Raw genomic sequence first — 144,179 nt, forward strand, 5'->3', positions numbered from 1 at the left:
CAGTGTTTTGAACTCTTCATCTGTTAGGTTGGCTATCTCCTTGTCACTTAGTTCTCCCACTGTAACCTTGATCTGTTCCCTTTTTGGGCCATACTTTTTTGTCTCCTCAACTTGAAAGGCTCCTGTGTTTGTTTGCCTCCGTGTCTTAGGTAGAGCTGTTGTACCTGTTACATTATAAGGGGCGGAGCCTTAGGGATTCATCAGTACAAGGTGACCTATTTCACCATGTTGTGCCACTGTATGAGGGGGATGGGTCTGAGAGGGAACAATGCCACTTGTTCAGCACTCGCCCCTTTTCCAGGCACTTCTCCCACCTTTGTATGGGACTGGCACCTCTCTAGGTGCTGCCCTGGCCATCATTCCCAGAGTGGGTGGGTCCACGTATGTTCCAGGACCATGGGGCCCTTCAAACAAGTGGACTCTGCTGAGAGACCAGCAGTTTCTTCCTCTACCCCAATCCCCACTGGCCTGCACAGTCAGAAGCAATGAGGCTTTATTTTCCCCAGTGCTGGGACCGTGAGCTGTGCAGTCTGTCCTGGTGCTGGGAACGCTCCCCAGGTGTTCCTCCTGACTTTCCAAAACATGTGACTGCAATTTCTGCCCACCTTATGCTGCTGCTGCTGCTGCCGCCGCCGCCACCATACTGCGTCCTCTCCACCCTGGCTCCGCCCCTCCCACCTGTCTGGATGAGTATTTCTTCTTGATATCTGTGTTTGTAGGACTTCCATGCACCTCAGTTTTCTGGTACTTCTGGTTGTCTCTAGTTTTGAAGTAGTTGCATTTCTTCTCAGCTGTGGAGGGAGGCACAGCATGTCTATCTAGGCCTACATCTTGGCTGGAAGTACCCCCTGATTCAGCTTTTAACCAAAATATATGCATGCCATACATTTTTAAAGAAGTGAATCAAAAAATATAAAACCTTAGACTTCTAGTAACTAATGTGACAAATTCTTATCTAAAAACATCAGGCTTTTGGTATGTCCATACTGTGGGAAATTTTAAGTTTAATTTTTATGTGGTGATCTGGAGTGATAATCATGATACAGTGGAAGTTAAAAGTGTTTGTTACAGAATATACAGTGATTCCATTTCTTTAAATAACAGGAAAAATTACATACATGTATACGTATATATTTGTACAAAAATAGAAAAGTAGAAGAGGAACCATATAAAAGTTAACACTGATTACCTAAGGGGAAATAACAGTTGAATAAATCTTTTCAAATTAATAATATCTTATATACAAATTAAAAAGAGATTTGAAAACAAATCGGTGCTAGAGAAGTCTAGAAAACTTGCAGACAGGAAGGTGTACTTCCTTCCTTGTCTTCCTGTTGAGTCAAACGGGGAGTCTGTCTTTAAGTGGTTGGGGAATGCCCCCAAAGCACCCCAGGACAGGAAATATTCCAGCAAGGGGAGACAGGAGCCACAGTCAACCATACCACAGCAAGGCAAGATGGGATTCTAAGCTGCTCAACTGAAGAGGGCTTTCAGTGCTTTCTCAAATGCAGTCTTGGAAAGACTAGAGTCTAGGGGTGGCTGTGGAGAGGAGGGATAAGTGCCTGGCAGGCAGATTTCTGGGACCCCATTGCCACTATCTGTTTTGCATATTGGGATTTCCATTGAACTTGAGATTCAGCATCAACTACTAATAAAAGTTGAAAACTTCTGATTCCATTGAGAGCGACTTTGAAGTCAAACAAAATTTACTTAATCTCCCTGAGCCATAGTTCCCTCATCTGTCGAATGGAGGACTGTTGTGAGGATACAATGAAATAGTACAGTTAAGTGCTCAGCACTTAATAAGTGGTCATTTAAAAGAAAAAAGGGCCATCCTGGCCAGTGTGGCTCAGTTGGTTGGAACATCATCCTGTGACTGAAGGGTTGAGGGTTCAATTCCTGGTCAGAGCACATACCTGGGTTGTGGGTTTAATCCCCAGTCCAGGTGCATCCAGGAGGCAACCTTAATCAATGCTTCTCTCTTGCATTGATGTTTCTCTCTCTTCTTTCCTCTCTCCCTTCCTCTCTCTCTCTCTCAAAAAAAGAAGAGAAAAAAGAAAAATGTCCATGGGTGAGGATTTTTTTTAAATTAAAGAAAAAAAGAAGAGAAAAAAAAAAGGATCACCTAAGTGATAAATAAAGGTACAGGTAAGGCAAGTGATAGGTTTGGAACACCTTACACTATACCCTTGTCTTCAACTTGCCCTGTCACCTTCAGACATTATGCATTTCAGAGACCCGAGTTAACTGTCACCCACATATGCTATGAACACCTACTCATCCTTGGGATTTTCTCTTTCTCTGAAAAAGACATCTCATTTTGCAAGGTCAGTAATCTAAATCATTGTCAGCATAAAAAAAAGGAGGGGGGGGCAATAGAGACCCATGAAGCTCATGTCTAGTACACATCACAGTGGAAGAAATCCCTTCTCATATCCTAAGCCAGGAAAAATGTGAGCCCTTTACTGAACCAGGCTGACCCAGATAATCTGTCTTGATCACAATGGGATAACAGATACATAAAGACAGCTTGACACGGTGGATCAGAACCCAGACTCTGAAGCTAGACTGTGGACTCAAATCCTCTCTCAGCCCCTGACTAGCTATGTGAACTTGTTCAAGCCACTTGATCTGTCTATGCTTTAAAATTATAACTATTTTTGTTTTTATGCCTATAAAGTAATAGCTATTGCATACCATTGTTTAGAGGATCAGATTAGTATTAACTATGTATGTAAAGCAGTTAGAACTATATAAAGCTATATAAGATACTATATGACTTAGTACATGTGCTGTATTCCCCATACCTATGGCCAGGCAGACTTAACTAATCAATGACAGATTTCTTTTTCACTGAATCTGTTGAGGGTCTCTGTATCCTTCTCAACAAAGCCATTCCATGTATTATTGGCTTATTGGGTAGCTCACCAAATGAAAACTATTTCCATGCCATATGGAAACCACTATAAAATCTCCTCAAAAAATTAAAATGGAACTTTCTATGACCTAGTAATTCCACTTCTGGATATATATCTGAAGAAATTCAAAACACTTATTTGAAAGAATACATGCACCTCTATGTTCATTGCAGCATTATTTACAATAGCCAAAATATGGAAGCAACGCAGATGCTCATCAATCAATAGATAAGTTGTTTAAAAACCTGTGGTACATATATACAATGGACTATTACTAAGCCATAAAAAAGAATGACATTTTACCATTAGCGACACCATGGATGTACCTAGAGGGAATTATGTTAAGTGAAGGAAGTCAGACAAATACTATGTTATTTCATTTACATGTGGAATCTAAAGAACAAAGTAAACAAAAAAAATTAAAACAGACTCATAGACACAGACAACAGACTGATGGTTGCCAGAGGGGAGGGGGATTGGGAGCCTGGATGACAAAGATGAAGGGATTCAGAAGTACAGATTGGTAGTTACAAAACAATCATGGGGATATAAAGCACAGCATAGGGAATATAGTCAATAATATTGTAATGAGTATGTATGGTGACAGGTGGGTACTGGAAATACCAGGAGAAACACTTTGTAAAGCATATGATTGTCTAACCACTACGCTGAGCACCTGAAACTAATATAAAATAACATTGAATGTAAAATATAATTTAAAAATTAAAAAAAGAAAATTACTTCCACACCCTATGACTATATAATGTCAAAATGAAATATGTGGATGTAAGCAATAAAGTCAGTTCACTCATACCAATTTTCTGTACCAAATACACCACACAAGTAAAATGCATCCTGATTAGAGTCAAAGGATGCCATGTAAGGGAGATTTGGCACTCGGGCCAGGCCTATTGTGTGGACATAATGTGTTCAGTTGCCCTAGAATGCCTATTCATATCCTGAGAAAAACAGCCATGCAGACGTCCTTTTGCCTGTCCTCATTGTTCATTTGCTGCAGAACAAGAGTGGCTGCTAAGCCACAGACCACAAAGAAAAAGGTCAGTCCCATAAAATACACCGCGGTCCTGCCAATTGTGCTTGAAAAAGCACGCACACTTCACAGCCATCCATGGACAGGGACACGTAGGTGAGCCACTTAGGAACATTTATTTCAACTAGGAGCACTTACTGAGGACCCCAGCCCTTGTGAAGTTAAGCCCCTCATAGAAGAACCCCCATCATAAAAACTGCACTTAACCAATGAAAATGGAATCAACAGTGAGGGAAACATATGGGTAACAGCTTGTTAATTTCTAACCAACAATAACAACTGTTGAAGCAAAGGAAAGGTGGTATTTTCACCCACTCTCACTGATCTGAAATTCCTAATCTGCTCCCTCTCTCTAATGCTCCTCTCTACACTTCAGACCCCAGCCCCCTCTGCAAACACATTTTTTTTCTCACAAGACTCAAATGAACAGGACTGTTTTTTGAAACATAAAGAGAAAAATGTTCTTGGAAGATATGGGGAAGTTCACATGGTGCATAAGGGAGTGGGCAGATCATCAACCTGTGAAATCAATAGATAATTCTGAAGCCTCACATTAACTTTGACTTCAACTGCCATTCTCTTCAACATTCAGAGGAGCTGGTAATAAGTAGCAAAGTGGTTTTCATTTACCTTCTCCTGAATTTGCTTGTATTTTTTAGATGAAATGGCTAAAAGATGATCCAAAGCCCAGAGACACACGATGAAAAGAATGCTCCTATACCAAACAGATGGCTGGCACCGCTGTTCAATCCCAAGGTTCAGAGGTCAAACAGACTAGCACTGACCTCTCAACCTCACTGCTCACATAGCCATGGGGTTTAGGGCAAGATGGTGATCCTCTCAGAGGCAACGTTTCCTCACCTTTATATGCAAATAAATATCTACCTTCTAGTGTTATTGTGAGGCTTCAATAAAGTAAAACACCTGATATAATAAATTCAGGTACAAAGCAAGCATTCAATAAATGGTAGCTATCATCATCATCATCATCACATCTCACCATTGTAATCATCACTGGTAATTATCCAAATAACACAACCACCAATTATCACTGTCATTTATATGGCCAAAACATTTAGAGACCCCAGAAGAAATGGCTCAATGGATGAGAGCATGTCATAAGAGAGTCAAGTATGTGATGTCCTCTTACAAGGCAAGCATAATTGGAAATTAAGTTTGTTAAAATTGTTTGAATATCTGTTAAGTGCAAAGAGGAAGGAGGGGAACTTTGGGGATCACAGCAGTGCTCTAAAATTGCATCATGGTTGCAAAACGCTATACATTTTATAAAATCACTGATTTATAAACTTATAAGTGGATTTTATGATATGTTAATTGTATTCCGACAAAGATGCTAAAAACATTCTCCATGACAGGAGCTGAAGGGGGATTACCTTGAATGCAGTGTAGAAAGACAAAAAGAATGAAAATTTGGAAGGTAGATTAAGAGACATGGAGGAGAGAGTAAGAGGCTCTAGGATGCATTGAACTGGAATCCCAGAAGGAGAAGAGAAACAAGATGGGCAGAGGCAACTTATAAAGGGCTGAGAATTTCCCAGTATTGATAAAAGACAACAATCCATAAATTCAAGAGATCCAAAGAATCACAAATAATGACAAATAGAACTTAAAGCTTACACATATAGTGAAACTACAAAAACAAAAAATAAAGTTAGAAGCCAATAAAAAAAAAAGATGAATATCTTCAAAAGAACAAACTGATCTAACCTTTTGACACCAATGGAAACCAGAAGAGGTAAATGTGCTGAAAAATACAATTGCCATCCTTGATTCCTATATACAGTGAAAATATTTTTAAAGAATAAAGGTGAAATAATTTAGAAAGCAAATCTAAGATTTGCCACATACAGATTTCCACTAAAATAAAGTCCTTCCCCATTCTTTACAATCACTGAAACTGAGTATTGAATGATTTAATTGGGTTCAGTTTGTAACTTCAAGAGGCCCCAAATCAAATCAAGGGTTATTAGATTTAGCAAGGATACCCATTTAAATTTAAATTCCAGATAAACAATAAATTGTTAGACTCTGTATTTCCAAATATTGCATGGGACATTTACTGGGTGTCTTATTTTATAATATTTGGCAAACCCAGTCTATATAAGGGCAGAACTACCAGAGACATAGCTGAAACTTGTCAGTGGGTAGGTGACAGCCACATCCCAGGGATTAGATGAGACAGACCAGAGCTTAGTGGGAGCACATCAGATGAAAGACAATAAAGGGCCAGAACTGGAATTCTCCTTAAAGGGCCGATGGAGGAAAACTGAGAGATGAGGAGGGAGAGCAGGCAAGGAGGCAAGTTCCAAGGAGGGGTCCCCCATTGCATGAGGTTTCATTTGTTCAGTAAATATTGAGTGTCTGGTACTGTTCTAGGCACTGTTTTAGATAATCATTGAAGAGTGCTCTGAACTTGACACTTTGGAAATAATTTTTGTAATTTCTTATCACCTGCTACAATGCAGAGGGTTTTGAGGTTTTTCTATTATGGATTAAATTATGTGCCGAGTTCCCATGTCCAAGTCCTAACTGTAATCCTCAGTAATCCAACAAGTGGGCTTATTTGGGAATAAGGTCCTTACAGATATAATTAGTTAAGATGAGGTCATACTGGAATAGGGTAGGCTTCTAATCCAATGACAGATGTTCTTATATCAAGAGGGAGAATTTGGACACAGATACATGCACTGAGGAAGAACCCCATGTGAAGAAGGCAGAGATCTCTTAGGCAAAGAACACCATAGATCACCAGAAAACCACCAGAAGCTGGGAGAGGCAAGGAAGAGTCCTCACAATCTTCAGAAGGCACCAACCCTTCCAACACCCTGAACTTGGACTTCCAGCCTCCAGAACTGTGAGACAAGAAATCTGTTTTTAAGCAACTCGATTTGCAGCCTGAGAAAACTGGCATATTTTTCTTTACAAAAATTAACTCAAAGGAGGGTTTCCCAGCTGGTCCCAAGCCCCCTCTTGGGGGGCACTTTCCATGGAGATGCTGACTCTGATGACTGTCTCACAGAGTCAGGTCTGGGGTAGGGGACGTCTCCTCAGTCTTCAGCTTCTGTCTTTCTAGCCCAGGGTCTTCTTTGTACCTTCAGTGCCTTCCCCACCTTCTGAATAAGAAAGAATTATTGCCACTTTCCCTTCCTCTCCACCCTTCACCATGCACCCAAGTACTCCTTGACTTCTCCTTCTTCCCACACAGCAGCTGTGCAGGCCTGGTAAGGCTGCCCAAAGAACTTTCCTAGTTCCCCTTTCCCTTCTCCCCAAAGCCTCACCCAAGGTGTGAAATGAAGCTGCCTTCATAGGCCCCAATCTGGATGAAAAACTGTGTTTTCTAATCTTTCCAATCTTTTCTGGACCCATTTCCTCCCAGATGGCTTTCCATTATTCCATGCTGATGGAATGTTTAATTATTCAAAGTATATTAATTAACCACAAAGCACTGTGCGAGCAGCCTCAGGAGCATCTGCAATGGAGAACACCTGTGCCTCAAGAAAATTGAAACTTGGTAATCATTTAAAGGTTGTCTTTAGACTTAACTCTAGTTGACTTGTCTGGGCTTCCTGAAGGCTTAGACTTTAAGGCGTCTTGACGCCATGGGACAGAGTGCTACGAGACACGAGTGATGTCTGCAATGACAAAGGAGTGGAGATGTCAGCCTGGGAAGACCAGATACTTGCCATCACTGAGTACAGACTCAGAGCTAGATTCAGATTCTAGCTCCATGTATTACTAAGTGAATTTGAGCAAGTTGAAACCTCTTGCAACCTCAGAGTCTCTGGATAATTAAATATTTTAACAAGTAAATAATAATTAGATCAATGACTCTAGAACATGTAGGTATTTTATGATGATTGCTTTTTTTTTAAGTGTGTAATTTTGTTTTCCAAAGATTTTTTTTATTTATTTTTAGAGAGAGGGAGAGAAACATCAATGTGTGGTTGCCTCTTGCGCGCCCACAACTGGAGACCTGGCCTGCAAATAGAGCATATTCATGAGCTTATGGTAATGGTGAAAAAAGCCCAGAAGAAAGACTGAGACAAGAACAGAGAGCCTTAAATTCCTAGCTAAAAAGTTAGGATTCTAATAAAACACAGAAATCTCTGTAACAGAGTCAAGTGTCATAGCAAACCAGTACAATATCATTTACATTTAAGAAAAAAAACAAGAAGCAAATTTTCTATTGTATAATTCTTTATGGGGCGACAACTGAGTTATGCTGGTACAGAAACATCTTATTCCTTCCCAATAAGACTAATTAGCCATGACAAAAGTTACCATTTTTGAGTGCTATTTATATATTAGGCATACGAACAAAGCAGTCTTGAAAGCTTCATATTAGTACATCAAAGTAGATAACTATTATGAGAACTGAGATTTAAAGAGCTAATCTGCCCAATGCCACATAGCAGCAGTGATAAGAGACAGGGCTGGCAGAAAGATGTGACCCCAGTTTGAGTCTGGACACCAAGCATCTGATACTGCACTTTGCTATTATAATCTGGGCCAGCGAGGGGGACACAGCTATAGATGAGTAATCCAGGGGCCACTGACTGCTTCTAACCCAAGTTTTTGCACACATGAAAAGGTCCAAATGACATTAAGAACATTGAGAAATGACTTGTTCTGTGGTCAATTAGCATTCATTCTTGTCTGAAATAATGAAAATCACCTGACATGTGGATCAGTTTTTCACTGATGTGTTCCTGGCCACCCAAGTCCTTCCTGATTTTAAATGATTCCTTCTCATTACAGGTCACCTTTCACCCTCCTCTTTCCTTTCAGGAGACACTTTTGCAGGTGCAGATGCCACATGGATAAAGGAAATCAAGACTGATGATGTTCTGTGTTCATTCTTAACAGGATTATGTGGTTCAGGATGGCTCTTTGCTTCAAGCTGGAAGAATTTGCAGGCTCTGTGCAGTATCCGCTGATCTGGAGAGTATCTCCTGATCACAAAAGATGCTCCAGTTGTAAGACAGTACTGAACTAATGGGCACAAGTCACCTCCCTCCAAGTGAGTGATAGAACTTGACTCAGTTCCGGAAGCAAGTGAGTGTAAGGATTAAAGGTGGAGCACAAACAGCTCAAGCTGAACTAGCCTCTCTCTTCAAAACCAAAACCAACAAGAACACAAACCACTTTCTTGGGAGACTCCTTATGTCAACTTTGCAAATTAATATACTGTTCATGTTAATTTTTAGACAATCTCTTTTAGGAGGAACCATGCCAGTTATATTAGATGGAACCACATAAAACTGCTGCTATTTGACCATTGTTTTACCCATAGATACGGTCACTCCACATGAGTCAACCTAATAATAATCATAGTAATGTGTAGAGTTCTCAACATGTTTTCTATATTGATTTTTTAATTTAAATGGAAAAAGTGAATTGTAAAATAAGATACAAAAATATAGCACATACTAAATTCTTAATAAATGTCTGTTGAATTTTCAAGTGTGTAATAGTGATCTGAGTCTTGCATAGATCTTTTACACAGTAGGTACAAAACTTCCTAATCTCAAAGTGAATGCATCTTACCACTTTAAAATCTAATTTTACTAAGCTTAAAATAATCAAAAAAATCCACTTGATTTATATATTTACATTTTTATTAGAATTCTTCAGAACTGTCAACAATTGGACAACATACCAGGAAAAAAACCACATGGAACATCGACATCCTTTAAACTTGCACTGCTTCCATATTTACACATAAAGTTACTGTATATATAAAAAATATTTTCAAGGACTCATGGGCTTGGGGATATTCAAAAGACATTATTGCTACATTTCAATATTTACAAAAAAAGCCACAAAATAATTTCAAACATTAAACCACTACAAAGAAACATTTGATGTAAAAAAAAAAAAATTATAAAAATATAAACTTTCAAGAATATCCAAGACAAAGCTCTTCAGTGCCCCTGAAGTACCTAGACGTCTACAGTTAACAACCGCTTTTCTTACTCTAATCAAAGTTAACAGAAACATAAAGAAAATTTTCAAAGTATGGCAAACAGTGACAATCTCTTACGTTGACTAAAAAACAAAACAAACAAAACAAAAAGCCAAAACAACAACAAAAAAACCCCACCTGTTACCTTTGGAAAGGTGCGAGAGCATAGAACTCCAGTGCAAATGGTTACTTCCAGATAAATGGCCACAGTTCTCTAAATGTCATCTAAGGGACCTAAGAGGGGGAACCGTGAAGGCAGCATACCTGAATCTTGCAAGACAACACACGAACCTTGCCATGTATACATGGACCTATTATAAATTGGCAGTGATGAAAAAGAAGTAAACTCTAAGAATAATATCCAGGCTACAACCTAAAGGGTAAAATTTAAATACGTTTCAGTGGGGGAATAGCATTAATAAGGTCTGAGGAATGAGTACAGTATGTCGAGTATAAATAACAGGGTGCCTTAAGTGCAGGTGGATTGCAAATAAATAAGTACTCAGGCACTCTGCGTCCTATATGCCTCTCTGTAAGCTTTTGGTAAGCTTCTCTGGACAGCTAGGTGAAGGGAATTAAGAGCAGCACGAATGATGAAAGCCAAGCTACTTTTTGGGTACTGAGCAATCCTCTTGGGCTCAGGGCAAGAATACCCCCAAAAGATTCTTCTACAAGCATACACACATGCACACACATACACACTTAGATACTGGCCCAGTGTCCAGGATGTGCCTGCAAAGGAGGCTGAATCTAAATTTTATTTCCTGCTCCACGTAAGACAGCACTGTTTTCTCACTCCTGCCAGAATCGTACAGTAAATCTTTTTCACATGACATCAAATCCATTGAGCACAATGCTGTTCTGAAGCTAGTAGGCTTGTTCTGGAGAACCTAGAGAGCCAGTTCAATGGCTACAAAAGGAAATTCTTTGTTAAAACTGAGCTTGACAATTATGTTCTCTCTCTTTTTTATTTTTAAAGCACTATGTCCTTCAAACTTGCCTGGCTCTTTTATCTATTCCTAGATACAGCAGACTTGAGCCAGTTGTAACCAGAAACAACAGCTTGTGGGTTCCCCCCCTTAGATATATGAACAGGTACAATTGCAAGATGAGTATATACAAACGAAGGCTGGGGAGGCCCTCTCTCTAATTCAGCTCCCTAACGGCAAACTCTGGTTAGGAAGCAGGTCAGTAGCACAAAGGCTCACGCTCAGCAGCAAGTCTTCATTCATGCTCAGGGAGCATTCTTTCATGGTCTTACGTCTCATTTCCAGCATGAAATAGATTTCTTAAGCCCAGGTATTCATAGACTTCTGACCTTTGTCCTAATAACATTCTATTTTCCACATCAAGGGCTTAGCTTTCAGCTTCTAATCTTGCTACGCACCATCATATCATTATGGATGGTTACGAGGGCCGAAGGTGACTACTGCCATTTATTCAAATAAACTATCAACCATACTTGAAGAACAGAAATTGAGAAGGCTCAGAAAGGACTCCAGGTGTCTAAAGCCCATCCCACCCTCCCTTTCTCAAATTCAGAATTCTTTTTCACTACCAGGAGCTACTCTGCTATTAAAAATATACGCAGTTTGAACCCTGGCAAGGGGGTGGGGGCTGATGACAAAAATCATCAGCCACTAAAGTGTGCTCGTAACGACAGGATTACAGTGGGGTGTCCATTATCCTGGAGTAGGATGCTAGTCGAACAAAACAGTCATAGAAACCAGAAGAATGGGGATCGCTGCGCTGGGGAGACCCCAGACGTGTCCCACTTCAGGCGTCTTCATGAACAAGCAGAGGCTGGGTGGACGAGGCGCTGCTGCCCACGGAATTGATCCGCACAGAATGGTCCACCACGACATTCTCCTGGTTGGGATTCCAGTTTGCTAAGTTGGAATAAATCTGAGGAAAACAAGTCCACAGTTAACACACGAGTCCCCACACCAAACACAGTGACGATGGGGCACATCTGTAGCTTCAGAACCACAAATAACTCGGGGAAGACTATTATACAGAGGAAGTTTAAAGACCTTCACAGCCCCCAACCAGATCATAGTGACAAAAGAAAATCTAAGTTTTGCTTTACCCCTCATTTTCCCCAAGTTCCAATTATGTAGGAAATGATGGCAAAAAACAAAAAGAAAAAAGAAAGTGCTTTTCTGCTAGGACACTTCTGGGAACAGGCACTACCTAACCTATTTAAAAGGTTTATAATTCTAGGTAGCTAACTACAACCCAACAGCCCATGTAATTTGCTGAAAAATCGGTGGCCATTCCAAGGGTTTCCCATTGAGAATCAAGCACTTGGGTGGGAAATGCTGTCTCATGCTTTGACACTCAGAAGAGCACGTTTTGACCCAAGAGTAACAGTGGTATAACGCTTAGAAGAGAGCTCCAAGCACGCAATCCAGAAAAAAAAGCAACTTAAAAAATCCAAGTCAAAGTAAGAATCTACCTTCCTTAATAGAGGAAGAAATCATGGATTTGGGCTTTGAATACCTCCCTCCCCAAATTACTGGGAGGGATCTCATGACTTCAAACAACTTCGTTCTAGATAGCTTGTGGGCATGACAGCTCTCTGCCATTATCCGGCTATGCTTGTTTGAGCAGAAGGCTTATTTCACTGCAGTAACAAGCTGTCTTTTCTATGCTTTTATTCTAGTTCACATCACCCCAACCCTCCAAAGGCCGAATGGCCCTGACATGTGAGAGAGAGCCCATGCCGACCCCATGACCAGCATTTGGGGTGGGGGAGGAAACGTGGCAAATCCTTATGGAAACTTCTACTTCCACACTTCTGAGTGTAAAGCCCTCCGCTCCCTTCCCCCATCATCTCACATCCTTCTTTGGCTCAGAATAGGGGGGTTGGGCAGAAAGAACTTGTTTCCTTGGCTTTACTTTCCCACCCAAAGTCCAAGTTACAGCCTAGGCCAAGGAGAGAAGGTGTGGGGAGGGTAGTCCTCGCCCCCCGAGCCTGAGAAGGAGGACACGCCTGGGACGGAAAGAAGGGAGATCCTGGCCCAGCCAGGATATACTCACATGATTGCTGCTCTCTGAAATCTGCTTCTCAATCAGCTGAACAATCAGCTTGAATGTCGGCCTTTTCAGGGGATCTGCATCCCAGCAAGTCTTCATTATGTCATACCTGCAAAACAAGGGCCATTTTCCATCACTCCTCAATGCCTTTCACCTGTTGTCAGGTATATGCCATGCAATCATTTCAGAAATAATTCCAGGGCTAGGCAACTGGACACACTGAATGGCAAACTATGTATGAAATGCTGCTGAAACCTGTTGTGTACTTGGTGACAAGAGGTTAGGAAAATAAGCTACAGAAATGATATTTGATCGGGGTCCTAAACAGGAACCAAGTGACATTTCAAACTGGCCTACTTGAAAACCCTCAACATCTGGGCGTCTGTCTTTAAAAAGAAAAATAAAAGGGGAAATACAACCTGAAAGAAAACAGCTTAGCCCTTACATTTCAGCAGGTGCATGCTCGGGGCTCAGCATTCGGAAACCTTCCTTGATCATCTTGTAGAACTTAGAATCCACCGGCATTCCAGGGTAGGGGCTGCTTCCTGAGGCACAAATGGGATGCAAATCAGTTTATCATAAGACAGCAGGACACTGATAAAGCCTTAAGAAGGTGCTCAGAATCTATGAAGGTGTCTTTGGCAAGGATCATTTTACCTAAAGAGAACAGCTCCCAGAGAAAAATCCCGTAGGACCAGACATCACTCTCAAATGTGTACACACAGTTGAAAATGCTTTCAGGTGCCATCCACTTGACAGGTAGCCGAGCCTGTAATGGAAGCCCAACAGAGTCAGCAATGTTAATTAAGAAGCTCAAAAAAACTGAACAGAAAATATTCCTATAGATGTGGCTCCTGCTGAGAGGTGGGGGTGAGAACTTAACCATTCTCTCACAAAAGCCTTTTATCTATATGACTCCATGTGAATCCCAGCTACCTCTGAAATAGGTGGCTCACAAGTATCCCATCCTTATTTTCAAGATGGGGACACTGAGGCACTACAGCACAGGCATCAGAAACAGACAATGGGTTCTAATTCTGACTCTGCCACTGGCCTTGAGTGACATGACTTGTTAGTTACCACTAAGTACGTTTTCTTCCTTTTCTCTTAATACTAGAAACACGGCTTCCCACAATAAGAACTGCATTTCCTGGCCCCTTTACAGTGAGGTATAGTAGCCATGTGACACAGCTTTGGCCAGTAAGTTACAAGTGTTGTAGGGAAGCTTTAAGAAAAACCTTAAAATACAGTTGGCTTGGGCCTTTGCCCTCTCTCTTCTTGTCGCTTCCTTTATCCTGCCTTCTGGCTGTGGTGGTCTGGCTGATAGGGGCCATCTCGAACCACGAAGATTAGGACTACACCCAGGGCCAGTACAAAACAGGAAGGGGAAAGATTTGGTCCCTGAGTACTTCATGGAGCCTCTGTGACAGGCCAGGCCCACTACTCCTATACTTCTTTTTTCTTTTTCTTCTGGATTTCCTATCATATGCAACCAAAACTATCCCTAACTAATACACTGGGAAAGTCACTTAAATATCTATAACTAAGCCCCTTTATCTTGTTCTGTAAAACAAAAACAATACTTTAAATTTTATGAGTTGTTTTGTGGGTTAAATGAAATAATGTGGGTCAACATGCGTAGCACAGTCCCGCCTGACTCACTAGCATCTGAGAAATGGTGTCGTATAAGCAAGCACTCAATAAATAGTAGCGGTGTGTGATGATTATGACTATTCCAAAGAGGTGAGTGGCAAATTCAGGGCTTACATTCAAAAGCTGAATTTCACATTTGAATCATTTTGGCTAAAATCAAGGCAAACTTTCCGTGACTATTCCTCTTAAAGACGTTCTGGATTTCTGAATCTTAATGTACCATAGAAAACTAAATCAATCCTTCTCTTAATCCATTTAGAATTGAAACCTAAGACATTCTTCTCTAGTCCTAAAGTTATTTTAGTCCATAGGGGGAAAAAAGAAAAATCCTTCCAGTATCCTCCCTGCCCCTGAAATGTTGTGCTCAGGCTCCTATAGAGGCTCATAACCTGAGATCTACAGTTATCTTGAATTCAGGTGCCTATGAACTTGGCAGGGAAGAAATTATATTCTAGCTTACAATAACTTCTAAATGAAGTTTAGTATTTCCTTAAATTATGAACAAAGACAATAAAGCACAGTAGTCTGAGCAGTACCTGTGACTTTGTCACCAATAGTAATCACAGATACCATCATCACAGTACAGTGTACATTCCTCATCACTTTGAAATTATAGCAGTTTTTAGACCCATGGCTACAACATGTAATTCTGTGACAAAGCACATGCATTGTCATAACACAAATTTCTTTTTAATTTAACCACCTTTTTGGTTTTCCTACTTATTTTATTGTGTACATTTAAAAGTGTTCTAACAAAAGACCTATAGGATTTACCAAGACTAAGAAAGAGACCACATCACAAAAATGACTAAGAACCCATGAAGAAAGGAAGGACTTTCAGAGGAACTGACACATGAGGAGATCTCAAATGACTGTGATGTAAACTGGGGGCAGTAACAAGCTGTGTGAGTTTCCATGCTTTTTTAACTTGTCCATAAACTTTCCTTACTCAGTAGCCTGGTGAAAGTGACAGCTGAGATGGGTTAGTTCAACTGACTTGAGCTGGAGTCCACAATATGGAAGCCTAGTGGGAACTAACCCACAAGCTATTAATGAACTACAGCATAAGCATTGTCATGATTATTGATATTTCAAATAATTTAGCTATAAAGAATAGTCAGAATAATAAGTGTCATATGAATATTAGCCATAATGTGCCTGGCTTTATTCTAAGCACTTTGCATTTTAATTGATTTAATCCTCATTACAACTTTATGAGGCAGCTGATAGTATCATTCCCAAGAGGAGAAAAACCAACATTCAGAAGTGTTGGGTAATTCTTGCCAAATATTATGCAGGCACTAAATGATGGAGCCAGATTCGAACTGGGCGAGACTGGGTCCAAAAGATGCTACCTTCTTCCTTTTGTCCTTGTCACTATTCAGAGGCCTAAAGAATCACCTTACATTCTTCCTTCCAACAGTGCACCAGGAAGAAGAGAACATTGTTTTATTAATGGTCCTAATGATGAAATCTAGTCTCAGAGATTTATTAGAAAAACACGCTTTGCTCGGGAGGCAAACCTGGCAATATTTCTATAAACCCATGTAAAATATAGCCAACCCATTGAGATGCCATAGTGACAAAGAAGAAAATATTACCTTATCATAAGGGGCACAAATAGCAACCTCCAGGAATAAATCTGGGCTATAGAAATGGGCCTGGGAAAATCATTGTAGAAGACTTTGTACACAGGACTACATGACTTCTCATACTAATGGGATTCTGTTCTGGAAACCATGGACTCTACCAACCTCTACAAACCTGTGTCCTCTCAGACAATCATCACTAAAATATACTGCAACTCTTCAAATGTGAGGCCATCGCATTCTAATCCCAAAGGTTTATGATACAATGAAAATTGGCAATGAAATAAAGCACTTTGAAATAAAATCACTATATTCTATAAACCAATTATAACTTATGAACCTATTTAATAAGTTTCTCTATTGATTGTAAGATCCAACATTCACTACCTAATTCTGAACATTATTTTAAATTTTAATCTTTTTCACATGGCATGTCAATCTTAAAATAAAATTCTCCTGCTGTGACCTTCAGGTTCATGTTCGTTTCACTGGAGCAAAATCAAGTTCATTGCTATTCGCAGGCTTATGATGAAAACTAAGGCTATTTCTGTTTCCTTCATATGCCCCATAATTACACAATTAGAATTAGGAATTCTATTATTGGACTGTTAGTTGTAGTAATGTTCAGCATACCATGCAAATTTTGCTGAAGTACACTTAATGTGACTGCTAAAGTGCATGGTATCTCAGAAGGTAGGATCTGCATTATGAAAATCTTAAGAAAAATTCTTATAAAAATTTGAAACTAAAATTCTTCACTGCACTATCAAGGTACTCACGTTTCCTTTGACCACATAATTAGAATCATTCTTGATGTCTCTGGCTAGACCAAAATCACAAATCTTTGTAATCCGACCATGAGTAAGGAGGATATTTCTGGCTGCCAAATCTCTGTGAATACACTATCAGGAGAGAGGGGGGAAAAACATTTAAATTTACTTTAAATCTTTAAAGAGTAAAAACTATGTCAATACTATAGTGCTGTTTATGTTATACAAGTCCAATAGTTTTGCTTTACATTTAAATTATTTGGTGCACCAAAAATAAGTATTTAAATTATGCCTTGAATGATGCTCAAAATTGGTGTTTCATGTCATTACGACCTTAATTACTATAATTACTTCCCAAAACCAACTTGAATAAATGCTTTCTGCTTTCTTGGGACTGCTTTAATTCATAGGAAAATACATTAAACAGCCATATCATATTTTTTTACACTGAAAACTCATTTTGCGTGCTTCTCTGTAAATGTTCTTTTATAGAATTTTGAAAATGGCTTTGCAACTTCAACTTGACACTTCCCAAGGACACAGGGAAGAGGCGCTTTATTTCAGCCATCCTATATCCTCTTTTAGTTTGTTAATTGTTTGGAAATGTCACCAATGACACATAAGGGTCGGATCTGTGACCTTATCTTTTTCTGTTCATCCCACTTCCTCAGGAATTCCTCTCACCCTTCCAGAGACCATGATCCTTGTTTTGAGACCATCATTCTCTTCCCATCCCCGTTCTTTTCCCAAATGTTTATTATTCTCTCTGATCCCTTATTCCTCCAACACTTCATAAACTATACATGCAGTATTAGTAGCCTAGTTTCAATAAAACCCAAGTATATGCCTCCCCAAGCATTGCAGCTACATGAGGTACCATTCCTTTTGCTGATAAAATAATTATATATATTTTCTAACAGCTTCTATATCCTAAAAGCCAAAAGGTTTAAATGAATTCAATGCATATAAAAGTATTCATAGAAAGCTCATTTAGACGGGGTTGTACTTTACAGCTTATAAATGAGAACAGGAATTCCAAAGAGACGGCAATTGGAACAAGAAGAAACTAAATTCCTTCTGCTTTTGGTTACCACACTTCGAAATGACACTCTGCATTCTAACTATGGTTCTAAATTGTTTCATTCTGGAAAAATAGATTCTTCTGAAAATCACTCCCACTTACATTCTTCGAGGCCAGGAAGGCCATGCCCTTTGCCACCTGGTAAGAAAAGCTCAACAAGTCCTCCAGGTCCAGGGCCAGCTCGTCATCCTCCATGATGGCAGGAGTCACATCTCTGTCTATGTAGGAGCCTGTTGACAGGAGAAGGATTTTGTTATCAATTAACACCTTAAAGGTGAGGGAAACAAAAGACAGTGACGTCCATAACACCAAACACTGGTAGTTAATGAACTGATGTGAACTTGTAGGCCAATGACCTCCCCAGTGTTGAGGATAGGTAGATGCTGAATCACAAAGTAATATTCACAATCCTAGGCTAGGTTATAAGACCTTTACAGGAGAAGGATGGTGGATAAATACAAAAATCTCATATTTTTGATATACAAAATATATATGTGAAATATTTCAATATGCAAAACACATTTGATATGCATATATTTTCATAGATGCATTAAGATGCTTAGATATAATAACCCATCCTTTGACCCTAAACACCCTCTTGTAACCCTTAACTGCCACTGACCATGATTGGCATTGCCATTGGACTCCACTGTAAAGGAGAACTGGTCACTACCAGGAATGGTGTTATATTTCATGGCAGTATGAAAAATTCTCTGTAAATGAAGTTGACTATCATTTAATGGGTACTCACCTATTCTCGCTGACCTCCTTTTCTCTGCCTTGGTTGGTACAACATAAGAAACTCCGGGTTTCATGTCCATGTACTCATTAGTACTATCACTACTGCGAGAGATAAAACATCCATCAAGTCGTGATTGAATAAAATGGGAAATGGGGGGAACACCTATGGGACAGGCTCTATCTCCCCATTCCTTTTTATATAATAGGCTGATTTTACTCAAAGAAAACATTGCTAAGTTTGAATGAAGAAAATCTTCTTCAGTAAGAGATTAAATTTTTAACATTCAGCCTTAGGGTCCAATCCCCAAGAATGAGGTGGGTTTTTTTGTGTTCAAGCATAGACAAAAGTCTGGTTAGAAATTTCCCGTCTCTTGACATTAGATATTTAATGGAAAACAGAGCCAGAAAACATTATCCCACACGGCTTCAAACTCTCTAAATTAGCCCCAAGAGACAAGACAAAAGAGACAGAGACCCAGAGTTTCTGAGATGTGTTATAGGGGATAAGACAGAGATCATTAACATAGAGCAACTGATGGAAGAAGGTTTTTAAAAAAAACAAGTTTGGTTCAGATAAACACCAATAATTTGGATGATTTTCTGAACCATCTGGACCTCTTGAATCTGCAACATTTGGCTGGAGAGTCTTCAAGATTTCTAGTACTTCCTGCTTGTGATTAGCATAGAAACACCATGACAACTATCTCCTTCTGAGTGTGTGGATGGTTCCAATCCCATATGGGATCCCAAAGCACAAAGAATGCCACACAGGACTGAACAATTTAGGCCATTATTTCAGAAAGTTAAAATGTATATATGAGACCAAGGCTTTAGAAATAAGGCAAGGTGGCTCATTTATTCATATAAAGAGCATATGCTCTGGAGAAACTAACAAAAGGTGGTTGGTACTATATTTTACTACTGCCGACAGTACTCAAGTTTATAGGATTAAAAAAAATTTAAAAACTTCATCTGGGGTTTAAAACTTTAGCCAGAGGTACAAAAAAAGAGCTTTAAGAGGTAAATGCCTATCAATAACATTTACCGAGGTCTCTTTAAGGGCCTGCGTTAAGAGACTAGGAGACCAAGCTTTGCCATCTCAAAATGTAGGGAATACAGTGAATAAAAAGAAGAGAAAAAACTCACCACACAACTACAGAAATATAAAGTATAAGGGATTGGGCATGAGAGGTATGATTTCTGTTGGGCTGAGTGAATTTAGGAAATCTTCTTTAGTGGTGGATCTTAACAACATTTGGGGAAAAAAAGCAAGGCATGGCAGAGAAGATTTCTCTTCTAGCTGTAAACCACACTAATTCTCCTTAAAGGAACCTGAAGTTCTTTACACATCATTTAAATTCAGAATGCTACCCATGATGAAAGAGATAAAAATAAGGTGCAGAATTTCCTTAAATGTGCTACAGTAGTTGTGCCTTTTTATGGCATAATGAGTTTTTTTTTTTAAGGGTAAAGCATATAGAAATAATTTAGAGGTAGATGGTGAGAAACCAACATGCAGAGTTATGTTCAGAGCTTTCTGCCATTCTGTTAAAAAGTTTTAAAGGAATTTACTGTGACAAGTTGACAAGCTTTCGCATTTTCCCCACAAACAGTGTCTCACTGTAAAGATGCATATAGTATCAGGCTCCACAGGGTAAATGGAATGGTACCCGAGAGCAGAACCATGATAAGGGAAACAGGTTTCACATTCATTCAGCTGAACGGAACAAAAGCTTAGGAAAAAACTAAGGATGCATTAAAAAAAAATCTATCAGCAAAAATCTAAGTTTAACACTACCTGAATTTTTAAAAAACACTATTTGAACTCTGTAAACTGTTAATCACATTTAAATGATTTAATAATCCTGATTTTGCACCTCAAAGTACCTCAGTTCATTTTTTTAAAGAATCCGTCTTGATTGCAAACCCTTACAACCCCAGAACTGCCTGTCAACAGCTATTTACGTAAATCAGTCTTACCAGGAAGACTCCTTTGAATGCAGAAGGTTCTTATAAAGTGCCGCTTCTGCATGATCTTCTTGCTTTGAGCAAATAAATGAATCACGTTTTCTCCTCAAAAAATTCAAAAGATCACCATAGCAACAATATTCGGTAATGACCAGAGTGGGCCCTATAAGCATATGCGAAAAGGTTAGAAAGAGTTGAGATATACAGACAAATCCTGCCTCCCATAAAAATACCCCAGGGTGATTGATCCAGGCCAGTAACATTCAGATTCAATGGATAAGCCTACTATGTTACTAACACAATCCTATCTATTAACACTGCTTACCAAAAAGGCAGCATTATGTGGATAAAACCAAACATGCAGCCCCTTTTAACCTAAATTTCTGAGTGGTCAAGGGCCAGGTGTGACTGCTAGTTATACTATTATCAAACTTCCTAAATGAGTCCTTTAGTCACTTCTGCTCACACACAGTGGGGGGGCTCACACTCTCTTGGTAACATTATTATGGAAATGAGGACACACCTGCAGCATAATAGGAAAACCAACCTGGGGAAAAGCCAGCTGAGACCCACTGGAAAATGGGGTAGAACCTGAAATGACAGGGCATCACCTGTGTTCTGAGCAAACATTCTCTGGGTGTTGCGAATGTCTAAAACTGCAGCTCTGAAGTTAACAGGCAACTAATTAACTTGGGCAGAAATTTCTCATGCACTATTCATGATGTGGTGAAGCAACATTTATGGGGACTATTTTAAGAAATAATATAAAGTTGTCAACTTGACCGTGGAGCTCTCCAGATCTCAAGGAACAGCTCCTTTCACACAGCGCTGTTCTTTTAGACCAAAATGAAATCCCTGATGGGAGGCTCAACCGATGCTTCAGGATTAGAAATTTATTTTTAACCAAAGTGAAGTGTGTGCCTCATTTGGTGTATATTTGAGAGCTGGTAGGCTAAAAGGCCTACTTTTAATTATGGTATGCAAATGACTATTAACCCTTTAGGGACTAAATATAATCCAGCAAAGTATAAAGCCTGCAAGATAAAAAGAAAAGCTTTCTGGACAGATAAGATATTCTTGAGATATTCAAGAGGTCAATGTTGTTGATGAGACATACAGCACAGTAACTAAGGTATGTCCTGGGCTGTCCCACCCTGTGATAATAAAACTAAAATAAACATTCTTTAACAATAATGGGAGTGGGGGGTGGAATCTAGCAAGAAGTAATAATGACCTGGGTAAAAACTTTGCAAGAAACTTATAATCAAGCACTGTCAAAATCATATCAAAATCTCCCCATTTTGATAATTTGGCAGATAATAAAAGCAAGTTGGTCATGGCCTTACCTCCAATGGTACATGCTCCAAGAAGATTCACAATATTCATATGATTACCAAGGTAACTCAAGACTTTGAGTTCAGACATTAGGGCTTCTCGTTCTGTTAAATGGGCACTCGCTAAAATTAGAAAGATCTTATTTTAGAAAAAAAAATGTTTTTGGCAAACCGATGTTGATCAAACACATGCAGTAAGTAGCCTGAAGAAACTTACGTTTGAGCATCTTTACAGCAACAGTCATGGCTGCATCGGACTTAATTAAGCCATAGGCTGTGGCCTCAACAACCTTCCCGAAGGCGCCAGCCCCCAAGGTTTTCCCTGCAGAAAGGAAGACAACAGTGCTGGTGGGGGGACCACAGGACCATTTGTGTAATTTTAACATCAACAAAGGAATTAAGGACAACTTTGTCTGCATACATTTCCCTATAATAGCTTTATGCCAGATCTATCAAAGATGGTGACTTTTCACAGAAAACACTTGTTGTTACAGGTGGAATAAAACAGAGGAAGCTATTGGGGTTCCCTAAAGTCATTGTTATGTGTACACAAAACGGTTCCTTGGAAAGCCCCTGTTTCATACTGACCAAAACTCAGCCTGTTTCTGGGAAACTCCCATTTGTGGTCATAAGGAAGTTGCGTCGGGTCTATGTAAACATAATTGTTTCCATTTATCTCCTCAACAACCTTCCACTGTACTTCATACATGGGTTTCTGGTAGGGGGAGAAAGGGAAAAATATATTGTCTTTTAACGATCATTGTTTCAATCATTAGAGTGGTCAGGGCAGAGAACAAATAAATGGTTACCTGTAAGTATTTGTAGGTGAGAATCATCACAATAATGCACATCATACCAGCTGCAATCACAAAACCAATCAGCAAAGGCGTGAACAGGGTGTGGGAATAAATTTGTTCTAAAACGAAAGAGGAACATGGAATCACAACCTATCAGCAGGACTGGGTCTTCACTATAACGACCCAAGCCCAAGCTACCCACTTCCCATCTCACAGCCCATGGCAGCATGCACAGCAAAGCGCATCTCAGCTGCTTGCCTTGGTTATGATCTTACTCTTGGTATTCAAAGGAATCTTTTAAAATAACTTTGCACCAGATCCTGTGGAAGGGAGTATGAGATGTCTATAGCACAAAAATAATATTATGCCCTTTGTCAATGAAAACCAACGTCTGCATGGCTTTGTATTTCAACCGAATTCCTTCCTTCAACAACTTTTAAGAAATTTTCTTTATGGATGGTTTCTATTTTCTTCTCTATGCTTTCCTATATTTTCCAATTTTGTTTTTGCATTGAGCATGCATCCCTTCCACAACTGAGAAAAACATTTTTAGTGTTCTTTTTATTGCCCCGTCTGAAAAAAAATCTATGATGAAGAACAATGTAAGATTCTTCCCCTCATTACTCAAAAACTGAAAACACCCCACTTCTGGCACTCGTCTTTGCCAACTCAGGAAAAACAAAAACTGAGCCCTGAGAATGTAGGTGCTCAGTTCTTTGTCTTCAAATGTCATACCAATTCATCAATGTGCCCACAAGGATCATTTAACTTCTGTTAGGAGAGCTAGTCACTCATGAATCAAAATTTAAAGATGTTAAAGAAATAGCTCACTAACATAACTTCATAAAAAACAGTGTTAACTTTCTGATATAGTGTCTGGCAATGTATTAAAATAACTGATTTTAAATGGAATTTAAATTTTTAAATTGCCCTAATTCTGTGTCTGTTTGAATGAAAGGTAAATATACCCCCCTATTTTCCTTCTCTACTGCTTTTTAATAAAAACAATTGGAAATATGCTATTCATTATATATATGTGTGTGTATGTGTGCACACGCATACCTACATACATATGTGGACACACATGTAAATACAGTACAGTTAAAATTACCACTATGTTTTATGAGTAGACTAGTAGAGCATGGAAGTGAGTTTGATGACAGTACGTACAGTGCAATGTAGATATTACCAGAAATGGCATGGCCAATGATGGAATGGACTTAAAATCATGACTGATACGGTAGCAGAGCCTAAACATCCCCTTAAATTGGAGTAAAAAGAAATATACCTTTGCTGTTACCTTTAATTGCAAAGTTAAAAAAGGCAGAACTCTTGCCCACATCGTTGTACGCCCTACACTCAACCGTGCCGTTGAGCTTGAATGCACTGTAATCGATGGAGCTTTGAACCACGAGCTTTCCAAATGGTGACGTGGAAGAGTTCTGTATCTGCATGGCCACCGGCCCAATGGGAACGGAACATCTAGAGGGGAAGCAAACGACAGCTCAGGCTTACTCCAGGAAAATCCACCACTCAAACACCCTGGGTTCATAATTGCACATTTCCTTCCACAACCAAGGGTGTCTGATGACAAAGGATCGCTTCTGTGGCCCCGGGAAGGGGAAAGCACTGTGGGAGAGAAAACGGAGGTATGGTTTTGGAGTAAGGTGTGGGTCTGAATCCTGACTGCAAGCACCTATCCTGTTGACTTCCAACAAGCTGCTTCAAAATCTCCAAGACTCAGTTTCTAAAGCTGTAAAATTGGGATGGTAAGACCCAACGTGGAGAGTTAGGTGGTTAGAACTGACTTAAATATCCTTAAATAAACTAATAGCGGCAGGACACATGAAGGGTTGAAAAGGACAAGCATGGAGGAAGAAAGCATTGTCTCAACAAGGATGACCATGGGCAACCCCCAAAACCCCAGCAAGGAGGATCCCAAACTGGAGGTTCTTTGGAGGCAGGTACAGGTTGTCTTGCCAGGTTGCACTCTAGGTGGCAAAGACCGTGTAGAGCCAGACCCTGAGGACTCTATTTAAGTCAACCCTCCCACCCCACCCCCACACGCCTAGCAGCCTTCTGTTCCTACCTTGCTTTATCTTCCTCCTTTAGCACTTAACATCTGCCCACCTTAGTTGCGTATTTCACCTTTTGTCCATCTGTACCCATTAGAATATGACCTGACAAAGGTGGGACTCCGGTGTGTTTTGTTCACTGGCCCAATGTCTGGCATACAGCTGGTGCCCCATAAATATCTGTTGAATGGCTGACTGTAATTACTGGGGTTGATTCCACTGTGAGCAGACTTTCCAGGGGTCTTGAACCATCCCTATTATTCCCCAAAGAAAACATTCCACTAACACTCAGCTGAAAACAACTATCCTTTGTAACCTCTTCCAACTTGTTGGGATAAAAAGGTCTATTCAATGAAAAATAAAATTTCTACTATTATCCTGACTATTCAGTTGTGATGTTATTTACACTGGGCTTTTAAAGCCTGAGCATAAAATACCATTTGATGGATAAAAACAGCAATGTTGACCCCATTTTCATCTTCAGGTAATATGAAAGGACAATTTAAAGCTTAAGTGTGGATTCTCAGGGAGAGGAAGCACAATGCCAGATGTGCACTGCTCAGGGGCTGGGCACCTAATCAAGGAGAATACCATTTTAAAACACATAGCTTACAAACACCATATGCATGCTGTTACTGCACGATCACTACTTTTTGGTAACTTGGCAATTAACTTCTGAGGTAATTTTTTGCATGATAACTACAGCCACATTTCCCACACACATTACCTCCTGTGTATAGAATGGAAATCTAATTACTGTGTCCTGGAAAATTGCTTTATCTACCTGCGGGCTAGAAATTGCATGATAAATCCAAAAAGATAACCACCAAAATAGAGAAGTCATTCAGTAATCATTTTTCAGCAAACAAAATTAATGTCTACAAGAAAAATATAGCAATTATGCCGTCTCAAAAGCCATGTGGACAGAAAAAAAAAAATCTAAACAAAGCTTTTTGGGGAAAACATAGTTGAAATTCAGCTGAATTGCAGTCCTTCCCTTCTGCATGTGAAGTGGTTACCAAAACAATCATCTCACCTCTGCTCAGATCCTGGACAAAAATACCAATCTATTGTGGGCTCTGGGAATCCTGCTGCCATACATTGGAGCATGCCATTCGTGAGCCCCTCGAGAGACAAGATTTCTGGTTTTGCTGCAAGAAAAAAAAAGAAGCGTTATGTCAGACTGCTGGAGAACCTCCCCAAGATTCACTCCACTCTTTTAGAATCCTTAGAACCTTCTCAAGGCTGAAGAAGACCCTGAGGGAACATGCTATTCAAGGGGAGAATCCAAACCCATGAGTGGAAGGTACAGGGAGGGGGGTTGTGAGGGTCAGGCCAGGAAAGGCTCACACAGTGAGAGCTGCCCAGCCCCCAGCATGGACTGTCCACCCTGCAGATGTGGGGGGTGGGGGGGGTAGGGTCTCTGAGAACTCCCTGGCCCCGGGATGGCTGAAGCAGAGAACACTGGACCACCTGGCAGGGTTTCTGTTTTCAGTGAGAGGGAATCTGAAAGATTGCTTCTAACCAAGACATTAGCACTCCAAATTATTTTAAGGTGAAAATTCTGTTGAAAGGATTCCTGCTATCAGGATTTCAAGTTATTGTGGGGACTGAAATGGATGAATACAGAAAAAGAGAAGCAAACCCCCCTCCCCCCACTTCCCAAGAATTCCCTTTTTGCAGAAGGAGATGAAAAGGTGGTAAAGATAAATAGCTGAATCACCCTCTTCACAGAAAACCCAAAACATTAAAGTAAAATACAATATGGGCTTTTAACTCCAATTTTTATTTCAAATGCAAAATACAGACAGAAAATTAGAGGGGGAAACTAGCCTAAGAGTTTTATTCATACATATATCTAAACCCAAGCACAATCACCAAAAAAGTAAATGATATCAGCAGGAATGCTCTCTAATTTGACATTTCTGTGTAACTATAATAATCAACAGATATTCAATCAAGGGTGCCTAAAGCACAGCAAATTCCTGAGATTATTTTTAAAGTGGAAGGAAATGAACTTATGTTCAGTTGTCCTATTAATAATATTATTTGAAGGATTTATAACCCTTTGAGAATGAGTAAGATAAGCTGTAAATGGTGGTGTGTCCACCCGGGATCCTTGGCGCAGCACCGAGGACCCAGCCTGAGCACAGAACTCGGAAGCCACGTGTGGGCAGCCAGACCTGCCTGCACACAGTCTCTGACCCTCACCAGTTCTGTGCCCTCTGGCAAGTCTCCTCCGGTGTAAAATGAGATCAATGACAGTACCTGTTTCATAGGGATGTTGTGAGAATTAAATGAGATGGAGCACAAGGGTGATCACAGGAATTAGTGAAAAACTAAGAACAATCTTTGCAGAAATGAAACGATTAGTAATGATTCAGTTAGTCTTTCCTGTTCAGAGGGCCAACCCTCCTTGATTAATCTAGTCTGCTACCAATTAGGTTCACTCTATTTGCTACTCTAAATATTCTCTTCCATGATCTAAAAATTGCTTCTTTCAGATAGTGTGAAATTGTGTATGTGTTTTAATGTGATAAATTGGGAATTCGACATCAATTATGTTGCAACTGACAGGAAAACCCTATGTGGTGAGAAGGAAAGAGTGACAGATCAGAAGTTCAGGAAGCCTATTTTCTCTAAGAAAGGTAACATTGATGAATGACAACTTTGTAGAACAACCTCTCAGCACCTCACCTCCTTGCAGGCAAAACAGCTTGGCAGGGATCAGAGTGTCCACATGCATGGCACACCCACCTGTCACTCAACCTGGCTCTGTTGATGGGCCGGCCATTTGGCTAATACATAGGGAAGAGCGGGTCCAAAGCAATCTCAAGGTAGGGATATCCTTGAGAGTTTGGACCCAATGCCAGCTTTCACAAATAGAGCAAGAAAGCGAGCCATCGTCTTGCGAAGGCATCCATCTGGCAAGCTTCATTTAATTATAATGGGCAACTGTGTGACTGAACTGGAAAGTAGGACATAACACTCACAAAAGTGGAATTTGAGGAGAGTGCTACTTGCTGGAGGCTGCAGGCGCCATACGATGGGTCTCTCTGGACTCCACTCGAGTGTCACCTCCTTTTCCAAGCCACCCTCCACTCTCCAAAGACAAGTTGGTTGATCCGCCCTTCTTATTCCCACAGCAATTTAGAGCACCTGACACAATATCCTGGTCTGCCTCCTCCACCAGACTGTCTGTTCTCAGGGCAGGAACCACATCTTACTGGTCACACCTCTGACCCCTAGCAGAGTCTGACCTGTGGGGGACATACAGTAAGAGCTGTTGAATGATTACATCTCCCCCACAAGAACAAGCCCCTCAGATTCAATTAGAATCACTAAAAGAGACCTGGAAGAACAGCTTAATGGCAACTCGCCTGTACAGGGGCACTATTTCCACTATTTTTGCAAAGGTAAGAAGCCCATGCATACACCTGGATGTGTGAATTCTTTTTAATGCTGAGATTAATGTTGAGAGGTGAGGCTCTACGCTACACAGACAGCAAAGAAAACTAGACAGGACTCAAATGGGAATGAGTTCATAAGACAGATTTCCTCATATCAACATTGCTTTTGTCACTCATTCTTCCTAATGTCACATGATGGATTTTAGTGGAATTGATTCAATAGGGAAAAAAATGGCTGAAAGGATACCTTAAGATGTTAACAATGGTTATTGCTGGGTAATAGGGTTATGGAGAGTTCCTATTTTATTCTTTTGTTTTTAAAAAATTATTTTTTAAAAAAGTTTTGTTACAATGAACATGTAGCTAATAATGAACCTATAAAATATTTTTTAATCAAAAAAATTGGAACAGCCCCAAATTATATAATCTATCATATTCAGCTTTGATTATAAGGGCTCCATGGTCCAAGCCTTCCAGCGTGACACCTGGCAGTAGTTACACAACAGCCAGGGCTGGCAAGCCATGCGGGCCGGCTGGCCTACTTGCTCCCATGTGCTGGTTAATTAGGCAGATTTTTCAGCTACTGTCCCAGTCATAACCTGAAAAGTTAGCGGAGCAGCTTCTGCTCTGTTGGGTCTTAGGTGGGTCAACCAGGCTCAGAAGGTCCTCTAACCTGAGGGTGCATGAAAATTACTAAGAGGTCAAATGCAGACTCCTGGGCCCCACAGAGATTTAGTAGGTTGCTTTTAAAAAATACCTTCCAGGGACTAGGGTGAGGCCCAAAGAGGACTGAGGATGCAGAATTTAAGAAGGCACTCATCCTTGAGGTCCTTCAAGTACAGGGTTGGCGCCAGGAGCAAGCACCTCCTTCACTTTTGCACCGTAGGAGCCTCCCTTGCCTCCTCCTAATCCCAGCCCTGCCCCCAATGTTGGTGATGAGACCTCATTCTGAACAGGCTAAGTGACACCATTACAGTTTGGACTGTACATGACAAGTTGCACTATGAAAATGTTTAATGCATAAAGAATAAGCTAGGTATAAATTTGATTCCTAAAAATGAAAATGTGGGCTCATCTGCATTTTGTAAGTGTCTCAAGGCACTGTGTGAGGCATTACATGTACATCTTACTTTTAAAGATACATAACCCTCTGCCATTCTCCTGGTTAAATCTAAACTATGGTTTCTTAGATAGTCTACCATCAGCAGGATACCAAATGACACTTTCCCTAACTCCTCCCAAGTTGGAGATTTAGCTAAGCCTAAGAGGTATATAAGTCAAGTGTCTCCTGTGGAGATGAAAAGGGGGGCCCCTTTCTCCTTTCAAAGCACTGGTGTCTCCAACAGCACTGATCAGCTGTGTAGGCAGATTTCAGACTGTTCATAATTTCTACTGAGAATTTATTGCTAATGTAATTAAAAATCTTAACCATTCACTGATTCACCTCACAGATATGTGATCTTGAAAAACATTCCTTTTCACCACCATCAGGTCCATACAAAAAGCAAGAACAAAATGAATGTTGAAGAACACAGCACAAACAACAAGAGCGTGAGGGGAGTGGGGGGAGATACACAGTAACTGCTGGGGAAGCATTTGTGAGTATGGCTCACTGTGCCCTTAACCACCTGACCAACTCCTGCTATAAATGCACATTACCCCACACTCTGTAATGAGCAAAGAACAGACTTAAGTCCACAAATAATAAAAGATTCAGCAAAAAGGAAACATAAAAATGAATTTTTTATCAAGGTAAAACTGACAAAGCACTATATTAGTTTCAGGTATACACCATAACAATTTGGTATTTGTATATTATGCAAAATAGCCACCACACTCAGTCTAGTTAACATTTATCACCACAGAGTTAGAAAAATTTTTTTCTTGTGTTGAGAGCTTTTTAAAATCTGTTTTCTTAGCAACTTTCAAATACGTAATATAGTATTATCTTTAGTTACCATGCTGTATATTACATCTCATAACTTATTTATTTTATAACTGGAAGTTTATACTTTTAAACCCCCTTCATCTATTTTTCCCACCCTCACCCCCTGCCCCCACCCCGGCAATCACCATTCTATTCTCTGTACCTGAGTTCATTTTCATATATATATATATTTTCCCACTGTCTTTCTCTGCCTGACTTATTTCACTTGGGAAAATGCCCTCAAGGTCCATCCATGTTGCCACAAATGGCAGGATTTCATTCTCTTTTATGGTTGAATAATATTCCATTGTATGTATAAACCACCTTTTCTTTATCCTTTCATCCATCAGCGGACACTTTGGTTGTTTCTGGGATGAATTTGCTTTTCTGACTGTAGGTCTGCTGGTGCCTAACGGCAATACAGCAATGCTTTGTAGAGATCTGTCACTATCCAGGTTTGGGTCCGAGTCAAATCTACATTCTTGCCATAATACTACAATAAAGGAACTTAAATCAGCTAAAATAGGAGTATAGAAAAACTCAGGTTAACTTTCACTTATAAAAGGAATATTACACTTAAAAAAAAACCCATAATAGATATTTTGAAAATATGTTTTGTTTTATACATTCTTAAAGATAGGCAGAAACTGCATATAGAAACTTCAACAGAAAGTTTAACAAAATGAAACTTAATCTCCTGTGTATCTAGCTATCTTTAATAGAGTGTCTATCATTTTTTAAAAAATCATTCTCTTAAGGAAGGGATGTTCTAAACTAGTGGTAAGCAAACTTTTAATGTAAAGGGTGGGCCATAGGGTCTCTCCTACAAATAATTCTGCAATTGTAGCACAAATGTGCCATAGAAATGTGAACAAATACACACGTCTGTGTTTCAATAAAATTTTACTTATGGACACTGAAATTTTAATTTTATTTTCATGTCTCATAAAAATCTCCTGATTATTTTTCAACTATTCAAAAGAAAGTTTTAGCTTATGGGCCATGCAGACTAAATCTGGCCTATAGCTTGACAACTCCAGTTCTAAACAGCCATAAAAAAGATCTCTCAGTGCAGACATCAAGTTAAACAAACAAACGACAATGATGAAACTACTTGGAGAGGACCTTCCTCAGGCAGAAACACTATGCAGGAGCACCATGGCCATGTGTCCCAGATGTGGAGGTTGGGGGAGGGGGTACACACAACACAATGCAATTCCGTAAAATGGTGAACTCATTCTGCCACAAAATTCAGAAGTGGGGAGGAAGGGTTATTGACACAATGCCCATGGGAAGATTATGTAGCTATTCTTACATTTATTTAAATTTCCACTAAATTATAGGTGACCCTATAATACATTCGTAAACAAAGGAAGTTAATTTCATATAAAAACACATATGGCTCAACTGGAAAAATTTTTCCACGGAATAGAAGTTCCACTAATATAAAAGGGACTCATCAGGTGATTTTTTTAGAAAAGGAGGTCCCAAGTTCAGGGTCAATTCTAGCATAAGATGACATGGTTACATACCTGAACCTGTTTCTCCCGTTTTTTCCCCCATAAACATGAAAAAAAGGCCAGATTACACCAACAAAGGACCTAGTGATTTAAATAGGTTACCTTGCTTTCTAACAAGTGTGGTGTTTAAATAGAGCCTCCAAATTTGCAACATACCCTACAAGACCAACTTTCTTAAGGCCATGAAGAAAAATAATGATACCAACACTTAGGGGGCAAAGGTGGGGGGCGGGGGGAGGATGAGACTCTTTAGTTCAGAGCCACATTTCCCAAACACTTCTGGAATAGAAGAGAATCAAATTCTACTTTAAAAGCAGGTTGTTAAGATCTCCCCTTTTCTCCTGATTAAAATGTCTACAGCAGTTCTTGCATCCACAGAGATCCTCTTCATAAGAAGGGGATATTAAAGTGTCAAATCAAAAACAACACTCATAACTCCCAAGCAATTTAAGAACAAAAACTCATTTCAAGTTCGAGAAAAGAAAATAAAAACAGAATTCAAACACTGTCAGTTATTGCCAATGAACACGCAAAAATACGTATTAATGTAAAAAGACAAGCAGCAATTTTTACATGGATTAACTGCCCCCCTGAGAAGATCTGAAAATTATTCCTTAATTTAGAGCACCTTCCACAACATATGCTCAAGACACAGCAGTACGAGAGATCATGACAGACGATAACCTTACTGGCTTCCAGGCACTGAGGCAAGCAAGGTCACTCATTTGAGATCAAACAAGATAATTATAAATGGTAATCACCGGATGGGTTTCTGGTTCAGACTTAGTCACATCATTTCAGAGTCCCACCTCATAATGCACAATGTCTCAAATTGCATCAGACACAGGTTTAAGAAAGTATGAACTAGCCACACAGTGAGATACCAATGACATTGTAGAGGAGTAATTTATGATATGGGAAGATGTTCAAAACACATTTATTGTTCAGCTCCAAAACACATGGTTACAAAGAAATAGAACCTCATTTTTGTAAAAAATTAAAATTAATTTAATGGTGGAAAAATACGTAGTAATACAGATATGTTCAAACTGGCTTGATTCTTATTTTTGCTTATTTTCTGGTTTTTCTATACTTCACATAAGATTTTATAATAAACAATTTAATTTAAAAACACAACTATACAAATACCTGCACACAACAAGCTACATTCCAGTTACAGTTGAGGTCTTACAGCAAATTCTCGAAATCAAGTAAATAAATCAAAAAGGAGTTCTAGTGGGACAACTGTAATTGAATAACCAAAAAATAAAATTAAAAAATAAAATTAAAAAAAAAAAAAGGAGTTCTAGGAAGCTGTACAGAAGATGGAGGACTAGACACACACACTGGGTCTCCCTCCACAACTAAGAAGGAATATAACTATCTCAAAACTAGAGACAACCATAAGTTACAGAAAATCAAGCTGCATGGAAGTCCAACAAACAAAGATATAAAGAAGATACTCATCCAGACATGTAGGAGGGGTGGAGCTGGGGAGGCAGCAGCGGCGGCAGCAGCAGGCCGGCAGAAAGCACAGTCACACATTTTTGAAAGTGGTAGGACACATGGGGAGCATTCCCAGCTCCTGACCAGACTGCACATCTCAGGGTCCCAGCACTGAGGAAAATCAAGCCTCATTGCTCCTGACTGTGCACACCAGTGGGGTTGGGGAGGAGGAGGAAATTACTGGTCTCTCAGCAGAGTCTGGTTGTTTAAAGGGCCCCCACAGTCACAGAAGGTCTGCAGACCCACCCACTCTGGGAAAGACAGCCAGGGCAATGGATAGAGGGGCGCCAGTCCCATACAAAAGTGGGAGAAGTGCCTGGAAAAGGGGCAAGTACTGAGCAAGCAGCATTGTTCCCTCTCAGACCCCTCCCTCACATACAGCGCCACAACGTGGTGAAACAGATCACCCTGTACTGATGAATACCCAAGGCTCCGCCCCTTACAGCATGACAGGAGTGACAGCTCTACCTAAGACACAGAGGCAAACAAACACAGAAGCCTATCAAGATGAGGAGACAGAGAAGTATGCCCCAAAAGGGGAAAGGGATCAAGGTTCCAGTGGGAGAACTAAGAGATGAGGACATAGCCCAACTAACAGATGCAGAGTTCAAAACACTGGTGATAAAAATTGGTCGCAGGCTTGACAGATATGCTTGAGTATGGCAGATGCATAAGGGAAGAAGTGAAGGCTATGCTAAGTGAAACGAAGGAAAATCCACACAAAACCAATGGTGAAGGGAAGGAAACCATGGTTCAAATCAATTTGGAATAGAAGGAAGAAAAAAATAGTCAACCAGTACAGAATGACAAAACAAGAATTGAAAAAAATGAGGAGAGGCTTAGGAACCTCTGGGACAACTTTAAACATGCCAACACCCAAATCATAGGGGTGCCAGAAGGAGAAGAGGAAGAGCAAGAAATTGAAAGCTTATGTGAAAAAATAATGAAGGAAAACTTCCCAAACTTGGCATAGGAAGGGGAGACATACAAGTCCAGGAAGTACAGAGAGTCCCAAACAAGTTATACACAAAGAGGACCACACCAAGACACATCATCATAAAATGCCAAAGGTGAAAGATAAAGAGAGAATCTTAAAAGCAGCAAGAGAAAAGAAGGGAGATACTTACAAAGGGGTACCCATAAGACTATCAGCTGATTTCTCAAAAGACACTTTGCAGGCAAGAAGGGACTGGCAACAAGTATTCCAATGTGATGAAAAGCAAGGACCTAAAGCCAAGATTACTCTATTCAGCAAAGCTATCATTTAGAATGGAAGGGCAGATGAAGTGCTTCCCAGATGAGGTAAAGCTAAAAGAGTTCATTATCACCAAGCCATTATTATATGAATGTTAAAGGAACTTATTTAAGAAAAAGAAGATCAAAACTATGAACACTAAAATGACAAGAAACTCACAACTATCAACAACTGAATCTAAAAAATAAAAACAAAATCCAATTAAGTAAACCAGAATAGAAACAGAAATATAGGTATGGGGATCATTTGGAAGGGTATCAGCTTGGAGTGTGGAAGGGGGAGAAATGGGGAAATGGTGCAGGGATTAAGAAGCATAATCAATTGGTACAAAATAGACAAGGGGATGTTAAGAATAATATAGGAAAGGGTTAAGTCAAAGAACTTATATGCATGACCCATGGACATGAACTAAGGGGGGTGGGATTGCTGTAGGGAAGGGGGATACTGAGCAGAGGAGAGCAAAGGGAAAAAAATATTGGGACTACTGTAACAACATAATCAATAAAATATACTTAAAAAAATAAAACTATATATAGACTTTGAAAAAAAAAAGTTCTATTTAGCACTAGCTTTTTCAATGTTTAAGATCCAATATTTTAACATAGGAGTAGTTCTAGTAGAATCCACCTAAAAGTGGGGGGCGGGGACACACAAAAAATAAAACCCTCTCAAGCAAAACTCAATAGAAAAATGTGTCAGCAGGAAGTCTTAAAACTTTTAGTTTCTAACACAAGTATTGTTTGGACACCCCAATGTTCAGAAGGTCTTATCATCTTTAAAAATGGAAATAGGAAGACTAAGAGTTTAAGAGGTAGAAAAACATTTCCACCTTCTAAAAAGACAAATCTTGGTAATTAACTTCACTCTCATTTCACGAGAACCTATTAAAGCACAAACCCAAAGCCCCCAGACCGAGCGGCCTTTAAAGGCAAGCCCGTCATTATTTTATCATGAGAAAAGTGTCACCAGGCCACCATCCAAAAAACCCTAATATTTCTCAATACCTAACTATGTCATGAGCTATGCTTGCCTCCAGGAACTGAAAATGACTCCTGACCACAAAAGGAAAAGGGCCGAGTGTACAGACCAGGTGTTGAGTGCAAAGGCCAAGATGGTGATGCGGCATTGTGTGCAAAAAGGACCATGTGCAAAAGGACTGAGTGCAGCAATAATTATGCATACCTAAGGAACTGAATCACTGCACCCACAGCCTGTAAATACAGAAGGCTCCTTCCCAGCCAAGGAGCCCATGTGCTCATCCTCCTCCATTCTTTGATGAAAAATAAGTTTCTGCTCGGTCTTGTTCTATTGGTGTGAATGGCACTGGGCCAAAGGACCTTGATTTGGGTCCCTGACCTGGAAGGTCCCTGAGACCTCCAGCCGGGTGAGTGACCCAGACGGCCGGCTGACAGGGAGTCCAAAAGCATCTATCTACATGGCTGGCTTGACAGGTCAGCCCTCACCTTTGACAGATGGCAGGCTACGCATGTGCTTTATTTGCAGGGTGTTATACTTATAGTAGCTTCTCCCCAAAAGGAGAAGAGTTTAGTCACTCAGAATGGAAATTAATTATAACCAAAAATACATACAAGACAGCCCAGATTTTGCAAATGTGGCTAAAGGGAAACTTTCTCAAGAGGCCTCACTGGGTGATTTATTACTTTGATTTGGATATACAGTAATGTATGATCTATAAATAATTGCTTACACCAGACAGGATGTTAATTATGTAATGCAGTGATTTAGAAATAATATATCATTTATCATTTCCTTAAATTGTTTCAACCCCTGTTAACTTTCTGCCATAAACGGAGTGAAATTGGTGACTTTTGAGAGTTAATTTGGTGCAGTTCAGCAGTCATTTGGATCTTCAATCTACTTGAACATTTCATGTATTCTATGTAAGCCCAACAATGAAAGAAGAGCCCTTTAGTTCTCTCTACCTTACTTGTCCTCCCTGCCTGTCAGCACCACCTGAGTCCCACAGCTCTCTCATTCAACTGCAGTTATCATTAAAGGATAGATCGTTAAGACTAGAGAGAGATCTATTTATAATTTAGATAGCCCAGATATATCATTAAATTTTTTTAATTCATCATACATATCTAGAAATGCTACCAGATCAAAACTGCAAGGAGAGATCACCTCATACCTGTTAAAATGTCTATTATCTAAAAGACAAGAGAAAACAAATTCTGGAAAGGATGTGGGGAAAAGGGAATGCTTGCACACTAATGGTGGGGATGTAAACTGGTACAACCACTATGGAAAACAGTATGGGAGTTCCTCAAGAAATTAAACACAGCACTACCAGATGTGGGTATATACCACATGTGGGTATATATCCCAAGGAAACAAAACCATTATCTTGAAGAAAATTGTATCTCCATTTCTGTGTTCAATGCAGCATTATTCACAATAGCAAAGGTATGGAAGCAACCTGTGTCGATCATTGGATAAATGGATCAAGAAAATGTGGTTTTTATACACAATGGACTATTACTCAGTCTTAAATGATTAGAAAATCCTATCTTTTGTGATAACATGAATGAAACTGGAGGGCATTATGCTAAGTGAAATGAACCGGATGGAGAAAGATACATACCGTATGGTGTCATTTATATATAAAGTCTTTAAAAAGTAATGTTGAACTCATAGAAACAGAATAGAAAAGTGGTTGCCAGGGCATGGGGCAGGGAGGACAGGGAGAGGTTGGCAAAAGGATACAAACTCTTGAGTTCTAAAATGCATAAGGCCTGAGGATCTAATGCATGACATGGTGCCTATAGTTGATAATGCTGTAGTGCCTAAGTTAAATTTGCTAAGACAGTAGACTTAAATGTATTCACCAAAACAAAACACAACACAACAAAATGAAACGAAGTGGATAAATATGTGAGGTGATGGATGTGTTAATTAACTTGATGGGGCGGGGGATCTTTTCACAATGCAATATACATATATCAAATCACTATGCCACACACTCTAAATATCTCACAGTTCTATTTGTCAATTATACTTCAATAAAGCTGAAAAAAAAGGAGGGGGGTTACTGGATCTTCTTAAATTACTCCAGAGGTTTGAAAAACTGACTTATCATATCAATGATAATTTCCTTCCATGATTATGTAAATTATTTCAGGATTCACATGGGATACTTGATATTATAAGCCAAATTAAACTTATAAAATATTTATATTACTGATTAACATTTCAGTCCACTATAAAGTCTAAAATTTATTCAAGAAATTTTGAATGAAGAGGGAAAAGATCCAAGTCAGTGAATTAGGGTGAAAAGTCACGTTTGGCCTTTTAGTTGTACCTGGATTTGGTAAAAACCTTATTGTGTGACATTTATTTCAACCAAAGAGACCATAGGTTTCTAAACAAGTATTATAAGCTACCTAAAGAATCTTTGGTGATACAACTTGGGTATAGTTTCTGAAGTTCTTAGAACTCTATTTTTCTCCCAGTTTTGATCTGCAAGAAAACCAAATGGCCATTTCACTAAAGGACAAACGTTTTTGGAACTAGGAAACTGATTGCTGTATACATTTTCAGGAAGCAATGCAAGAGTAATTACAGTAATGCAAATTCAATTAAAAGAATCACGAATTGTTTTGTTTTCTAGTGAAAATTCCCCTTAGTTTCCACTGGAAGTTCTGCTAAAAATGGCAAATATGTTATAATTCTTTGCCATTACAAACCATCTTTAATGTCACTGAGCCAACTTAGACCCATGTAAATTATAGCTTGGTTAAAGGTGAAAGACAGCTTTACACGTTACATATTTGTCCCTTAACACAAATTGACAGAACATGATTTTTGTAAAGTCTCACATAAATGTGAAAAGACAAACAAAAACTCAGTCTCTCAATATACTCAAATTTACATGTGAAATTTTCAAAACAAATGGATTTTTCAACTATCAAGCATTTAACCATTCAAAATCAAAGATTTTCATGAGCATTTCTCAAACCTTAACCCATTAAGCAATTATACATCCACATCACTGATGAAAGTAGCCTGAGTTTCTGCAATAATACTATGCATTCATTATTCTGATTTTTATTAATTCTAATTTTTATAGAGTACAATTTCATTCTTGGGGCTAAGCTTATTTACAGAATAAACCATACAGTATACTAAAATGTTGTGTCAAAATGTACACCACTGCTCCAATTTTTAATTTTAGAACTATTTTTAGCTTTTGATTTTAAATTTTAATATCAAAAAATCTTGCCCCATTATAGTATAATTAGATTACTTTTTTCACATTTTTCAATCCAAAAAAAGAAAAATCAACAAAGAAATTAGCTAACTAGCCCTGACTGGTATAGCTCAGTGGGTTGGGCATCATACCACAAACCAAAAGGTCACCAGTTCAATTCCTGGTCAGGGTACAGGTCTGGGTTGCAAGCTAGGTCCCTGGTTGGGGGTGTATGAGAGACAACTGATAGATGTATCTCTCACACATTGATATTTCCTCTCCCTCTCTTTCTCCTTCCCTTCCCCTCCCTCTAAAAATAAATAAATAAATCTTTAAAACAAAAAAGAAATTAGCTAACTGTATCTGTGAAGTACAATTGGGACATATTTCACAAGAGGTAAATGTTTTAAGTTTCACATGAAAACACTACCTCTATCAAAGCATTTGGAGATCAAGAAATCTGCTGTTAGGAAAGTGAACTAACTGCCTTTAGTGAATTTAGTATTATAACAAACTGACATCAATAAAAAGATTTCCTCAAGAGCTTAACCTAAGACAGCAGAGTCCACAACCACCCTCATCTGTTAACCTAGTGCCATGAAATCAGGAGCTCAGCAAATGCTGAGTGAGTGTCTGCAACCCAGGCCCCAGAATACAGAAAAGGCTTCCTGCTCTAATAGGAATGCCAAGAAAGGATCATTTGGGAAGGTTAATGCCATTTCCTATCTAGTTTCAAACAGGCATGAATTCACTAGCAGAACTGATTAATACTGATCCTGTTAGATGGCAAATTAGCCTGGTAAAATTAGCCTGGCAAGTAAAATGATAGCAATTTTGCCACCCAGGGAAAAGTAAGGGTGATTTTTTGTAGATGTCTCTCTAAGATCAATGACTCACAATCCACCGGCAGACCACACACTGGCAGACCACACGCTGGCAAATGGAATGAAAGGGAAAAGGAGGCACATCTTAAGGCCCCCTTTGCCTTGAAGCCAGGGAGAGATAAAAATGGCACTTAATTTTATAAAATTCTCAACTAGTGAAATGCTCACAGTGAGGTCTATGAGTAAGCCATGGCCAAGATCTGCTGTTACTAGTCTGCAGGAGGTCAGGACTGAGAATAAGCATTTTGAAGGAGCAATTTGACAGTAATTTTTACATCTGTTGAACCAATTAACAAAAAAAAAATTCTGTATTTTGTATCATCGTTGTTCCTTTTCATTTACTTTTCTAGTAACTGGTTCTTACTCTATTTTATAAGACGTATTGATCCAGAATGAATTGGAAATTTAAAAAAGAAAAATAAAGGTCTTTTACCATGGATAGTTTGAGAAGCACCGCACTAGACCACACAAAATAAAGTTTTCTGTGGACAGTATGCACACTGTGATTTCAAGGATATTGATTTACTTGCAATCATCTCTTCAAACACTTGAATAGTAAGATTTTCAGGAGCAGGTAATGGTGCTACACTCCACTAAGCTCCTCTGAGTAACATCTGAATGAATCTAGAGATATCTGAATTGTGGGTTAATGAGATACCACATAATCAAAACCTGTTCCAAGGAACCAAAATATTAATGAAAATGATTTCCTTGGAAAAGGAAAGTTCTGTGGTCAAACAAGGGCAGGATCTATACTCTGGCCCACAGGCCCCTCCTGGGAAGACATAATACACTTTGGCATGTTCAGGATTCTGAGAAGGCCTATAATTAAGAAACATGTCTAAGTACAAATGTGACTTTCTTTATCTAAACACATAACTTGTTCAGAAAACACAATTTTGGAAATACTGGTATAGTCAAAAGCCTCCAGATCAGCAATCAGAAACATCCCAAGCGTTACTTACTAGCTGTTTGTTGTCTTCATTTATACATGGATCATGCTCCCCAGCCCCCACACCACTGAGCTCCAGCACCAATGAGATAATGATATAAAATGACTTCATACAGCTCCTTGAGGACAAGAAACTGGCTCCCATCCTGCAGCCCAACACACACACAAAGTGCTCCGCAGTTACTAAGTTGTTCTCTAGGGAATGTTCCAGGTGGTCTCAGCACCCTCCCAAACCCAGGATGGCTCATTTTGTGGGCCACTCCCTTGGAAACCCATGTCTTTGGAGGCCTCCAATCCTCTGGTCCCTGGCTGGTGAGACAGGTACCTGGAAAAGGAGAAGGGCCCCAGGAGAGCCAGGAGGAAGCCCTGCACTTGGGAAAAACACCCAACTGGTGACCATGGTTCCCTGGCCTCAACCTCTGGGCAGAGACAGGCAAGACTCCAGAGTTCAGGTTCCACGTGCACATCATGCTCCCGCCTGAAACCACCTACTTCCCTCTCCCATAGTCCCCACGTGGCTGGTATGCAGTGGGGACCCACTCAGTTGGATCAATATTGCATCATCTTAGTGGGAGAACAATCTCAACGCAAAATGTATCTCAATCCCAAAATAGAAAGCATCGTAACATAGAAATAATGTCCGTCCAGCTCCTATTCAACCTCTGGCTCCCCATTTCAACAATCAACAACAACAAAAAAGGACTGTTATTTTTAACTTCTATGGCTCCTCTGTTTATTTCAAAGGCTTCCAAAATTTGAGCGGCACCTACAGGGTCCTGTGGTCAGTGAAATGTAGGACAAGGAATTGGTTTTCATATACGGTCTCCCAACCACCAAACCATGGGGACTTTGTTAAGGTCAAAATTATCATGAAACATTATTTACATAGTACACAATGAGCTGAGTTCTGCAGCTGTTATAAGCACAAGCCACAAGTTGAAATAATAAAAACATAGAAAGATAAGGAGCCATTGGTTTTACTCACTGTTCACGTAAACAGTAAATGTCACGGAGGAATTGACATCGGAATTGGACACTAGAAACGTGTACGTGCCTCCTTCGGTCCCTTTTAATCTGGTTAAATGAAGTTCACTTATGTATCTACAAAGAAAGGACAGTAAATCAATCACCTGTGGACTGCCTGCCTTGAGTACATGTCTTTTTCACAGTTTATATCTGGAAATACATGCTGTTTAAGGAGAATACAGCTCACTTAATTCAGTATTAAGAAGGCCCACAAAAACAAATACAAACACACACATATGTAATCTGGGACAAGTGCCTGTGGTGTGAGAATACCGAGTGGGGAGAAGGCTTTCTCAGCACCGAGGCAACCTCCTGAGCTGTCCTCACGGCCTCCTTCTCACCGGTGTCCTGAAATTGCCTGCCCTGCTTTGCTTTAATGGCACTGGCCTGGAAAAACCCCAGCCTGGCAGGCTGTCTCCACGCAGACACTGCAGGGCCCTCGCGGCGAGGTCAGCATTGTTGCCCTCACCTTCCTTCTCACCACACCACCACCTCCTGGTGTTCCTCCTACGCTGCTACTCCTTCTGAGTGGCCTTTGCAGTATTTACTCTTCAAGCTTCTGTTTTACGGCAGGGCCTCCAGATACGGCTGTGTGGACGGAGCACGCGTGACTGTTGGCGTTACTGACGTGGGCTCCAGTGGGGATGGGGTGCCCTGGGCAGCCCTGGACCCATACGAGCTACTCAACTGACAGGCCGTATGCAGGGGCGAGTGCAGACCCCTCGCACCGCACGCACGCCCTGGGTACCACTTGCGCACTGGACTATTTGCTGTTGGCTCACTCTCAGACCTTGACCTCCAGTCCAGACTGCTCTGGCCCAAGGCCTCCTCTCCAGAGCTATTTTTATGCCACCATCCCCCCTGCCTGGATGCCGCTAAAAATCATGCACACCTGCACCTTCTCCCAGGCCTTGCCCTTGGGCACTTGGAAGTTGACTGCCTTCCAGGTCTAACAGCCAGTGAGAGATTGACCATGCAGAGGGACAAAAGTCCAGGTCCCTGGGGTCAGACGGTGCTTCAGCTTCACCTCAGCCACAACCTTTCTTTCCTCCTTCCCCCCACTCCCTGGCAGGTCTCTTTCTCCCTCAATGAAGCCCCTGCCTCAGGCTCTGCTTCTAGGGAACCTGACCTGGGATACTTGCTGCCCTGAACATCTCCTCTCCAGTGGCCATGGTCAACCTCAAATTCAACAAGCCCAAGCCCTTAGCCCCTCCTCTCCTTGAATGGGATGGCTTCCCATGATCTCGCCTGGCCGACGGACCCACAGTCCCCCCTCTCTTTCATACCCCCTCCGTCCCCTAGTCTTGTTAAGGTTGTACCTGGGCACCTCCCAAATCCATCCTCTTCCCTTGCCCAGGACAGCGTCATCACTCACCCACGTTCTTACAACAACCAACAGCCCTGGACTGGATAAATATACAAACTCTATCTAGGCCCTTTGACTTGGGTCAAATTACTTAAGTTTCCTCTTCTATAGAAGTGAGGGAAATAAGAGTGCCTGCTCACAGGGTTAGTGAGGACTAAACTTATTGAGTTAATATATAAAAGGTACTTAGAACAGCACAGACAGGAAAAAAGTGCTTGCAGCTTACTTACATAAAGTGTTCCTATTGCTGCTATTTTTGTTATAACTATTTTGAGGATCAAATGAGATGTCTGAGGTAAAAAAGCTCAGGTTCACTGCCTGACCCCAAACTACTCAATGATTCTTAGTTTCTTATAGTTAAAAAAAAAAAAAAAAAAAAAAAAAAGATTAAAGGCATTAAACTTTCCTCTTTCTCTGAAGTGATCTAATGTGTCCCTAGTACATGGAAGTATCCTCAGAACTCCAGGTAAGAACTACCCACTATTTTACAAATGAGAAAACTGAGGCATAGGTTTTGTGGATACCCTAAATATACAGCAAAATGATATGCTGGGATGAAGACTTCAGAAAGTAGCTGAAACGTCCTTCTTTGCCAGGAGTCCTCTCATACATTTATGAGTCACAGAAATAGAATCTGGTGAGCCAAGAAGAAGAGGGGGGAAATCCACACCCCCAGAGCAAGGTCCTTTTCTCACCTGATATTACTTTCATTCTCAGACTTGGGATAATTTTCCCATTTATCGGTGAAGGTTTTGTTCATATATATCCACTGTTGGTGCTCAGGTTTCGGGTATGCCTCGTATTCAACAATCAGATCTACATTTTCTCCATCATTTACAAATATTGTAGTATTCGCCATAGGGATGATATTAATAAATCCTTTATCTAATCGTAGCAGAATAAAACAGAAAGAAACTGTTATACACAACTACCCAGCAAAAAAAAAAAACAACTTCATCTTTGGATTTCAAAGATATTGACCGATTTCCATTGTGAACTGGCAATAACAAGTAAGAGGATTGAAACTAGTCATCTGACATTTATCTTGCTCTTGTACAATCACTGTCAAAAAGGGAGAAAGGATACACACTTGAAACATTTATTCGCCCATCTATCTCTTCAGCAACTCTGTTATTTAAAGCTCTATCACCATCGTATGAATCTTCTAGAATTACTAGTCTTGATGCTTATTTGGTTTAAAAATATTTATAGGACTAAATAGCCCATACCCAAACTCAATATAAGTGTTTATTTGATAAGAAAATGACATAAATCAAGAAGAGACAAAGAGCCTCAGTGTTCAATAACAATGTTGTATTTGAAAAAAGATAAACTAAGGTCTTTTCATCATATATATTACAGATGAATCAAGGGCAGCATTTTATCAATCATGCTTTTAGCTAAACAACAGAACTGACTCTTATCAGACTTCTATGGGGCGGGCGGGCAGTTTTCTAGTATTTTTTAGAAGCAACATAGGAAAAAAATCATAAAAGATAAATCTAACTACATAAACATTTTTAATGTCTATATATTAAAATTAAGGTAAGAGGACATAAAATAGAGAAGAAAAAAGCATTTAGTTAAACTAGTAATTAAAATAAGGGATCACTTTCACTCATCAAAAACAGCAAAATCTCAATAAAGCTGTTTCAAAAATAAAGTATATCAGTCCTATTGATAAACAATAGCAAAACTGATTTGAAATAAACTTAATAATTTTCCAAGTGTGGTAGAAGTGGCAGACTGAATGACACACTGGAAACTGACACAACTCTTAGAAAGCATTTAGCAACGTAGATTTTTAAAAACTGTCCAATTTAACCCTGTAATTTCCATTTGAGAAGTCTTCTTAGTGACCTGGATAGCTACATATAAAAGAAGTGCTATTTACATTAGTTATAATAATTTAAAAAATGAGAACTAGTTAAATAAAGTAGCCCTTAGATATAATTCTATATTAATAATATCAAAAAAGCTTGATAAAGAACACAATAAAATAATGGCCAATATTATTTTTAGAGCCACCAGTTATGGAATATTTACTAATGTGCCGAGAACTGTCCTAAGTACTTTAGCATACATTTTATTTAATAATTATAACAAATATTTAATCTTATAATAGTGAAAGAGAAAGCTTATAATCCCAAATTTATAGATGAAAAACATCACATCCTGGAAAGCCATATAGGTAGCTACCCAGTGGGAGAGCTTAGATTTTAATAAAGGTCTATGAAAAGCTAAGGCTGACTTCTTCTTACCATAGTATTTCTTAAGAGTTTCTCTACTTTCATTTAGAAAGAAAGAGAGAGAGGAAATGAGTTATATGTATAAATAAAATGCTTTTGAATATAAAAGTACAAATATACCAAATCTTTAAAATGGTTCTATTGTCAGTGAAATTATAAAAGACTTCTATTTTATTTTTCAATTTTTTTCAAATTTTAAAAATTAATTATGAAATTTAAATTATTATTCATTATCTTTGGTGCTATTTGGTTAAATATATTGAAGTCCACATGACATTGTCAAAACAGTATTTACTGCCCTTTAGTTTCCCTTATAGATTCAGAATAATAAATGGAATCCAACAGCCCTACGTACCAACTGAAAAAAGATTTTTCAGGTGAGGATGGAAAATCACCAAATGAAAACTGGCTATGGAAACCACCACCTTATTCTAATTGCTGAATCATAAACGATACCCCCTGCCATTCCTTAAGCTAATTTAGGTTAATTTTGAAGAAATAAATGTTTTCTCTGATTGTTACACTATATTTTCAGGGTTTAAAGGTTATAAATTCAAACCACACAATGCAAAATATTCAAATTACTACAGACAACAACACTGCATGGAACTATTTCTCCCATAATCACCATGTAGAAAACACTTGTCTTAAATTCCCTCCAGTTTTCTATAGTCTGGTTTGCTCAATATAGCTTTATGTCCTATCATGGAATAGAGCTTCAAATTCATAAAGTGTAAAAATTATTAGAATCAAAGAATCCATCTGTGTTGTTATAACATAAAGTATGATTTTTTTCAAGTATTTCTGCATTAAGAAATTAAGGAGTTCTTTGATAATGCATTAATATTTAATTAAATGCAAACACTGTGCCAGGTACTTATATAAAATCTACTGCCTTTTCTCCTACCCACAGCCTCGGGACTTAGAGACTGTGTTTCTCGGAAGAGAAAATGTAAGCAGAGGTAGAGTACATTAGAAAGTTAAGAGGCAGAGCCCCAATTCAAAACCAGGACGGGCCATCCCAAAGCCCTGCTCTCTCTACTACTCCATGTTGTATCCAAATCCTGCTCTCCTCCCAGCCCCTAGAGAAATTACTTTTCTCTGTCTCTTCCTGTTTTTGTCCCATCTCAGCCTACTCCTGAAACAATACAAAACCAGATTCACGTTTCTCAGCCACAAGTGTTTCCAGTTATACAGTTATTTTCTTGGAAATTGATGAATGGATTTTAAAAATCTGATTACATACAACAGTATACTCAAAACATCCTTACTAATTGCTTTCTGGAGCTGAAACTGATATATCAACATGCTCCCTAATCAACTTAGCAAATTAGCACTTACTGGGTTTAATATTTTAAAAGCATAGCTTTCTATTCAAATTAATAAATGGTCCACAATCACGTTTGGGGACAGAGTATTACTCTTTCTCTGTGCTAACTCTATAATTGCAACCAAAGTGTCTTTTCCATGTTCAGTCTGGTGAGACACTTTCAATTACAACATGGACAGACATACCAAAGTTATGAGATTATTGTGGGATAAATCACAGACCTCTGACATTGCTACATAAATTATTGAAGAAATGTGGGGGAAAGGAGAGGAATGAAAACAAATATGGCACCATTTTATTATTGCTCATGGTGAAGAATTTTGCCACCCTACAAGCATTTCATAAAAATGTCAAGCACTAAGAATAGGGTTGCACTAAAAAGACAAGAAAATAGATTAAATTCAAACAATACTCAAAGGACAAAAAAAAAAAAAGTGTAGATGAAGTAATTTTAAAGTACTTATGATTTTCTGTAAGTCAAAAGCATCAAATACTTTACTAGATGCTTGGGAAACACATATTTAGTGAGGTTTCTAGAGGAGGGAAGAAAAGGCTAAACCAAAGTGTATACCAGATATGATGGGGTGATGGGGCACAGGTTGCCATGTTCCAGTTTACGCTCTGTAGAACCAGTGACCCATGTCCTTGTGTCCTTCCTGAGGGCTCATGCTACAGCCTCTAAGGATGGAGGATAGGGTAAGGTGGGTGGGGAGGAGAAGCCCAGTTGATCCTTCCCTGCTACCAATGATCTAGAGTCACGAGTGGTAAAACAATAAACTGAAAGGCTGAGGATCCACAACAAAAGATTCAGAGAAATACTTTAGACTCTCAGCATTTGCACTCCTCAATAGAGACATTCTACATCCATTTCCAAACTCGAGTCATTCAGCAAGGACTAGAATTTTTGAAAAAGCTCAACTTATACTTTATTTGTTTGGTGGGGGTGGGGAGGGTGAGTAGCACAGAGAATGAAAGGTCTGAAGAACTTCAGTTACAGCTTTCCACTTCCCTCCGTTAAACGGGTAGAATTTGCTTTTTGTGGTCTAGTTGGAAGAAGCTACAATGATGATTTTCATTCATTCACTCTTCCTTCATTCATTCAATGATAATAAAAATTTCTAAGAATCTGTTCAACATTCCATTTACATAAAAAGGAAACTAGTAATTTCTTCTTTCATTACTGCCAGTAATATACACATTCCCAAAGAGATACTTACCTACTACTTCCAAGGTTGTTGTGACATTTGCTGATCCAAAAGTATTATTGGCATAACACATGAACACTCCAGAATCATTAACTCTTGCTGAGCTGATAGTCAACGTTTCCTGACGTACAAAATTGAAGTCACCATGATGCCAGCTATTACTCTTTACCTGTGCTTTAGTTTGCTGGTTTCAGGAGAGAAAAAGAAATCAAAGATTACCATAAAATTTATATTCAGGATCTTTCCTAGATAAGTTAAAAATAGCAGAATTAACTTCTTCATATTAGCATTCATTATAACACTACTTAAGTAAGAGTAATAAAGCATCATGACAAGTCTGTCATTGGAACACTTCACATTACAGGATTATATTGAAAGATAGTCATTAATGATTGGGAAAACATGAAAATTCATTTCTTAATAACCATAGCATACATAATTCCAAATTCTCTATAGCACTAAGTATTTAACAGTGCCAAAATTACTGCAGAATACTGATATTTTACAATGAGTCAGCATACTTATATTGGTATTTCCTATTATATATTTTTCTATTCTATATTACAGTGATTGAAAGAAACACATTGCTAATAATAATCATTTCTATTTTATTAACATGTTTACTATTTTTATGAATAAAAAGAGAATCGCAATGTCTATAACTAACTTGGAAATTCACCCTACAGTTTTTACCAAGCAGAATTTTGGCAATTCTCAAGGGGAGTTCCAAGATATATAATACACATAAAACCAAGTCCCAAACTATTTAAACATCAGCTGCAGAGAAAAGGTAGTGAATTTACCCCAGTGATATCACTATCCCACTCTTATTTCAAGACATGGAGAGGTTTCTTGTATGGAAAATGTCATGGGAAAAAAACATAATATAAACTATAGACGTTCTCTGAAAAGATTAAAAGAAGTAGCATATAGCTTTTTGCCTTTTCCAAATTTTCTGAAATGTGACACATTCCCTATAACAATGGAAAAAACAACAACAACAACAACTGAAAAAAAGAAAGCAAACAGGAGCTGATATTGACATGGGACTAGATCAAGGGTGGTTGGTTGGCCAGGCCACGATGAGCCTATTAGCCTTAGACCATCCTGACGGCTCTGTAAATCAGAACAACCCTCTGGAAAGCAACTTAGCAGCATGTTCATACCCCTCATCACTCCAGCAAATTTCAGGGAAATAACAAAAAACTAAAGTTCTAAAAGCTTTACTACTGTGAAAACTAGGATATGAACTAAATGTATACCAGGTAAGCAAAATTATGAATATGTGAAAACATGAAGATATTCATATTACTTAAAAAACATAAATTAAGTGTAACTTAAAATGGCAACCATGTGATAACACTTATGCATGGGGACAGAAAGAAAAGAAATACCAAAACAAAAACAAACAAAGAAAATGAAAAAACGAGCCATATAGCATTTATAAAGACTAGCCATATGGGAGCACTGAGTACTTAAAATGAAATAGTTCAAACTCAGTTGTGTCTAAAATATAAAATATGTCCCAAATATCTAAGACTTAATGTGAAGAAACAATGCAAAATTTCCATTAATAATTTTATGTTAATTACATAAAATATTTTCAGTATATTGGGTTGAAGTATATTATTAAAACCAACTTTACCTTTTTTTACCCTTTGTCATGTGCCTCCTAGAAAATTTAGAATTACACGGGAGGCTCACATTGTATTTCCACTGCACTACTATATACAATGGTGGGATTATATCTATTTTTCTTTCTGTTATTATAGTTTTTGGAAAATTTTTACAATAAAATAAGCACAAAGAAAAGCTGAATGCCAAAGTTTAATGTTTTGAAATAATAAGAAGAGAAGCTGTTTTGTTGACTGTGAGAGCCTGGACAAGTCAAGGATACCCTAGATTTTTGTTTCTAGAAGAGAAGGAGAGAAAAAGGTCTTTAAAGGACTCTGCAGTTAGGAGCACTATATAGATTTAAAAATACTCCTTCCAAGAGTCTTCTAATCATTAATTGGCAGACATCTGCCACTTCAGTGCATAAGATCAACTGTTAAGAAGCTGCAGCAGCAAAGTGAAGTGACATTTTCTCTAGCCTTTCCCAGTCCATGTCACAGACTTCTCCTCTGCAAAGGTAGTGACAATGGACAGATAACATACACTTCTAGATTCCAGGTATCTTCCTTGTAGTTCTTGCAAGAGCCCAAGAGTATCCAGCAGGGAGCTAAACAGGGACACTGAACACATCAGTGCCAGAAGGAATAGCTTGGTCATAAATGATGCAATATCAACACCTAAACCCAAACACCATGATTTAGGATACTATCAAAGATCATAATCAAAAGCAAGTAAAAATAGGAGGGTTTATAAGCATTAGAAAAGCTAACCAAGGTTCACAAGTGTTAAACAGGCTCCAGAGTCTCTTACATTTTAAAACAAGGCAAGTGTAAAACTCTAAAAGTTTATCCTAAATTTCATTGTGAGTTAAACTTACTTTAAATGGTCAGAATCAAATAGTATGGATTTTGAAGATAATTTAATAGTGCAAACAGTGCTAAGTATTCCAAATTAAGCCAAAGGATATCAATATAAGATTCATAGATGAACCCTGGCAAAGAGCCATGAGCCCCATCTGTAAGTCACACATTACATATTGCTTGCACGTGATTTGGTTTTCCTTAACCCTTGGAGGTGCACACTGGGATTTCCCCAAAGAGCTCCCAGTGTCAGTGGATTAATTGGGAATGGCATGCAGGGCTCCTGGGAAAAACGGTTCAGAACAAAGCTGCCTGGGGCAATTTAATTTCTCATCTCAGAAAGGCTAATTTTGAAGTTATACCGAAGCTCAGATACACACAGTCTAAACTGTTCTCTCATCTGAAATCAAGAATTATAGAAAGCCAATTAATACAGGATTGTGTTCTGTAAGGTTAGCCAAAGATCCATACATAAGCTATTGTTTTTTATTAAATTATGTGATATGGAAACTAAAACTCATTCTCTGAACCATTGGTTTGAAAGAATAAGTCTACAGGACAATCCATTCTTCCAGTCAATGGCAGGCTTCATTTAGCAAGGTATCATCCATCACAGGTCTACATGAATACCATCATAATGCTTTGCATTATGTTAATCACCATGGTTACTTATTTAGCAAAGAATTCTTTTAAAAGGCATGAAATTGCCATTGTTGAATACAGGGCATGAGGAGGAAGAAAAGAAAGAGAAGGAAGAGAAAAATACATCATTTCTTTTTGTCCAGTGTAATGCATACACGTGTACTTAAGAAAAATCACCATGATAGCTAATTAACTAGATGGCCAAGATTATTATTTTTTAAATTACTGAAAACCCAGTTAATAAAAATTGTAAACAAAATATTAGGGAAATTAGACACTTTGAAGACCTTGCTATTAATGTATTTCAAGAGAAAAAACTTCAAATATAACTTGCTAAAAATTTAATTTTAAGGTCTTCCTAACACAGTAATCTGACAATATGGTAGGCATTCAATATACATTTGTCAAATAAATGAGAACTTAAACATGGCCAAATGTTTCAGATTAACAATAACCATTTTATTAATAGCAACTAAAACAAATAGAAAACCATTAGCAACTTGATCTCAGGTAACCAGCCTCAAAGGAGGAAACCAGATCTATACAAAAAGAAACCCATCTCTCAAATGGATAAGCCATTTTGTGGGAAGGGAAGACCTTTCTGGTTAATATCCAAGAAAAATTATTCTTTTTAATTATGCAAAGAAAAAATATTGGCAACTTTTTCCAACATTTTAAATAATCTGATAATCCATCCTGAATAGTAAGAGCTTTAAAAATCAAGATATTTATGCAGTTAACCATTAATTGTGCTTTTTAAATTCTCTATTTAAAGTCATTCAAAGAAACAGCATGAAGGAATTACATCATTCTGAAGTTCTGAGACTTTCCTAAAACAAATTTACAAAATGGCATTTACTTGTTACCAATAATGAGTGTACACATCCACATATGGCGTTACAAAAGGAGAAAATATGCATCTCAGCACACTCCCTGACAGTTCCACCTGAGACAGACACACCAGCTGAGCCACCCCCCCAGGACAATTAATAGACTTCAAAAAAAAAAAAAAAATGTGGCTATCTTCCGCAGAGAGAGAATGATATATTGAGAAAAATGAAGGAAACAATTCACTCACCTGGCTGTTTTCCTTTATCCACAGTGAGTCCACGGAACTAGACACATCTTTTATCAAGCACATCACTGTAAACTCTTCCCCTTCCTTAAGAAGATAGCTTGCTTTGGACACGGACACAACCGGGACAGCTCTGATGGCTAGAATAAAAGACACGCAGCCCTCAAGTAATTCATCCTACCGAAAACTGGACATTTTGTCCTCAAATGCACACAGCTTATTTTCGCATCTTTTAAGTAAACTCTAAAGTATGGTACTAATAATCTATATTACTGGCACGTCTGAAGACATCAGCAATTACATCAGACATCCTTCAGGTTAATTCATTAATACTGAGTGAAAAAAAAAAGAAATGTCTACTTTGAGTCCTGGCTGGTGTGGCTCAGTGGATTGAGCACCGGACTGCGAAGCAAAGGGTCGCCGGTTCCATTCCCAGTCAGGGTACATGCCAGGGTTGTGGGCGCAGGGGGGCGTGCCAGAGGCAACCACACATTAGTATTACTCTCCCTCTCTTCCCTTCTAAAATTAAATAAAATATTTTTTTTTAAAAAAAGAAAGGAATGTCTACTTTGAGATTACAACGCTCCCGGATGATGTTATTTCGAAACAGGTAGAAGCCCTGGCAGAGTGAAGCAGCTATAATCTTCATTTTACACAACCTTGATGGTTTCATGAGGACATGACCTACAACTAATTATATCCTTCTAACCAAAGAACCACCTTTCCCATGTGTTGTAAAAATAGTATCTTACTAGTTTCTGAAAACCCTAGGTCTTAAATAATCAAATTTTTCTTCCTTCCATTAAGCATACTTTTTCAAAAGTCTTAAAAACTATCCAATAGGTGAGTACCAACTGGTGTTGAATGAGATGATCTCTGAGATACAAAATATAGATATCTCCCTGCTACTAAAATAGTCTACATAATGCCACAATAATAATAAGGTCCATATTCAGTTGTGAGTAGTTTGGGAATGCATTAAAATTAAATATCTAAAGAGAAAGTTGACTCATATATCAATACTAAATCAAGGAGTGAATAATCTGTATGCTAGTATTTTCAAACAGTGTAACTAAGGCTTCCCAATGGGTTTCTCTTGGAAGAACACTTCATGCAATTATGAAACTCTGACCATCCCAGTATGGTCTAAAGGCCAGTCTATGATAGACACACCCAGCTGAAGGCAGTCATGGGCTGGTCCTATGGGGTTGAGACTGGGAAATAAAAAAGTCCCAAGCAGCTGACATTATTTTGAAGTTGGGGGAACTGAAGAGCCAGCCGCCTGATTGACTATAAGATGGACCACTGAAAAGAGAGAAGTCATCTTTAGATCAACAGATGCTTTGACTACCAGAAGAAAGGAATAAAGGGCCCATACCTGCCCTCACTTTCAGGGTGAATTTCTTCGACAGCACTGACTTGCCCTTCCTGTCCGCAGAGCAGTGCAAGCAGAGCCGATGATACTCGCGCTTCACTTTTCTGATGGTGATACCAGCCTTGGGATCAGCGACAAACGTCAAGTCCTTGGGAAGAGGTTTCCCCTCGCACCCCTTAAGGGAGTAATTGGTCACTTCTGGGTCGGTAAGAGGACAGCGGACCAGTGTGTCATTGCCTTCTTTCCCATACAAGGGAAGTTCCATAAGGAAAAGTTTTGCAGGATCTATAGCATATCAAAAAGCAGTGGTTTGAATGGCTGGTCACAGACAATGAAGACTTTTAAAAGATCGAAAATGTTACCTTTCATAACAATCCCCAGTGGTTCAAATGGCTGCTGACTTTTTTCTTTGCAGGCAGAAGTAGAATTTATCCACATAGTATTAACAAGCATCAGGCCCTAAGCTTGAACCATTATACATTTTATATACTTCATTTAATTCTCAAAATACCCCTAGGTGATGGACACAATCACTATCCCCATTTTATAGATGAAGAAACTGAAAAAAAGCAATATGACGTGGCCCAGAAATGGCTGGGCAGAAATCAAACCCAGTTCTGACTGATACCACAATGTGCAAAACTGAGAATATCGTATTACAACCATCACTCTTTTTCTGCAACAGGTAATACTTCAAGGAGCATGGGCCAAGAATAAGCTGATACCTGTTAGGGTCAGGGAAAGGTGTCCTTCCTCTAACCCCTCTGGTGGGCCCTTTCCAGAGTTCCCAGTCTCCAGGACCTTACAGCTTCTGAACTGAATCTAGAAAACAATCGGCAGGCCGCCCAGCACGAGTAACATGTGAGCCTCACACTATTCAAATTCTTTAAAAGCTAAGTTAAATATAACTTCTAGAAATCAAATAATTTCAAATGCACAAGGGAAGTTTATGAGTTTCAGGAATACTTTATCATCTAAACTAGAACCCTTTGAGTGAAAGGGGGTACGATGAATAATTATAACAGGACAACAAACCTGGACTGGGCAAGACTCAGGGAAACTGGGACCCCGCATAAGCAAAGCCAAGCCTCATTCTGTACATACAATATGCTGCCACCTTTACTGCATACAGAAAATACAGATACATGGTCAGGCAGGCCAACAGATTACATTTAAATTTTGTTTTTTTTGTTCATCTTCTTCATCTGAAAATTAGGTGCTCCGTAAAAATCAAATAACATAATTCAAATATAATTTTGACCAATTTTTAAAGAGTTTCCAAAATGAATTAGGTACCTCCCTGCCTTACATATATCATTTGAATAAATTACTTCATGATGGGTGAACAATTGTCCAAAGCTGGAGTGAGTTATTTTTCCATCTACTCTTTTTCAGTCGCTTGAGTCTAACCCCTACAACAATGCCCCGATTTCCTACATTGCTGTAACATAGATTATGTAAGTATCCAGACACCTTAAGTCAGTAATAATTAAGTATAGTTCTAAGTTATTGAGGATGATTTCCCCTATAAAGAAAATTTGTGACTTCTGTGAGATTGCTTTGACTAATTCAGTAGTTTTGCCCTTTTAGTCAGTTGTCTACCCATCCTATTAATAAGCAGAATGATCCTTATTACCAACTAGAAAGTACAGAGTACCTCTGTCAAAGAACAGCACACAGGTTGGCTCAACAATTATGGAACCATATCCAGAGACTAAGCTGTGGCCTATCGATGTGTATTTCTTTTCAGCTACCCAACTAGGAAAGGACAACATACAAACTAAGGAGAGGCAAAGTCAATTTCATGGCAACCTTTACAGCAAACATGTGAGTCAACCTTATTAACCCTGATGAAGCTAGAATGTGCATAATTCTGTCTCCCTAATAACAATTAAGTAAAGAAGACAGAGCAAGTAACCTTATCAAATGTTGCAGTGAGGAACTGAGACCCTTGACGTTGTTGAGGTCTACAATCTGGGATAAATTTATTCCTTATTCTTCCACGATACCATAGATGAGGCCTCCTACTCAGGCCTGTGTCAATGACAGCCTCTGTCCAGGTAGAGTCCAGGACTAGAAGTGGGCCTGTACTTCTCTTTATAACCTGGCTGTATCTCTTAAGCTTCGCGTGTTTCAGTTTTTACACCAACAAAATGGTACTCCTCTCCCCCCGCCCCCAGAAAACCTCCTCTTGACAAAGATATTAGAAGCACAGAGGAATCACTGAATTTATCACAGGCAACGAGTTATAGAAATCCAAATACTATATTTTTCTTTTGTTTCTAACAGGTCACAGTTTTTTAAATGAATCAACTGACATCTATTAAGAACCTAGGAAGGACATGGGGTAGTTTGCTGAGTTTTTGTTTTGTTTTGTTTTTTTGTTTTTTTAATTTTATTCCCTAAAAGTGGGTCAGGCCTTTTGAAGTGTTGGTCTGTTTAGGCCTTTAGAGACCTTTAGTTCCCTGAAGCATTTTTTATTAAGTGGGAGTATCTGAGATCTCAAGGCATTAAAATGCAGCCTTCCCAAAGGGCCTAATTTATTCACAGGGTTTACCCAGAGCACCAGGACAAGCGGTCTAAACCATATTGTAATCTCATTAGGAAGAGTGTCATAGCCTTGCAGACCTTCAGCTAGAATCATACCCAAAGCTGCTATGTATCAAAAGATGGAGAAACTAACAAAGAAAAATTTGTTTTAGGCTTTCTAGACCCAGCCAGTTATATTTTACCTATGGCTTAATCCTCTATACATCATCCATAATTAAGAACAGGATATTAAGTTCTCTGAAGCAAAGCATCAAAGAAAGCTGAACATTTACCTCTAACAAACACATAAATGGAACTGCTTAAGCCGCCCTCATTGGTGCACGTGTAATTGCCTGTATTGGTGGCCTCTGCTTTCTCCGTGATCCATTCACTGTGTGTTTTCTCACTCAGTTGACTCAGGGTCTCAAAAGTCCATTTGACAAATCCTGGATCGGTGCATGACAGCCTAATCTCGTCGCCAACACTGACTATTAACTCTGATTTTGCTGGCTGGATGGATGGTGGAGACAGTTCCCCTGGACTCACAGATGGTTGAGAAGAGCCTGCCAAGAAAAATGAGAATCGTGTTGAATATGATCTTTTTCCTTGGTGAAATAAAGCATTTCTTCCAATATTGATTTCCATCTTCTGTGTACTCTACAATAAAAATAGGACAAAGCTGCCCTGCTATTTATAGTTCAAAAAGAGTTCTGTTTAAAGTTGCTTAAGTTCATCTAGAACATTAAGTTATTTTCTGCAACTCTCAATTAATCCTGAGGGTCACACTTGGTGTGCAATCCAAGACATGCTGGATGCCCTGGGCTTCTCTGGGTTAAACATATAGCTGGGTCAAGTTTGCTTTCTGAATCTGGGCCATTGCAATGATACTGACATGCTGACTCCTGGCTTAAAAACAGCAAAAACAAAATGTCACACTATTAAATAAAAAACAACAACTATTGGCCTGTCACCCTTTTGGCAAAATGCACAGGACCATGCCATAGCATGGCTTTTTCTTAAAGGTTTGTAAATTTGGTTATTTCTATGGAGTTCTCCTTACACTACAATATTCATCAAAAGAAGAACTGTTTGAGTTTCAAACAATAAGGCAGAAAATAAAAATCCCTTTGTCAAGATCAGACCACAAGCTATTTCATGGCCAATGTTGTGTTGCAGCCTGACCAACCTAATGCCTAAACTGGTTTCCTGGGTAGGAAACTAGTTTAAAGATGGACACTTCACACTGTGAATATTAAACTGAACCTTAGAAAATTCACAGCAGCCAATTCACTCTATCATTCATGCATCTATTGCATGAATGCAAACATCTATTCATTAATTACGATCTTATGATTTGCAGAGGCATCGTCCAAGGTGCTGGAGAAAATCCATGTAAGTGTGACATGTGGTTCTCACACATGGGCCTTACTCCAGAGCTCCGACACACTGCTCAAGTATCAGACAGAATAAGTGAAATGTAGTTACAAGATTCAGGTTTAAGCTGAAGAAAAAGTAAGAGATGGGCTCGACCATGACAATATCAAGAAGAGGAGGAAGAGAATGCAGCATGAGAAAAGGGCTGCTTTCTTTAGAGCTATAACAAAACCAGCCTGATGGAAATGGGATTCCCTTGTGGAGACTATATGAGGGAAGACTAAGCAGGCTAAGTAAGATGGAACTAGATCATCCAGAGCCCTGAACATCTGGTATAAACACATGCGATGTACCACAGAGACCAGGTGAAGGCACCACAGGTTTCTCAGTAGATAAATGACATGCACAGTGAGATACCAGAGATCAGCTCGATTCAAGGAGATCAGCGAAAAGCTCTGGTCCTCAGGGAGGCAAAAAAGCAGTAAGAATCTACATTAAGGATTTGAGACTAAAGAGGAAGAGGAAATACACTGTCAGAGGAAGAACACGTTAATGGTTATAGGTTACAGTGCAGTTAAAAATACAAAATGTCAGGCCCTGGCTGCTGTGGCTCAGTGGATTGAGTGTCGGCCTGCAAACCAAGTGTCTCTGGTTCGATTCCCAGTCAGGGCACATGACTAGGTCGCATGTCAGGTCCCCAGTTGAGGGTGCGTGAGAGGCAACCACACAGTGATGTTTCTCTCCCTCTCTTTCTCCTTTCCCTTCTCTCTAAAATAAATAAATAAATAAATAAATAGAATTGTAAAAAAAAATACAAAATGTTGAGTCATGGATGACCTGGATGAGGGAGAGAGAACAAAAGGTCCCTGGGTGAGGTGGGCTGGGGCAAGAGGAAAACAGAATTCCCCAGGGGGCTCGTGTGCAGAGTATATATGTCCCCTCCACACGCATACAAGGCTGGAGACAAGAACTGACCTGAGTTCTGAAGGAGGAGTAAAAGCCATCCAAGCCAGGTGGAGAAAGGGGCTAGTGGCAAGCAAAGGCAGAAGGAGGAAGCCATACCAAGAAACGCTCTACAAGTTCAGGATGGCTGGGGTTGGATGACAAGAGAGACACAGTCAGAAGAGACTGGGATAGGACTGCTGCCCCAGGTACTACTGGGCAGATGGACTTCTTACCTCTACGAACTGAAATTTAGATGGTGGAGGCAGAGCAATGTGTGAAGTTAAAAAACTGGGACCAATCTTAGAGAGCTCTTCCAGCCAAGACAATAAGACAATGCAGGAAAGAGTGAAGGGAGACTTAACACACACACACACACACACACACACACACACACACACCCTACCTACCCACCCACCCACCCACAGAGAGAAAGAGGAAAGGCTAAATGTGCAAGGAAGACAACAGATCAGAGGTTTCAAAAAGAAGGTAGGCATGTCCCAGGGCAGATGCTGAACAAGATCAAAGAGAATGAACATAAACAAAAACCCCTAAGTTTGATTAGAAAGAGACCCATAGGAAATCCAAGAGTACAATTTCAGATGAGTGGGAATTTCTGTTTGCTCCAAGGCGAAAGGCTGCAAGGGTAGACCTCTCCTTGGAGAACTAGAACAAGAGAAAACAGAAACAGATCTATAGTCAAAGGAATTTAATACTGAAAGAAAATCAGTTTTGACACTTGAAGGTAAAAGGAAGAGTCCATGGAAAGGGACAGACAGAATATGCTCTAAAGGGCTGAAATTGTCTCCTGCAGGTGTCTACAGACCAGTCTCAATCCCAGTTTGTTATGCAGACAAATATTTCATCTGTGTGCTTTTCAACCATGGCATCAATTGTACCCGTGATGTCAAGCAAAGTACACACCAGATCAGAAGACACCCAGCAGCCTTGATTCTTAGAAGATAAGGTGAATTATAACCATCAAAGGTTATTAAGCACCAACAACATGAGAAGTGCTCTAGACGAGACTATCTGTGCCCAGTAGTCTCAGCATCTAAATGGAACAGCCAGAATATGGAAATGAAGTGGTTGGGATTATTTTCAAAGTCATATAGAGTATTAAACAATGAAAACAGGCACAGCAGTAAACCAAGACATTATTATTTCAATGATTTATCCCCTTTAAAATGGGAGTAGTTCCAAGTGATTATGAGTAATGTTGACAGTAAATTCAATACAAAAATTCTTAAAGAATTTATATCACAAATATTTCAATCAATTCAATCTTCTCACGACTGGATCCTAAGGACATTATGTAGATACTGCAATCCAGGTGAATAAATGCTGCTGACTTCTGGAGACCTGTCATGCCAATGTAGGCAAGGTCTAGCTGTGTGACTTAAGGCAGACCATTCGACCTCTCTGTGTCCAAGTTTCCACATCTGAGAAATGATGACAAAAATAGCTTCATCTCTTGGGAGTTCTTATGGGAATCAAATGAAGCAAATACATGCAAGGAGCTTAACACAGGATTGAGCAGTTTTGAATAAATCCTGACTATTATCGAGAAGCATTAAAGCGCACTGGGTAAGAGCTGGGCTCTTGAATTAAGATTCTAATTTGCATTCTGGCTCTCCACTCACTAAGTATGTAATCCTTAGGCAAGTTACTAATCAATTCTGCCTCGGTTTCCTCATCTATAAATTATGGGCAGTAATAGCACCTATTTCATTAGGCTGTTATGTAAAGCACTCAGAACTGTGCTTGGGCACATAGGAAACACAAAATTAATATTAGAACACAATTATTCTAAAAACAGAACCTCTTAACACCCCTCCAATCAGTCCTGACTTACTCACTTTTTATGGCTGTACATGGTTTTACCATTTCTCAAATGGGTTCCTGCCCAACTTCTCCATTCCTGGGCAGCAAATCCTAGCAATCTTCCCATTAAAATCTCTACTACATACTCCTGCTACCCCACCCCAGACCATTCACTGACCACCTCACAGAGAGGTAATATCCTCTCCTGAAAGGTCTCCATGACTCCAGCCTCTGCTCTCGCCACCACCAACTCATCGTACTTCACAACCCTGAGATCCATTGGCTGAAAACACTATCTTTTTTTCAACAACCCCACTCTCAGTCTCAAAAACCCTAACAGAGACAGCAGCTAACACTGACGCCAGGTATAGCTTACGAAGCACTTTCATGGGATTCATTTCTAGCTGATCCAACCTGCCTCTCTAATAAGAGAGGCCCTTAGGCTGGCTGACTAAGGGTCTTGCAAACATTCCTGATCCTTGGCATGCTCATTTTTCTGCCTGTGCCCCAGGACATGCCTACTCTACCAATTCACCTCCCTGTCAGGTAGAAGACCCAGTCTTCATGAATGTTGCTCCCTTCCCACGCCAAGTCACAATCACCTGTCCTCAGTAAATCCCACCAACACCCATCAACCATGTGGTTTGTACTGATGCTCACTAGTTGTCTTCATCTAGATCTTACCTTCTCTACCTGCTCCAAGGCCTTCAGAGACCTCAGAGCAAGAATTCTAAACTGCACTTCCCCTGCAGCACAGTCATGAAGATATTCTTCAATCCCTGAACATATAAAAGACTGAAAGAAGGACAGGCTCCTAAACACCCAGCCCCTATAACAGATGTCAGCAGTCCAATGACTATCCCAGGAGGACAGATGTCAATTCTGCTCCTTCACTAAGAAAAGGGAGTGGCTGAAGTCATCCCTTAAATCTACCATGGATACCTGCAAAAAAGGAGCCTCCAAACTTGAGATCACTAGCTTACGCTTTACTCTTACGGTTTTAAAAAATAAATTTTTTAAATCATTATCACCAGAAGCATTCAGGGTTTTATTTTCAAAATAAATTATTCATCAGTTCAACCTTCAAACTCACACTGTTGAAATGAAAATAGAGTTTATATTAGAGAAAGATTGTGGGCATTACTTAATCTCTTTTTTTCCAAACTATCTTGAATGTTGTTATAATATTCTCACAATAAAAAGAGGACTATAGAGATTATGTTAAAAGGTGCATGTGTGTACACATATACCTACCATTCTATCTTTATTATATTTAAAATTCAATACTGATCAGGTATTCCACCTGAGTTTTGAAATTGCCCTGAAATTACACATTTTGAAATGTGTCTGATATACAGCAAATTCTGAACAGATGTTTGTTGAATTGGGTTTTATCTACAGCAGGACTCTTTGCACTAGAAAATGTACTTCCTTAATTATGTTTGGCTAAGGCTAATATTAAAAGTTGTTTTCTGTTCCCTGAACACATGTTAATTAATGAGCCAAAAACAAAAACAAAAAGAACACCACCATTCTAGGGACCAACTACTATAGCCAGTGACGGCTCTGAGCGAGGAACTCCAGAAACTATTCAGGAAATAGTTATCCAGATTCCTTGCTAAGTGCTGAACCTAGAAGACAGGCCTTGACTCAAAGAGCAAAAAACAAGGCAGGAAATGAGCACTTGTGAACAGTCAACAAAGCAAGATTTTAACAAGAGGTCAAAGTATATGCCAACATACCCTCCAGAACCTCTTGCACAAGAATAAAATTCAACCATACCCCAAGGAACTGAAAGCAGGAACGCAAACAAGTATTTTGCTCACTCATGTTTATAGCAGCATCATTGACAATAGTCAAAAGGTAGGAACAACCCCAGTGTCCATTGACAGGGGAACAGATAAACTAAACAAGGTGTATACATACACCAGAATATTATTCAGCCATAAAAAGGAATTAAATTCTGACATATGCTACAACATGAGCAAATGGTGAAAACATTATGCAAAGTGAAATAAGGCAGACACACAAGGACAAATATTGTATGATTCCATGTATATGAAGTACTTAAGAGTAGGAAAATTCATAGAAACAGAAAATAGTACAGAGATTACCTCGAGCTAGGGGGAGGAAGGAATAGCTATTGTTTGATGGGCACAGAGTTTCTGTTTGAGATGACAAAAAAAGTTCTGGAAATAGTTGGTGGTGACAATTGCACAACACTGTGAATGTACTTAATGGCTCTGAACTGGACACATAAAAATGGTACTTTTTTGCCCTGGCTGGGTGGATCAGTTGGTTGGAGTGTTGTCCTGTGCACCAAAAAATCGCAGGTTCGATTCCTGGTCTGAACACATACCTAGGCTGTGGATTTGATCCCTGGTCAGGCACATAAGGGAGGCAACCGATGGATGTCTCCCTCTCACTCACTGTCTCTGTCTCTGTCTCTGTCTCTCTCCCCTTTCCTCTCTCTAAAATCAATAAAAACACATCCTTAGGTGAGAATTTTTTAAATGGTATTTTTTATATTATGTATATTTTACCATAACTTTTAAAAATAATTTTAAAAAATCAACAATTCTTCAAGGCACAGGTGAATCCTCAGACTTTCTCAGCTCTCCTGGCTCTTTCTCATATGACCACTCTGACCTGCAGTGAGCTGCTTAACTTTGTTTTAAATCATGCCATTTAAAAACTTAATTTGTCATGATTTGTATTTGTTCCATGCAGTTGTAACTGGGGGCATGAATGGCATCTTCATGGAGGCATTTCTAGTATAAGTTCTTTTAACCCTCTGGGCTCCATGACCTAAGAGTTTTAAACCATACTGGCTACTACTGTCCAGGAGGCTTTGCATGTTCAAGGTTATAAGGTTCTCCTCTCAAACATCGTGCTTTTCTATTCACACTATCTGAGTGATTAAGTTTTACTCTTAAACCCATTTCTGGAAGTTGGAGTTGACTCTGTATTGTATATAAGTAAGTACATGTTATGAAAATTGATAAAATATGAGTGTGTGCATTGGGGAAGAGCTGTTGATTCTCTGATAACTGATATACTTTACAGGGGTGGCTCAAATAAAAAAAAACATACTGTCAATTAAGTGGGAGTAAAACATCAGAAGATTGTGGGAGGGTCTGAATTCACAAGCACAGGAGGATTCTGCATTCTGCACTACATTTATGGAAACTGAAATTAGAAATTGCAGACCTTGCAGTTTGGGTGTGGTCTGTGGACAGCAGTTCAGAACTCCCCTGAGAACTCCCATCAGTCAACACAAACTCAAGGTCAACCCAAACTCAAAGAGAAGGCTTTGCTTCTCCATCCAAAAGAATGCAGCTGTCCACCTGTCTCTTCTTAAGTGAAAATAAAACTCAAGGTATGACTGTGGTTTTTTTTTTTTTGTGATCTGTCAAATTAAAAGACTAAATGAGAGTCCAGACTGGGCTTCTGAGGGTAGAAGCTTCTCTGATCTGTGTAAGTGCGAGTACCCTGTCAAAGCACGGTGCTCCCCAACCACCTTCATAGTGGCTAGACTGTGTCACCTGTTTCTGAATCCAGAGTCTCAACAATCCCCCTGAGGTCTTCATTCCCTTCATCCATGTCTAAAGCTGCAAAGACTGATTTACAGCTGAGGTTAAAAATAAGGAAGATACCTCAAAACCTTTTGTCCTTTGGATACAAATATAAAGAATCAAGTGAAATAATGGCGGGGAGGAAAACCTGCATAGAGAGGCCTCGTCTGGCATTGGGGAAGGAGGCTGGGACTGAGACTAAGGCAGAGCTGAAAACTCCACTGTAGGTCCACTGCTCTTTGGTCCATGTACTCTTTAGTCACAACTTGTAATTTAAAAAGAAATAATGATTCGTATATCCTACTGTTTCTGACATATTTTTATATCCCCACAGGAATAAACTGGGTAAAAAGCAAAATGGAAGGGTCCTGGTAATTGTGCACAACACCCGTGAGGCTTTAAAACAAGCAGATGACACTGGGAAGAGAATAAAGCTGGGAGGAGGAGGACTATGAGCTCAGTGGAAATCACTCAGGTATGAAAAATGGTTTTATCCAGTGGCAGGGAAACAGCATATCCACTCTGGATCACCCACAAGCTGAAGGAAGCCATGCTGTGAAGGACCCCAGAACGGCCCCCATTCTACTATGCTGAGGCCAGGCCACCACAGCTATTCAAGACTGTCATTGCAACACGCATCAACTGTGACAATGAACTAGATGCTGATGGGGAGTTTAGCCTTGTGTAGGAGACAAATCCAATGCAAATAAAATTAAAATATTGAAAGGGGCCCAATACGTCCCCAGGATCCAAAGTGGGCAGCTATTATTCAGCCTGAAAGGACCATAAAGACCTCTGGGCAGAGGGGCCCTGAAAGCTGAGCCAGGAAGACTTCATATGTTTGCATGTGTCCTGTTTGTATGTGTGAGCAAGGAAGGGAGCAGCAAAGGCAAAGTTCTCAGAGTGTGAAGGTACGCAGTGATTCAGAAAAAGCTCAGACCCCCCGCCAATGTCCCCACTCCACACTGTGAGGTCACAGGAGCCAAAGCAAGGTCTATAGCCATCTCTAGCCTCAAAGCCTCACAGAGCACCAGAAATACAGAACATGCTCAGTAAGAACACGGGGAAGGAATTACTACATACAGGACATGTGGGGGTCTGGCATAGGGGAAGATCATTTGGGAGATCATCCTACAGAGCATGCTTCTCTGATCTAGGGTATTTTCTAACTAGCTTTCTGAAAGGTCAATTTCAAAATATTTTTAAACATTCCTTTATATTATATTATATAGTTTGAAATAGAAAGCAAAATCAAATGCATTTTTCAGGGGGAAAAAACATGTTTTCCAAGAAATGGAACTACCTTACAACTACGTACTCCAAAACACACCACCCAAATGCCAACTACCTCCAACCTTGACAAGAGCCAGTTTGAGAACAGTCCTAAATGGATCCCATGAATCTGGATTCATAATTCTACTATTTCCAGGGGATTCTGGGTAAGAGAGAGTTCAGATATATCTTTAACCTTGCAATACAGAGATTAAAGTACTTATCTGGGTAGAACTCATTAAAATCTACTCAAATTTAGACATGAGGTAAATAATAAGTAATTGACATGGTTTCCTCACTGTATTTTAATTTTAAGTCTTCCACTGCAGTACTCCTGTGCTGAGGCCTGGTACAAAGCAAATGTGTATTTAGCTTTTAAAAAGAAAAGAAATATTCTATCTGCATGCCACGTCTTGGAAGTACATTAGGTACAGGATATTTAGTGATCATACAAAATCTGTTTCAGTATTTGAGACAGTTCACCATTTCAAGCAGTAGCAACATACCATTATAAAATAATCCGCTATTTGAAAGTCAGTTAAAAAAAAAAAATCACAAAATAACAAAAACTTCACTGCAGAACAGTATTTGAAAAAGCAGTTCCTTAAACTCATTTCAATATTGGTCTAAACATTATGAACTAATTGACAGAAAGGAACCGAAGGACAGAGAAATAAAAGCTGAAGCATTAGTCATTAGTGGCAAACAAACAGAGATGGCTCGGTAACAAAGCAGGCACTTCTGACACGTGTCTTCATTGATGAAATGGTGATTGAGCTCCTACCACTTGGCCTGGGCCAGTCAGAAAAGGATACCTAGAGCTGAAATTAGAAAATGTATGTGGCCTGGCAAAGCTCCGGGCAGAGGGACAGACAGGTCTATTCGATGCGAGGACCATTATAGCAGCTATCACAGCACCAGTAAGGTGTGTGCTGAGGAGTCCCAGTATCATTCAGAATCACTACAACACAGGCCAGGACTCCCGTAGCACCTGTCATGGTAATGAGGTGAACCAGTCTGATGGGGATCTATTGATATCTGTTTGAGGGGAGCTCTCTAGAAACAGTGAAGGACAGTACTGACGGAACTAGAAACAAGACAGCTAGGACAACTAGATCCAGCATAAGCCAGAGGTGGTGGGGACCGAGAGGAGAGATGGGTGTGGACTAGGTGAGTAAGGGGCCTTGGGATAGGCTGGATCTGGACAGTGAAGCAAGAAAAAGGAGAAAAGCCACCCCTGCTGTTGGCTGATGTGATGGGGAGATGGGTGCCAATAGAGTAGAGTAGATGGCATCCATTGGGTGTCATCCAACGGATGGCAGCTGGAAGGCCCTGGAAATTGCTGGGGGGGGGGGCAGTGTGCACAGGAGGTCAGGGCCACAGACATACTCACAAGAGATCCTAATGGGGGGCGTCCATGAAGACCCTCCAGGAAGGAGTGAAGAATACCAAGGATAAAGGGACAGAGAAGAAAAAGACATAGCCCAAGGTGGCTGGAGTAGGGTAGAGACGACAATGACCGAGAACCAGGACATTCCAGACTAGATGGTGCAGAGGGCCTTCCAGATAGACTCTAGAATCTCCAAAGACATGGCAGCAGGCATGGGAGCAGAGACAGACAGAACCAGCCCCAAAGTTCTCTACTCACAGGAGGACTGGCCACTGACAGCAGTGGAGGGACAGGGTCATGAAAGTGACGTCACTCACTCGCACCCTTGGTTGCACGCCACAGTTGCCAACCTCCCAGCCCCACCTCACCCCAGCCAGCAGAATCTCTGATGGTACTGCCATCGGGGGACGTGGGAGATGGGGAGCTTGAGTGTATGTGCTGTTGGGGGACAGCAACCCTGAGGGGTCAGTTGTGAGGAGGAGGAGGGGGAGGACTCCTGGAGTCAGTGAGCAAGGAAGGCGGTAGCTAATGGCAGAGCAGAAGACACGGGTGGGTGACCAAAGCTGGCTCAGATAAAGAGCTGGGGGATGAACAAGCGCAGAGGCAGGCAGCCGGGGAGGACAATAAAGAAGAAGGAATGGGACGCAGGGACAGAGAGAGAAGTGACCAGCAGAGAAGACCGCTAAGCAGGCCTGCTGGAGGCTCCTAGGGGTTGTGAATGTGGCCATAAGGTGCCTGACCCCACTTGGGCTCAAAGGCACCAAAGACAGGGAGAAAACACCTTTGTTAAAGCCCTCTTTCTTCAGACCTAATCTTTTCAGGAAAACACCAGTGGCACAAAGGAGCCCGTGGAACCACATTTCCCACAGACACCCGAGGAAAGTGGTTTACCAGGCTCGCTGGTGCCCTTCTCGGGGGAGAGAGGGTCCGGCTGCACCACCCCCACCCCACCTTCTCACTCGCTCACCTTTCTGTGGGTTTGCAGCCAGGGTGCGTTCACCTGTGGCTTGGGCCCTTCCTGCCTCTGCTACTCAAGAGTGGTTTCCTCCTGGGGGCCAAGTCAGCCCCTCTGTTTTCTGCCTTAACCGCACAGACAAACCCAGTGCAAATAAATCACCTGTGCTGATCACACCTTTCCTGTAGCTTTTCTGGCGGTTACTGTGATCCCTGGGCAAATCATGCAGACCTCAAGCTCTGCTCTAAAGCAGTTCCTCCACTCAGATCCCTCCACATTGTCCCCCCCGGGAGCTTCCCTGAAGTCGAATCCCCAGTGCCCTCCTCCTCCCACTGGTTCCCGATTCACAAGCATGCCATCTGGTGGCCAGAGCAGACGCCCTCGGTGGAGGTGGAAGATGGGGGAATAAATGGTGATGGGAAACAAAAGCTTAAAAAAAGTCGACGCCCTCAGGTTGCTTTGCCTTTGGAAAAGCATACTCAAGATCAAGGGGATGCTAACAGTTCTACATGCTTCTAAGGAAACAGAGGACAGAACAGCAAAGCTTCAAGCTTCCAATAAATGCCTTTTAAAGATGACATCTTTCCAAGCTTTTCTCAGGGTGGAGGGGAAAAAAATTAGTGATCATTTGGTATCTGGTAAGATAGTTAATATTTTTACATTTTAGGTGAAATGTATAAACTACATGTTTTTGCTCTTAAGCAGTTAATGGAGGATGTAAAGGGGGAAAATGTAATGATGGGGACATGAGAAGTTTGGGATTCTAAATCTTGGGCAAGTCACTTAGGTTCTTCAGGCCTCAGTTTCCCACTCTGGAAAACTATAAAGAAGCCATTAAAAGCTATCAAAAGCTTTAAGATTCCAGGATCTATAATTAAACACTTACGCCATAAAAGGGTCAAGATAAAGCCCCTTATAAAGATCCACTTGGCTGGACATAAAAGGTACTCAACTATTTGTGGCAAGAATAAAAAAGAGCAGTGATTCTTTTATGATATAAATAATATAATTAATCACTTATTTGTTTTTAAACTACTGTTTGAACACAGAATTAGAATAAGAGGCTAAACATAGAATTTGATCCCTGGCTCTCACATCTTACAAAGTGAAGGACCGTGCAGATACACATCATTCAGTACTGAAAGGGCCCTTCTCAGTGTATTATTCTGCAAAATTTCTTCTAGATATGCACACATCACCAGCAGCAAAGGCTTTCATAGGGCTACTTAATATATTTCCTACTCACTCATCCTAAGAAAAATACAACACCATGTTTGAGGAAGCAGGACTTCCGCTTTTGACCTTAGCCAAAGATACACACAGACAGGAAACCTTTCTCCACCATTATGAAGTGGATCTTTGGGGAGTCAGATAAGGTCTGGATTTGACAAGCACAATACATTCGCATCCATCCCTGCAGCAAAGAGAGACTTTCTCATTTCCAGTGGGTTTTTCCCAGTAGCCCTGAACAGCTCCTATTGTAAACATGTAGATGTCCATGGTTGGCGTTCTGGAAAGCACTTACTGAAACCTGAACCAGATAAGAAGCGCAAAGGATTTGAATGCAATAAACCACAGACCAAGACCCTCGCCATCTGTGATGTTTGGGATGCAGGTGGGGAAGCACTTGACTTCCTTCAACATTCACTTCCGTCACTTACAGAAAGACTGAAGAACAAAGGAAAAAGGCAAGATGAGCACGGCCAAGGTCATCTATGCAATCAATGGCCAGATTCCCCCCGCCGTCCCCCACCAGACGTACCAAGCACTCCGGAAGAGCGTTGTTGTGTGCCTGTCTCACCTCCAAGCAGACCCTCCTGGCTGCACACTCCAGAGAGAGGGCTGTAGCCGGATCCTCACCAGATTTTGCAGAAGGACCTGCCAGGTGTAACTGCCTTCCCCCCAGCATTGTCCTGGACACGTGTGGCAGAGAGAGGGTGGGCAGCACTCCAATACGAACTAATCACCCTACCATTTCCTCCTACCAGGAAACTGAGACTTCCTCAAAATGTCAATTCCCAGGCTCAGGAGAATAACTGAGGATGTGCTGGCAAGAAATGAGGCTGTGCTAGTGGCCAATGAAAACTTTAAAAAGTAAAAATATGTGGTTTCATGAGCTCTAGTTCTAATTCTACAGCAACTCATTCTAATGATATCCAATGAAATACCAAACAAGTTAGGGACTGGCAGGTCAACATTAACACACACGAACATAAATATATGCCAGCTGGGTATTACATTTTTTCATGTGTTAAATATACGTAACACAAAGTTCACCATTTTAATCATTAATTGCTGAGTTGAGTGGCATTAAGGACATTCACTCCAGGACTTCTGGATCATCCCCACGTAACACTGCCCACAAGTCCCCATTCCACTGCCACCCTGGCCCCTGGCAACCACCATCTATGAATTTGACTACTCTAGGGATGTCACTACCCTGGCTGGTTTGGCTCAGTGGATTGAGCGTCGGCCTGCGAGCTAAGTGTCGCTGGTTCGATCTTCCAGTCAGGGCACATCAGAGAAGGAAAACTCTGATTCCAAAAAACCTCCGCTGCCTTGCGGCATACCTCTTCAGGGGAAAGGCTAAGGGAGTAAACCCCGACAGAAAATCCGGAGCCGGAGTCCCTAAGGCGGTTTGACGTTGTAGTCAACACCGGCAACTCCTGCGGCGCACCTGAAGCCAAGCTGTATTGACTCCGTCTTTCCCTTGGATCCTTCAGCTGCGAAGAGGGGGGGGGGTCTGCTGCATGGGCAACAGCAGACCCTCCATATCACCCTGCCCAGGCTCTATAGCTTCAGCTTCACTGGAGAGGGCACTCCAGCGTCATCGCAAGATGTCGATTCAACACGGGAGGAGACAGATACCGTGTCACTCCCGAGTCGGACTGCACAACCATTCTCGGCGGTGCAGATAGACTCTTAAGAAGCTACACCATCGTCTCTCGAGACGGACGGCTGCCGACTAGGGATGTCACATAAGTGAAACCATACAGCATTTGTCCTTTTGTGTCTCACTTACTTAACTCTGAATAATATCTCCAAGGTTCATCTGCAGCTTGTGTCAGAACTTCCTTGTTAAAGCTGAATGATACTCCATTGTATGTATATACCACATTTTTGTTTATCCATTCATTCTGACATTTGGGTGTTTGCCTGAGGCATTTTTTAAACCCAGTCTTCAAATGTGATCTACACTTCTGAAAGGGTTTTCTGATTTTCTAGCTCTAAAAAATGCCAGGAATTACACTTGGCCTAAATAGATATTTAAGCTAATTCTCACCATAATGGGGGAATCAATACATTTTACTAGTGGATATACTCTAAATCCTACTTTTAATGGACCTGTCAGAGAAGGGAAATTACACCTTCCCCTCCATTCCATACAGAAAGCAGCAGAACGTTTTTTTCCCTTCTGCTTCCACTTTCAAAATGTCATTTTATAGCCACAAGGGTGTTTTTTTTGTTTTTTTTTTTTAAATACCAATGGAAGTAAAAACAAAAGTATTAATAATATAAACAAGGAATTTTATCTGAGGCAGTTGCCAGAGAAAAGGTACCGGCATTGATAACTATCTTGCAGACAGACTCAGCTGCAGCACTGGACAATCAGCCGAGGCAAAGCCCCTCTCCCCCACTTTTCACAGAATAGGTAGGAACATACAGGGAGCCCCTTTTTATTTGCCTTTGTATTACCTTGCCACAGAAGATGTTCTTTTTTTTTTTTTTTTTTTTTTGAGTGTCAGAGGGATCCAATTTCCAGGAAGGCAGTGGATGAGTTTTAGGGTCTGAGTTGAATTTAAAGAACTAGAACTAAGATTGAGGAGAAGAGGGTCCTCCCCAGGAGAGGGCCCTGCCCTAGAGCGGGGAAGGCCACACTTGCGTGGACGGCAGAAGTGGAAATTCGTTCTGGTTGGCCTCCATGTTCTCATGAAATACAAAGCTGAGCTTCCTTGGGATGGGTCTTCAGGCGCCTGTTAGCCACTTACTCTCAAAATGGTTCAGAAAAAATAATATGTATATATGTAGACAAAGTCGTCATCGTCGTCGGCAGCCGTCCGTCTCGAGAGACGATGGTGTAGCTTCTTAAGAGTCTATCTGCACCGCCGAGAATGGCTGTGCAGTCCGACTCGGGAGTGACATCGTATCTGTCTCCTCCCGTGTTGAATCGACATCTTGCGATGACGCTGAAGCTACAGAGCCTGGGCAGGGTGATATGGAGGGTCTGCCGTTGCCCATGCAGCAGACCCCCCCTCTCTTCGCAGCTGAAGGGTCCAAGGGAAAGACGGAGTCAATACAGCTTGGCTTCAGGTGCGCCGCAGGAGTTGCCGGTGTTGACTACAACGTCAAACCGCCTTAGGGACTCCGGCTCCGGATTTTCTGTCGGGGTTTACTCCCTTAGCCTTTCCCCTGAAGAGGTATGCCGCAAGGCAGCGGAGGTTTTTTGGAGTCAGAGTTTTCCTTCTCTGATGTGCCCTGACTGGAAGATCGAACCAGCGACACTTAGCTCGCAGGCCGACGCTCAATCCACTGAGCTAAACCAGCCAGGGCCATGTAGACAAAGTAAATGTGGCAAAATGTTAACAATCAGTGAGTCGAGTCTAGGTGAAGGGTATCCTGGTGTTCTTTGTACTACTCTTGCAACTTCTCTAACTTTATTTAGCAGTACTTAAAAGTCTAGAGGCGAGCTCAGAGACTGGGGGTGATGGTGCCGCTAAAGCAACAGAAATCTAGAAAAAAGGTATGGGATTTGGAGCCAGACACCCATGGGTCCCAATCCCAGCTTTGTGAGTTTGGGGAAGTTGCCTGACTTCTCCAAGCCTCAGTTTTGACATCTATCAATTGCGGGTAAAATATTTCAGGATTCTTATGTCCTCTCTAAATCTTTTATGTAGCCTGCACTCAATAAGTGGTCTTGTTACAGAGTGGAGGTCTCCAAAAATCCCCAGAGCCTGTGGGTTGGGGGATGGGGAAAAGGGAACAGCTTTTAAAATGCCTTTGCGTAACTATGGCTAGTAGCTAGTATCTTAGTTATGCAAATGGTTTTGGTTCTTCCAAGGCCCCAAGGAGATGGGAGGGGTTTTGACCATAGAATGGTGCAGAAAGAGCATACAGAACCTGCTCAAGGTTCTGTGAATGATCAGAACTGGTTATCATGCCCACTGTGGTACAGGACAGTCAGGGATTTAAAAATAGGTGGCAGACATTTTAGCTAGGAGAACTCCTTGCAGCTTGGAAAGGAAAGGGAGAACTCCATGCAGCTTTGAAAAGGACAGAAAAGGAGAACCATGCATCATCCAGTGCAACACGGCACATGTTTTCCTGGACTGTTATACAGAGCCTGATGACATTGTACCCCAGATCCTGAAGGAGACAGCTGACAGATAAGGGATGGGAACTTCCGGGCATGTTTTTGGCTTCTAGCCTTTTGGGGAGCAAGGGAAGTGCTGGGTCCTATGGGAGAACAGGGCTCTGAGCTGAAGTGCTCACTGCCCTTCCCAGGTTGGAATATTGTAAATAAAGACCTGTTTTCCTCAACACTAGTTGTTGGGTTTTACACCAAGGCGCCACGTGAAAGAGCCCCCTTTCTCTCTGTAACAGTCTTGTTACTACTGCTGCTATAATTACCATGCTTGGCAGCAACAAAGGTGGGTAAGAGAGAACCAGGGAAAATATTAAGAGTCACATTGGGATCCAGGATGGACAATGAGGCAGGGGGGTGGGAGTGGCGGGAGTGTGGAATGAACTGAGGTTATGAGGAAAATGATGTCTAATAAAGATAAATAAAATAGAAAAAGAACATAGGCCTCAAAACATAAAATTGTAGCTATTCATGCCATTAACATTCCTGGCCAGCTCAGTGACACCAAGTGAGAAACTGTGTTTATGACTTTAGTTCCAAAACTTACTCTGTTTGTTACATCCAATTATAATAACTGGAGTTTACAATAGGTATAATAGGTTGAGCCTCAAATGTAAAAAATAAACAAAAAAAAAAAAAACCCACAACAATCAACTACTTTAACAAATTTGTCAACAGGTAATCAGTTCCTTTATTAAAAAGCAAGATTCCAACAAATACGTCAGCATCTTTACTCTCTAGGTCTTGAAACCCCTTATCTTTAAAAAAATCTGAGCCCTCACTCTCAACATACATATTTTTATAAATTACACATGTGTAGGCAATTGGCAATCCTTTCATTAGATATCAGCAAGGCTTATATAATGTCTTATTTGAGACAAATGTCCCACATTGAAGCTGCTGCCTCTGGAAGACTAACCCCATGCTTTGCTTTCTAGAATAGGGATGGGAAACTCTTAGCTTTTATCCAGTCCAAAACAAACTGACTAAAATAAGGCAAAGAAATGCATCTGTTTTTCTATTAGACTGGGAAGTGGATGGGAAGAATGATGCCCTAACATCAATTCTGTGAGCAAAACAGGCAACTCTTCTTGAAGCCCTGTATGGGGAGGGGACCAGTGTCATTTTCCTGAAAACTTCCCAGGTGCCACCTTTACCACTCTGGCTGCTGGTTTCTGACCCACACATTATGAACATCTCCAAGATCAGAAGATTTCTCTCCTTCCTCACGTCCTTGGAATAGTAATACTTAAGAACTTCTCTGCAGTGTCCCAGAGGCCAGAAGCCAAATTAGAAACAAGTTATAAGATTTTGCTGCCACTGTGCAAAGGACGTACCTTTCCAATGGTAGGATTATGCTGGTGGAAATTGCTTTTGTAAATAAAACTCACTAGGTGACACCTCTACCAAAATTGCATACATTAACCAGCCCATAACTTAGGGATAAAGATGGGACTGCACCCCTCATCCTTCCTTCCTTCCTTCATTCATTCGTTCATCTAAAAATATTTCCTGAAGGCTTGCTAGGTGCACAAGGCTTGCTATGGGCTGCACTGCACAAGGCAAGGTCTCTCCCCCACAGGGAATTTACACTTAGCTCCACCGTTGAGAAATAAACTATTATACAACTATATAATTACAATGTGGTGAGTACAAAGAAGTGCACTGTACAAGGAGAGCTGAGCAGAGCTACCCTGGGGGGTCGAAAGGGAACACAGAAGGAAACATAGAAGCTGGTATCAGAAATGCACGAGGAGACCAGGGGGGGATGTGGCGCCCCTGGCAGTGCTGGATGGAGCAGGACGCCTTGAAGGAGTAAGAAAGCACTGAGAGCAAAGCACTAAGTAGGTAGGTCCCGTGTGCAAAGTGGAGATCGAAAGGAAACATTGGAGGCACAGAACTGGAGCTGCATGCACCAATTTTATGCTAAGGGCGCTGGGTTTTAATCAGAGGGCGTCTCGATCGTATCTGTCCTTTCTAAACACCACCTCTGGAGGGGTCTCTGTCTCCCCTCCCCAGGCACACACACCAGTTTTCTGAAGGCCTCTTGCAGCCTCTGCAGAGGCACTGCCCCACTGTACTGCAGTTGTCTGTCTTCCTGTCTGGACTAACTGAAACTCTATCTTCTTAGTGCAACAGAAGGAGAACTGAGAGTTCACCCTCCTCTGACACTCAAGAGACCACAGGAGCTTTCACTTTTTTCCTCTCACAGCCTACGGCTGCGACAAAGCCCAGGAGGTTTTACACTCCGGCCGCGGTTCCCAAACTTCAGCCTGTCCCAGAATCACCTGGAGAGCTTATTAAAATGGATTGCTGGGTGCTGCTCCAGAATTTCCAATTTCAGTAGCTCTGGGTGGGGAGGGAGGGTGCATTTCTGCCAAGTCCCGGGCGATGCTGCTGCTGGTGGTCCAGGCCCCGACATGGGGAACTAGGAAACCCCTCCCCCACAAGACAGGCAGTTACAAGAAGAAACCCATGGCATTAGTGCAGCAAAAAACTTTTCACCAGTCTCTGTATCTTGGAACTCGAAGCAAACCTGCAAAAACAGATTGTCTTGAGTGAGCAAATCTGCCTGGCTTTTACACCTAGAAATCGGCCTCACACTGGGTCCCCCTGACAAGCTTTGGCAGCCGCTGGGGCACAGATTTCTCGAATCCCCAAGCTTTAGAAGTGGGAAATGTTGCAGAATTCACCAGTCACAGCGACAGGACTCCAGAATAGTGACACTGGGTGGCAAAGACAACGTCTGCAGCACATCAGACCTCAATCTGGTGCACTGCATCTGAGGGCCCCGGGCACACGGCCACAGCCCATGCTAATCCAGCGAGGGCCTCCGAGTCCCATTTGCAGTGGGAGACACACAGAGAATAGTCCAGGCTTCCCCTACGCTGGAAGCATTCCTGTACGCAGCCCAACCAAACACCAGACATTTGTCTGCGAGCAGTACCATACCATTCACCAATATCCTAAACTGCTAATCAGATCACTGCAGTCACAGTTAATTCTACAGCCACTCTACATTTGAATAAACAAAATAAAAAATAATTACACCAAAACAATCACATTGGTCTAAAAGCACACTAATGGGCCAAATTAGCTTATTCAAATTTGTTGCAATATTCATCAGAACGCTGATTGGTCAATTTGCTTAAAGAGTGTTCACTCTTCCCTTAATTTTTCTTGGATGATATTCACTTAGAGCCATGCATTAAGCCTGCTACCCTTCTGCAAAGAATTCCTAAGACCAACCCCATGTTTGAGATGATTTCTTCTCAATCTCTTTGTAGAGAACAAGAGGGAATGTCTGAAAATGATCTGTATTTCCCAGAATTAAAAAAAAAATCTTTCCAATATGTCCATTGAGGAAGTTTACTTCTTAGATAACTCTGGAATCATGTCTATCCCTAAAAGAAGGGGTAAAAAGAGATCTATTCTAAAATTATAACCTCTCAGTGTGTAATTTAAATCAATGGCAAATGTATGAAATGCAAATTGAAAGAAGAAAATTTAGTATATTTGGAAATCTAAATTAATATTATGTCAAGCCCTGGCAGCACTTTTTTCCAAATCACTATAATTATAAATATGCAAATTTTTTACTGGGGAAAAAATTGAAAGTGAAAAATGCACCTAATTAAGTAATGATTTTATCTTTATTAGATGGTATTAAAAGTATAAATGAGATTTAAAGCTTTTAAAGTACAATAGCATTATCTCCTTCAGAACTCAAGGAATATCATGCCAAACAATGATAAAAACCTGTCACTTTTTATACATTTTCCTCAGAAACAATAGCTCAGATATGAGCTTCCTGGTACGCAGATGATTTCAATCATGACATTTTGTCATAAATAATCAGTTTAGAAAAAGTTAATGCTACATAGGCCACCAAGTGTTCAATTCCAGCTTTCACTTACGACCACTAACTTTTCTCTCTATGACACATTTCTAAAAAATTATTTTGGAAAAAAATTGTTTTCTAAAGGCAACTACCAGTGATTTAATGTTTCAAGGCTTTGCTACTTTGGTCCCCATTTGGTAGACTCTGAGGTTACCAAGTTTTATTTTAAAAAGTCCATATTGACTCTGGCAAGATAGTGGTGGCAGCATAATTCCCTGATCTCTCCAACCCGTCCCCTACCCTAACCTTAAAACAGACCAATAGAACAGAACCAGAAAGGACAACATGTACAACGAAACTAGGTGATAAGGTATCCCCATGAGCCCTGATTATGAAGAGGAGGTGACACGCTACGAACAGCTTCAAGAACTGCCATTAAGTGTTCACAGGAGAGCTCAGAGGGCCACTCTGAGAAACCCACACAAACTGGCAGAAGACTTGGCAGGTTCTGATTCCCCCAGTGAGTGCAGAAGGGACTGCGACCCGTGTATGTCTAATGTGCTAGAATGTTCTGGGGTGGGGGAGATCTCATCCCTATGAACTAACAACCTAGGACAGCCCCATACTGAGGAGAAATTGCTGGGGATGAATCTAAAATGAGGTAAATAGGGACAAATGGAAAATTCAGATGGGTTGGGGGAGGAGGGGTGAAAATGGGGACAAAAAAAGGAGTAAGATCTTAGGATGTAGGAAAGTAGAGTCCACATTTTTTACCACTTCATGAAAACAATGTAAGTGGATACTACAGGACTATGAAGCTAGAAAAGCTATGCTAAAAATATAGGAAAACTCATAGGGAATGACAGAGTAGAATCATAGTTGAATTCCTAACAGTTATTTAAAGAAAAAAATAAGAAACAGAATGACATCCCTAGTAGACAATAAAATCATGCCAGAAAGACACAAAACAAATGAAAAGTATAACTTAATATTTCAAAATGAGCTAAGAGAAATTAAATGAATAAAAGAATCTATAAAGGACAGCATAAATCAGAATTTTTAAAACTTAGAAATTAGTTGATTGGAGAAAATAAAGATTTGAAAATGGAGGTAAAGAACTAAGAAAAGACTAGAAAAGAAAAAAGTCACTTTAGAAATAAAGGGTAAATAAAAAGAAAACGGGAGCAAATAAAATAGTGTTTTACAAGAAAAGAACTAGAAGTTGGAAAGAAGGAAAAAAAATTTAATTCAAACATATGAAGCCATTAAAAATAATTTGAGAAAAAGCGACTGATGTAGAAGACAGGCAAAGAAGATCTAACACACACGTAATGGGAATTCCTAAAGCCAACAAAGAACAGAATAGCAAAAGCTATACTGTAAGAAAACTTTGCTGGAAAAGAACACTTGATATTACATATTAAAGTGGACATCATGTCAATCCTGAGCAAACCAACTATATGAAACTACTGAACTTCAAAGAATAAAGGTAACAAACATTCCTTTGGGTATCTGGGCAAACATACCCAAAGTCAAACATGAAGGAAAGAAGATCAGATTGTCAGCTGACTTTGATTGTATTTTATGGCAAAAGCTAATACAGTAGTAAAGATACTTGCACAAAGAAAAGATGGGCCAAGGATTTATATATTAGCTAAGCTTACTTTAAGTGTAAAGGCTACAGACAATTTGTTGTAAATGTGTAATTCAGAAAATACTTCCCATGAGTGCTTCCTGAGGCATCTATTAGAGGATGCACTTGAGAAAATAGTTAATGTATGTTATATGAATAAAAAAATTAAAAATCAAACATGAACAGGATTCAAAACTCCAAATCACCAATTTATAGGTAATACAAAGAACAGAGAAATGCAATCAGCAGAATTTAGACTGAAAAAATGCACAGGGCAAATACTGCTTCTTCATCAAAAATAGGGGAAAAGAATCTATAAATAAAAAATGGCTTAAAGGCCATATCAACAAATTGCAATAGGTGGATCTTATTTGAAGTCTATCAAATATTTATTTATTTATTTATTTATTAATAGAGAAAATGTGAATGCTGAATACTCAATGACACTGTGGAGTTATATTGACTTGGAAGGGTGTGACATTGGTATTATCATTATTTTAGGGATGGGACTCTTTGTATTTTAAAGATACATACTGAAAATACTTACAGATAAAATTCTATGACACTTGAGATATGCTTCAAAATAATGAGAGGATAAAGTAGACAGAGGTAAAGCAGAAAGACTGGTTGTTGATCCAACTGGTAAAATTGCATGAGTATATATGTGTTCATCATATGTGTGAAATGTTCCCATAATAAATAAGTAAATACATATTTTAAGACAATGTGAAGTTCAATTCCTCCATCTTGAAATAAAAATGGCTGGTAATAGGTTTTCAAACAACCCATGGAATAGCCTAGAAGTTATAGGTCTACCTTTTTTTTTTCTTTTTAACCATTCCCTAGTCCCAACTGGTAGCAAATTTAAACAGGGCCTATTTAAATTTAGGCCCTGAAAGTCTCACCCAAAACAACAGATAAAAAATATTCTCTGGCTTAGAAACACTAGAGTCTTTCCTCAAACCTACAGCAAGTACTTTAAAGCAAGTGATGGAATTCTTAAGTACCCCAACTTGTATACATAAAGTTGGTAGTTTCATCTAAATCATTAACTGACATCCTACCAAGCAGCTGAGGAATCCTCCTTAATGCCTTCAGCCAAAGCTTGGTCACACTGGGCACATCTGTAACTGAAGAGGCTACCATTCTCTATCCCTAGACTGTCTGTATCTCAGATTTCTTCCTAACAGTACCAAAGACAGCAAGAGTCCAGTTCTGTGCCCATCAATCGACAGAGAAGGACCTTTCCAGTCCTGAGTTATTTCAACAGTGTCAATTCTCACTTGGGGGAGTCAGTCCTCGTTATGCAACTGAACAGCTTATCACTTCATAGGACCCACAAAGGCCACCCCAAAGCTAAAACGTAAAAAGTCAGATGAAGTCAACCACGTCACCTCACCCAGGCCAGCCTGTGACAGGAGAGTTGGAACGTGATGGGCAGTAAGCCTAACGGCGGCTAAATGACACTGCCAGACACAAAGTGCTGTTGGTGGAACACAGTTGTTATGAAAACCAAAGATGGTCAGATATTAACAAAGAAAAGGAAATTACTTAAAAAAGAGGTGCAGAACCTCCAGCCCTTGGAAACATACTGAAGAGCATCCAACCTGGACCCCTGAAGCATCTCTGTCATTCTGGTACGTTCTGAGAAAAATGGTTCCAAACAAGTCACTTTGGCACATTAAAGGCTCAATGAAATCCTGAAAGTGAAGACACCTGTCTGTTGCACATACTTATTGAACCCCCTTCCGCGTGTCGTCCAAAACACCTGCTCCAGAGGCACGCGGCTCTGAAGTTACAAAGGCAGGAGCAGTGAAAAGCTGAACGGCGGTAACGCACAGCCTTTCGGGGGGCAGGACTGGTGGCAGGTAGGACTCAAGTGACAAACATCTCACAGAGCTCCTACTGAGTTCCTGTCCATCCCATTCCCTCCCCTCTTCTCCTGGTTCGCCTTCTCCGGCCCTTTCTTCCCGTCTTAAATCCACTCCCTCCTGACCCGGAGAAACCTTGCCTTTCTCTGCTCCCTTCCTTAATTAGCCAAAATATGGAACTGAAATAAAGCCAAATTAAGCGGCTTTCTATGAGATGCTAGACTATTTTGTTTTTCCTTCTGGGCTCTCTGTGGGCCTGGGCTCATGAGAAAAAGAATTCACAAAAACATAAGCCCCAAGAAGACAAGATCTTTGTCTGGTGTGCTCACTCTTCTTATACCCCATGCAATGCTTCAAAAATTACTTGTGAACACATCTATGAATTCCTGGTGTAGGGTCAGTTCAAAAGATCCTAGGAGGGACCAGCAGCAGAATCAAGCTGTAAATCTAAAACACTACATACAGCTATACAGCTGCATGGCCAGAGCTGCTGTTCCAGGTCTCTTGTATGGACAGAGACCTAGGAATCCTGCCTTGGACTTGCCTCACCTGATGGCAGGCCAGCTCTTCTGCATCTGCTCCCTGGCCCAGCCTCTCTTCAGAAAGCAGCCGTTCTAAAAAATATCCCTTGAAAATGCTGGAATGTAAATTAGGCTACACATTCAGATCTACTAAAAAATGCATAAACCCATCTACATATGCTAGTTTATTTTAAAAAGCAGGAGAGGAGGGGTTGGTTTTATAAAACTCATACATCTTGGTTGAGCTAAAAAACTTGTCTATTTCCCAGCAGTAAATATACCGACCACACTAAAGTAAGTAGAAAAACATTTAAACATCCCAATTAACCACTTCCAAGTGGCTATTCTAAAGACTTATTTTAGATTAAGAATCCTGGCTTCATTTAATGACAAAATGCCTAAAGACCAGCCCATGTGGTTTTCCCAGGCCATTTCTTAAAATGAAAATCTTCCTAAGATACATACTCAACTTCAGCCATTAAAAAGGAAATCTACATTGTGAAAATTAGAATGGAAGTATTTAAAACATTTTACAAACAAAAAAATTATCATCAATTTCCAAGTAGAATAATCCTCAACTTTTTAAAAACATTGTCTTGTTTTCTTAAAAACCTGTACTAGCCAAATAACAAATAGCCAATGCCACCACCCACCTATCACATTAAGTTTTCCCCAAAAGCCAAATTTACATTAGATCCCTATCTATAAATACTTCCTTCCAGTAAAAAGAGATACCAAGCCCTGACCAGTGTGGCTCAGTTGGATGGGCATCGTCCCACAAATGCAAAGGTCGCCGATTAGATTCCCAGTCAGGGCACATGCCTAGATTGCAGGTTCAGTCCCCAATCAGGGATTGACGTTTCTCTCCCACATCAATGTTTCTCTCCCTCCCTTCCCCTTACTCTAAAAGAAGAAGAAAAAAAGGAGAGATACCAAATAATTTCCAAAGTTCCTTGTGATGAGGCCTTTATTGTTTTACCTCTGCTAAGTAATCCCTCAGTTTAGGAGTCTACAAAGGTCATTATATGTAAATTACTGGTAGTCCTGGGTTGTTCTGAAGTTTTAACACCCTCTAAAACTGCCTGAGTCACCTGGGGGTAAACCCAAATGCAGCTGAATGGTTCACTTCATTAAAAAACTTAAAAGATACACAAAAAGGAGTAAGTGTTTCTCCTCTTTCCATTTTCCTTATTATTTCCCCCACCTTGGTCAAGAACAAGGCTTTCCTTGCCAAATGTCATCACTCACACCTTTTCCTTAAATGACAGCCTTTTAGCTGTGAGCTGTAATCAATGGACCTACTACTTTTCAATGCAAACCTGGGGAGCCCTGGACAGAATCTCAAGATATCCTAAGCCACACAGGGCCTTTATCAAGGCTTGGGGGGTTTTTGCTTGTTGCTGGCCTGGTTTGAATTGTTTTGTTTTTAAACAACTGAATTTATGCAGGCTGTTACATACCTGGTTTATCATTTAATTAAATATTTAAAATCGGTTATTAAGTGGAGTCAAAGATCAACTATGACAACCTTTTATCTCAGCTGGGGTGAAGGGATAGGCAGGTTGGGCATTGTAATTAGCCCTAGACCTAAAAACAACACTAAATACATATTCTCCCACTGGCTCTGAATTTGAATGGTACATATATGTAAAACATGCCAAAGTGTGATCTGTACTTTTCCATTTGTTAGAGTTATTTCTGAGTAAGCAACTAACTGATGGCATTACACTTACAAAAATCTCATTCACATATGGCCTTGTAGGAAATACTGCAATTATTGAAGAATATAAATGCAAGTGCCCTCAAAAGTATCCTATCTCATCTTCCACTAGTCGCCACAGGGATTCTTTCTCCAGGAGTCTCTTGGCTAACTGTAATCCTTTGTTTGTGCTGTTGACACCTTGACCAATTCCTGTCCCACTCTTTAAGATTTAACTCAGGTGCCAGATTGTCCTTGAATCAGCCATTCCACTCAAAAACTGATGCCCATTTCTCCAAGCCAATGGTGATGAACGTTGGACCAGGACTGTTATTTAATGATTACAAATCTTACTATGTTAGCGCCTCACCAGCTGTTATCAGCCCAGATCCTAGGCTCTTTAAAGGCAGCAATCACATCTCAGACTTCATCATACATTTCAACATGACTGGTGAAATGGTCAAAACCACCAGAAGCTGTTGAATTGCCACTGTGTTCCTACCACCTTCCCCTGAGGTCCACTGGCTGATCTCTTATGTGCCAATGAGCCATGAGCATGAAATGACCAGAGGGAAAGAGGACAGGTGGGAAGGGAAGTCAGCGTGGTGGGTAGGGCACAGAGTGAACAGTTCATCCCTGAGTAATCAAGGCAAAAGGACTTCATGCTCACAGGTCTTTCCGCCTCCCACAGCATTGCTGGCTCCATCTCAAATGATCAGTCAGTTGGGCAGTCACAGAGCACAATTTTAGGTTAGGGATAATTATGATAGAGTATGGATTTCTCCTGACCTCGAACTTCCTTTTGTTTTTCTTGTTTTGGCACTCAGCTTAAGCTATCACACTGCAGAGTTCGTTCTGTGGTTAGAGGTTAGATTTCCCTCTACCTCCAACTGATCAATAACCCATTTTTAGGCTGTGGGTTCTTTATTGGCTATTTTCAATAGAGCCAAAAACTGTGAAGGGAATAGTGAATCACGTTAAGAGTTTACCCACAATTTATGAGGAACACTCTACCCTGGCCAAGCCAGTGACGAAAGAAAAAGAACAGGTTATTTTATTTTAAAAGATTTCAAACAAGCCGTTAAAGGGTCATCTATCTACCTGAGGTGGGCAGGACATAACCATCTCAAAATGAAAATTATGTGGCTATCCTCGTACCTGCAGCAAAGACCCTATAACTAGCTCTGATAATGCAATGAAGTCTTTTCCAATCCTTCTAATCAAAGAATTTTCCTTAAAAAAAAAAATCTAATATTTCTTCTGGGACAATTTAAACTACTCTCATTTCCTCCTACTCTTCACTGACATACTACAAATATTTGAAGACTGTCATTCACTAAACCTTCCTTCATCTTATCTTCTCCAGGCTTAATAAAGCCAATTTAGATTGCCTTCAAATAGCCTATTTCCCAAAGCTTTAATTAACTCTATGTCCTCTTCTATATTCAGAATGTTCATTCTGCTCTCTGAGAAGCCAATAAACATACTTTTTAAATTGCCTAATGCTAAGTATTTACTTTTCATGAAAATTTATTTTTTTATTATATGACTGTTAAACAACACAATTTTTTTTCACTGGGCGGGGTTGTTTTTTATTTTTTAACACACAATTCTTTATACATAATTCCCATATCCTACCATAATGTCATAGAGCCATGTTCCCTGACCTCTGGCATATAGTTTTCTTTTTTACATGGACCTGACCCTAAGAAGAATGTCATGTGTGTCTACCATCTCTGGAATTGAGTTTCAAGTAAATGCAGCCAATAAATAATCAATGAGCAAGCACAACTTCATATCCCCTGACCACCACCACACGAGCTGCTCCTGCCCTTGGCTTTATTCCTGTTAATCCCCGGGTACCACCAGTTCTCCCAGTTGCCCACACCCGCAATACCTCCCATTCCCCTTCTCCTCGATCTCTTCAGCGCCTGACACATCCAAGGTGCCTGTAATTTGCCAACTGAATTAAGCCTGTAACTTTTTCTTTCTCCTGTCTCTTTAAGTTCTGTCCCTTCTCTCCAGAGCACACACCCTAACTAACACCCAGGCCCTCACCCCTTTATCTGAAGTGTCAGATCATCCCTGTGCCCAGCTCCCCACCAACACATAGCAGCCATGGAATTCACTGTCCTAAAACAGGCCCCTCAGAAGCTCTCCTTGCGTATTTATACATCCATGTTCATAGCATTATTATTCATAATAGCCAAAAGAGGGAAGCAAGCATCTGTCGATGGATAAATGCATAAAATGTGATCTATACATGCACATACATCTACACACGACATAGGCTACAACATGGATGAACCTTGAGGACATTATGCTAAGTCAGTGATTTTCAACCTTTTTCATCTGATGGCACACAAAAACTAATTATTAAAATTCTGTGGCACACCAAAAAATATATTTTTTGCCAATCTGACAAAAATAGGTATATTTTTGAAAAATTCACACCGAACAACTATTGTTGTGTTAGCTGTTGTTGTTTTTTTTTCCTTTCCTTTTTTGACAATCTAAGGGGAAAGAGGTCAGTGCCTTTGATAGCCCAGGTATGTTTTAAAAATTCCTGCAGCACACTGCTGTGCTAAGTGAAATAAGCCAGTCAGAAAAACAAATACTGAATGACTGCACTTACATGAAGTTCCTAGAGTATCCAAATTTATAGAGACAGAAAGTAGGGGCTGGGGGAGGGGAGAATAGGGAGTTATTGTCTAATGGGTACAGAGTTTCAGTTTTGCAAGCTGAACAGTTCTGGAGGCAGGCTGTAAATGAACTTAACACTACTGAACAGTACACCTAAAAATGATCCAGATAGTACATTTTCTATTATGTGTATTTGACTAAATATCAAACACTCATCCTTCCTTAGTCTCGGCTGCCCACAGCAAGAGGGTGTCCAAGTTTTCGGAATAGGTTGCAGAGTGGGCTTAACTGGACAAAAGGGCTGAGCAAGCAGCTCTGGACTAGTAAGCAAGGCCTGGAGGGTCATGACAGAGTCACCTCCTCCCTGGCCTTGACTTCAAAGCTTTTTTCAGAAACCAGACCTGACTCAACACTAAATGCTCCTGGAGGCTAAATCAAAAAGTCTACCTTTCCAGCCTCTTCCCCTCCAACTCCTTGCCCCCAGCCATCACAATGACAGAAAGACTGGATAAGCCTCAAATGAGATCTTAATGTCTTGCTCCCTGTTTCTGTAGCCTTTTCCAATTGAAGCCCAAACAACAGATGCTCTATCCTTTCTCTTTTAAGGTATAGAAATTAACCTCACATGTTATGTCCTACATGGACACTTTTACTAATCCCTGATTGCTATCACCCACCCACTGAGACAGAAACTCCTCTGCTCTGAAATCTTGCCCAAGCACTTTGCACTTCTTAAGACACCAGTTCTACTTTGAACAGGCTGTGTTCTTACTGGTCCCTCCCCCAGCCCTAGCTAGTTCCTGGAGTGCCTGCAAGGACCAACTCGAAACATTTGTTAAACTGAATCTGAAATGTTTACTGAGCATTTATTGCGTTTAAAGTGCTGTGCATGTGCTGAAGAAGAGGGCAGATGTTAAACCTGTATTTACTGATCACCACTGAATGTCCGGCCTGGGGCAACGGACAAGTTCAGCTTGGTCCCTGGCTTTACAAGGTAACTAGGCTTCCTGGAACCCACCCAAGCTGCACTTCCTTACTCACCTTGAGAAAATGGCCATTTACAGACCTTTCCCCTCTTAAACTTTTATCCAGTAATCTGTATCCCATTTGAGGGAAAGCAGGTTAAATAAAGTCAAACAAGAAGCCAGGAGGAGAAGTATGAACTACCATAATTATCGGCTTTAAAAAAAAAAAGGAAAAAAAGTAGACATTAAATCTATATACTTCATTTTAATACCAAAATATAATTCTAGTTAATCTGGCTTTACACCATTTTCATTTCGTTTATTAGAGAAAATGCTGAAAGAGGAACATAAAATCGGCATGAAAGTGAAACACTGTGGTCTCCCTGTGAGGGACACTGTGTGAAGCATGCTATGTGCATAACTCATTCACTGCTCTCAGTGGCCCTACGCTATCATGCCCATTTTACAGATGGGGAAACGAACCTTCAGGAGAGGTGAAGGGTCTTACCCAGTTCATACACCTGGCAAGTGGCGGAACTGGACAAAAATCCCAGGTTGCCAATTTTGGAGCCCAAGCTTTGAAGTCCAGTGCCACAGGCCCTAAATAGCTATTTAACTTAAGGTTGCAAAAGTGTCGAAAATCTAGCTGTCAGAAAGGTATACGTAGGAAGAGAGCTAACAAAAGTACATCACAACCAAAATGGAACTGTGAAGGCTAAAGCATAAGATGAACAGAAAAATTATCAGGTGCAAGTGTTTTCACTGCAGAAATCTTCTGGTTCCCACCTCACCAACTCCAAGATCTGCTCAATCTCTAAAACTAGTTATTCCCAACTGTTATTTCAAAAGCTGTATAAAACTCAAAACAAAACTCAAAAGTTTGTGCCATTTTAAAAGCAGTCAAATTAGTACTTATTGGTACCTGCATACAGGATTATAAAGAAAAAGTCAAATTCTACATGCTTGTGAAGTTTACTCATGTATTAGGTGCCCATTCTATCCCATACCCCATGCCAAGCATCTTTACAAGAATCTGTTTCTAATCTTTGGGGCAATCATATTAGGGACAATTATAATTCCTGTTTTATAGAGAATTATAGCTGACATGTACTGAGCTTGTACTATGAGTTTGCCAGGCCACACCATTCTAAAAACTTTATATGTAGCAACACATTTCTGGCACAGAAAGGTTCAGTAACTTTCCCAAAGTCACACAGCTAAAACTAGGATGAAAAAGTGAAGTTCGGCAAAGTTGAGCAACTTGTTCCAAGGCCACAAAGCTGTCAGCTGCAGAGCCAGCAGACTAATTCAAGGCTGTCTCATTCCTTAGGCCTTTGCTCCTTCTACTAGGTACCTGTGTGGTGCCACCTGGGTTTACCAGGGCCCAAGATAAATGCCTTAATGCCCAGGGCTAGCAGCAGAGAGCGGCGGAGTTTCCTAGAGCACACGTCCTATCTAATGGGGCAGTTTTCAACTCTTCAAGAGATCTGGATATAAATTCTCCATATTTTTAAACACTGCCTCGATGTTTTCTAAAAAAGCATCATGTGAGCCAAACAAAACATGTCCATGAGCTATCAGCTTGCAACTTCTCTTATGAGTCTAAAGTTAAAAGATGAGCTGTCTCATGTCCAAAATGCAGACATCAGAGGTGGTAACCAGGCTTACTCAAGTCTCCTCCACTTTCAACAAAGATTTACCCTACATTCCAACTTTTACCTGTAGTAACCTCCTTGTAGGACCTCTGTGCTCTGGTTTGTAGCCATGAAAAAAAAAAATCCAAGTTACAGAAATTGCACATAAAATTTTGCATATACAAGATTGCTTCAAATATCTTTCAATCCCTTTTTGTAAGTTACTAGACATAAATGCAACAAAATACAGCACTTCTCACATGCTAGCCTGCAGATTGTTAAAACTAAATTCATTCTGGAGAAAATCCACTGCCTCTGAGGGATCCCTACTCTGCAGTCCAGGTTCCAAAATTCCGCTCAGGACACTGCGGCTCATTCCCTGGTGTCCTTTAATCAGCTTGGGGAAGACTTGAGGAAATGAGTCAAAATCCTACGGGCACCTTCTAGTGACTGTCAACAACAGCAGCAAAATCCATCACCACAACATCTGTACATAAACATGCTCCAAGGGAAGCCCACAAAATACTTGGCACGTTGCTGAACAGAATTTATCTGAGAAGAAAAGCTGTGAGTGGTAACCTGCCTTGTGCTCCTTCAGGGGAAATGGCCCAGTGGTATCGCCCATCACTGAGGGTCTTCTCATTCACAGATATGTCACAAGTTTATAATGCTAAAACCACTTTTATTTTTTGGAGTGGGGGAATGGAAACAATTTTCAACTGACATCATCTTTTTTTTTTTTTTTTTTTTTTTTTTTTGACACCATCCTTTTAGCGACAGCTTATCTTCATTCTGAAGGAAGTAACCTCAGGCTTCACTGCTGATTATTTTGGGACATGACGTGACTAACCCTCAGCCAGTTCCTCCAGCTGTAACTGGTAGGAATGGTAATAATACTGCCTCCTGGGCTTGTTGAGAGGACTGGAAATGTCAGGTAAAGGCAAGGCCCCCAGCACAAGGCCCAGCACACAGTTTCCAGTTAAAGAGGAACACTGTACCATCCAGGTAATGTGAAATTTCAAGCACCATAGAAAATGTGTTGTCATGGCACAGCACATGTGATTTATAAAATTATAAAAATAAATGTGTCGATGACTGGGAAAGATCAGAATGGGGATAAGTAACTTATTTTGGAATCCTTTAGAAGACCATCATATTACGTATTTCCAGTAGATAATTATCCAGAATGTGCACAGCTGTTGGTGATGACTCGGGCCTCACACCTGCAGAACAAGGGGATGGTATGATTCACTACTTGCAGGTTCATCCTGCTGGGCACAAGAGTTGTAAATACTTGGGACTGGAGAGAGGATGAAGGGTCCAGTCTGGCAGAGTTGATTCCTCCTAGCCCTCAAAGTGAAACTGCAGATGAGCACATGTGGGTTAAGGAGAGAACAGCACAAACCACATCTCCCTGGCCCTAGCCAGATGGTCCCTACGGTCAGGAGAGGCAGAGGAATTTCAAGGAGGCAGAAAGGAATCAGGGAAAGAGATTAGCAAAGGTGTCCAGTCCACACTCAGAACACTGGTATAGGAGAATTTCAGACCGAAAGGCTCCTTCTGAATGTAGATGCCTCACTGTTCTCTTGAGGAAACTGGGCTCCCCAAAATTTAAAACTGCCCAAGGACACACAGCCAGTAAGCCGCTGAGAAAAGAAAAACCAGAGGGCAGCAGAAGGCTTTGTCACCATACTACACCCTCCCCACCCCACCCCCCACCCCCCGCCGAGGCCAGACCTGAAAATTCCCTTTGCCAAAAATCTATTGGATGAAGCAGGCTGATTATGAGGAAGAAGGAAACAATAAATTCATTTCATTTTTTTTAAAGGGAACTATTCTGTGAGATTTGTCTGGCTAGTGCTCTACTGGGGTCCAATTCACATACTATAACTGAAATTTAAAACGCCAAGAGAAAAATGTGCAAGGACCAAACGTGTCATTTGAAGCTCAGGCGGTCAAATCCGTTCAGGAATCTGAGCGCTCACACGCAGGATCCCTCCGACCTCACAAGGGTCCACCTGCAAGGCCTGTCTTCCTCCACAGGAAAGACCTCACAATGCCTTGCAAGACCGGGAAGCGAGAGGCTGCATCTTGAGGCTTAATGGGAAAAGTGAGCAGTAGTCCATGGAGACCCACAATAGTTCACAGCGATGCTTCCTGTGGAGCCCTCAAATTCCAGTTCAGACTCACTTTCTATCCTTACCTCATCCAAGTAGCTGCAAAGGTTTTATTAAATAAAAAAAAAAAAAAAAAAAAAAAAGACGTGGGAGAGAATAGGGCCTCAGGGTTTGGCCGGGTGACCTGCACTGGCTCACGAATCAGCGATACCACCCAAAAAAGAAGGGGCAGGAATCTGCCTGAGGGCTTCCAGGAGCCTGCAAATCTCCCCCTCCACCTTAACACCCAATTCCTCGCGCAGATATAACCGGATTTTAACAACGGCTTTAAGATCCAAGTAAGATTTGCAGAAAGTTCCACTCTATCTCCCACCCTCACCCCTCCACCTCAGGCAGCCCTTAAGTATAGATATCACGTGGGAGGAGGTGTTGCAAAAACGGACCTACGATCACAGGTCGCAGACACCGATTCAAGGGGCTTGCAGAACCCCGCCAGCCCAGCCGGGAGCGGGCGGCAGCAAGTACTGGCACTTCAGTGTCTCAGCGCACTGTCCCTACCTCCCCTGAGAGCAGGCGGCCAACGCAGCCCCCAGCCGCTCATAGGAGCGTGGCAGGGAAGAAACGGCACCGCAGTAGAAAGGGGCGAGCCTTTGCCTCGGGATTTACAAAAGCAGAAAGTCTGCAACCTAGCGGCTGCTTTCCACACGCCCTGCCCAAGTTGTCCCTGTATCTGCCACCTCCAGTTCGCGGGGACCGGCCTCAGAGCCGCACGCCGCGCGCTCCTCGTGCAATAAAAGGATAACCTGGAGACCCGAGGGACGCTGCAGCCTCTGACTTGTGTCCACGCGTGATGCCGCGAGCAGAAACGGCAGCGGGTCTATCCCCAGCTCAGGGGCACAAAGAGCGCTCGTGGTTGGAAAGCGGCAGCCGCAAAGGAAAAAAGAAAAAGAAAAGGAAAGAAAGGCTCTCCAACTTTGGCCTCGGCGCTGCTGAGAACCTGCGGGCTGGTCCTTCCCTGCGCTGGTCACAGAAGCGCAACTTTTAACAAAAGGAAGCAGCGGCCGCGCCTCGCATGGAGGAGATAACGCGCGGGGTGCGAGCCCCCGACCCGCCCGCCTCTGCCCCCCGCGCACCCTCGGCACAAAAACAACCCCAAACTAGCATGTAACCCGCACGCACCCTCGGCCTGTATCTCGCTCACGCCTAAGCCCCCTCGCTCCCTTCATTCCCGGGAGACCCCAGCTTAGCGCCCCCACCACCAGTGGCTGGGGGTTCCTCGCGCAGGTGAGCAAGGATTGGCGCAGGAGAGTTCCAGTGACGCCTCGAATCTCTCTGGATACTAAAACGCAAGGGCACTGGGGGCCCGCAGCCACCTTTCCCGATACACCGAAGCGAGTTGGAGCCCTCGGGGAGCACACACAACGGCGGGGGGCGCCGGACGGGTGCCCGTCGCGCTCTCCCACCTGTCTGGAGGCCGAACAGGAGGAGCAGGACGCAGAGAAAATCCCAGGCGCCGCGAGCGCCTCTCATTGCGATGGCAGCGGTGGGATCTCAGCTCCGTTCCACGTTCCAGCTCTCGCCCAAGTGCACGGAGCGCGGCAAAGCCGAGCCCCCAGAGTCGCGAGCGCCGAGGAGCAGCCCCTCCTCCCAGAGCCCGCCCCCTGCGCGCCGGCCACGCCCCTTCTCGTCGCCCCTCCTAGCCTGCCCGTCCTCCGTCCCTCCCTCCCTCATGGATCTCGCTACCTCTCGGCAGCGTCTGGCCCCTGTCCTTCGACCTGTTTAATCCCCCGGGCTGAGTCCGCGGCCGGGTAGGAGGGCACGCCGGCATTTGCCCACTGCTCCCGACCCCGGAGCCCCTTCTCTCCACCTCTCCTCCCCTGGGCTTTGGTCGGGCCGCCAGAGGCGGTTCCCGAACGAGGGTGGTGCTGCCCGCTCGCTTTGTGCAGCTGGGCACCGCGCTCGCTTTGGGACACGGGCCCGCCACCTGGCAGGTGCTCCCCAGACAATAAAGGTCAGCTGCCTGGCCCTCGAGCATGCTCTCGAGGGAGGAGGCTGTATGCTGCTGATAGTGGAGGTGGTGCGGAGGCAGGATTTGGGGTGGGGGGGGGTTAGGGGATTGGGCCCCGATATTCTCGATTCCTGTTAGTCAAAAGGGACCAAGAGTGTCACCTGGCACCGCGGTAAAAGGCTGGGCTGGAGCGTTGGTAATTCTTTATGCTCAGTTTCTACACCTGCTTCTTAACCTGTTGGAGCACAGTTGATTTCTATTGGTCTGAGTGGCCTCCGCCCAACAAGCTCCTGGGGAGTCTATTTTGGAAACGGGCTTTGTATGAGGGGGCGGCGGGGGTAAACTTTGTGAAGTTTGCTCTGGAAACCTCAGTTTTTAAATCCATTTGCGCCAAAGTCATTGTGCTAAACCTTCTGGGAGACTTCTCTCTCCCTCTCTCTCCCTCTCTCCTCTTCTTCTCCTTCCCCGTAGGATTTCTCTGCCTTTATTAGAGACAACAGTTATAGAGGTGGGGATCCCGGAATTCCTCTTAGCTTCCCTAGCCTGTATCATGAGCCAAACAACAGTAAAATTATTTTCTTAAGCCAGGTTCCACTGCCTAGGAAGTGTTTCACCCAAGGGGACAATAGTATCTGTATAGGGTTTTATAGTTACTTCTTAAGCTGAATATTATTTCATACTCATAATACTATAGCAGCTTTGTGAAGTAAGTAGAGCAGATACACTTATTATTTTAGTTCCAAAAGTGGCCCAAGATCACACAGCTAATAGAGGGGAGAGCCAGTCATTTTAAGACTGACCAGGTATGATGAGCGTTACCTATGCATTCTAATAAACAAGTAAAACACCCCTCCGGAGAGCTTAGAATGGAAAATAAATGGGAGGTGCCATTTGAAGAAGCAACAGAATAATTTAGACTTTTGTTGAAAGTAGCATCCAAAAGTTATAACCAACCAGCCTCCACTTTATTTAATATTGAAAACTCCCCTGTTTGATGTTGATAGAACCTAACTTGGTTTAAGAAAAATGATTTTTAAAGCTAATAGTTTAAATATTATCACTACTCAATTCACACACGATTGCTTCTCTTTAAATTCATTTATTCACTCAACGAGCATTTAAGTGACTACCATAAACAAGAGGCAATAGGCACTGAGCCCTACCAGTCTTTACAGTCAAGTGTAGGAACCTGCAGCCCACTATACTAGCAAATGGTTCAAGTCATACAGCTGTGGGAGAACTGAAATCCAAAGTTTTCTGTTTGTGTTCTGGGCCATTGGACCATATCTCTTCCCTAGGATGACAGAAGTAAAAGCTACCACTCAAAGCAATCATAAGTTTCTGGGATCTTGATTTATTTCTAAAATCCATTTTGTAGTGAGAAAAAAATCATGAGCTAAAATGCCAACAACCTTCCTGAGAGATAAAATTTACAATTTTCTTCTTCAATCAACTGATATTGGAGAGGATAACAAGTCTTCAGCAGAGTAGGTGAAAAGAGACCACATTGCAATTTAATTCCAGACAGGAAACTATCAGAAAAAATACCAGCATAGGGAATTATACAATGCTGGACTGTCTTTCATAGTCACCATTCAACGAAGGTGCTCACTAGGTAGGCACAAGACCAACAAAAAGTCATAAGACAAGTCTCCTCCTTGGGGGATTCACAGTCCAGGGTCGGGGGTGGGGTGGGGGAGGAAACAGATACCCAAATAAGAAACTACAACATCTACTCCCAGGGCTTGGGTGCAGCCAGTATACACCAAGTTGGCCATATTGGTCAGTAGACTGTTAAAATCCTTGTGTACTGATTAGAAAAATGCCACTCCCCAAATACCTGAGTGCCCCCTCACTCCAGACCCTTTCTTGAGATACCACAAATCTCAAATCCATAAAAGTTTAATGCTGGGCACAGCAGAGAGCCTCCAGTTCCTGTGCCTTTAGGGCTATTAGCTATTTTTAATAATACTCCCTGTCAGCTATGTACTAAAAGGAGGCATCTGGAAGGGACTATGAGTGAACTGCTATGAGAATGAAATATTTTAGATCATGTCCAACAGAAACATTTACAGTGATGGAGACGTTTTATATCTCAGATAGGGAGTGTGGGACCAGTTCTGTACTGTTTTATGATGGCCCTGGACCCTTTTATGAACTATATCTTATATACTTTATTTTCCTGATTGTATTCTTGATTGCAGCTTGTAGAAACCCAGCTCAAACTGACTTAAGTAAGCAAACAAACAAGAAGCCAAAAATGTATTGGCTCTTATAACTGGAAAGTCCAGGGATGATAGTGTTATAGACTTTCCTAGATTCAAGAACTCAAAGCCATCAGGACTTGAAGGTGGTGTGTGTATGTGTGTCTGTACATGCATTTTCCTCCATCTCTGTGCTTTACTTATTGCTTCCGGGTACTTGCGTACACTCAGAAAGCTCTAGGCTTACGGCTCTTTAGTACCAATGTAATCAAAGCTTTTCTGCCCTTGTGAACATATCCTATAAAAATACTGACTTGGCTTAGGTCACATGTCCATCTGGAACCAGTTACTGAAACCAGATAGAATATGATGATTGGCCAAGTCTGGGTCACATACCCATCTCTGGAGCTGGAACTGGGGTCTACTTCATCCATATCATGAGGCCATTCTTAATGTGGAGGGATGCGCCCCTTCCCAAAATTGAGGTACTCTCACCAGAAGAAGGAAGAATGACGCTACACAAATAGAACAAAGATGTTTGCTCTAGCCTCACACAGCCTGAATATTTAACTTGAAGAGTTTTTATATTTCTGATTGTAAAAGTAAAGATACTTATTGTAGAAAATTTAGGAAATACCAAAGATGATAAAAGAATGAAACAAAACAAACTCACCCAATATACAATTACTGAAGAGTTCGTTTTGTTATGTTTATTTCAAATCTTTTTTTCTGTGTATTCTGGTTTTTTTCCTTTATATAATTTAAGATTCTATAATATTTCCTGGTTTTCTATCCAGTTTTTTCATTAAGATAATATAAGCATTGTCCCAAACCATTAAAAATTCTCTGGAAACATAACATATAATGGCACTATAATGTCCAGTTGTCGTCGTCGGCAGCCGTCCGTCTTGAGAGACGATGGTGTAGCTTCTTAAGAGTCTATCTGCACCGCCGAGAATGGCTGTGCAGTCCGACTCGGGAGTGACACGGTATCTGTCTCCTCCTGTGTTGAATCGACATCTTCCGATGTCGCTGGAGTGTCCTCTCCAGTGAAGCTGAAGCTACAGAGCCTGGGCAGGGTGATATGGAGGGTCAGCTGTCCAGTTGTATGTACCATAATTCTGGATGTTTAATCATTTCTCTATTTTTTCCAGTTTTTTTCTACATCAGTTACTTGGTGGTGAACATCTTGGTGAATAAGCTATACCTGCCTTTGATTATTTATTTAGGACAGATTCCTAGAGGTGAAATTACTATACCAAAAGGTATAATCCTTTTCAAGTTTTCTACTTAATAGTCCTGTTTTCCAGAAACCATTTTAAAGTGTTTTGTCCATAAGTGGGAGATGTGAATAGACTCTATACTGGCAATAACTACCTCACAGTTTGTGAGGTTAAAAGAAGATGGTATATGCTCTTAGTTCGAGCTTTCATTCCGTATTTATTGAACATCTATATGCCAGATGTGCTACAATAGGTGCAGGGAATGCAAAGTTAGACAAAATACAGGTGCTGCCCTCCTGGGATTTGCAGAGAAAGAGGAGAGACACACAGGGGGGTTAAAAGGTTATTACATTGTTATATGTACTCTAAGGGAACTCTATGCACAGGGTAATGTTTGAACACAGAAGAGCACCTAAGTCATTGTGCAGTGACTTCATGAGGCTCCCCAAAGAGGTGGCAATTCAATTCCGAGGGATCAGGAAAAGGAAGGCAGAGCAGGGGGAGAATGTTCCAGCGCAGGAAGCACACAGGCAAAGGACGAGAGGCAGGAGAAGTCTGAGGCATGGGAAGAAGCACAGCTGTGCGGCACGGTTAGGGAAACGCAGCCTGCTGGGGACGAAGAGAGCTGAGACTACAGAGGTAAACAAGAACCATTCAGGCTGAGAAACGTGAACTGCGTCTCCAGAGCTACGAAGAGCCACTAGGGGACTTAGTGCTGGGGCCAGATCTGATAAGACAGTGGAGGAGCTCAGTGAAGGATGAGTTGAAAGGGGTCAAAACTTGAGGCAGGACAAAAATGATGAGCCTAATGTAGGGGTCCATGGGAGCACGGGAATGGAATTAAGTTTGTGGAATTGAGAATGGTAAGAAGGGATGAATGAGAGAGCTGTTAAGGAGGTCCTGATCACCAACAGCATTGGGGAAGGTGAGTGGGAAGAGGGTCTCTAGGATGGTGCTCCCGTTTGTGGTACAATGGCTGCCCCTTCAGCAAGACTTGCAACTAGATGCGTAGGGGAAGGGGAAGGATTTGGAGCTGAGCCCCTGGCGTTTGAGGTGCTTATGGACTCCTCCAAAGTTCGGCATACAGACCTAGAGCTCAGCAGAGAGCCAGGCATTAGGGACGTGGCTGTTGCCAAGGATTTGAATGATGTCACCGCAGAGAGAGTACACCATGAGGAAGGCAGAGGGCTGATTTAAGGGACAAACACACACACACACAAAAAGGTCAAGGTCAGAAAGGTGAAATCCAAGAGTGCTATGGCAAAAGGAGATTTTCAGGAAAGAGGAGTCTTCCCTTATATCCTATATCTTAGGGAGGCCAAATAAGATAAGAACAGAAATGCACTGATCAAGTTTGTAATCATAATAAAAACAGACAACGCCTACCCAGTTCTACATTCCTTATATACACTAACTCATTTAACTCACTATAACTCTACCTAGTAGTACTCTTAACCTCCCAATTTTACAGTTGAGGAAACTCTCATAATTACCAACAACCATTGCTGGGTCCTATGGCTGGGGCACTGTACGAAAATAAATAAATAAATACCAATTTGATAGGGCTTCTTATCTACTTTCATGCTACTTCCCAGAATTAGTAGTATTTCTAAACTTTAGAGTCACATTGGTGTTCCATAAATCCCCATAGCACAGGGTTGACATCTCTTAAGTAATATATCTTTCATTGCTTTATATTACTAATAGAATTATTTGTAACCCTGTCATAGCCTCTCCACTAAATATTCCATTCTTTGGAGGGCTTGCCACAAAGTCATGCACACAGTAGTTTCTGCATGTGTACACAATGGAATTACTGACAAATTGTGCATCTGGCTTCTTTTTCCTATGATTTTTATTTTACCAGGATGTTTTTTTTTGTTTTTTGTTTTTGGCTCTAAGAAATCCAGCTTTTGTTTTTTTTACAAATTATTATTCGTGTCATAAATTTGTATAATCCAAATCTGTCTTAACCTCACACTGAATGCCATGACCTTTTCACCTTTTTATATTTTCCTTAGAATCTGATAAAGAGGTCGCATTGCGGGAGTAAGAAAAGCTTACTTTAAAATTAAAAGTATTAAATGGTTGCGTAAACCCAAGGAGTAAAACGTATTTAACACAAAAAAGAGCACAAATAAATCAGGTCTCCTGATTGGTGGAGGGAGGCAGTAAAATTGTTTCATCAACGTGCAGTTCTTAAAATTTGCAACTAAACGGGCCCCTATTAAGGACCTGCCCCTAATTCTTGATCGATAGAAACTATATCCACTGAGCAAAGGATAACAACAACATGAGCATGGCCTTGTTACACCAGTGCTATATGTGAACGATTCCCATCAGCAGAAGTAGCTCTAGTCCTAGCTTATCCACAGGCCTCCAGTGGTTAAACAGATCATATAATGTGTCATCCAAACTGGGACACTTTGGGGAATGAAAGGGGACAATGGGCATAAGCCAATTAATCCAGGACGAATGCTTATCTTGAACGTGGAGATTATAGCAACCTCTCTGTGGCTACCTCAGATCAATTCGGAACCAGATCTCTTGGATACCTTAGGCCCTTTAGGAAAGAAGTGCCTTGAACATGCGGCTGCTGGGATTGAGTCCTGCCGACCTCAGTTTATAGGAGGGTGTTAAGCAAAGGGAGAGAGAGACAGAGGGAGAGAGCGAGTATGAGTGCATAAACGCTTGCACATTGACCATTAAAGTTAATTAATTTTAATTGACTTGCACATTAAAAATATAAATCCTGGCCATCATCATATCATCATCCATAATAATTATTATTGTGTATTATTTTTATTAGTGGCATAATAACCAGAACTACCCACCTTTCTACTATGAAGTACCCTTTAAAACTTATTAATGGGTCATAACCATGTTGGGATATCATAATGAGTTAATGTTTATTGAGTATGATGTTTCATGTGCTGATCTGTTTGCCTACATTATCCCATTTCTTCTCCAAACAACCATTTGAGGTCAGTCTATTATTAGCCCCATTTGCAGATAAGCAGCAGAAAACTCTGATAGGTCAAGTGGCTTAATTAAGGTCACTGGGGAGTTAGTGGTGGAGGTGGGCTTAGAACCCAGGCATCCAGGGGGCAAACTTCTACACTTGTGCTTCCCTCTGCACCACCGTGCATGTTTGTTCCATTTTCATAGTAGGTTTTCTACTTTATACCCAACTGTTCAGAAACAGAGGGTAAGGACTTTTTTCACCATCCCATTGTCCTCCACAGTGTCTTACACTTGTTAAAAGTTCAAAACGTTCTTGCTGCAAACGAACTAAAAAAAAAAAAAATGTGTAGCAAATGGAGCACTTTACACCCTGACAGGCCATTGGACGATATTCAGCAATACTATTATTGTAATGTGTGGTAATAGTATTGTGCTAATGTTAAAAATAGAGTCCTTCTAGTTCAGAGATATATACAGTGTTCAGGATGAAATGTGTGGTGCCTGAGAGTCCCTTCAAAATTATCCAGTGGTGGTTGGGAAGTGGGGAATGGGTGGGAATATAAATGAAGCCAGGTTGCTCAAGTGATAGATGATTGTTAAAGCCAGGGGGTGGTGAGACCTAGGATCCCATTATACTATTGTAGAAGTTAAACTCTCTCTACAATAAAGAGTTTTTAAAAACCGTTTATAGAATTTTACGAAATGGGAAAAACCATGGGACTGCCCGAGGGCAGTGGGCAGCATGATCTTCACCCCTGTGTACTCATCAGCAAGCTTGAACCTTGCCCTAGGCCCTCGAAGGCTCTGGGCCCGGGGCCCTCCCTTTTTTTTTGTTTTGTTTGTTTGTTTGTTTGTTTTTTTAATTTTATGCATTTGTTTTTAGAGAGGGGAAGGAAAGGAGAAAGAGGGAGAGAAACATTGATGTGTGTCAATCGGTTGCCTCTAGTGCATCCCAAACTGAGGTCCTGGCCCCCACAACCCAGGTATGTACCCTGACCAGAAATTGAACCTGCGACCTTTATGGTTCCCAGGCCAACGCTCATCCACTGAGCCACACCAGCCAGGGCCGTTGTCTTCCTTTCTTAAAACAAGAGGTTTGCCCTTGACTGTCTCTGAGGTTTCACCCAGTTCTAAACTGAGTTGGGGACAACAGTTGAAGGAAAAAAAAAAAAAAAAAAATCAACTCTCCCCTGGCCAGAGATGCCAAAACCTTTCCAACTTCTTTAACCTTCTCCAAGTATTATAGCTCTTCCTTTCACTCCTTTCACTCCCTGGGTATGTCATCTTGGGAAAGTTATTTAAACTCAGCACCTTAGTTTCCTCGTTGGAAAAATAGGGTGAGCATAGGGTCACGACCACCTCACAGGACTATGATGACAATTACATGAGTTAATGTATGTGAAGGGCTAAAAGCAGTGCTGCACATATAGTAAGCACCCAATAAATGATAGATAATTTTTTACTGCCTTAATTTTAGAGCTATTAAAACTAATTGCAGTTCAGTGAGGAGAGTGATTTAACCAAAGTTTATCAGTTTTAATCAACAATGGAGCAGGCATGTAAAGGCAAATTTTCTGACCATAAATCAGCACTGCTTCCACTGAGGACATTATTATAAAAAATAGCAATTACGAAAAATTATACTAGACAACAATCTAGAAGGATTAGTTACTATCCTAAGACTCCAGCAGTCCTCAAAAACTAAGTTAACATTTGTTGTTAACACAAAAACTTTGTCTGAGTTGCAGACTGTGTACGGCCTCTGGGTCTTGGAGCCAGCCAGCCTCTCTCCCAGACAGTGTGGAGCCCCGGGCAGTGCAATCGGAGATCGCTGGGTGGCTGAAAGGTAAATTACAGGAGGCAGCCAGCAAGAGCCAGCCCAGCACAGTGACAAGGATGGGGGCGTGGTTTTGTTCACAAGCTGAAAAGCTTCTTAACCAGCCACACTGGGCCCCTTAGAAAGAACTGGGCCTTGTGGGCAGGCTGACTTCAGGTGACCGGTTTATTTTTCAAATGTTCGCATAGTATGAGTCCTTCTTCCAGAAGCTCTACCATCTTCCTTTCTCCTCTTCTCTGCAGCATTAATTATAGACTCAAATTTTTTAAAAAAATAATCCTTTTAGAGATGTTATGTGCCAAAGAAATAAAAGTGATCTCTATGTGTTCACAGAATTTAAAGATAAGTTATTAATAAAGGAAAGTAAGTCACCGAATAATGTGTGAGGATGGCTCAAATCATGTTAAATAAATACTAGGTGGGATTATACAAAGGTGCCCATACTCTGACTATTTTTGACCAACAAAAACAGCAATCGTACATGGTTCTACCGAATATGTTACTCCATCTCTGAAAGGATACACACCCAACTGTTTACTGTTCACCTTAGTGCGGAAGGGGGGCAAAAGTAGAGGAGATCATTCTTCCTCTTTTTTCTTTCCGCACTGTTTGAACTTTTAAATCAACTATGTTCACGTATCACTTTTATAATTTTTAAAAAAGTGGCTATTTGGCAAGTTAGCTTCATCAAATATTTGCTGGAATGTACATTAAAATCAATAAATATATGTGTCGAATTAAGTATTTCTGTCCTGGATCCTTTTTTTTTCAGACTTCATTTATTTATTTTTAGAGAGAGAGTAAGTGGGGGAGACAGAGAAGGAGAGAAACATCAATTGGTTGCCTCTTGAACTCACCCAGACCTGCAACCCAGGCACATACCCTGACCGGGGATTGAACTGGCAACCTTTCGCTTTATAGGACAACACCCAACCAGCTAAGCCATGCCAGTCAGGGCGGTCCTGGGTACTTCTGCATTTGGTGTGTACCAGAGCTACACACTTCAGGTGTCTCAACCTTCTAGGTTCCCCCTTGATTAATTTTGTATCGTTCTCATCAGTGTGACATTATTTATTTATTTAGGAAGCAAGAGAGGGTAGTGAGCATAATTTTCATTTGTTTTGAAATGGAGGCCACATTGCTAACCCCTGAAGGCTGAAGTATGGGCTCCACTATGCATTTTAATTGGTGTGACTGCTGACACACCTTTTGTGTCTTAGCATTGATCACTCTGTGCAGTTCTGCCTGTACAATGGCATTTCAGTCAGCAATGGACTGCATATTCAGCTGTGGTCCCATAGATCATACCAGAGCCGATAAATCCCTGCCACCTATGACATCACAGTGCAACACTTGGCTCGTGTGTTTGTGGTGATGCTGGTGTAAACAAATCTGCGCCGCCAGTCCTGAAGGTACTCACATACGACTATGTACAGTACCTGATACTTGATAATAAAGGGCTATGTTACTGGTTTATGCATTTACTGTACCATACTTTTTATCATTACTTTACTCTTTCTACTTGATAAAGAACGTTTGTTGTAAAACAGTGCGCCATGTTTGGCCAGCAGCAGTCTCATGCATCTCACGTTTATCACTTCTCTTGATTACATCATTTTCTACATTTTCTCATGTTCGATTTAATCTCGTGTTGTTTTGTACAGTAACAGGCTGTATAGGCTGATAGCCTAGGAGCAAGAGGCTATGCCACCTAGGTTTGTGCACTCAGACGTTCACACAATGACTAAGTTGCCTGACAATGTATTTCTTGGAATGTATCCCTGTCATTAAGCAGCACACGGCTGTATTGTAATCACCCATGTACCTGTCTCTCTGTCCCTCGGCCTCCCCTGCCTCTCCCCACCCCACCCCCTCACTACAAGCATCTAGGAAACAACCACCAGGTCTGCTCCCTAAGCCCTCCCTAGCACATAATGACTGCCGTAATAGGAGCTCATGAAGGTTCGTTAAATGAATGAAGGCTTGCATGCAGGGGGGTGGGGGGGAGAGCGCAATTCTTTTAATAAATTGTCCATTTTTATCTTAAGGAAAAGACATGCCACGGGTATAACAATGGCAGTGCAGAGCTTTAAAGAATTACTCATGTAATGGTTCAAGGGCAAAGAGCTAAAAGCAAGTCAGGAACTTCTTTATGTTTTGTTCAAAGTCCACTAACACTTCAACATGTATTAAATGTTAATAAGCAGCTATCTGGGTCAGTGGGTTAAGTAATAGCAATGGTGGAAGGTGAGAGGTGAGGAAATACACGGAAATTACTTTTGGAGACAGCCTGGCTCACCAGAGCGCAACTTGTATAATAGCATGTGAGTGATTTAACCATGTTATCTTTTCCCCTTTTCTCATACAGCAGGCTTGGTAAAATGACAACATTCTCTTGACTCAGGCATCTGCAGAGCCTTGCAAAATCTGGAAAATATCAGAGAGGATCCAAGGGTTGGGTCACCTTCTCCTCCTTAGTGACAGGAAAAACAATCACCACATTTAACAAAACTGTCAGGAGCTGACTGTACAGTTTGTGGCTCATCCTTTCCTGCTCCTCATAGCTGACCATTTGTCTGCATAGTCTTATGAAGGCCAAGGAAAGAAACAAAAAGAATTTGTAAGCACAAAGTTTCTGCTCCTTAATGGCAATTCAAAATAATAATAATAATAATAGCTAACATATTTTGGTTGAGGGGAGAGAAGCAGTTTTGCCCATTAGAGGACATTTGGCAATGCTTGTCACATGTTACAGAGAGGTGAGCACGAGGAGGAGATCCTGGCAGTTGGCAGATGGAGGCCAGGGCGGCTGCTAACTATCCTACAGCACAGAGGGCAACACTCCCACAACAGAGACACATTCAGCCCAAAATGTCAGTAGTGCCAAGAGTGGTAAACCCTGCATTTGAAGAATTACCTCATTTAACATCTAAAACAGCCCTAGGAGATCGTCTCCATATTACAGATGAGGAAACTGAGGCATGGAAATATTAGCCAGCCTGCTCTAGCCACACAGCTAGTAAGCCACAGAGCAGCTATGCAGCCCAGGCCTGTTGACTCCAGAGGTCTTAACCTTGCCTGCGGAGTGCTGGGGGGAAGAGCCTATAACCTTGGATGACTTTATGGTTACATAACAAGGAACTGCTGCAGTAGGGCCCCTGGTGTCCGTCATTGACACTCTGTAGGAGTGGACTTCAGCTCCACCTCTTCTCTTTGCTCCAAATGTACATTCTGTGAGTATTTACTGTCCTTCACCATCTTAACAACTAAAACACTCTGAGATTATATTATTTGAATTAAATTGAATTATATTTAGTAAAAATAATATACAATAGAAATATTAATAAAGCAGTTTGTGAATAGTTTTCCAAAATAATAAAAAATATTAGCAAAATCAAAAAATATTAAATTCAACTTTTCCTCATTCCATGGATTTTTCTTCAGCCATGCATATCAATGCGCAGAATGTGTCCCAAGTTATGTGAAATTCATGAAAAAGCTTTATATTCCTTATCAGCTGTCATTTTCCATATTATATGAGAATTGAACATTTAAATTATGTCTTGACCAGTGCAGCACACTAATACCACACTCAGCAATAAGACATTTCACATGGTTATAAATGTATTTTATACATTAGGGCTCCCTTTTCCCTTCAAAACCCCAAAGGCCTGTCATTGGTAAACTCTATTGAAAATCATCTATTTTCCATGAGGCCAATACAGGTTCCATATATAATGGACCAATGCAAAACATACCAGAAGTATTAGTATGTGTGCTATGTTTTTCCCCTTCTCGGTGGGTTATGCTTCTTTTTCATTCCTACATCTTGCCATAATCAAATTCCTTGTTTATTGGCTTATTACCATTTTTGACTTGAGAGTTTGCAACCCATATGTCTTACAGCACTCTCAGCTATCTGCAGGAAAAGAGAACAGGGAGACTGAGGGTCACTCAGACCCCAAAGTGTACCTGAAACATTAGCATCCCAGACAGCTTCAATCCCCAGACTTTATAGTACTGCCCTAAAGTTACTGCAAAACAGCTTAGAATACAGTGAAAAGGGAAAAGAGGAGGAAGAGGAAAAGGCCCAGGATGTCATAAAGAGGAGGGGGAAATCCTTAAATAATTTAACTGTGGTTATCTTTTTATTTATACTATTCATTTTTTTTAAGAGTACCTACCATATGCCAATGATATTCTAGACAGTGAGGTCAGATTAATGACAAAAACTATCAAAGTCCCTACCCTCATGGAGATGAAAATCTACTGCAGGAGTTTACACACAAATAATATATCTCGTGTGTCACACTATGCTATGGGAAAAAACAAAGCACAGAAAAGAATCAAGAAATGCCGGGAGGTAGGGGTCAAGGCAGTTGCAGTTTTAAAGAGCAAAGACCTAGAGAAGGGATGGAACAAATAATGAGAATAGGAAAGTATCTTCAGTTCAAAGGGAAGAGCCAGGGCCAAGTCCCTGAGGCAGGAATGTGCTTGGCTTGCTGGAACACAGCAAGGAAGCCACTGAGTGGAGAAAGCAGAGATGTGGAGAGTAGGTCACTTTGCCCGCCCCACCAAGGACTTTAGCTTTTACTCTGGATGGAGGGGACGTCTGACCCATTTACTACTTTTAAATGAAAGAGTATATTAGAATAAAATAATACACATGTACTTTAAGAAAATATTTCAATTTAGTAGGATGGCTTTTATTCAAATCTAACATCATTAAATCACACCATTTAACAAAGTATAAACTAATAGATATTTTCTCTTTTGAATTGAAGGCAGAAGAAGATAACAACAAACCCAAGTTAGAAAACTCAAAATAAATCTAACTCTCCCCTACACCTCCTCTCTAATCCTTGCTGCACACCATAGGGGGAGTTATTTTTCTAAAATAAAAATATGAAAACCCCATGCCTGACTCAAAAAGCTTCAGTTGCTTTCACCATTACCTAAAAATAATGTTCTACTGCCTTGGCATGGCCTTCTCAGTTTGGCTCTCATTCAGCTTTTCTAGCCTTATTTCTTGCCAATTCTCACTCCATTTTATTTCCCTCATCACTCAAGAAGCTTCAACTCCAGTCAGAGCAGACCAGTCAGGGGTCCCCCAAAAAGTGTTACTGTTGTCGGGTGGGTCCTTTGCCTAAATGCTCCTTCTCAGTTGTTCTCCACCCAACTCAAACCATCCTTCTAGAGCCAACTTACATGATACCCTCCTCCCTCTCCCATAGTGTGCTGTTCATGTCTCAACAATAGAAACATCCAAGGGGTGTTTTTGCCATTTGCATGGGTGTCTCTAACACCCTAGCTTCTGGGCTCAACTTTTATCCATCTTTTGTAACAGAATCAGGCCCTTAATTGGGGATCAAAAAATGCTTCATTTGAGTTAAGTGATGATAGGAAGTATGCTTTTGATACCAATTTGCCTTGGGAAGTTGAGATTAATATCTACTCTGGCCCCTCTTTTCACTGGTGTATTTTGAAGGGATTTAGGTGGAAGTGGTGTGAAAAACATACCTTGCATAGGTCTAATCCCTCCGGTACTTGTGAGATCTGATTAATTCATAATCAGGTTTATATCAGCTCAACAGCATTTCCCAAGTTGTTCATCCCCAACCGTCCCATCATGGGCTGAAGATACTTCTGAAAAGCTAGAAGAGTTTTCCCAGGAAAGCCACTTCCTTGCAGTAACTCCAGTCATGCAGTAATTATTATATTGATACAAGGGTTTTGGGAGTCCGTGATATACAATTTTCATTATAATTTGCAAAATCCTGGCAATTTAGCAATGTCTTTATCCTTAGTGAAACTACACATAACCAGTGTTATAAACATTCAGCCTAAATGAGATCCACTTGGGTATATTGTACTAAGGAATGTGTAAACACAGAAATTTCAGTTTTGGGATCCTTGCTAAAGAAGCAGCTACCACATTCCTCCAGGCTCCTACTCTCCGTCTTTTTCCTTAAAGACACCCTAGGCCGTGAAAAGGGGACAGCAGAAATTGCTTTTCTGACTCAAAAATTAAGAAGGAAGGAGCAACTGGTGAGGTGCCAGACAGGCACAGTCCTTATTAAAGGACCCATCCACCCCTGGGATACAAACTAGAGAATCAAGGATACTAGATTTGAAAATAACCTTGGGGCAAGGGTCACCACCTCCACCAGCTCCAGACTGGTGGGTAAGAATGTTGGCTACTGTTGGAATATAAGAGCATATGGCCTTTTTAAAGAGGAACAAATCCTACTCTACCCAGGTGATAGTTGATGAGTAGAAATGAGGGACCCACTATTATCCAGAATATTAAATTTTCCAAGAGAAGCTGAAAATCTATATTTGAGGTGCAGTATGTGGGGAACTAATTGAAATTTATTTTCAAATATCATGTAAATCCAAGTAAAATCAATCTATAGGCTTGATGTGGCCTGAGGCCACCAGTTTGCAATGTTTATTTAGGGGGCATGCAGTCTACCTCCTTTGTTTAACAGATGATGATGCTGCAGGTGAAATTGATTTCACATAACTGGTTAGAACCCAAATCCTCTTATTGTCAGTTCCCTTACAATTCCCTTATAATCATTCACCTCAGATCAGGCATTTAAATCTGAGTCAATTGGGAAGCAAGGGCCAAAATACCTGGTTCAGAACATGAGTTTCCAGGCCCCCCGTGAGTTTGAAGGACAACAGGACATCAGATCCATTTTAGGTCCCTCTGTTGTCTCTCGGATCCCCTAGAACTAGACTGGTACTTCCTATATGAGGTGATGATCCGATACACTCAAGACACCTTACAAACTACAGATTTCCAGGTTCTAGCCTAGAACTAAGCAACCCAAAGCTCCAGGGACATGTATATTTTTAATAAGCCCCATCAATCATTCTCGATCATTCTAAAACACGGCTTCTCTAGCTGGGAGAGCCAGGAATTCTAGACTAATCCCATTCCAAGGCTGTGGTCCTTGAACAGGGAGCAGCGCGACTTTCAGGGAGTGACTACATGTTAATGGTTTCCAGGTTTTAAAAAGTGTTCTTTTCCCATTTCCTAGATTCTTGTTTTCTCACACTTTTAGGGGACAAAAAAAATGAGAAAGAAAGGCTAGCCCTGTTGGGGTATGACTTTTGGTTTTCAATAGTACTGCTGGGTATGATATTTTTATTCAGATATGAACCTGAACAGCTGTAATGAACTACCTAATTAAATCATGAAGAATAAATTCCTTATAAATGATACTTAAACACTTTATAATTTTAATAGTTCTTTTTTTACTATAATCTATAAACATTTAAGTGGAAGCTATGAATTAGAGTTCAAAATAGATGAGTAATTTTAGACTGTGACATCCATTTTCATAATATTCTAGTTTATTTTAAGGGACAATTAGTAGCACTTCCCAAAATGTACCTAATTGCTAGGCTAAATCAAACTCTGCAGTACTTGGATGTTTTTACCCACATCAGCCCTAGTTTTTTCCATAGTGACCAAAACAATAAGGGGAGAGAGGCAAAAAATAAAATTCTAAATGCAAAATGTTTATAATAAATTTAATTTTTACTCTGAAATCAGTCCAGATTTAATTAAGCCAATAACTTATTTCTGGATCTTGTGGATCACTTGTTATTTTGACCCTTACTAAGGATATAGCCAAAGTATCTCCTGATCAAATGTAGCTGGAACCTCTTCATATCCAACTCAAACACTTTGATTTCATTGTTTAGGAGAGTTACTTGTTTTCAAATGCCCAGATTAAAACTAAAATTTCACCGGTGTTGATGATGTTCACTCATCACCAGTCAATAGAATAAGCATGTAGACTAGTCTTGTTAGTCGTTTGCCAATTTTCAAGGCATATGGCCCAGTAACAGATGTAAATAATGCCTCTCCCTTCTTTAGAAGTTGGGCACATGGTGCCCTTGACAAATTTTTATAAGCTTAGTTAACTTGGTCCTAAGAGGAAGAAATCAGTTTAGTGTCTTACTCCATACCCAGAATTTAAGAACACAGAGAATCTCAAGGATAAATCATTTTTATTCTAGCCACTACCTACTGTACCACTTGCAGAGAACTTTGAACAACTCTCTGAAGGGCTAATCAGACCTAACTCCATTTCAATCTTACACAAATATCCCCTGAATTGGTTCTTCATTTCTGATGAAATTCTGTATCTAGTTTAAAAAGCCCCAACTTTTATTTTCAGGATGATTGCATGGGGGAGGATTCTTGCATCAACACAGACTATTAGAAAAAGCAAGAAGAGAGGACACGGACCTGCAGAAGGGACAGCGGCTACCCAACTTCAGCCCATTGTGCCATGTGTCAGACCACCCAGTGTGGCTACATCTTCTGGATTTGCAAGAAAAGTTGGTGTCGGGATTTTTATATGAAATCCCAATTTTTAAATATAGGCAAATGATTTAAAAATACCACCCAGGTCAAATAATACACTTCTGTGGGACACTTCTAGCTAATATATTGCCAGTTGGCAAAATCTATATTATAAGAACCATTGCTCTGTGGGTTTATAGCCTTTAGTGCTAAATCACTTCAGAAATTTCACCTTGGATAGTTTTTATGTAACAGCAGTACACATATAATGCCTACTGTGTGGCAAGCACATATAGATACTAGAGGTACAACAGTGAATAAAACAGACAAAGTGATGTTTGCATTCTAGAATACATTTATATTCACAGAATTCACAAAGGTTGGTACAAGAAAATATGAGGAACTGAGGGATGGAACCAACCTCAAAATTTAGAACTAGATGATTTTAACAGACACTTTAGCATGTCATATAGAGTTTAATAAAAGCAAAATTTTAAAAGCAGACTCCTTCATGGAAAATGCAGCCATGTTAAAAGCATTTTTTCTTAACAGATATTTGTTGAGTCCCTACTTTGTGCCAACTGCCTTGATAGAGAGAAAAAAATACAATGGCGAGCAAAAGAAAACCAAAACATAATTTTAGCCCTTTGCATTCAAGTGCAGGAAGCAGAAAATAAGCCAGAAAAAAATAAAAATAAATAATAATAAATCAAAAATAAAAATATATTATGACAAGTTATGATAAATGTTATGTAAAGGCTAAAACAAAGACTAATGACCAAAATGAGAAACCTAGTTTAAATAGAGTAGTCAGGTAACTTCTGTCTGAGGAAGTGACATTTAAGGTGAGGTCTAAAGAATGAAAAGAGGGTGTCACCTGAAAGAAAAGGATAAGGTGGAGGCAAGATTTTTACAAAGAGGAAATAGCATGTGCAAAGATCCTGAGGTTTGAAAGAGCTTACTTATGGAACTGAATGAAGTCTAGTGGGGTGAGAGGACAGTAGGTGGAGTCTGGAGAGGCAAGCAGGGCCAAGGCCATGGATCCACAGTAAAAACTTTGTGTTTACTCTCAGTGCAAGGGAAGTTACCACAGAATTTTAGTCAAGGGGGTGACATGATCTGATTTAAACTTTTGAAAATCAGCCTGGCCACTGAGTGTGCAAAAAACACACAGAAATCAGGCAAGCATTGACACAGGGAGATCAATTAGGGTAATGGTTGACTGCCTGAGGATAGCAGCATTGGAGATGGAAGAAGGCATAGATTTCAGATATAGTTTGCCTACAGGGTTGCCCTTAAGTCCCAGGCTTTCTTTGCCTCTTCTTCTTTTATTCTGGGAAATAAAAACACAAGGTTAAAGTCAACTAAGCCTCCTGATATGAAAAGTAAGTGCAGGAAATGCACAGTCCATTCTGGCCCAGTAATAACATTTCTGTGAACTGACTTTCACTGACTTTAAGTCCACAAAGATAAAAAATCAAGGGCATGATCCTGTCTGCTAAGTATTTGCCTTAATGCCAAAATCTTAAGTCATTAGGAGTTCTTTGGATTCTGAAAGATATGAACAGCATGATTGCCCTTCTTATCAAAATACTTTGCATGTTTGTTTTATTGCTTACTTGCTAAAAAACAAAACAAAACAAGCAAAAGAAAGTAACTTGACACCATCGTTGCAGAAGAAACTTTAGGGCAACTCAACCAAATAAAACTCAGAGGAGTTAGTCTTGGAGGAAATTTAAATGAGTCCAGCTCACTTGTTCTGTGACTTGAGATTCCTGCCATGGTTTATTTTTTTTACTCCATGCGGTAGAAACCCAGTGAGGAAGTGTCTCCAACAAGCTGGGTTTGGGAATCAAGCACATTGGAGAAGGAAAATCAAAGTAAGTATCTAATGTTTCTTTCAATTTGATACAGAGGCTGGAAGAAGGAGAGGAGAGCAGAGAAGGAGCTCTCAGGCCGGAACCTGTCATCTGCAAGGAGAATGTTCTCTTAAACCCACTCCTCTGTCTTCCAATTCAACTAGTGCTTTCAGCTTCATTCTGATCATTCCCATCTTCTGCAACCCTCTCCAGCATGAGCTGGGACTGGGGCAAAAGGAAACAGGAGAGCATCTAATACAAGAGAAAGTGGCTGATTTACCAGGGTTGCGTTGTTTCCAGTTTCTCAAGTAGTAAATTTCCAGGTGAAAAAAAGAACTGAGAAAAGGTCATATAATGCCTAAAGAGTTCAGTCCACCTTATTTTACCTTGAAAGGAGGTCCAGTGTCCTCAAAGAACACCCATTCTCTTAGCTGATCTCTAGAATCACTTTTCCTAAACCTTTTCTCCATCGAATCCCACCTCAAACTAAAGACAACATCCTCCTTTTTGACTACTTTGTTACAGTTGTGAATGACTGAACACTTAATCCAGGGAATCAGGGTTAGTGAAGGATTAGTTTAGTAACAGAGGAAACCGAGGGTTTGTAGACAGCTTCAGGAATTCGGGCTGATGTATCAAGTGTTTTAAGTTTCCTGGGAAACCTGTGAGGTCTGAGTCAAGGCCTTCTCCCTTCATGATGCCTTTGTGGACATGTTGTGGTATCAGAAGATAATAGAAAGCACATATGGTGCCTACTACGTGTCAGGCAGTGTCCTTAGAAGTTTACTGGCCTTTGCTTAATGGATCATCCAGCTAGTTGGTGGCATGGAGTCTCCCTGAGGCAGCCAAGTTCTGGGACTGTGCTGTTAATACCCGTCCTCCCTCCGTTTAAGCCCCAGTTGCTGCCTCCCACCTTCTGCTTTACTGATATGTCTTAAGTCACAATAAATATTCTTTTAAAAAATTTTTTTTTATTGATTCCAGGGACAGGAGAAGGGAGGGAGAAAGATAGGGAAAGAAACAGTGATATGAAAGAGAAACATAGATTGATTGCCTCTTACACGTACTGCGACTGGGGACTGAACCTGCAACCCAGGCATGTGCCCTGACCAGGATAGAGCCCATGACATATCTGTTTGCAGGACAACAGCCAACTAACTGAGCCACACCAGCCAGGGCCTGATGAGTATTCTTGTAGAATTTTCCCCTCTCCTTTCCAACTCACATGTTAAACATTTGCATTTGGGTCAAAAGGATAAAATAGGAAAGAGATTATGAGAATAGTATTAACCACAAAATCTAAAATATATGGGACACCCCAGACACTATGCTGAGAATTCTACACTGACTATCTGTTTAATCCTTCCAACAGTTCTAAGAGAGAAATGCTGTTACTCCTGATTTAGATATGAGGAAGTAGAGACACAGAGAGGTTAAGTGACATCTCCAAATCATAGGAAGAAATAGAACTAAGATTTTTTTAAAGATTTTATTTATTTTTTAGAGAGCGGGGAAGGGAGGGGGAAAGAAAGGGAGAGAAACATCAATGTGTGGCTGCCTCTCATGCACCCCAACCTGGGGACTTGGCCCATAACCCACGCATATGCCCTGACTGGGAATTGAACCAGCGACACTTTGGTTTGCAGGCCAGTGCTCAGTCCACCGAGCCACACCAGCCAGGGCCAGAACTAAGATTTTGATAGGATTTGTCTTACCTGCTTGGGAGCACAAGCTCTGAGCCTCTGCGCCTGTGAGCTACACAGCCTGCTAGGACTCTTACCATCTGTTTTCTCTCTGGTCTTCACTCAGTAAGGCAAGTGTGCTAGCTTGCTGTCATGGAGGCCATAGTGCCTCTCTAAGTCCTTGCTGCAGGTCTGGGGCATACATCCCCTGGCTAATGAAAGGGCTCTCCAGGGATATATATACCCTTAGTGAGAGAGAGCCACCTTGGCCAACATCATGCCTTTCCCCAGGGCCACCCACACATGATGACTAGAAGCAGAGATACAAAAGCTCAGCCCTTCATCCTACCATAGGTCAGCTCTCAGTCCCCAATGGGTAGGTTGAAGCCTTTGCTGCATCTTCATTGCAGCCCACCTTCTCCCTTCACCCAGCCCTGCTTCTCACACACCTCACGGATGTTCATTGTAAAATCTCTCCCCAATAAACTTCCCGCATGCAAATCTCAAACGCAAAGTCCATTTTCCCAGGAATTTATCCTGCTTCAGCTGCCAAGCATCCCGGTGCCCTCTCCCCACCCTTCACCCCATCATGCCTACTCATCACATGCAAGAGAAGGGGGAGAGGACTGATATTTACTGTGCCCTTACACCATAAAAGGCACGGTAGTGGACACCTTATGTAGAGTCCCCATAGATTAACACTGTGAGCCCTCACATCTTTCAGAGATGAGTCCTATGAGCCCTAAAGAAATCATGTAAAATATTGCTCCTTCCATTTTATATGTGTGGATGTCAAGGCTTAGAGAAAGTGAGTTGTTCGAAGTTACAAAGTTAATGAGATAAACCAAATTTCTGGATCTGAAAGCTTAGGTAATAGCAGGTTGAATAATGGTCTGCCCTAAAGGTATCTACATTCTAATCTCTAGAACCTTTGAATATATTATTTTACATGGAAAAGGGGACTTTGCAGACATAATTAAGACTCAACACAGGAAGATATCCTGGGTTATCCAAGGTGAGCCCTCTGTAATCACAAGAGGCCTTATAAGAGGGCAGCAGGAGGTCAATGTCGGAAGCAGATGAGAGAGAGGAGTAATCTAAAACTAAGAGCCAAGAAACATGGGTAGCTTCCAGAAGCTGGAAAAGGTAAGAAAACGAATTCCCCCTTCTAGAGCCTCCAGAAGGAAGGCTGGTCAGATTTCTGACCTCCAGAGCCATAAAATAATAATCTGTTATTTTAAACCATTCTTTATGCCAACTTGTTACAGTGGTAATAGGAAATAATACAGGGAGGCTCTTTCGAATTTAGGCATTTGATCCTCTCGTCCATTCCCGGTTTCCCCTTGGAGTAACATTAAGGCTGTTGCTTCTGCCATTTGGGGACCCTGAGAGGTATGATAATGGCTCCTCCTCGGACTAGCCCTCTTTTTAGTGAAGTCAGTCAGGTGCAGGCTGATATGTGTATACCAGACCCTACACAGGGTGGAAGGCAGGAAACAGGACTTAGTGGGGTGGACTTCTATTATGATCTTTTTTTTTTTTTTTTTTTTTTTTTTTTAGCAGAACCCTACTGTGTTGACTTTTGGGAGCAAATTGGTCTCCTCTACGTTGGAGTTGCTGGTTTTGTGGCTTATCATGCATTCCCTTTCCTTTGTCTCTGAGATCAGGGTCAAGCTCTTTGAGAAGTCTAAAGCAACTTGAAAGGGAAATCGGGGACAGATATAGCATCTTCATTCCTCTTTAAGATCAAAGCTTTCATCACTGCTAAGAATTAATTGGGTATCGACTTTCTTAGGTTCAGGGTGGGGGTGGGGAGAAAAGCAATCCTGGCCTGTTGGAACAAGTAACATTTATTGAGTCTCTACTCAGTGTTACCAAGAAGAAAATCAGGCACTTACTGAGGAGTGGCTAAAGAGTGGCAGACATGGGATGCAAACCCACATCTGTCCCATTCCAATGCCCTTAGGCACTTTCTTTTCATTCTTGTATTTTAAGAGCAATAAAATAGTGGCTACTCTTCCTTTTCCAATATCATCTCCAAATTCACAAAACACAATGCCAACTTGTACTTTTTAAAAAACATATTTCTACCTTCTACTCTAGATGAATTCTCCAAGGCCCCTCTCTACCACATCTTTATACCCCACAGCAGTTCACCCCCCTGGAATCAAAACATCATTCTCTTGCTAAGTCACTTTACCTCCTGAAATCTCACTAGCTCCTCTGGCTCCTGCATGAAACTCCAACTCTCTGTAGACTTCCTGTCCCTTTTCAAATTCCCAAAATCTTGATGTTTGCTATTCACTTGTTCCTGAAGCTGCGACGATTGTTCTCTAGACTCCTATGACAAAATGTAGATATGTTAAAGTCTAGAATTACAGAGCTGGCTGGGTCATTGGAGAAGACATATTTTACAGATGAAGAAACGGAGACTCAAGATCACACAGTGAGTTTAGTGGCCAAGTAGACTCCTTGAGACAGAAACTGGAGTCTACATGCTGCTCTACACTTTCAGTCATTGACTGGGCTACTTATTGATTAAGAGCACAACTCTGGATCCAGACTGCCCAAGGTTCTAAGCCAGCCTCAGCCACTTGCTAACTGTGTGACCATGGAGAAGTTTCTTAACATCTCTGAGCCTCACCCATAAACTGGGAATAATATCAGTACCAACTTCATAGGGTTGGAGTGAGAGTTAAATGGCTGAATATGTATAACTGTATAGAATAATTGCTTGACAATGTTAATTATTCACTATTATGTCATCCAATGGAGTGAAGGTTATAATGGAACAGGATTATCTAAATTTTCTGCTGTGGTTTGGAAGACTTCTAGACATAGGTGGGAATTAGAGCAGAGTGAGTAAAAGCTACCACAAAAATGAATTGTCAGAGTCCATGCCCTTGTTCTGGCTCTTTCTGGCTGCAAGATTGGGAAATTATTTAACTTCTTTGTGCCCCAGCATCCTCATCTCTAAAATTGGCAAAATGAAAATATTGAGCAGTAAGCGTTGTTGGGAAAATTATACATGATAACCCGATCTCAGCACCTGGTACCTAAAGGCTTAGTATTTGTTAGCTCTTATTATTATGTAATAAGATATTATTATATATTATTACATACATGGGGCGGACAAAGGTTTACAATTGTGAGTACATGAAGTGGAGACTTAATTTTTGTATTATTATTTATTAATTATTGTATTATTTTCCATACAAATAACTATAATCCTACTTTTGTATTATTATAGGAATAATTTACTTTTCTCTGTTGTTTCTAGTCCGGTCATTTAGTAAGTAATGCAGAAGAATTACTTAGTATAAATAAAACTTTGCATTTGCCAAATGATTTGTAATCATTGCATTACTTAACTAATTAATGTGTATTGCTCAAAATAGCTTTGGGAAGTTATCTGAGGTCCTCTGTGTTTATGGTTAAGTCTTAGAAACTCAACGTAAGACAGGAAGTTGATGGTAGAATTAAGAAAGGAACTTTCAGTCATCTCTGTTACTTAACTCCCTGAAATGGATTCTTTTCTAGTCCTGATTATTTATCTCCAACAAAAACATAGTGCTTGTTTAGCCACCTACTTTGAAGGAGTCAATCCAGAGGATTCCCAAACCTGCTTACATCTTTGCTAAGTAGGAATATGGCCTCCAGTGGAAATTGAGGGCACCCGGTGGGTGGACTGCTCAGATCTGGGCTTACAGGTAAGGTGGGGATAAAGAAGTTAGGTAGATGAACTAATAAGCATAGGATTCTGAAAATACCTTAAAGAGAGAAGAAAAAAAAAAAAGAAAAACAAAAACTAACTTCTAGGGACAAGGTCAAGGGAAGAAAATGATTTTTAAGAAAGGCTGTGCCTATCTAGAGAAACGCAGTTATCAGTAGAAAATTACAAATCATGTGTCCTAAGCTGCCCGTGTGTTCTTGTCCCATAACTCCCCAAGGACAGAATCACCTGGCAGGAGAACTAGTCACAAGCAGGTCCTGGAGGCTTCAGGCAATCTCCCAGAGCAAAACAAAGGAAGCCTTAGTCTAATCCAGGAGCTGTACTGGGAACCAACTCCCACACTCACCCTACCTGTGTCCAGAGTGACTCTACAGAGCTCTCCCAACAGTCTGGCCACAGGCAGTAACCGCGCCTCATTACAGCTGAATGGGTCACTTCACAGGCAAATGCACCCGATAGGAATCTGTCACAGTCACTTTTATATCCTTTAGTTCCTGCTCACCTTTCCAGACAGATGATCCCATTTCCACTGCTAAATACCCTTCCCGACCCTGTGCAAATAGGTGGCTAGAGCGTCCTTTTACATAACAGCTCAGAAACACAAAAACAAAATAAAAACAAAAAAGGTGGTTGTAAATCAAATTGTACGGGACAGAGTGTGTATGTATGTGTGTATGTGCAAACGGAGTCATTTAAAATACAATAGGAGAGCTTGCTGCTTCAAAGACTCCCTGCTTAGGATAAAAAAATTAGGCTCAGTTTTGTCTTTTTTTAAGAATGAATTTTTGCCTCTCATTTGTTGAACTAAAACATACCTGTATTTTTGCAAGTGCTCTAGGGAATAAAAATGTGCTAATAAAACAGTTAATAACTGTTGCAAAACAATAATATTGATTGGTAACTGTCCATCTTTTTTGACCTCTGACCTAAAAACAAGGCCCTCTGGTAAAAGGCACCTAAGAGGCTTTGTTATAAAACAGGTTTATTTACATAACACAGCAGAGTTTCAGGAAACTCATTCCAAGGACACCTTTTCATTCCAACTAAAGCAAAGAGTTTGGAAGAATGTAGAGTGAGCCCAGTGACTTTGCAGACAAATTCCAAAGACCTGACTACAAATCAGCCCTCCTGAATGACTTGGGGGGCTTTGTTTCCAATTTGGCCTCATCTCCTCCACATTTTTTAAATTGCTCCCTACCAGCTGAATAGACTTCAAGTTCTGTATATAAAATACTACCCCTCTTTTATCACACTACCACACATTGCTTCCAAGAATGTGGGTTCCTCTTGGTGTGATGACATACAAACGTGCTCATTGTCTACAAAACCCGTCCACCAACCCAAACACCTGCCCTGCAGAAGGTTGGCTGGCCCATGCCTGACCCTGAAAGTCAACAACCAGGCATTTTTCTCAGGCAGAAAACAGAGGGGAAGGGACCCTGTTCATCCATTAGCCACGGTTTCTGTTAACCAAGGTCAAAAGCCGCTAGAAAATAGTAAATAAAAAATTCCAGAAATAAACTATTTCTAAGTTTGAAATTGGGCTCCTCACATACAGGTGCAGTATAAAGAAATCTCACACCATTCTGCCCTGTCCTGCCCAGGACGTGACTCTTCCCTTTGTCGAGCACATCCACACTGATATGCTCCCCACTCCTTAGTCACTTAGCTGTCTTTATTATCAGAATGACTGTTGTGGTATTACAGTGCTTGTATTTAAGTAACCCTTATTTTACTTAATAACGGCCCCAAAGTGCAAGAATAGTGATGCTGGCAATTTGGGTATGCCAAAGAGAAGCTGTAAGTTGAAGAGGTATGTATGTATAGAAACAAAACAAAACAAAACATAGTATTATATAGGGCTTGGTCCTATCAGCAGTTTTAGGGCCTCTGGGGACTGTGGAATATATCCCTAGCAGATAAGGGGAACTATTATATTCTAAATGTCAAGGGCCTCTATTTTGAATAGCCAAGTGTCCCCATTTTAAATTTAAGAGACCTCAGCAAAGAGCATCCTGACATATCTCAACAGTTGCCAAGGGGTGAAGGGTGATGAGACAGATACTGGTACCCAGCTGTTCCCCAGCTCCACTGAGGTCAGAACAAGAAAGAACATTTTAGATCAGTAAGGGTGGGGGCAGGTAATTTAGATACAAGAATTGAAAGTATTTAGGAACTAGATAAGTTACTCAATATATATCAGATCGAATGCTTGAATGAATAAATGAATAAGGTTGTAGAATCTGCTGTTTTAGGTGTACTGGGTTTACTCGTGAACAAATCTGAGAGATTAGCAACATATTACCGTCATGAGTTGCCATACCCATCAGTTCTTTAAATGTCTAAGATGTTATAGTCCTGAAGATATTTTACTGAGGGTCTCCTCTGACACTGTGAATTCCTCCAAGGAACTTCAGTCTAGTGGAAGAGAATGAGACTTAAATACAGAGTCCTACCAACTAGGGAGACATTTATGAGGCAAAGCTACATGGGATTTTTAATGCAAAATATAAAATTCTGCTTCCAAATTCAACCTGTATATTGAATACATGCATTTATTGAGACTTTTAAATGAATTCATTCAGTCATCAAATATTTATTGAATGCTTACTGTATTCCAGGCACATTCTAAACAAAGGAGATACAGTAGTACATACAACAGACAATCTCTGCTTTATAGGAGAAGACAACAAACAATAAACAAATAAATATACAATGTGTCAGGTGATGATAATACTGTGAGGGAAAATAAAGCAAGGCAAGGTGTATAGAGAGAGTCATTGTGGGATGTTGATTTTATACTAAGGGCTAATCAGGAAAGGGCCAGTCCCATAAGGTGACATTTGAGCAGATAAGATGTTAGAGAAGTAAGCAAGCCACACTGCTTCATGGGAGAAAAACATTCTGGTTAAAGAAACAGCAATTGCAAAGGCCCTGAGGTTGGAATAAACTTAGAGGGCTCCATGTATGGCAAGGAAGCCAATGCTGATGGAACAGAATAAGTAAGGGGAGAGTGGAAGAAGAGGTCAAATACATAGCAGGACTAGATTTACAGCACCTTTTATATGAGTGAGACAGAAACCATTGGAGAGATTTGAACAGAGGACTGATGTGATATGACTCATGTTTTTAAAAAATGATTCCCACTTCTGTGTGGACAATTAACTGTAGGCAGGCAAGGATGGCACTTGGGAAACCAGTTAGGAGGTTATTGCAACAATATACATGAGAGATGATGGTGTCCTGCATTTGGGATGGTAGGAACAGAGGTGGTGAGAAGTGGTCGGATGGTAGAGTTGACTGAATTTTCTCTGGATTAGATATAGGGAATGAAAGAGAAAAAAGAGAGACAGATATGATCCCAAGTTTTGGGGCCTAACCAAATGGAAGAATGGAGGTGCTATTTCCTGAGATGGGGAAGGCTGTGGCTCCAGAGGAAGGGAAGCTGGGGTTCTGTTTTGGACAAGTTAAGTATATGGGACCTGTTGGACAGCCAAATGGAAATGTCAAGTGAGCATTAGGCAACATGGTCTGGAATTCCAGTGAAGAGGAGGATGGCAATATGCATGTAGTTAAATCGATATTTAGTAGTTAGATTGTTGTTACCATGTACAGTACTGTTCACTACAGAGCCAAGAATTATATCATCACTACTTATGCTTTTCTGAACCAGGAGAATCAACTCTCTTCTTGATCTCCAAATGCTGGAGTGCCACAAGGCCCAGGCTTCGGCCAACTTCTTTTCTCTATTTACACTCACTCCCCAGCCATACCAATGGCTTTAAATATTATGAAACAACCCAATTAAAAAATGGGCAAAGGACCTGAATAGATGCTTCTCCAAAAAAAAACATACAGATGATCAATAGACATATTAAACAATGTTCAAGATGACAATCATCAGATAAATGCAAATTAAAATCACAACGAGATATTATCTCACACTTGTCAGAATGGCCATCATCAATAAATCAACAAACAATAAATGCTGGAGAGGACGCAGAGAAAGGAAAACCCTTTTGCACTGTTGGTGGGAACGCAGACTGGTGCAGCCACTGTGGAAAGCAGTATGGAGATACCTCAAAAAAATTAAAAATGGATCTGCCTTTCAACCCAGCTATCCCACTTTTGGGAATATATCTGAAGGAACCTAAAACACCAATTTGAAAGAAGATAAGCACCCCTATGTTCATCGAAGCATTATTTACAATCACCAAGATATGGAAGCAGCCCAAGTGTCCATCAGTAGATGAGTAGATAAAACAACTATGAGACATTTACACAAGGGAATACTACTCGGCCATAAAAAAGAAGAAAATTTTACCCTTTGCAACAGTATGGATGGACCTGGAGAACATTATGCTAAGTGAAATGAGCCAGCCAGGAAAGACAAATGCCATATGATTTCACTCATATGTGGAAGCTAATGAACAAACTGAACTAACAAGGAAAATAGAGACAGACTCATAGATGGAGAGCAGATGACAGCTAAGGAAGGGGCAGGTTAGGGGGTGGAGGGATTGAGCAAAAAGGAAAAAGGACTCATGGACACGGACAACAGTGTGGTGATTGCTGGGGGGAGGGGGTATAAGGGGACTAAATGGTAATGGGAAAAATACAATTAAAAATATTTTTTAAAAAAAGGAAGAAAAAGAATAGGTATGTGTGGAAGTGTCAAAGTGACTAATGATTATCTTCCAAAGTAGATAAGTGACTTCATAAGCATCTTACAATATAATAGGTATTTAAAAATAATATATAACTAGCAGTACAGTATAAAGACGGTGTATGGAAACAGGAGCAATAAATACAGAAGTAGAAAGTGGCTTCCTTTGGGGAGTAGAGAAGTGGAGAAGAAAATAATGAAGCAAGGGATTATTCTTTTCATTTAAATTTTATACTTCAATGGATGGATAAACAAAAGCTGGCATAGCCATACAATGGAATATCATTCAGCCTAAAAAAATGAAGCATTAATACCTGCTACAAGAAGAATGAGCCTTGATATATAAATGTTGAATAACTCTATTGTACTCCTAAAACTCATATAATATTATTTGTCAGCTATACTTTAATGAAAAAAAACTTTTTTAAGAAGAATGAACCTTGAAAACATTATGCCAAGTAAAAGAAGCCAGTCACAAAGGAACACATATTGTATGATTCCATTTATATAAAATGTCCATAATAGGCAAATCCATAAACAGGCAATAGATTACTGTTGCCTGAGGATTGAAGGAGGAGGAAATGTGCAATGACTGCCAACAGGTAGAGTTTCTGCCTGGGATGATGAAAATATTCTCGAATTAGATAGTGATGATTTGCACAACCTTGTGAATATATTAAAAACTACTGAGTTGTAGTGAAAAGGTGAATTTTATGGTATGTGAGTTATATCTCCATTTTAAAAAGCAAACACTATTTGGAATGTTAAATTATACTAAAATATTAACCTCAATAAAAATTAAAGTCAATTAAAAATAGTATAAAATGCAAAAGCCTAAATTACTTTTAAAGTAGATAAGGTACCCCATCTAATTTAAACCTTACACTAAGATTCCCATTATTATTATTATTATTATTTGCCTTTTAAAAATATTTTATTTTATAATTACAGTTTACTTTCAATATTATTTTGCATTGGTTTCAGGTGAACAGCACAGTGGTTAGACTATCATATACTTTACATAGTGTCCACTCTGATATTTCCAGTGTCCACCTGGCATGATAAATGGTTATCATAATAATATCGACATATCCCCTCTGCTGTACTTTACATCCCCACGACTGTTTTGGAGCTACCAATTTGTAGTCCTTAATTCCTTCACTAACACAAACCTTGAGCCATGGCTGGCCTCAGGCAGTACCAGTTAAGTCACTGAAAGCAGGGGGATGGAGAAAGACAGCATCTACACCATTTTCCTTCCAGATCTCACACGAGGGAATCAAACTGGTGGACAGGGCCTGCTGCATGATATGTGGGACGGAGGCAAAATGAAAATGAGGGTCCTTTGTTCAAAAAGAAGGGAAAAATGCTGCTAAAGGTTCTAAACTATAAAGCTTTTCCCTTTCTCTTTCTTTGTCTCTCGATTTATGGTGGTTTTTTAAAATTTGCCATTTAATATCTTTCTCAGAAAGGAAAAATTAAAAATGTAAATTATTAGCATAAGTTTTACCATTTTACATTGTGCAGTGCCAGTTTCAAATACAAATATAATAGCATTTAATTTGCATGTAGAATCACCGAAATCACACAATTTGTGTTTTGTAGCTTGTGCATGCATATGTATTTTGTTCTTATCAGAACAATGAAAATACCGTACACAACTAACTTAGCTGTTTTTATTTCACTTTTTGATATGCGCACATCCCACTAAAATTCTGTGCCTTCACCTTATTGATGAGTAAGAAATGACAGAAAAGGAAATTGGGGTTGCCCTATTTTTTCCTTTCATCCCATGCCTTCATTTTCAGCATAAGTGGTTGGCTAATGACAGAGAAGTAAAAAATAAACAAGTAAGAAAAGTACCTGGAGCTTCTGTTTCTTAGAATGCTTTTACCGTCTGTATTCCAAGGAAGTTCTGTCTCAGGTGGCAACGTGGCCTCTCAGGGCTGAGAGTGGCCCTGCGTATTTAGTTGTGCAGGTCAGGCACTCTGTGCACTACTTTGAGTTTCCTTGAGCTCCCACATGCTTTACATTCACCAGATTCTGTCCTCATGGGAACGAAGGGGCAAGACCCAGAGAGGGCACCCATATTATGGGTATCTCCTCTGCCCATACACATGCATGATCATTCATTGGTCTTCACTTATAAAACACAAAAGCACAGCTGAAATTATTCAGATTTCAAGACCACAACAGCAGAACATTAAGCCAAACCTGGCACACTTCAGAGCCAAGGGCCTGTGCAACTGCACCAGCTGTGTGCCAGAAGCTGGTCCTGCTGGTGGAATCCCACTACCATCCACAACTCCAGACTTCAGGGTGAGGGAAAAGACCGTGCCTTGCTTTCTGGCTTCTGCAGTGCCCATATACACTAGGAGGCAAGAGAAATGGATTCCGAGAGCCGAGCGTCTGTGTAACAGACCCTCATTTCCCTTCTCCTAGGTTTTCTTTCCCTTCTCTTGACTACTGCCTTTACCAAAGGCATGTTTATTAGTCAAACCAGTTTCCATTGTCTCTTAATAAATTGTGTCCATTTCTGCCTTCCTACTATTTTGCTCATATTTTCCTCTTTGATAAGTCTAACCACTACCACGCATGCCTGCCCCGCTCCCCAGTTAAAAACAAAACAAAACCTGTCTCCATTTCTAAGATCAAGTTCCGCCTTCTTTGCAAAACCTCCTTTGCGGCCACCTCACACTGAAGTGGACACCCTCTGAGCTCTTTAAGCACTTGTCTGACCAACGTTCCAGGCACCTTTAACCATTTGGACTCGGTTCTGTTGTGTTCTGCTTTTGCTGTATTGGTTTTGTCTCTTCAACTTGATTATGATCTTTGACTCTGAGAATTGTCTTCTATTTTCCTGGTGTCCTTCAGAGCCCCCAGAACTGCTGCGTTAACCATGGTGTTCTCCGAATGAATGAAAGAGGAAGTGAATGAATGGGTGTGCAAATGAGTAAATGAAACTATGGGATTCAAGTCAGAAAATCCTTATGCCTTTTCTGTACCTAATATTGGACAAGCTGTGAATGTACTTCTTCTGGCCTCAGTTTTTCCAGTTATTAAATTGGGACATTTGGGTAGCACTTCATTTCGTTCAGGACAAATGGCATTATTAGCACAATTGTTAGAATCTCTTGGGAAAACAGAACTATTGTAGTATGACAATTTTGCCACACCCTTTCCTCTCAATCTCCACTAGGATGATTGAGGACATGAAAATTATATTGCAACTATTTATTAGTATTCTTACTAAATCATTGCTATATCATTAATGAAAAAAAAAAAATCACCGATACTATGAGTGCAAAAAATTTTATCCTGAATTTGGTATGTCTTAGAAAATGAAAATATATCCCGAGTTCATATTTCCAGTTTCATTGATATTTGCTGTGCATAATCCAGTTCTGCAAGTACATGCCCTGCACTGTACCTTAATTTAAGAACTGACTCAAACACAAAATGAGTACAGATTTAGACAGACTACTAGTAGCTTGGAAATTGAAAAAAAATGCTAAGTTTGTAGATAAGTTGGTCTTTCTGTTAACCTTCAAGGAAAGCTAGATGGCTCACTAAAATGGCCCTGTTCAAGTGTGATGCTTTGATGGCATGTTTGAGTTAGCCTTCCATCCCCCTCACCTCCAGCCCCCAAACAGGACACTGTCAACCTGTGTAAACAATGCCAATTCATCCCTGAAATGAATCCTCTTGGAAGGGTCCTAATATGAAAGTATGTAGGAAATGACATGCTTCTGGGAACCAGATGTCCTAGTGGAGTTGATATGTGTATTTTTAATTTATAATCAAGGGACATTGTGGCTCCAGGAGGTTACCCAAACCTTCTGTCGATTACAGCAATAGTTTTTCCAGCATTCAGCACTTCCGTTTCATTCACAACTGGAGGTGCAGGGGAGGGGTCTATTGGAACCTATGAGGGTTTGGAGAAAAACTCTAAGTTTACTATCAGCATTTAACAGTTTTGATCCTAAATACAAACCAGCCTACCAGAAACATCAGGAGGTGAACAAGACAAAAATCGTCATTTCTTTCTATTTTATTCACACAGTTACAGATGGAGAGGGTGATGTCTTAAATCCCCATGCTTGATAAGTTTATGAGAAGATGATGGTCAAAGGATCTGCTCATCAAAATGCCTTTCTTCCCTTTCCTTGTTTCACAGCTGACTTCCTTTCCCATGCTCTTGGGTGGCCCTGTAACTGAGTCCTAGGCCATGGGAGTGGAGCAGGAGTGACATATGCTACTTTCAGGCTAGTTCACAAGCTTCTACGTGTCCTCCTCCAGATGGCTGGCACAGATGGGGAACCCTGAGCACCCTTGGAAACTGTATGCTGCAGGTGGCACAACTGCCATCAGCCTAGGTTCCTCAATAACTGAAGAGTCCCCTGTACTCCCTACTCTCCAGAGCTGGAGCCACTCTGAACACACAGAAGCAAGAAATAGCTTCTGTTGTTTTGGGCCATAATCTGCTTGGGTCATCTTATTACTGCAACCTATCGTATCCTAACACAGGTCCAAAGAGTTCCCTCCTTCACACCCAGGCAATGCCCAAGTGCTGTGGTCTTGTTCCTAGGTATAGTGTTTATGCACAGCTGTAGGCCCCACCAGCCTCTCCTCTTCCACTTACATCATTGTCTCAATCAGTTCAGGCTGTTATAAAATATCATAGACTCAAGGACAAACAACATATATTTATTGCTCACAGTCTGGATGCTGTGAAGTCCAAGATCAAGGGGCCAACAGATTTGATGTCTAGTGAGAGCCATCTTCCTGGCTCGCAGGTGGTCATCTTCTTGCTATGTTCTCAGGTGGCGAAAGAGAGATCTCTCTGCATCTCTTCTTATGAGGACACTAATTGCATCATAAGGACTCTACCCTCATGACCTAATCATCTCCCAAAGGCCCATCTCCAAACACCAGTATTTTGCAGGTTAGGTCTTCAATACATAACACTGGGGAGTACAAAATTCAAGTCCATAGCAATCATGGCATATCAGCTTTCTTAAAAGCAAACTTCAAACACCAAACTTTTCCATGGCATAGTCTACACAGGCTGCCTCCTCTTTTTCATCCCCCAGTCACTTCTCAGTTCATTGCAATTTGTGCCAGTCCCTCCTCCTTGCAGTCATCAGAGCCTTCTGAATGCCATATTCTGTTATTTCTATCAATGACAACTATTAATTGGGTTTATTGGGCAGGTCAGTGTGTTATGGGTTTATATGCACCATCTCATTTAATCTTCACAACCCTCTAAAGAAAGGCTGGAGTTAATAATGAAAGATACTAACTCAGAGGTCACACCAAGATCCCTGGGAGGAGGGTAGAAGTGCTAGCTGCTATTATTATTATTATATAGAATTGGCTTTAATTGCAGTTCTTCCACTTATTATTATCTCCCTGACATTGGATAACTCCATGCCTCAGTTTCCTCTTTTGTAAAATCAGGATGATAAGAATAACCTAGCTCACAGGATGCTATGAGTAGCAAAAGCAGTTTCATATGTGAGCACCCACAAAGGGTGTGCCACATAGTAGGTGCTCAAAAATCATTGATTTCCCAACCCACTTCACTTGTTATATCCCTCCCTCATCCATGATTAGACAATATCATCAGCCCACCATTTAAAAGACACAAGTTTTTAATTATAGCCAGAGTGGACTCTTGGGACATGAACTGCCTGTAATCAAGTTGTGGTTAATCAGGTTGGTGTGTTTCAGTCTGGCCTCCTGAAAGCATGGTTCAATTTCTTGCAATCCCAAAATAGGTGAACTAGCTCTTCCTCTAACAGTAGTTTGATTTATTCTCATGTTTTTCTGACTTCATTTCCCTCTTCTGGGATAAATTAGAAGAAATTTCTTTTAAGCTTCATGTATTCCTGTCAGAAGGGAGTTTCTTTTCCCCTGAGTGGCTCATGGTATATCAGTCTCGATCACAGACAGGTACATATATCCTGGGACAACTTGTGTCCCTGGATCCTGACCATACAATTTTCCTGAGGAAGCCAAGCCTTTCCATTATTCTATTCTTATTCCCCCTCACTTTGAGGCTCTTTGAGTTTGAAGACTTGTTTTCCCTTACGCCCCAACCCTGGTGAGATGGCCTTGTGCACAGACCCACTGAAAGTCCAAATCTGGCCCACCAAGAAATTTTGTTTCTAACGCACAATATTCTATATTTGATTTAGTCACTAGGATTTTAAGTGTTCAAGTTTCTGTGAAATGACAGGCCTTGCAATAATGAGTCCCTGTGTATTAAAACCAACAGTCGGCTGACCCAGGTACCTGCTCTCCACACAGTCCAGTTCTCTCCCTGCTGTTTTCCCAGCTCCGAGGAACAGGGTCTCACAAAATTATGCCATTGTCCTTGGTAGGCTTTGGAATCTATAATCCCCGTTCTGGCACCTACTGGGTTAGAGATGGGCAAGCCATGTGGCATTTGCAGCCCCAGCCCCAAAGGAGCCTATGTTCAGGTCTTCAGGCTCTCAGCGCTGACACCACCTTCCCTGGCCCCTTCCTGGGATCTCTGTAGGGCCTCTTCTCCATCCACCCTCATGGTCCCCCACCACTTCCGGAGCCATGCAGTTTGCAGTGTCCTGACAACCTCTGAGGTCCAGAAATGCAGCCCCTCCTTAAGCTGCCCTCACCATGAGTCAGACCAAGGGGTTTTGAAGACATGTTGCCTCTAGAAACACTTGTGAAGGAAATTAAGTGTCCAGAATAGGATTCCAATTTATTTACTATTTATTCTGCTCTGTGAATGCAGGAGCAACTGGTATCAACATAAACCAAGGCTTTGAGGGTTCTAGCAACAAAGCCCATGTCCTGTCAAAGCCCAGATGGCCCTCCTATAATAAATGCTACACCTGCTCTTTGCTAAACTCTTTGCCATGTTGTGAGGTTAGGAAGTGTAGCGAGAGCAGATAGAAGGAAATGGAGAATTCTAGAATGTTAGAAGGGACTGCAAGCTTCTTCTAATCCAACTCCCCCAATTCACTTATGAAAAAGTTTACCAGACCCTATAAAGGATGTTTTTCCTTTATATGGACAACTGAGTTGTACCCTTGTTGATGTTAATGATCAGCCAGGGAATGAGTGCTTTAGGCATTTGCAGTGCCTTAGCTGGCTCTGTGCGCGTACCTGGGAGGGACTACGGGGCCCATTTGTGTATAATGTTTTGTCCTATGTGGGGACAAACTATGAAGATAATTATGAAGGTGCGTTATGAAGGGTGTGTCAGTGGGTGTGCAGGGATTTAAGGTTTGTAAACGAGTTTAAGTGGAAAGGCTTTATTTCTCAAGTAAAGGCTTTGCTTCCTACTTATAAGAGCAATAAAGGGACGGCCTAAATGAATGCAGTCACGTAGTTAGCGATTCATTATAAGTAGCCTCCTTTGGCTTGAGAAAAATCTCTCATCACGGAGGCTCACCCATCTGATGCCACCATCCAGAGAAAACAGAAACTAGGAGAGGCCTTTTTGGTTTTCACTGCATAGGGAGAGTGTGTTTCAGGTTCATAAGTAGGATTCATGAGCCTGCCATGAGTGATTTTTTCCCTGTGTGCCACATGCTGGAAGTCTTACAGTCTTGATCTCATTACACTGTGGATACTTGAAACCATCTATTTGAAAACTGCCATTGTGTGGTCTCAGAAATTGCTGGCAGGCAAAACTGCCACTGGAATAGCAATTTGCATGTTCTTCTTTGGGTCTCAGAACCAGGCTTTGAAGAGGGCCTGGGGGACGGCTGCTGGCTGCAGGTGAAGAACAGGAGGGCTCCTAGGTAGGGCCACTGCCCTGTCATCCCGGTGCTTTTGGACTCACGTTGGCCAGCCCACTAGTCAGTAGTAGCACATTTCTCAAAAGACTCCCTGGAGTAGGTTTTAGAACATCTTATTCTTTCTTGGAATGTCCTTTTGTTCCTCTTGAAGACTCATATTCAGTCTCTTCCACCAGCCTTCCCTCTTCTGGAAATCCTCCTCTGACCCCACCTCCCCACGCCCTTGAGGCAGAACTCGGTGCTTTCTCTTCTGTTTTCCCAAACCTTCATTATGAAAGGTGCTCAGTGGCTGTTCCTGTGCCAGGACCTGGGGCCCTCAGTCAGCAGGGCCTTGGCCCCTGCCCTCTGTGACTCCTGGTCTAGCTTGTAAAGATGCCTCTGTAAATGGCAAGAAAGTGCAATCCTGGAAGCACATTAAGGAAACCCACAGAGTCCACACAAGGCAGTGAGTTAGGAGAGGTGGGGGTGAGGCAGGATCAGGGACATTTGTCAGAGGCAATGTAAAAGCTAAGTTGTGAAGAACAGGTAGACGTTCCCCAGGCAGACAAGAGGGAAGTGTATTCCAAACATAAAGAACAGCATCGTTCTGTCAGCACATTATTGGCACCTACTATGCACCACGCACTATTCAAGACTTGCTTTTGTTGGAGCTTACATTCTACCCTGGTTCCCTGAAAATAAGACAGTGTCTTACATTAATTTTTGCTCCCAAAGACACGCTAAGTCTTATTTTTAGGGCATGTCTTATTTTTCCATGAACAAGAATTCACACTTATTGTTGAACAAAAAATCAACATTTATTAATATACTAAAGTCATATCATCACAAACAGCATAACCAGACAAACTCTGAATTCCATCAAGAATTTGGGGGGAGCTGTAGCAATGACTGCTGCTAGGTCTTATTTTCAGGGGAGGCCTTATATTTTTAAGCTTGAAAAAAATCACACTAGGTCTTATTTTGGGGGGATGTCTTATTTTTGGGGAAACACGGTAATGAGGAAGGACAATAACAGTTGTTTTTTTTTTTTTAATAATATGGAATAGCACATACAAATACCCTGACACATAAAATACTGTGATGTGTTTAAGAAACTGCGCAACCTGCGGAAGGTGGGAAAATGGCAGGAAGGTCTTTTCTTACTTCTCACTGCATGTACAGCTGTTGCAACCGACAACTTAGAATTGCTTGTCCTTCTGAAACCTAAGGCTTCGGAAAGTTGGGATGATCACAGCAGCTTTCTGATTCTGAAAACCTCCCCTGCCCATTCTACTTAAGCCTGAACAGGTTCCAGTCTCTAACTCAGAGAGCAGCAGATAATCTTGCTTGAACTCTCCTAGGCCACCAGTCCTTACAATGCCTTCAAGATGCAGTCCCGCAGGAAGAAGGCAGGTGCGACAGGGAATCTGGGTGAGTCTGACTGCCCTGTTTTACCATTTGACCCTCACTTCCTGTTTCATTGGGCACTTGAGTGTCTGGGATTTAGCATATCGGCTTCTAAGACTCCCACATTTCCCATGTTCTCAGAGTACATGCTGGTCCTGCCTTCTGCTCCATCTCAGTTATCAGGAACAATTGGAAGATTGAAAACAGCAAAATAACAGGATCAAATTGGAAGAGCATAGCTCTGGTGGTAAAGCAGAGGAAGGACTAGAGGCTGGGGGCTGGGGCCTAGTCGTTAGGATTGAGCAGGAAGATGCCTGGGAGGACGTTGAGAAATGATACTTGCCCACCTGAAGTCAGCGGCAGCAGAGCTGGCAAGAATGTGATAAATGGGAGAGCTCTTGTGAGGTCAAATCAGCAAGATCTGTGAGTACCAGATACAACGGCTAAGAAAAGGGAAGCATCTGAGGTAATTTCTAAGTTTGGACTTGGGAGAATGAGTAGGGTGGTAAGGTCATTAATTGAAACAGGAAATTCAGGGGGAGGGTAGGTTTTGAAGGGTGGTCACTTCGGAACATGTTAAGTCTAAAGTTACTATTAGGTATCCCCTAAGAATACCGGGGGGAGTCAAAGGAACTAATGCTTCTGAACACTTCCACCTGCCCAGCACCAGGCTGGGTGCCTTAAAAATGTGTTCTCACTTAGAACCCTGAAAAGCAAATATTTGTCAGCTTAGTTTACACATAAAAAAATAGGAATTCACAGATTGGAGTAATTTACCCAAGTTCACCAGCTAGAAAGGCAAGGATGAGAAGCTCTCACCCAGCTTTATGTGATTCCCTAATTCTGAGTTAATCAAGTCTACCTGAGATTCATCAGTACGTGGATGTCAGCCATATTTGAGGGAGATTTTCTGTCTATCAGCTTTTTGCCATTTAGATAATAGATCCTTAAAGCCAAGAATCAGGTTGTGTTCTCTTTTGCATACTTGAGCAGCAGTAGATGATAAATGGATGTCCTTAAAAAAAATTTGAAAAGCTGTGGAAGCTTGTCTTCCCTACCTAGTGCTTGCATTTTTCCCACCACCATCATTCAGCTGATACCCCTCTTCTCCGTCAGTCCCTCTCATTCTAAGGGAGTCAAGGAATCCGTACTAGTATTCATCGAGCTGCTGCGATGTGCATTGCCTACCAAGCTTTATCACTCTTAATGTTCTGTGTTAGTTTCCTAGGGCTGCTGCAACAAATTACCGTCGATTTGACTTACAACAATAAGAACTGATTTTCTCACAGTTCTGGAGATCAGTAACCTGAAATCCAGGCATCCATTCCATGCCTTTCTCTTAGCTTCTGGTGGTTGCTGGCAAAATCCTCAGTGTCCCTTACCTTCTAGATACGTCACTCCAATCTCTAACTTTGTCTTCACATGGCTCTCCCTTGGCCTCCCTGTGTCACAGGTCTCCCTCTCCTCTCCTAGAAGGACAATGCTCATGGCTTTTAAGGCCCAGCCTAAATCCAGGATGATCTCATTTCTAGATTCTTAATTATACTTGCAAGACCCTTGTTTCAAAGAAGGTCACATTCTGAAATCTTAGGTGGACATACTTTTTGAGATCCACATTTCAGCCCACTATAGGTGGTGTATAACTTTATGAGTTTGGAAGATCCCTTATTTTATTTTATTTCTATTTTGCAGGTGAGAAACTGAGACATAGGAGAGGTGACTAGGCTGCCCAAGGTCCCTGTAAAGAATAGCAGAGCCAGGATGCAGACCCATGCAGCTAGTCTCCTGGGGTCGCGCTCTAACCACTTTCTACTTCCACCTCCACAGGCACAGCTCCTGGGTTTGGCTAGAGTTTCCCCATCTCCTTCTCTCTACTGGCAGAAATGCATTTAGAGGGTTACCTGTAAGAGATGAAGTCCTCCTTTTGTTGTCAAAGGAGCTCAGGAGAGTGGATCCTCCCAAATGAAAGGACGGGGATGGGTAGCAGGCGCTGGTAAGAGGGAAATGTCATAGCGTGGGGAGGAGGGGTGGGCTGTGCATCTCCTTAAAGTGCCCCAGGCATGCAGCCAATAGTGGGGGCCCCCGAAACATGGCAGCCCTGTCTAGAACACTCTGGCAGCCACCGATGTCCTGTGCTCAGTCTGCAGGCTGCAGGGTTCTGCTTCTGAGAGATGAGCTTGGCTCTTCTCAGATAAAAAGAGTGGGAGCCTGTTCTTCTTACACTCAAGAAAACCATTTGAATCTCACAAATAACTCCTCCTCCAGCACCTAAAATCTTCCTCTTGTGATGCTACTGAGCACATGCTGTCTGAAGAGCTCTTGTGTAGAACATCACTCAACCAAGATGCAGCTCAGACATGCTCCTGACTCCTTTCATGTGCCCCAGCCTGCCAGAAGGCTGAGCCACCCACGAGGATTGCACATCATGCCCTGGACTACGGAGGGCTCTTCCTGCTGCCCTCTCATCACCCATCACCCGTTCCCCAGCCTCAGCAGCTGGAAGCTGAAAGCAATTCCTCTCACCATCTGAGACTCATCATTTTATTAAATCTCTGCATGGCCTGAGTCTGAGCTCAGCAATACTTCTTAAAAAGCTATTTGGGGTTTAGTAGGCAATGCTGTGGGTATGCTGTGCAGAGAAAATTTGAAATTTTTTTCCCACTTAACCTGGCTTACTCATATCATTCTCTCCATGGCTTGTTGCATTATTCCTCCCCCAACCCTCAATTTTGGAATTTTAGGTTTAAGGCCATTCTGAGGATGGCAGGCATGATTTTATACACACACACGCACACACACACACCTTTTAAAAAACAGTGTATGACAATAGTGTTTATAGAATGTTATTTTCTGTAAGGGAGGGAGGTATCAATACATGTACTGGCTTATATTTTCAAAAGATAGTAGAATAAACAACCCAATAAAAAACTAATGAAAATGATACTTCTAGAGGCAAACCATGAATAAAATGAAGATTGAAATGGAAACTAGATTTCTCCAAATGAGCCTAATCATATCATTTTGGCTTTGGAACAATGTAAATGTTTTACATAGGACTATAATTAAAAAATGAACTCCTCATAAATTAAAATAAATCTAAAAGAAATGAACTTAACTCTGTCAGGTTGGTGGCTAACCACACACAGTATAGAATTACAAGTAGGGTGACCAACCCTCCTGGTGTGACCAGGACTGTCCAGGTTTTAGCATAGATCTGGGATAATTCCTCAGTCCAGTGCAAACCAAGACAGCTGGCCACCCTAAAAACTGATTATAAAATCCACTATTCTAGCCCTGGCCAATGTGGCTCAGTCGTTAGAGCATCATCCCATAACCAAAAAGTTCCAGGTTTGATTTCCGATAAGGGTACATACTTAGATTTTGGGTCTGATCCTGGGACAGGCATGTATGGGAGGTGACCAATGATGTCCTTCTCTCACATCAATGTTTCCCTCTCTCCCTTCCTCTCTCTCTAAAAAAGCAGTAAAAAAATGTTCTCAGGTGAGGATAAAAAAAATCCACCATTCTAAATGTACATCACTAGTGAGATCTATTCTAAGGACAAATAAGAATCACAAAGATATATTGAACTGTATTCAGTAAATGTAGTGTTACTAAAACATAGTGTTTTATTGAAGTATTGTTATTCTGAAATCATTATAATATACATACCATATATTGTAAGTATAGTATAGTGTAGTGTATGATAAATAAATATGTTAAAATTATTAGGAACCAAGATTTTTAGTATATGGGGAAAAGGATAAAATCAAAGAAGTTATGTAAACCTTGTAAATACCAGCATGAACTCATGATTTGAAACATATGCCCTGGAATAACAACAACCCAGTACCAACAAAAACCTCTAGAGCTTAGATTTCAGCTTCTTGTTTTCTTTTTATTTATTGATTCTAGAGAGAGATGATGGGAGGGACAAGGAGAGGGAGAGCAATATCGATGAAAGAGAAAAACATCGATCAATTTTCTCCTTCATGTGCCCTGACTGGGAATCAAACCAGCAATCTTTTAGTTTGTGGAACAACATCCAATCAACTGAGCCACACCAGCCAGTGCAGATTGCAGTCCCTTAATACTAAATACAGTCCTCTACTAAAAGATGTCAACAATCCTTAGAGAAATGGCTGACTTCAGATCAGAGCAAAAAATGTCCAAGATGAAACTGTAATATCTTCTTATGCCCAAAGCCAGGAAGCAGTCACAAAACAATAAAATCCTGACAAAAAGGTGCTTGATTACTCTTGAAAGGGCTTACACTGGTCTGAGATGGACAATTTGAGCATCAAAAGGAATAATGACTGCAATGGATTAAAAACATTAAATGTATAAAAATTATGAGTTCATCTAAAGCAAACAATCTAAACAAATTTCTTTGGTTACTTCCTAGGGCAATAAATCAGTACTTTGAAAATAAAGGATCAAGCATTTTTTCCTGTGTAAACTTTATTTCAGGGCAATCAAATAATTGATGAGGGAAAATTCTTCTTTACAGCAGAATTACAGACAGCAGAATCAAAAAGAATAATTGAATTACAAAATCAGCATTTTGGGAATCTCTAATGAAATAGTAGGTCCACACAGAATGGTCAATGGATGCCAAAATAATTAAGTAAAAAATTAATGGTTAAGAGAATGAGAAGACAAGCCATAGACTGGGAGAAAATATTTGCAAAAGATGTATATTTGCAAAAGATAAAGGACTGTTATTCAAAATATACAAAACTCTGAAAATTCAACAATAAGAAAATAAACAACCTGATTAAAAATGAGCAAAAGACCTAAACAGACACCTCACCAAAGAAGATATACAGATGGCAAGTAAGCATATGAAAAGATGCTCAAAATCGTATGTCATTGGGGAATTGCAAATTAAAACGAGATACCACTACACACATGTTAGAATGGCCAAAACTTGGAATGTTGACAACATCAGCTGCTGGAGATGATGAAGAGAAATAGAAACATTCATTTGATACGTTGGAAGTGCAAAATGGTACAGTCACTTTAGAAGACAATTTGGCAATTTCTTTCAAAAGTAAACATACCCTTACCATATGACCCAACAATTGTAGACTTGAAAGACCTATATCGACACAAGAACCTGCACAGAATGTTTGTTGCAGCTTTATTAATAATTGCTAAAACTTGGAAGCAACCAAGATGTCCTTCGGGAGGTGAATGGAAAACTGTGACACATTCAGACAGCGGAATATTATTCAATGCTGAAAAGAAATGGGCTATCAAGTCATGAAAAGACATGGAGAAAATTTAAATGCATTTTACTATGTGAAAGAAGCCAATCTGAAAAGGCTGCACACTGTGTGTTTCCACCTATGTAACATTCTGGAAAAGGAAAAACTGTGGAAGCCATACAAGAATCAGTGGTTGCTTGGGGTTAGGATCAATAATTGCTGGGAAAGGGTTGAAAAGGTGGAACGCAGAGAATTTTTAAGGCAGCGAAACTACTCGTATGATACCATCATGGTGGATACATGTCTTTATACATTTGTCTAAACCCATAGAATGTACAATGCCAAGAGTGAGCCCTAATGTAAAATGTGGACTTTGGATGATTATGATGCATCATGTAGGTTCATTATTTGTGATAAACGTACCACTCTGGTGCAGAATACTAATAACAGGGGAGGCGTTGTGTATGTGGAGGCAGGAGTTCAATGGGAACTCTGCTCAATTTAAACAATAAAGTCTATTTTTTAAAAATGTTGATTGGGAACTTTTTACTAGGTTGATTAGGCTAATATCACCTGCACCTACTGATCAATCTTTTAAAAAATTGAAACAATCAAACATACAGAAAAGTCTCAAGTACAGAATAAAACCTTTTTGTTCCTTACTAGTAATTTGTCCACATGATGTCGCATTACCCCGAAACCTTAGTGTGTACTTCCTACAAACAAAGACACAAACCTGTTAAACTGCAACACAACCATCTAAATCAAGAAATTAATATTCATACATTACTGTCAAGAGCTGGGAAGTGTCTGAGGTTTTATTCTACTCATAAGCCAACAAGTTAGCCTGTCACAGTTTCATGGATACTGGCAGAAGTCATGAGATTCCTGGGTCAGAGACAAAGAACTTTATTACTCGTTATACAGCAAAGGTATAAACAATATATTTATGTCCATTGCTTTTGCCTCCAGGTTCCATGGGGCAACATGGATTGGCCCAGATTATTGCAAGCAGGTATAGTGCGTTGCTTGAGAAATTCAAATATTTTATAATGGGCAGTAAGCATACCTGTCATTTGCTTTGGAAGAAGACACTATATCTTCCTAGGTTGTTTGCTATACAAACATTTTTGGAAAGTTGGTCTGGAACAAAAGGCAGTAAGTGCCTCTGCTTGCAAAATGTACATAAATGTGAGAGACCCGGGGTAATCGTCTCCCAGTATTGTAGTTCTGATTTCAGTTTTCTTAATTTAGCCCCTCCTAAAGGAAAGCATTGTCTAATGAAAGCCATGAAGGTTAGATAGCAGGCACTTGGGGACAGGAGGCTAGCTAGGCAGGCATGTGGGACCTGAAGGGAGTGTTCCTTGCAGAGGGAACAGCACAGATTAAGAAAAGCCCAGCAGCCTTGGAGGACATAAGAAATTCTAAGAGAAAAGTACAACTGGAGCACAGGGCATAGGAGAATCAGGGAAGGAATGGGGGGTTCAGCTGTGGTCAGAGAGGCAGGCTGATTTTGAGGGGCCTTGTAAGCCCATAGATGCGGTTGGAACTTGATCCTGAGTCCTCGAAATGATTCAGGCTGGGAGTGGCATGATCAAATGTGTGCCTTTAAAAAGGCCACTCGGGCTGCAGCTGCAAGCGGACTGGATTCATCCCAAGGTTAATTTTTTCCACTTGGTTTCCTGCAATCAGGTTCAGGGAGATGGGGATGTATTGAAATTCTGCCACGTGGTATTGGGGCTGTCCTTGAAGATGAACAGATCTGGGGCCAATCTCACTGCCCTTCCCCCACCATTTTGATCCATGTACCCACAATTCTGATGAATGTCAAAAGCAGATGTGAAGAGGGAAGAGGAAATGATTAGTCCCCTATACTCCAGGTCAATTCACTGAATATCAGATCTCCAAACGATGAGGCAGCTTTTCAAATAAATTTGCCTTTTTAATCAATGAAACTGTTTCTTTTCATAATTGTTTATTCATTTTTTGATAGAATTATTTTTAGTAGAGTTAAAAGATTTTCATAAAATATTAGTTTGAAGTTTTACTTTGGTTTAGGTTTAGCTTAGTTTTAGTCTAGTTTGCTGTATCTCTGTGACCAAAGTTCAGTATATTCTAGACTTTTCTATATTCTGTGTCAATGACTTTGGAAAATGAGAATTTCTTTGGTATTTCAAATTAGATTGCAGGTATTGTGGGTGACAAGAATTTTTATGACTGTTAGAACAGGTTTCTCTACTCCAATACATCTTATTCCAGTTCATTGCCTTTTGTATATCTCTTAATTCACAGATTTGTAAACCAGCTAGTTCAATGTATTTTTCCTGTATTTCAAGTACAGTACTGGTGAAGGAATTAGTGTCTGAAATGTGAGTCACACACAAAATTGAAATTCAGTAGAACTGTATTGACAAGTCTATTGCAAAACACCTGGGTGAACCAGCTGTGACCCACCTATAACTAAATCTAAACTACAACTTTAATAGCAAGCAGACAATCCTTTCATATAACATAATTTGCTATTAAATTTAAAAAATAAATTATATTTATTTTGGTCCCTACAGTATAGTCAATTGAGTTAATCATTCTCCTTCCTTCATAAAATATTGCCATCATGGACCCATACAAGGTCGCTCTCATGTTCTTTTTTATACAGTCTGCCTCCATCTCCAGTACCACTCTCATTCCCTGACTCCATGGGGACTCACTCTCAGGTGCTTGCTCTTCATCCTTAAATGCATGTACTCTGGGCAGGGTTTCACAGGTTTGTTTTTAACGTACACACATACAATCTTCTCTTTCTTACTCTGTGTTTTAAAGATCTATCCAGGTTGATATTTGTACTTTTTGTTCATTGCATCCAACTGCTGCTCAGTATTCCATAAGATGCATCCAGCCCATTTTGCTAACCGGGCCCCATTGATGACCCTCTAGGTAGTCTCCAGCTCTCTTCTACCATAAGAAATTTTCTGATGCATGTGACCTTACAGAAGGATGAGGTCATTTTCCTGGGGTATATACCCAGGAGGCAGGTTACTGCATCATATAGCATATGCACATGCAATGTCACTAAGTACTGCCAGCTTGCTTTCCAGAATGGCTAACTAGTTGACACACCACTAGAAGCAGAGCTGGGATCAAGGTGAGGGGAGTGAGGCAGAATTTAAGGGAGTGCCAAAAAGCTTAGTAATTAAAGTAATATTTTAATGCAATAGTTTTAAAAATCAAAATTAATGCCAAAAAAAAGAAATTAAAAACCAAACCCATGATGAACAAATTATCAAAATTTTAAAAATAAAGACAATATCTAACCTTACACTGGCATGATTCTCAGATCTCCCTTCAGAACTCTGTCCTCCAGCTGCTGGGAACAGTGCTGGAATAAGATCCTCAGCTGTCAACCCTCTTTAGGAATGTGCTCAGCTGGAAGAAAACTACCAGTGACCCATCATGCCATTGAGGGGACATGAATGACTTAACTTCCTACCCCATCGTGGGTCAGCTCTGAGGGGTCACCCTGGTGTCAGTGTTCCCTGTGGAGCTGGCTGAGGCTTTCTTTGGGACAGCAATGCAACTCATGTCCTGTCTCCTCCCCACTCCTTCCACAGATGTTGGTCTCACCAGCACATTGAAATAAATGTCTTGCATGTTAACCTTAAGCTGAGAGAGGCTGCTGCCCAGAATCCCAACTGTGTCACTTGCCAATACTTGGTATTATCTTCCTCTATGGTATTTGCCATCCTGCTGTATTTAAAGAACAATTTCAGTGTTTTAAAATTTTCCATTGTTTTGATTATTAGCTAATTTGAACATCTCTTTATATGCCTTTTAGTCAATTTTAGGGCTTTACTTTCTATGAATTTTCTGTCCGTATCCTTTACCCATTTTACCATTGATACTATAAATTTTATAAATAGAATTGTTGATGAAATGATAACTCAGTGAGCTGGCCATTCAGCAGTTTCATTTTAGCAATTTGGCTTTCAGCAAATTAGTTTTCAGTGGATTCCATAAAAACTTCCTGGTTTATTGAAAAATTTGGTGAATTAAATGAATTGGTCATTTGGTGAATTAAATTTTGTTGACTTGACACTAAGTAAATTGGATGTTGGTAAATTGTCCTACGCCTACAAAGGACTCCTGCACTGCTGACTCTCCATACCAACCTTTCTTGAGAACTTTCCATGAGGTCTGTGGACCTCCCCAGGGTTGGGGAGAATGCCCATGGAAGACCCCTGCTTCTTATCATCAAAACGCCCTACAGTCCCCCTGTGCTTCCTCTTCTTCCCCTTTCTTCTCGTATCTGATCACTCTGCTCCTCTGCTCCACACCCTTCAGTAGCTTCTCTTCCCTTTATTATAGCACAAGATGTCCTTTGCCACGTGATCTTGTCCATCTACTTTCACTCCCTCCCTTGCCAGCAAAAATATGCTCGATTTTACCTACATTTAACCATGTCTACTGTTCCTCAGACCCAACATCTTTCTCATCACAGAAAAATGCTTGAAAGGGCTGACCAGGACTTTCATCTCCACTTTCTGCCTCATATTCTCTCCTCAGCCTATGCTCGATGGACTCCATTCAGGGTGAGCATTGAGACTGCTTTGGTGAAATGCCCACCGGCCTCCATGCAATAGTGTTCAGTAGTCACTGCTCTTAGCTGACCCACTGCTCTTAGCGGATGCAACCCTTCAGCAATACACTTCCAACACAACTGCTTGCTCCCCTTGAGACAGTCTTAGCTCTTGGCCTCTGCGACACCACACTCTCCCAGTTTTCCCTTCAGAGCTGCCACTTCCTTTAACTGACAGGCAGGAATTGCTTTGTGCTTCCTTATTAATAAGTTTTTTATTACTGAGGTATAACTGACATAAAAAATTATATGACTTTCAGGTGTACGACTTAAAGCTTCAATATTTGTATACAACGTAAAATGATCACCACAATAAATATAGCTAACATCCATCACCACACATCATTACAATTTTTTTCTTTTGATGAGGAATTTTAAGACCTACCCTCTTAGCAACTTTCAAATATGAGATACAGTATTATTAACTATAGACACCATCTTGTACGTGACGTCCCCATGACCTATTTATTTTATAACTGAAAGTTTGCACCTCTGACCCCCTTCATCCATTTCACCAACCCTCAAGCTCAGCCTTTGGCAACCACCAATCTGATTTTTTTTTTTTTTAAGATTCCACATATAGTAAGAGATATTTCCTAATAAATGCTGTCTGTTTGGTAGACTTTTGTGAGGCTTGCTTTCATGGTAGCAGTAAAACTGTGGGAGTATCTCTTATTTGCCTCAAGCTTCTTCAGCTGCAATTAGTCAGCACATTGAATTTAAGAATTGTGTATGACCCAAGGGGCTTTGGTCAGTTCACAGCACCCCTAATCCTCAAGCCAAACCTCTTTTTAGCTATGAACTCTCAGCTGAAGCTCGACCTCCTCCCCAGGCAGTCAGCCTCCTTCCCTTCAGCTCCATTGCACCTTTTTCAACAGTCCTCTGCATTGCAATTATTTTTATGTATGTATGCATATTACATCGTAATTATTTTTATGTATGTGTCCCTCCCTGCACTGTTAACTCCTCCAAGGGCAGGGGTCCTATCTTTTAATCTTTGTATAACTAGCAAACTCAAATCAATGCTTTGCTCTCAATATGCATTCAGTAATCATTTGCTGGATGAATGAACTAATGAACCACAGAATATATTCCATTTAATGCCAAGAAAATGCTTAACGTGGAATGGAGACATGAGTTGTGTCCTGCCTCCATGCGTTGTAATTAAGGTAGGGCAATCAGCAGACCAAAGAGGGATCAGCGATGGCCTGAAGTGACAGAAAATGGCAAAAGTTGGTGGCAGTTTTCTTAATTTCTCCATTAAGGAGAGCGATAGGGTCTTTTTTGTTTTTTAATCCATCATCTGACTTCATTTAACTAATTCAATCTTTCCCCTCTTTGGATTGACTAACTGTGGATCTTGGCTATGATTGTCTTTATTAGCTTGGTAATAACTTTGTAGGGCTTAGGGGCAATTAATTGCTGGATAATGTTTGCAAATTTGACAAACAGACGTAAAATATTCCCCTTTTTTCAAAATTTGATCTAAAAATTAATTGTATTACCTTTTTTTTTGCTTCAGGGCTTGTATGTTTTCACACCAAAAGGTATGCTTTATTTTAAACTAAGTAATTCTTATAACCATCCTCTGAAAATTTAAGAAAGGCATTTGCTCTTTTAATCTAGGTCATTATATCTGTGGTTTTGAATTAGCTTTTCTTTTTGGATGTGCTGGTTGCCTTCAGCGTTTTACTGTCTCTGTCTTCTGTATCTACTCAGTTTGTCATAATGCTTATGCCATTTAGCTTTTAATTCCCTCGAGAGCTATAAAACCAGACCTTTAAAATATTTGTCACATGTTTTAGCTTTCAGGGAAGTGCATATTCTTCAGCTTTTTTGAAGTTATTCTCTTTTTTCCCCTTTTTATATTCATGTCTACGCTCCCCTGAAGGAAGTTATTTCTCTTGCTTCACTCATTCCTGCTACTTTAGTGGCCACTCTGATTCAAGAAGGTTAGAATTATGACTTCCAGTTCCAGAAAAAGAATGAAGAGAAGACAAGACAGCTCAGCAGGAGGCAGCTGAGGATTGGCCTCCAACCTGGGAGCCTCTGATCAGCTACTTGAAGCCCTGGGGCAAGGAGAGTCCTTCCATCGTGATACTTGGGCTAGTCTTGTGAGTGAGGAGCATATGACTCCTTGAAGAGTAGAGATCAGGAAACTTTATGAAATTGCTATACTGTTTAAAGCCAGGAACCCATGAGCATTATAACAGAGAGGGAGAGAGAGATGACTCTCAAATTGCAAATAATCATGTTTATTCAATGAGAAGAAAAATGTGAGCTACAACCATAATGATTCATCTTCTTCATCATGTTCTCTACATTGATTAGAATTTAAAATAAAGAGTGGCTGAATTTTGTTTATTGATTGGAAGATTAGGCCTCCGCAGGTCTTATATTCTTGCTCTTAGTGACAACAGAATCATGGTCTTTTTTTAAAGTATATTTTATTGATTATGCTGTTACAGTTGTCCCAATTTTTTTCCCTTTGCCCCCCTCTGCCCAACACCACTCTTCCCTCCAGCAATCCTCCCACCTTAGTTCATGTCCTCGGGTGGTTTATGTAAGTTCTTTGGCTTCACTCTTTCCTATACTGTTCTTAACATACTCCTGTTTATTTTGTTCCTACCAATCATGCTTCTCGATCTCTGCACCATTTCCCCCATTCTCCCCCTTCCCCCTCCCAGCTGATAACCCCCCAAATGATCCCCATACCTATGATTCTGTTCCTGTTCTGGTTGTTTGCTTAGTTTGTTTTTGTTTTCATTTTTAGACGCAATTGTTGATAGTTGTGAGTTTGTTGTCATTTTATAGTTCACAGTTTTGGCCTTCTTCTTTTTCTTAAATAAGTCCCTTTAACATTTCATGTAATAATGTATTGGTGATGATGAAGTCCTTTAGCTTTACCTTGTCTGGGAAGCACTTCATCTGCCCTTCCATTCTAAATGATAGCTTTGCTGGATAGAGTAATCTTGGTATAGATTCTTGCTTTTCATCACTTTGAATACTTCTTGCTGGTCCCTTCTTGCCTGCCAAGTTTCTTTTGAGAAAGCAGCTGATAGTCTTATGGGAACTCCTTTGTAGGTAGCTTTCTCTTGCTGCTTTTAAGATTCTCTCTTTCTCTTTAACCTTTGGCATTTTAATTATGATGTGTCTTGGTGTGTTCCTCTTTGGGTCCAAATTGTTTAGTGCTCTCTGTGCTTCCTGGACTTGTATATCTATTTCCTTTGCTAAATTAGGAAAGTTTTCTTTCTTTCTTTTTTCAAATACATTTTCAGTTTCTTGCTCTTCTTTTCCTCCTTCTGGCACCCCTATGGTGTGGATGTTGGTATGTTTAAAGTTGTCCCAGGGGTTCCTAATCCTCTCCTTGTTTTTTTCAATTCTTGTTTCTTCTTTCTGTTCCAGGTGAATGTTTATTTCTTCCTTTTTGTTTCAAATCATTCATCTGAATCCTGGCTTCCTTCTCATCACTGTTGGTTCCCTGTATATTTTTATTTACTTCATTTTGTATAACCTTCAGTTCTTCCTTTATTTTGTGGTCATATTCAATCATTTCTCTGAGCATCCTGATCACCAGTACTTTGAACTCTGCCTCTAATAGGTTGGCTATCTCCACTTTTCTGGCGTTTTGTTCTTTTCTTTCATTTGGGCCATATTTCTTTGCCTCCTCAATTTGGCAGCCTTCCTGTTTTTGTTTCTGTGTATTAGGTAGAGCTGCTTTGACTCTGTGTCTTGGTAGGTAGTATGGCCTAATGTAGTAGGTGTCTTGTAGGGTCTAGCATCACAGCCTCCCCTATTACCCAAGCTGGATACTTGAGGTGTGTCCTTCATGTGCACTGAGCACACCCTCCTCTTGTAGTTGAGCCTTGGTTGCTGTTGGCAGATCAATGGGAGGAATTTATCCAGGCCAGTTAGCTGCAAGGACTGGCTGTGACCACTTACCACCAGACTCTGCCCTCCGTGGAGGATCAGCTGTGCAGGGACAGGGTGGTGGTGCTCCCATGTGGTCTGTAGCTACACTGGGTGCACTGGTCCTGAGGTTTCCCAGGTGGTGCAGGCTAAGATCAGTCCCCACCTGTGTTTTGCCCTGGGTCACCCTGCCTGAGCTATGAAGCAATCTGAGATGGCTGCTACTTATGCTGGGCTTGGAGATTCCCAGGCAAAGCCAAGCTGTTAATCTAAGCTGGCTGCTGCTGGTGCTGGACCTAGAGCTCACTGAGACCAGCTACAGCTTGTTTGAGAGGATTTAGGAGGTTGTGAAGCATGAACCAAGACCAGTCTTTCATATGGAAAAGCAGCTTGGCTGGGCCTATAAATTTGGGTGGGGCGGAGTCTCTGGGGATCTCCAAGGCAGGTCAAACAGTGCTGGCCAGGTTGATGAAGTCTCAGATACGACACCAGCTTGGGGGGTGGTGGTGGTGGTGGTGGTGGTGGTGGTGGTGGTGGTGGCGGCGGTGGTGTGTGTGTGTGTGTGTGTGTGTAGCAGGGGCTTAGGGGTCCAGCAGTTTCTTCCACTGACTCAATCCCTGCTAGTTTTTTGCAGCCAGAGGTTGTGGGGACTCATCTTCCTGGCACTGGAACCCTGGGCTGGGGCATTTCATGGGGGGTTGGGACTCCTTGTTCCTGAGATTTTTATCCACCACATGTGGGTGGGAGACCATCCTGTTCTGCATTTGCACCCCTCCTACCTGTCTTGATGTATATGGTTTCTTTAATTCTATAGTTTTCAGATTTCCATTCAGCTTGATATCTGACTGTTCAAGCTGTTGGTTTTTCTATACTTTAGTTGTAATTTTGATGTGGTTGTGTAAAGAGGTGAGCCATACCTGCCTACGCCACTATCTTGACCAGAAAACCACAGAATCTTAATGGCGGGATAAACCCTAAATGACAGCTAGTTATTTAGGCTAGCGGTCATCAAACCAGGATCTCAAACCAGACTCCAAAACGTTTGATTTGAATTTCATTTTAAAAATATTTGTAAACATTAAAAACCTGAGGCTTAAAAAAAAACAACAACCTGAGGCTTTTAAAAATTATATATAGATATGTGGAATATGCCCAATTTAACACAGTGGTGACCAGCGATGCAATAATGTGTGC

General features: G+C 40.7%; 1 protein-coding gene across 2 annotated transcripts; it reads right to left on the reverse strand.

Moving 5' to 3' along the window:
* Positions 1 to 9,592: 9,592 nt before the first annotated feature.
* Positions 9,593 to 91,156, reverse strand: KIT (KIT proto-oncogene, receptor tyrosine kinase). 2 transcript variants are annotated; one of them, XM_090266861.1, is made up of 21 exons: positions 91,019 to 91,156; positions 56,231 to 56,500; positions 53,412 to 53,693; positions 52,037 to 52,173; positions 47,855 to 48,026; positions 43,754 to 43,943; positions 41,652 to 41,767; positions 26,039 to 26,153; positions 24,228 to 24,409; positions 22,940 to 23,046; positions 22,719 to 22,845; positions 22,348 to 22,452; positions 22,143 to 22,253; positions 20,809 to 20,959; positions 18,839 to 18,930; positions 18,190 to 18,317; positions 17,016 to 17,138; positions 13,652 to 13,763; positions 13,440 to 13,539; positions 12,998 to 13,103; positions 9,593 to 11,860 (listed from the first exon to the last, which is right to left on the reverse strand). In XM_090266861.1, exons 1-21 carry the CDS (start codon positions 91,083 to 91,085, stop codon positions 11,732 to 11,734), a joined length of 2,922 nt encoding a protein of 973 aa, XP_090122987.1. In that variant the 5' UTR covers positions 91,086 to 91,156; the 3' UTR covers positions 9,593 to 11,731. The 2 variants fall into 2 exon arrangements, with proteins under 2 accessions (XP_090122987.1, XP_090122986.1); XM_090266860.1 differs by having other exon boundaries at positions 24,216 to 24,409.
* Positions 91,157 to 144,179: the final 53,023 nt, after the last annotated feature.

Source organism: Furipterus horrens, unplaced genomic scaffold (genome assembly GCF_987537825.1).
Source record: "Furipterus horrens unplaced genomic scaffold, mFurHor1.1.pri manual_scaffold_2, whole genome shotgun sequence".
NCBI lineage: Eukaryota > Metazoa > Chordata > Mammalia > Chiroptera > Furipteridae > Furipterus > Furipterus horrens.

Excerpts from the sequence above, each read along its gene's own strand:
- KIT (XM_090266860.1), bottom strand. The coding sequence starts at position 91,085 with ATGAGAGGCGCTCGCGGCGCCTGGGATTTTCTCTGCGTCCTGCTCCTC. Across the intron at positions 17,139-18,189 it reads CCTTCCTGGCCTCGAAGAAT|TGTATTCACAGAGATTTGGC; the intron begins GTAAGTGGGAGT and ends CTCTCCTGATAG. Across the intron at positions 13,540-13,651 it reads CTGGGAGCTGTTCTCTTTAG|GAAGCAGCCCCTACCCTGGA; the intron begins GTAAAATGATCC and ends TTTGTGCCTCAG.